Raw genomic sequence first — 144179 nt, 5'->3', positions numbered from 1 at the left:
TCTGCGGGCACCCTCTGTTTAAGAAGGGAGTTCCTGTTCCGTCTCTATCACACTCGTACCAGGTGTCATCCCACTCAGACCCCCCGTCTCCATATGGTCACTGTGGGAATTGATCCCAATTATTTTCATTTCCTGCCTGTCTGTTGCCCCATGGGAGAGCAGGATATAACACATTAACTAGTGCAGTGCGACCAGGAACTAATTCTTCTTTTAGTTTCCAATTCTCCTGCGCTGCCTCTTTTCACTTTTGTTCATACTCTTTCGTAGCGAGTAAAGTATCTTTTCTTCCGGGTTTTTGTTTTCCCCGTAAACACACTTTTAAAAAGTCACATCCCAATTTCTTTTTTTTCCTCTCATGTATCTGCCACCACTGGTGCCGGCCGTGCACCAGGGTGGGAGCTACACCCTTGTGCTTTTGCCAATCAATACTTATATGCTTTCTTTACAGGCGTCTTCGCCCCAGACTCCCTCTGACAAACTCAACTTTTCGCATATTTTTCTCCTTTTTTTCTGTCAACTTACACTTTTCCGATATATAAACGGACCCTTCCACCACTTTCTCAAACCATCAGTTAGCACACATGTTCGGTCTCTTTTACTTTTGTTGTGTGTAAGGTAACACCTCATACAGTAAGGGGATGCTTTCACTTGAAAAACCTGTGCATTCCTGCACTCATTCAGCCAAGGGTGTCTGTTACCTCCAGATCTAAATGCCTCTCCAAGACTTTAGAGAGGACTTACACCGCACTGTTCACAGGTAAGGAACGAGACCTCGAAAACCCCCTTCCCTGATCAGTAATTCACCATCCCCAGAACGCCAGCATCGCTGCTTTTGCCCCGGGGTGGACTTACACACTGAGCTCAATCAGGGCGATTCTCGGGTCTCAACGTCCTTTAAATCCTGCTACTTAATGCTTTGCTCTTTTATTATGAGGTGTGTTTATGTTAGTGTCGTGCGTGTGTATATGTATTTCACAAACAAGGAAAACACCAAAAACATACATATATATCTCCTACTTCTGTTTCCTTTAAAACAAAAAAAAACACGCCACGCCAATCTGTGCACGATCAAGGCATAGCTAATCTCAGGACCCCGGGCGCAATTAAGGCCCACACCAATCCTGGATTATACGTGCATTTAAAGCACCACTCAGCTCCAGAACCCCGGGCGCAATTAAGGCCCACACCGATCCTGAGCCTCAGAACTCCGGGCGCAATTAAGACCCACACCAGTCCTGAACTACGTGCATTTAATGCACCACTTGCTCTAGAACCCCGGGTGCAATTAAGGCCCACACCGATCCTGAGCCTCAGAACTCCGGGCGCAATTAAGGCCCACACCAGTCCTGAACTTCGCGGTAAAGGTCCAAAACCCGTTCAAAAACTCCACGCGCAATTAAGGCATACACCAGCTTCGAACGCCTGTACACAATACCGCGGACCGCCTGCCAGACCAAATTCTGGGCTTACAGCAAACAACCCATTACATACACCGGTGTCTTCCCCGGGCCAGAGGAATACAGGAACTCACGTTTACTCCGTCATCTCGGCGATTCTCGCAGGGAGCAGAGACTTCCCAATCGGTCAGAGAGAGTCGGGACTTTTTTTTAAAAAGAGGAGTCCTTACCTCTTAGTAATGTGAGCGCTGACCGTCTCTCCTGCTGATGGGAAGTTCTGCGCCTTCTGGAGCATCCGCCGACTATGCCAAATTTGTTGTAACAGAAGGAATAAGGTTCTTGATCCCGAGATGAAGTAAAACAGATGAGTTTATTGCATGCAACGAACAATAAAGCCGAAGTCTTGTTTCCCGCAAGAAACAACAAAACCGAAGAATTGTTCGATGTGCCGGTACAAACTTTTAGGTTATATAGTCCTTGCTTGCTGCTTCAGACGTCATTCGACGTTATGGTAAGGGGGGGGGGGGGGGTCATGGTATTTGGCCAAATGGTCAGTTTAAGATTATGCCCCCAGGGGGTTACTTGCTCGCATCTGGAATCCTTATCGGTTAACCCCCTTTCCTGCCATAAACCCCTGTTGCTTAGAAGTCTAATTTTCAGGCAGAACTGACTTAAGTTATTAACCCTTTTAACATCTTGTCTCTTACTTCAACGTATATTAGAATTTCATTCTAGACCCATTACGGACCACATTTATATGTCTAAGGTATGCATTTAATCAACGTATATTCAGTACATCTTTAGCCCACTGGGGAGACACTACAACAGGTAACACCCCGTGCAAAAAATCATGAGCATCTGTAAAAGCTCTCTACCTGCCCTCTCTTAACAGAGATGTGACGAGGGTCTAAAGGGACATTTTGAGCCGTAGAAACATTTTAGCATTCTGTACTTTCCTGTGCAGTCAGGCCAATTCCACTTCAACTGCGCGCGGCAACGGAGATCGTTTTGAAAACAACGAGAGTAAAGGGACACTGCATATCTGCAGAACATCACATCCGAGTTTCAGTACAGTAACATCAGAGATTGGAAGCTAGGGAGTTTCAGGTCTGTTTTTTTTATTATAGGTTCATGAAAGTCATACCTTTGCAATAAATATTTCAGAATCCCAGTCAAATCCAGTACAGTTGCTGCACAGATCTGCATTCTACAATAAGAAAACTGTCCGTTTAATCAAACACGCTGCATAAAGCATTTTTAAAACAGGAGATATTGTTTTGGAATGCATCTTTCTATAAAAATAAAATGATTTGAAGGGCGCTATAAGCAGAGGTGTGAAAGCCTGCTCTGCAGAAGAACTATATAATAAGTCGAGATTTCACCTCGTGAGAGAAAGCATCTCAGAAAACGAAGTTGCAGTCGCTTCCATGCGTCATAACACCACTAGGTCAGACAACAAGAGCTGAAGAGCAGCTGTCGAGAGTGACGCGGCCGAGCTCTCTAAGGAGCTGGATTAAAGCTCCAGTCTCTTTGGGGGCATCTGTTGGAATCACACTGCTGCTGCATATCTGCTTGCTAAAAATCCTTGAAGTTGTGGTAGCCGAGTGGTAAGGTGTTGGTTTTATAAACTGAAGTTTGTGGGTTCAAGCCCCACCTGTGCCTGTTTCATTTGTCACCACTTTCCTTCAGTTTCAAAGTCTTAAAAAAATTCGCAATGTAGGAGTCTCTATAGTAAGAAGAACATAGCTGTCGCCAGTAATTAGTGTTCTTGCATATTCTGACAAATTGTGTTTGTCCAGTCGTATCAATCGTCCTAAAATTACGGAAAATCGGATGCAACTGGTGCATTAAGCATACATTTCATCAGGATAGTCGTATGGTTTAAAATAACAAATTCATAGGTTCGTGTCTTTTAAGCTTTGTGTTCCGCTCTCCAAATAGAGGCTTGGGTTCAAAGCCCACTCCCGACAGTTTTACCCTGTCTTACACTGTTCCAGTCCTCTTGTGCTCGCTGACAATCACAATAGGAGGAAAACGGAGAAACTGCTTAGCAAGAACATAACGGACAGAAAAAAGCTTCGTAAACACGTGAATGTGATTAGCAGCAGTAAGGTATGCCTTCAAATGTTGAAGCCTGAATTATAAAAGCAGCAGAAGAAAGGTGCAGCACAATGCAATTTGTGAGAATTCGCAGGTTTTTATGCTGCTTGGACTTCTTTCAAGCCTACGAAGGGAGTCACCCCTTTTCATTTTCATTTTCAAACTTCAAAACTGAATAACAAAAAGGTTTCATGTAAGACAGCATTCCGTTGGAAATACCGGTTCCACGATGTATTCGGTGAACCTGAACGAAATATTTTAGTGCCTGCTCAAATGCGAGGAATTAAAAAAAAACCTGGAAAATCGACTAAATGTCATAAATTTAAAGCGTGTAGTCTGCATGAACAGAGCAACACAGCAGTCTGTAAAAACGAAGCCACAAGTCCTCTTTTATCTCGGGCAGTGCATTCCAATAAGATGGCTCTGCAGAAGACATGAGAAATGCTGAACTCGTTGTTGCCATTATTGCTACTCCTGCTACTGTAGTTTTAAGTTCTAATCAGCGGGCATGTACAGTTGTACAGGGGCTAGACTACTTTGCACCGTCAAAATTCCATTATTCGAATTTAAGGTTTTATTAATAACAGCATTAACTATACAATGCGTGCTCAAAAACCGCTACCCATTAGCTTAAAAAGCAGCCATTTTTTAACAAAGTGTGGTATTCGAACAGTAAACGCTGAAGTATTTAATACTTACTTGTGAGCAGATCTTCCTTGATTCAGAAACACTCTTGCTCGCCCGATGCTTTCAGAGCAATATCTGAAATGAGGCTCAAAATGGAACGAAAGCTGAATCAGGCAAAGGTCACAAGGCACTCGGGATCACTGTACACTATCACATCCTGCTTGCACTGTCCAACTAAAAGCTTAGAAGGATCAGAAAGGACACAAACAACCCTTGAATCCACAATCTTGAACTTAAGGGTCACCAGCTCTCCACTATTACAACAGAAATATTACTAGCGTTGATTCAACATAGTATAGTAGGCTGAGACTTTGAATGCAATGGGATGGTGGCCAAGAGCTAAGTTGTCGGTCTTCTAAACCTACTGTGCCTTCCTTATTCACCGCCATGTTATTTTATCTAGCTCGACAAGTAACTTGCAAAACGTCTCTACTTGTTACTCTGTCTCAAAATTGTAGTGCAAAGTTATCTGTTACAGCCTTAACAGAATGCAAAAATCAAATATATGGGATTTGTTAAGAACTTTATTGTCTTTTCACAAATTAATACAGAATAATACAAAGAAGACATGTTATAGTCTTATATTGAAACCATGAAGCCTATGCACACATTCACAAGAGATTACAATAGAAAAATGCATTTGCTCCGGAAAATTAGATCACGTATGATGTTAAATAATTTCTTAAAATCACACTAAATTGCGATCTTGAAACCAAAATTAGAAATATTGAAAACAACCTTTGTCCCCCAGGAAGAAAAGCTGTTTTACACTGATGGGACCCGGTTTTAGGTAATCAAGATTGGCAAGACAACTGTGCCCTAGCAAAGGAAAATGTTACACAAACTTTGGAAAGCACACTCTGAATCCATCCGTATATTTGATTTCCAAGATCCGTTCAAGGCAACTTGGCTCTTCACAAGCAAATCATTTCAGAGGAGAAATTCAGTTTAGTCAACTACTGGTGCATTCAGCACACCTTTTCCTCTCACTTGTCAGGATGGCCGAGTGGTCTAAGGTGCCAAGCTCAAGGTTGTGTGTCTTTCTAGCTGGCTTGGGTGTTCTGGTCTCCAAATGGAGGGGTGGGTTCAACTCCCACTCCTGACAGCTTCTGTTTTTACCTCTCTTGAATTGTTCCAGTGCTTGCTGACAGTGAATGACTGTAAAAGCAGCAGAAGTAAGCAAGCAACTCATTGCAATTTGCAGAGTATTGTGCACTGTTAAAATCCATGGGTTTTCATACTTTTTGGAATTCGTAGCTCAAGAAGTGACTCCTGTTTCATTTTCTATTCATCAACTCGATTTGCATTCTGCCCCTCACACCTCACAACAGAATAACAAACGGCTTCATAAGCCAAAGGATTCCCATGCAGATACAGTTTGCACTACTGTATGTATTAGGTAACCCAAATGAAATATTTTAGTGTTGTCTCAAATATAAGGAATTTCATGAAACTTCAGAATGGAACGCTTGCAGAAAATGCCAGCAATTCAAAGCGTGTAGGCAGCATGAACAGACCAAGGCAGCTCTAAGTTACAGCGATCTGAAGCCACAATTCCTTATTGTGCTCAGCAGTGCTTTCCGAGTCGACGGCTCTGCATAAGAAATGAGAAATGCTGGACTCCAAATACGATCTTGCCATTCCCAGTGGGCAAAAGACGTATAATTTCTAATCTATTAAACGCATACCTTAGACGTTTAAATGTGGTCGGCAAATCATCTTGAATGAAATTCTAATATACGCCTATTGTTATACGTCAATTATACATCTATGATTAGATGTTCATTATACGTATATGGTTAGAGGTCTATTATACGGATAACTTTAGAGGTCTATTATACGTATATGGTTAGAGGTCCATTATACGGATAACTTTAAAGTTTTATTATAAAATATTTTTATTTCTTGTCCAGAGTGAACAGAAGGAATCTTCATATGGGCTTCTGTGTTCGGTGGGCACTGTTTGAGCACAGTCTGCCTCTTGGCCCCCCTTTCCTTCCGTACAGCAGGCTTAGGAGCCTTGTTTCCACACTTTGCCTTTCTGGTGATCCACCAAAGGTTCCTCTCTGAGTCGCATGCCCTTTTTTTTTCTGCCCATTTGAACTGTGTAAGACATCTCCCATGGCAGTCTTGAGGTAAAAGCTCTTGCTTTTCCTCTCTGTTTTACTGCCTGCTCTGTGACTTCAGGGGTGGAGTTAGCACTCACTTGGGAGTGGCTGACCTCATCCAGGCAGGAACCCTTCCGCTCAATCAGATAGACTGAGGGAGGGAGAGGGGGCGGGTTTCCGCCTCCTCCAGTGGAGAGTATCAGCTCATTCACACTTCCGGCAGCCTTGGGGAGCGGTTGTCCCTGTCCTAATAAAACTTGTTCAAGCCTGGCCAGGCGGGCGGCTACTGAATCCTTTTGTTCAGCCTTTTCTAGCTCTTTCCCTCCCCCCGTGTTCTCATGGCATTTAGGACACTGGGTGCGGACCTGTTTGCCTGCTTTGGAACGGGGCTTAGCCAGCTCAGGAGCCTCTGATGGCGAACACAGTCCCTTTAACAGCTTTTTGCTTGGAATGACTTTGGACATCATATTCCAAGGCTTTCTGCGCGAATCTTCTAATATCAGTCATTTTCATAGTATGTGCATCTGTATGCATTACTATCATCTTTCTGACTGATGGATGGAGATTTGCAATGAATAAACCCTTGAAATTTGTTTTCTCCTCACAACCCTCATCATTTCGCCCTGCAAAATAATTTCATCTAAGTCTCTCGTAATATTCCCGAGGGGACTCGGCTCTCTCATGCTTAATGATAAGGGCGGAGGCTACGGCAGCAGTTGGGTCAATAAATGCACTGTATTCTTGGACAAGTGCTTGACACAGCTCCTCAAAATGATTACAGACTTCTTTCATCTGCCTAGCCATCCACTCATGTACGGCTCTGCTGGTAGTTTTCCTGACCAGAAACACTTTCTCCTGTTCTGTGGCATTTGGCAGGTACTGCAGGGTATACCTGAGGTCCTGAATATAACTCTCGATATAACTCTCGATATTATTCTCTGACACTGTAGGGTCAAATCTCTCTATGTCCTTCGCTAGCTCTCTCAGAGAATGGTGGTTTATTCTTCTAGCTTCTCCGCTGATGGAGATATGGAGGAGATCATGGTCTGACTTGTCTAGACCTGCTAGAGAGAGGACATAATAGCGACTCGAATTCAGACCTTTAAGCAACCATCATTAAACTTAAAGAGTATTACTTTTAAGTATGAAATCACAGACACCCGAGGACCCAGAGGAGCCTGAGGGGAAGCGCCCGGTTGCCCTGCAGTGGCCACAAGACACCCTGCCAGGTGAGGGAGCCTCTTCAATACTCGGGCAGGCACCGTTGGCAGAGACTGAGGAAGGGGAGTTGGATATGGTCATGGGAGGAGAGGTACGGGAAGTGGTGGAAGAACGAATGGAGGATGGGTGTCTTGAGATGGATGGGGCAGGGACGGAGGAGGGGGAATTACAGAGCATGGAGATGGAGGGGGAAGGGGAGGTGGTGGAGATGGATGGGGTGGAGAGGGAGGACAGGGAGGAGGGGGAGGGGAGTGGGCGAGCCGTGGTACAACCGCCTGGGCCCTCGAAGGCCGGGATCCAGTGGCACCACGTCAGGCCTCAGCCCAACCTCTAGCCCAGTTCAAGAGTTGTCCGCAGACCCATCCCTGATGTCTCTGCGGTGGCGGAGACAGGAGGTGGGGGTGAAGCGGCAAGTGTTGGCAATGAGAATGTGGCAGAAAGGGCGGGGAAACTGTTGTGCGGGCCGGAGAATTAACTCCACTCTTTCCCGGCCATATGCATGATGGCAACTTTCGCCTCTTTAAATGCCAACGGGCTGAGGGACGGAGCGAAGCTGGGGGCAGTGTTAGCTCTGCTGGGGCGGACAGATGTTGTCTGCCTCCAGGAGACCTTCTGGGACGAGGAGTGTGTCCGGAAGGTGCGAGCACAGTGGGACTGGGAGCTGTTTTACAGCAACGCCTCCGGCCTGTGCAGGAGGGGGGTGGCCGTGCTGGTGAGTAGGGGAGTGTACGAGAGCGTAAGGCTCCTGCACCACGACATGGGCGGCCGGCTCCTGCAGGTCTGTCTCGGGTTTCTGGGACAGTCCGTGCTGCTGAGCAACATCTACGCCCCCAATGAGGAAACTGAGCGGCTCGCCTTCTTCAAGCAGCCAGGGCTGGTCGTCTGAGATTTTAACTGTGCACTGAGTGCGCTCGATGTCGCGGTTGGGATGACCTTTAAGAGCAGCGCTGCTCGCAGCTTCCTGGAGCGCAGTGCGGAGCCTCAAGGGTTCGTGGATGCGTGGTGTCAGGCTTATGGTGCGCGGAGGGACTTTTTTCGGCGGCAGGTCATTGAAGGTGTCTTGAGACAGAGCTGGATCGACCTGTTGCTGGGGCACATGAGTCTCTTCCCATGCCTGAGCCGGATGCGCTATGTGTTCACGACCCTGAGCGACCATGCTGTGCTTCACTTCTCAGTAGCAGGGGCACAGGAGGACCAGGGCCCCGGCCTCTGGTGCTTTAATAACGCGCTCCTGGAGGAGGCTTCATTCTGTCAGGGCATAGAAGACCTAATCCGGCAGCAGCTGCAGTGTCCCCTGTATAGGTCAGAAAAGCTGGTCAGGTGAGATAATCTCAAGTACGGCATCAAAGAGTTCAGTATCTCGTATGGCCTGTCCCAGGGGCAGGAGAAGGCCAGGCGGGAGAGAGAGCTTCGGGCTCGGATCGCCTCAGAGCTCCTGGCAGATCACGGCGGGGGCTGCGAGCTCTTGCTGGAGCTGAGGGGTGAGCTGCAAGCCCTGGAGGAGGAGAAGTGGACAGGAGCCAGGGTGCGCAGCAGAGCCCAGTATTTTGCCAAGGGTGAGAAGAGCACGAGGTTCTTCTTCGGCCTGGAGCAGGAGAGGCAGCGCAGCTCCTTCATCAAGGAGCTGGTTGGAGAGGATGGTGTGCGGCTCTCTACCCCCGAGGCCGTTAGGAATGAGGTGATTTCTTTTTATAGCGCCTTGTTCTGGTCTGAAGGGGTGGATGAGCAGGAGACCCGGGCCATGCTGGCTGGGGTGAGTACCTGCCTGTCACAGAGCGATCGTGAGCTCTGTGACAGTGCGGTGAGCTTGGAGGAAGTGCTTGAAGCACTTCGGGGCTCGTCTCCTAACAAGAGCCCTGGGTGGGACGGGCTCTCCTCCAAGCTCTACAGACACTTTCAGCAGTCCCTGGGGCCCCTCCTTCTGGAGGTGTTCCAGGAGATTGCCAGGACCGGCGCTCTGACCCCATCTATGAGAAGGGGGGTGATCTCTCTTGTCTACAAAAAGCAGGGGGATCCCTCCCTTTTGAAAAACTTTCACCCGATCAGCCTGTTGAACACGGACTATAAGATCCTAACTTGTGTTCTCTCCCTCAGGGTCGGGAAGGTTCTGCCCAGGATCCTGTCGCCTTCGCAGACCTACTGCGTCAAGTGGAGAGACATCGCGAACACGGTGTGCTCCATCAGAGATGTTGTGGACCTTATGCGGGAGCAGCCGAGGGGTGGATACGTCCTGAAACTGGACCAGGAGAAGGCCTTCTACAGGGTGGAGCATTCCTTCCTGTTTGAGGTCTTGAAGAGCTTTGGCTTCGGCGAGGCCTTCATCTCCTGGGTGAGGCTCGTGTACAAGGGGATCGTGAGCTGTGTCAAGGTGAATGGTTCCCTCACGAGCTTCTTTCCAGTGACCTTGCCTGGGGGCACCGCCACCTCGTTGATCTACCAATATGCTGACGACACCAGACTGACGTTGGCAGAGGTGGCGGAGATCTCGGCCATTTTAGAGGTGGTGCAGGCCTACTGCGCTGCCTCGGGCGCCAAGGTAAACTTGGAGAAGTCTGAGGTCATGCCGGTGGGGAGGCCAGACCTTGCCCCGCTCCTCGGCTACCCTTTCAGGGTTGAGACGGGTCACCTGAAGGTCCTTGGCGTCTACATTAACGCTGATGAGCAGGCCACTGGGCTTCTCCTGTGGAAGGAGAAGCTCATTAAGATGAGGGCCAATTAAATCGGTGGAGACACAGGTCCCTGACCCTAAAGAGAAGGGTCCTGCTCGTTAACACACTGTGCCTGTCCCTCTTGTGGTACCCACTGTCTGTGATGCCTCTTCCTGAATGGGTAGAGAATGAGATTAGGCAACTGGTGGTGGGATTCGTGTGGGAGGGGAAGCCTCCGTGGGTCACTCATGACACCCTCATTGGGGAAATCTCCAGGGGTGGGCTGAAGCTGTGTGATGTAGGCCTGAAGCTGAAAAGCTTTAGGCTGAGAGTAGTGAAGAAGTTCCTTGACCTGGATAATGTCAGCATTTGGAAGATTGGTATGGCAAGCTACCTCGAGACTTGCAGGGGCTTGGGGCAGGAGACCCTCCTGGTGAGGCTGACTCCGGGGTTGATAAAACATCTGCCCTCCTTTTACAGGGAGGTCTTGCTGGCAAGGGGGTAGTTCATGTCCCAGCATGTCTCCTACACGCCGGAGACCCGGGCCCAGCTTCTGGAACAGCCTCTGTTCCTCAACCCCCTGCTGGTGTCTCGATGGAACAGGCAGCTCTACGAGGCTGGCATATCCAAGGTCAAGGATCTTCTTTATGAACTAAAGGACGGATTTCTGCCCACCCAGGCTATTGTCGACGCTGTGCGAGAGGTCGACGACGAGCTGCCTGTCAGTAAGATCCGTCAGGATTACGAGCAGCTCAAACTCGGTCTCCCGGACAGTTGGCTGGAGAAGCTCCATCTACAAGACGGGGCAGCAGGCCCGGCCTGGCCGGAGCTGAGGGTGAAGTGGGGGGACCGTGGGGTGGACCTCTTGGGGTGCACCACCAGCATGTTCTACAGGCTGATGGTGGCGAAACGCTTCAGAGTGCCGGTCTCAGAGGTGTTCTGGGGTAAGATCTTCCCCCAGCTTGAGCCAGGGCGTACTTGACGGATCTGCTGGATGGCCTGTTTCACTCTGTTTGAGGAGCTGTTCTTGACGGGGTGCCCTGGAAAGAGCTGTTCCTCTTTGGGTACCGCGGGTCTGAGGGTGGGTTAACGCCATTTTAGTGAACCTCCTCCTCAGCCTAACGAGGACAGATGTCTGGGAGAGGAGGAACCTCATGATGTACAATGGCCTGAAGCCAGACCTTGTCAGGCTGTACATTGCCAGGGTGAAGGACTGCTTGTCTCTCAGCCTGGCCTACTGCAGGGCTGAAAGGCGGATGGCCGACTTTCGCAGGATCTTCTTAAAAAATTACATCTTTGTGGACCTGCGGGAGGAAGGCCTGTACTTCCGGCTCTGAGATGGGGGTGTCTTTGAACAAAAGACACACACGGCTCCACCCCTGAATAGCATTGGCGAGTTGAATAGCATTCAATTCACATCGAATAGCATTGGCCCCTGAATAGCCCCTGAATAGCATTAGCGAAGCTCAGCACTGGGCCACTGGGCACAATTTCCCACCGTTTCCATAGTGTAGTGGTTATCACGTTAGCCTCACACGTGGAATGTCCCCCAGTTCAAAACAAAGCAGCTTTTTTTGTTGCCACGCACACTGTTTGGGGATTCGCCTAGCGCTGTGATCGAACAGACCCACTCACCACTTAGTGTGGCAGGATCTGCACAGTGCATGTCGCAGCGCTTTCTGCTTTCACTTCAATGTGCTTCTTGATGTCGAGTCGTGTGTTGTGCAGAGGCTCTGAAAGCGAGAGCAATGAAAAGGTGCACAGCGCTGTGAAAGAAAACACAGAGAAGTGAAAGGCAGTCCTTTCTCTAAGACCGGGGTAAAGTTAGCTTGAAGCTCGAAAACGATTTTGGCACGCCTGTAGTGCTTTCGCGAAATCTCTTAGAGTTACAAAAACACTTGCTTTGTGTATAAAATGCATTGTGAATGCTTTCTCAGCCTTCACTTTGTCATTTTTATGACTTTTTTTTACCACGCTCAAATATTGTTTTGTCCATATCTTCACAATGGAAGCACAGAACGTCTTTAAACCAAATGCATTTTAAAGACCACAACTTGTGAAAATTTCCACATTCTCTACATCAAACTTTCAGTGAGCTAATTTCGTTTTTTCATCGATGCGTAATTACGCACTAACTGGAACCCGGGGGACCGCTGTGTGCACATGTTCACAATGCGAGAAATACTGTTCAATCCGGCTTCATGCGAAAAACCCGTATATGACCTTAGGAAGCAGAACAGTGCAGTCTCCAATTACCCAGACTGTAAGATGACAAGATGAGTTGATGGAAAGAGCACAAAAGTTCAGCTCGTACAATAGGCAACAAAGGTCCCAGCATTGTCATCGCACTTGAAAGGACTGCCTTGCAGACCAAGGGCAGTGGGCGGTGCCCGGTAAGAGGGGCAGAAGCAGTAAGACATGAAGTAAGACATTGCTGTAGCAGGACGGAGGCTAACGGACATGTCAGAACAGTGAGGTTCAACGATCTCTCCAAAATATTGTGGTTGTAGTGGAAGAGATATGTTTTAAATTGTACATTGGTATTTCAAACTCTCTCTAGAATGTTATCCATTTCTATTTTATTTTGAAAGGAAGCAGTAAGTAATGCCGAGAAGCATGAAGCGAGGGGGATTACCTCAAATAATAGAGCGCTTGCTTAGCATGCGAGAGGTAGCAGGATCGATGCCCGCATCCTCCAGGTCTGAGTGTGGATCTCTGGGAGCCCGGTGCTCTCCTTTAGCCTCCGTGACTTCTGACAGGTGCTCCTCCGTTGCGGAGAGAATGTCCTTCAGTTGTCAAGCGTTGAAGGGCCATACCTCCTTCCCAACCTCAGTCTGCACTGAGTGCGTCTCCGGTACTTTCTCGTCCAATTTGTCAGCTTAGCAAGTGAAAAGTATATCCGAGTGAAAACAGTGCTGATAATGCGCTCACGAATTGTTAGAATACATGCTTTTGATCATTGATTGCTTAACAATCACATTCATTCGACTTGAGCCATCAAGCTCGTAGTTTTCCTTCAAATCTTGAAAGCTCTCAGTGAGAACATCATAGGCTGCAGGATGCCCCGTAACTTGAGTACTTCAACAGAAAGAAGAGCAGACAGCTCCACAAACATGCGAGACGCAGAGAGCGCAAAGCGAGCCGCACATGTTTCAGTGGCTGAGAGACGGCAGTTTTTGCTTCTGCATTTCCCAAGTAAGGACGCATGACAACAAGCGATCGCGGTGCTCATCTACGTCATAGTGGTGATGAGTTTTCAGTACGTGTTCTTTTGAACGAGCAATGAGGTTGCCGCCTTGGACAGCTGACTGCATGCTCTCATTGTGCCACGTGATGAGAATTCACCAGGCTCGTTCAGTCATTAGTCACATTCCATCGTTTGCCATAAGCAGACGCTGCGAAGTGATGTGGACATCAGTTCCCAGTCTTGTGGAAGAGGAGGAAGAGAGCACACGATGGCTCGTCTAGGAGTTGAACCTGGGACCTCTCGCACCCTAAACGAAAATCATACCACTAGACCAACAAGCCACGGCAACACTTTCCATTTCAATCTGTCAGCGAGCTTGAGGATGGGGGAGAGGCGTCATTTGCTCGTCCAATCAGACCTTCATCAATAAGTCAAGAAAGCCGCAATTACACTACTGCCTTGCAGACGAAGGGCAGTGAACTGTGCCCGGTAAGAGGGGAACAAGCGGCACTAGGTGACGCCGAGGCATAAGCCCCAGTGAGGGGGGTTGGCTTGTATGGTACAGCGCTTGCTTTGCATGTGGGAGGTAGCAGGATCAATTCCCACATCCTCCAGGTGTGTGCTTAGAGCTTGATGTGCCAAAAGGTGTCCTTTAGCCTGTGGTCACGCCTTGCATGGAAAGCATCGTGCAGCTGTCAAGCGTTTCGCAGCCACGCCCCCTTTTCATCTTCTCTCTGGCTTAAGCGTCTTCGCCACTCTCTCTTGACATTTCATGTCAACATGTCAGAAGTCCGAGTGACATTTTTAATGGCTGAGTGAGGGCACGATGCTGAAGCAGAGAGGCCACTTCAGCCACAGAGACTTGTGCTAGGTGAGATCCGAAAGACGGACTCGCAACAGAAACAGACCAAAAATGTATCGGTGAGATCAAAAGGCAAATGCAACATTCAGCAGAGGGCGTCTAAAGATAAGGGAACGGGCGACTGAAATCCATGTGAGGCAAACTTTCCGGTGTGTGTACTGCAGCTGGGCTTGTTGGCGTAATTGGTAGTGCATCAGTCTCGTCATCTGAAGGGCCTGAGTTTGATCCTCACACGGGGCAGGGCTGCTTCCTCTCTTGCTCTTTTCAAACACTTGCGGCAACTGTTCGCTCATAACCACGTCTCGAATGCGTGACCTTTACACGGGCGAGAAGCAACACCGCATCCCTTTTCTAAAGAACATTCACATTCAGAAATAAGTCAAGAAATTTGCCATTACTATCGCTCGCACTGCTGTCAGCCTGCCCATGTTGCAAAAGAAAGATTCACTCGGCGTCGACATGACAGAACAGCGATCACTTGAAAACAATGTTCCACACTCCGTAAGCAAGAACGTCAGTGTTTGCAGTCACGCGATATGCCGATAGTCAAAGGAGCGCAAAACACGAAGCGTCAAAAGACAAGATGAGTTGATGGAAAGAGCGTTGAATTGATGAGCACAAAGTTCAGCTCGTACAATAGGCAACGAAGGTCCCGGCGTTGTCATCACACTTGAAAGGACTGCCTTGCAGACTAAGGGCAGTGGGAGGTTGCTGTTTTGAGACGGAGGCATTGGGATGGTGGGCCGAGATCTATTCTTCTTAAGGAATTCTTCATCGTGAAAGATCGGTCCACAGGTCATCCAAAGAACTCAGGGAATCATGTGCTACTGAAGGGAGTGAAATGCTGAAACACATGACATGCCCCCTTGATCTCACATGCACAATTCTGCTGCAACATGCACAGCTACCGTCCACACCAGGCAGTGGGGCTTCAGCAGAATTTGCTACGCCACCTGCAATTACATATCCAGCTGCACACATATACATGGCCCTTCTGTCCTTTTCAGGATCTCAAAAAAAAGCATAGCGTGATTTTCCTGCCACCTGATTGACCTCATCTCCCTCAGAATGTGCCCCGCCACATTCATTGCTGTAGCAGGACGGAGGCTAACGGACATGTCAGAACAGTTAGGTTCAACGATCTCTCCAAAATATTGTGGTTGTAGTGGAAGAGATATGTTTTAAATTGTACATTGGTATTTCAAACTCTCTCTAGAATGTTATCCATTTCTATTTTATTTTGACAGGAACTGTTAAAAGGCTAATGACACTAGATGAAAAGAGAAGAAAGAAAACATAATGTTTCAGCCGTGGAGCCTTCTTCAGGTGTGAGGGCTCCACGGCTGAAATGTTGTGTTTTCTTTCTTTTCTTTTAAGCATGGAATAGACCTATTACTTGTTCCTTTGCAGCCTACACATGGTGACGCAGCTCCCCACCTGAACTGCTAATGATACTAGATGCCTGGTAGTTTGTGGTACTTGGTTATTGTCTTATGTTTGCTCAAGCTGCATATGTGTTGCAGCGGCGAGGCTTATTAATAAGAAAGAATTAAGTGTTCTGAGCCTTCCCAAATGAGGCCCCATCTCTGTTCATCTCTGTGGTGCAGCCACAGAGAAACTATTCATGAAGGCTGATTTAAGGTTTCCTTTGATAAGGGACAGCTCCCAAAGGGGGATGCACTTAGCTAAGCCTGGTCCATGATCCATGATCAATGGTCATCCATTGGCGCCTATCTGTCTAGGGAGTGCCAGATGGACATCTGGACTGCACTCCTAGGTGTCAGGAGTAAATGACTCATATCTCACATTGATCAACCAATCAGGGACTGGTAGGGCCGAGTAACCCACGTGGGACTCTGATGCCCATGGAACTTTCAGCCAATCAACGAGCTGAAGTTCCTCCAGGTAAAAACAGGAAACACAGAGAGCCTGTAGTAAGATTCAGGAGAATTCTGTGGACTTTTCTAAAGGGAATTCAAAGGAGAATTCCAGGGCAGGACAGCCAAGGAGCAGAAGGCTCCCAAGGGCAGGACATTCTCACAGCGCGCCTCCTGACCATCCTGAGACTCAGCCTGGACAACCACGGAACGGCCAGTGTGTCCGAGTGCCAAAACTTTACTTTGTTCTAAGAGTCTAGAGCGGAGGTTGCCAGAGAGTAACCAGAGGATCCACCCGAGGTTAGCACCAGTAGCAGGCCTCGTGAACAGGTCGGAACTGTGGACAGCTGAATCACTATTCAGAACTAGCGCTTCATCAGGAACGAACCGGTCTTCTTCCTGACTTGCTGGGACCCACAGTCATCTTTTCTCCTGTGCGCAAACTTTGCTAGTTAAAGCCAACACTAACTAGCCGGTCAGTGAGCATCAGCAGCACACCATCGCAAGCCGCACAGCACAGCCTGGCACCGAGCCAGAGAGCGCGGATTGGACAGCAACACCCTGCAACTGTTTCTTTGAGTCCGCAGGAGATCTGAATCCCCAGAGATTGGATGAGTATTCAACTTCACTGCATTACTGCTCGAGAATTCAATTGTTATCCGATCCAGTTGATATCAATTTAATTCCTAAGAGTTATGTACTTGTTTTGAGTATCTAATGTAGAAGTTATAACCAAGTTCATTTACGAAACGGTCTAAATGAATGATATATTGTACGTATGTCCTTTTGATATGTGTAACACTTTGTAACTGACTGAATATATACCTTTTGTATTCTGATAACCCTCTCAATAAGATCTGTTAGGTTTATATGCATATTCTATGTATTAATAAATGTATCCTCGTGTATTAGTACCTCTGTGTGTGCGTGGTTTGAGTTATGTCATATGGTTGGATTCTAAAGCCATCAAAAGAATCAATTTTGTGATTTACTGCTAAAATTAATAATTGTCCCAGTAAATGCCCAAACCCTACAGAACTGGTGCCTTCAGAGAGCACACTACAGTGTGATTGCATATTTTTGTGTATTTTCATATGTCAATATTTAATTCACTCACATTCCTGTATGCTTGGAAGGAAGGCAGATTGGATTTGGCACAGGACGCCTGCTCATATATGTTGATCTTTGTTGGGCTGGAAAAACAATGATAAAAAGTGTATGAAAAAAGCTCTCCCCAACATTTCCCTTCTCTTGGCCATGGTTACACTGCCCTTTCTTTCCGTCTTTTGTCCTTCTACAAAGATTCCAGGGCTCTTTATCCACCATAATATCAGAAGCCAAAAATAACCATCTAATGTGTAAACAGCATTTGTAATGTTGGTAGCTGGAAGAGGTTAAGTATGTTTGCAAGACCTAGTTGATTACACCACAGACTTACCTTGTTTTTTTTTTCTCTTTTAAAAGGCTGTGCTGGACTGTACCACTATCATAGAAGATTTTTTTCAAGACACATCGCAGTTCCATAGTAGAATTTATCAATAGTAGAATTCAATAGGACATTATTTATCAACATCTAACATTACCCAGTGTGAGACTCTGCCAGTAAACCTTAGAGCATTGAGTTCTCCATTGGTGAAGATGGCTTTCTGAAGTCATGAAATCCACTGCTGGGATGCCTGAGAGACAGTGATTGAATCCTGGCTGGAATTAGGCTCTCTGTTAGTGTTGATCTGTGGGAATTATGTGGTAAAAAGGGAAAACTCCTTTACTTTAGTCACTTTGAAAGTTCAAATGTACAGATCTTCAGAAACCCCAGTCTGAAGGATGAAGCAGGTTCTGCTCAAGGAGTTGCCTACGTTTTGCTCCATTCAATCCAAGCAGATAGTCCAACATTTGCCTTCTCTTGGCCATGATTACACTGCCCTTTCTTTCATCTTTGTACTTCTACAAAGATTTCAGGACTCTTAATCCACCATAATATCAGAAGCCAAAATTAACCTTCTAACATGTACAAATCATTTGCAATGAAAGGAGGTGGAAGGGTTTAAGAATGTTTGTAAGACCTGGTTGATTACCACACATACAGATGCAGCCATTCAAAATGCGCGGTAAAAACCCGCGGTACGGTAACCTACCCACAAGCCACCGCGGGGCACCGGAGGGTACCGCAGGGCAAGTGATTGGCTGGCCAAAATGACCGACAGGGGCACTCGTGGTGCATTGGTTGGTATTGCAAAGATTTAATCATTTAATGTCTTTACTGTGCACATTTTAATCCGCTTAGTTTTGAATATTTATATGGATTTTACCACTAAAGGGAAATTTTAGTAGCTGAGCATAAAAAGAAGAGGAGCATAACGCATCTGAAGGTCATAAACGATATTAATTTAGGAACATAAACATTACTGTATGTATGTAAACTGTACTGTGTATGGCTGGTCTTGGTAGTTTAAAGAAAAAATACACACCAGTCTTCCATTTCTCCCTAAACATTTTAAGCATGAAAGTTTTATGAAACGGTACCCAAATATGCGATTGCTGTATAGAATGAATTTTAATTAAAAAAAAAATATTTAACACGAACATTAAGCTGTTTACATCTTCCGCCTGAGAACAGTCACCCGTTGCTACCCAATGCAGAATGGTGATTGGCTGACACCATCTGACACCCCACTGATTGGAGAAAAAAGACGTGCTGGTTTGCTATACCAGGAAGAGGATTTCTTTCTATTCAAAACGTGTATTTTAAAAGTTTAAGAAGTAAAAACCTTACACAGATTTCTAAACTGATCAGGATCGTTATCTTTGTCTTATGCATAATAATGTTCATCGGTCTGTCCTGCAAATTAATAATAAACTTTATTTTATATAGCTTTTTAAACGAATAAGTAATTAGATTGCTCATAAACCTAACCACTTGCTTTTTCTTTTTATTTAGGCTCAGATTTCAACTATAGATCGTATTATTAATAACCATAATAACAACCAACCAACAAAAACAACCATATAAACATAATACCGACCAAAAACATAGATAACAACCACAATACAAAATCAAATATATCAAACCATTTTACACTCGCAAAGTCCTCCAATTATCAAACCTTCCTCCCATCCCAGTTTATCCTGTTTATCATAAACAAAATCCACCTCAATTTTCAACATAAAGCATTACACAAAATCAATACCTCAACACTCCATACTCAACAACGATAATTCACAAACAGCCAGAACATGTAACTACACATTCCCAAACATACCTAATTTCCATAGCCCCGCCCCTTATGCAAAACCAACATCCCTCCCCTGTTCTCTCTCTCCCCTGGCGGTTGTAATTGTTTTTATTTTCAAATAAATTTTAGCAAAGTCATGTATTTTAAAAATCTTAAGATTTTTCTATTTATGTCTTTATTTAGTGGTTTCATTAGTGACAAAGGCTAAACTTTCTTGGAAAAATGTCTTTTATGTAAACCATGTTTGCTATTAATTCATTCAGGGCTAAAATATGTTCATTGTCTTCTAATGAAAGAAGGGTTCCTTTCGCCGTAGTCGGGAGCCTAGCCTTTAACTAGTAAGTACTGTATTTACTGGGTTTTTGAGGGGGGGGGTGTCTTTCGCTGGAAATCTCGCCTCCTACTTTGAAAATACCCGTGAAACCGGTTCAATTCGTCACAGCCAGCACTCCCGCAGAGAGTTGGGTTGTACTTGCAGTGTATACAGTACACGCGTTATGCTCTTCGTTAATATCTGTGAAGTTTTATTAAATCTCAGAGCCATACTGATTCTTCTGGAAGCCAGTTTCCGCCAGGGAGTAAAAAAAAAAAACACTATGGTATTCTCTCCAATGCAGTGCAGTTAAAAACATACCTCTGATGCTGCTCCTAAATGAATATCATTTATGACCATCAGAAGCTTTATGCTCCTTTTCTTTTTTCCAGTGGATTGAACAGGGAGAGGCATTTCATGATGTACTTTTCACTGATGAAACAACAGTGGCTCTGGAACAGTTTTCAACCAAGTCGTTTTATAAAAAGGGGAGATATGTACACGTTACTGAAGCTAAAAGTTTAGCCTTTGTCACTAATGTAAACACTAAATAAAGACATATAGAAATCCCTACGTTACAGACTGTATATGGCTGGTATTGGTAGTTTAAAGAAAAAATACACACCAGTATTCCACTTTCTCCCTAAACATTTTAAGCATCAGAGTCTTACATGTGGTTATTTCGAAAACGTTTGTACGTGCTCCTTCTTACCATGTTACTGTTTACCGTTACTGACCATATTAAGTTTAAGTGCCTGTGGGCACTTTTCCTGTCCGTGGGGGGTGGACCGTCTTTCATTAGAAGGTTAGTCTGTTCTACTCTGAGAATGTAGAGGGGGTGGGAAGTGCCCGCGGTCATTTAATTAGTATTAAAATATTAGTTATCTTTCTAGTTCACAGGTTTGCATGCATAATTTAATTTTGAAAGCCACTGAGACATCAGGTACTACTGTTGTATTTATGAAAAAGAAACAAAACAAAAAACATACTAACAACTGTGCCATCCTACTCCTTAGTTAATACATTTTATTATTCATAAACAGTTAACATTGTTAGCAAAATATTTTAAATTATATTTGACCCTATTTTTTCTTTAGTTTTGTATTTAACTTATTATATGATAGTCAGACTTAATGTATATTAATGTATATTTGAACAATGAAAATATATTTTTACAAGATTTTACATTAAGCACTTAAAATTAATATGGTTAATAATAGTAAACTGTAACATGCTGTAACAAGATCGGTTAAACTGCGAAGAAAATCCTTTCAGAGAAAATGTTTCAGGTGTGAAGAACAAACCTGTTTCCACACACCCTGCCCCCACTACCATTAGAATATACACAAACATTTTAGCGTTTCATTCTGAGCAGAAGACCCTCACACCTGAAGAGTGCTGGCTGTGACGAATTAAACCGGTTTTACAGGTTTCAATCACAGATTGGGACTCAGTAAAGTAACACACAGCGCCACTGGATTTGATAATACTGTACCTAACCAAAATCCGCAATATGGAAACAGAACCTGTGTAATTGTTGATAGATGATGTACTCGTAACATTTTTTCAAGACGAACTACAACATTTAAAAAATGACTTGTATGTACTTGATATCTCTAATCAATCCACGGGTTCCAGCACAAAACGAAACTAAAACGCATACCGTTTAGCGCTTCTTATTAGTAGCTCAAAAGTAATTTGACCGTATGAAATGCATAATATAAACCTAGAAACATATACGTGAGCAGTACTTAAGCACTGTAGTATCGATGTTAGGACATACCTCTCAAATACTGTAAATCAAGTTAAAAATATCTCAAGACCGATTCTGGTCGTAATGAAACCATGTTTCGTGTATGTTTTCTTTTTCATCTTGAAATAACTCATTTCTAAATACCTTTTTCACTGTTAACATCTTGTAGCAACTTTGCGACAAAATATACACTCTGACAGTTCATCCTGCTACCAACATTAAATAAAACAAATCTTAAGATTTCTATATTTATGTCTTTATTTAGTGGTTTCATTCGAAGCTTACAATGTTTAGGGAGAAATGGAATACTGGTGTGTATTTTTTTCTTTAAAGTACCGAGACCAGCCATATACTGTATGTTTATGTTAAGATTTCCCTTCAGTGGTAAAATTAGATATGAATATTCAATACTTAAACAGACACAGTTAAGACATTAAATATACATATACATATTGTATACAGTACAGTTTGCATACGGTAATATGTTTATGTTACGCGATTAAAAAATAAATAAATAAAACTGGAAGGTCCAGCACCAGCTGGATTCGAACACACAACCTGCCAGTTGGTAGTCACACACCTAGACCAGTAGGCTACAAGACAGCTCGCATAAGCAGGCAGGCGAAACAGCTGTACATAGCCCTGCCGCAGTACACGGATATAATCATACCGTTATTAAATTCTTGAGATACGCGATTCCATATTATATTCCCTTTTAATCAAATTCTAAAAGTATGCTTGTTGACTCCGGTATCACGTTAGTTAAAGACTTCGAAGCTTACAATGTTTAGGGAGAAATGGAATACTGGTGTGTATTTTTTTCTTTTCATGATAGGTGTCGCATTTTAAATCATTTTCGTAGTTAGAAATTATGAAACGCCCTGTTAAAAGCAAGGAAGTTTTTATGCCTGTTGAAGTAAAACAAAATGCCTGTACCACTATCATAGAAGATGTTTTTCTTCTAAGGACACTTCTGTAGCGGCAAGGCGTATTTAAAATACAGGAATTAAGTTTGCTGCTCCCTTGCCAGTCTCTCTCTCCCTCATCTCAGTGCAGCTGGATACAGAGAGGCCATTCCATCTGGTTCACATTTAAGGTGTTTTTCTAGCTGATAGAGTTTCCTGATAAGGAACAGCTCCCAAGGCTGAGATTCACCAGCCACCCTAATAAGTGGTCATCTCTGGCGCCTTACTGTCTGGGAGATTCCATGGGAGAGGCTCATCCCAAGGTTTACAACCCTAAGGTCAGAGGTCACTGTTACTCATCCTCCACCTCAATCAGCCAATCAGGAACTGGTAGGGCAGGGTAACCCCACGTGGGTCTCGAATGCCCGCAGAACTTTAAGCCACTGAACTACCGTAGTTCCTCCAGATAAAACAGGCAGCACGATGCCCAGAAGGTCAGAGGATACAGTAACAACAAGGTTTGGACTGGTGGAGGTGGTAGGGGTGTTGATGGTTTTTCTCTGTAGAGGATGATTGAGTTTTTTATCCTACTCTGAAGTGAGAAACTGGAAGAGTTCGGAGTTGAGAGATCTGATGAGGTTAGTTATAAAAGGAAGTTGATGTGGAGCTGTTACCCGTAAGAATCCCTTAATGTATTTGATGTTGTCATCAAAGATAAACTGCAGTAAGCAAAGATAAAAAGAAAATTATCTTTGCATACTGCCCTGTTTTTCTAACACCTGCAGAAGGCTCCACGGCCAACACGTTGTGTTTCCTTTCTTCTCTTTTCAGTATCTGGTAAGATACTGTATTTGATTGTACCGCAATCAAATACAGAGCCCGCAGGGGACAGTAGGCTCGCAAATATAGCTCACTGTGTATATGATGAAGAAGCAGAGGTTAGTTTCTTATCTAAGCGTTACAGGGTCTTATGCAACTCGTACCAACAGCTGGGGTTTGGTCCCTGCACGGGCTATTAGTTGAAAGGCCATTGTAAATGACGTGTAAGAGATTTATAGATAGATACTTTATTGATCCCGTGAGGGGAATTAATCAAGCTTATCCAGCTGGCTTTAATGTTTCACACTAAATTGTGATCTTGAAACCAAAATAGTTAGAAATATGGAACACAACCGTTGTTCCCCAAGAAGGAAAGCTGTTTAACACTGATGTCACACCTTTTTAATCAACCCAGATTGTGAAGACAACTCTGCCCTGTCAAAAGAAAATGTTGCATTAAAGTTGGAAAGCACACTCTGAATCCATCTGTACTGTATATTTGATTTCCGCGAATTGTTCAAGGCTGTTTGGTACTTCGCAAGCAAGTCATTTAACTTCATTGTAATATGGATGTAACCATAAATGTTCTTAAGCATGTTGTACTTTTGTCGTACTTTTTAAAACATTTTAACTGAGGACGCACGACAAATATTATACCTTGTGATACATGCAAGACATCTGTAAACGAAGATGTAATTACAGTCAAATTGTCAATTAACAGAAAACCACAATTTGTATAATATTATTTCTCTATGACGATGATCAGTTGAAGGATTTGAAGAAACTATATAATATTATTCCTCGATATCGATGATCAGTTGAAGGATTTAAGGAAACAGCAGCGATAGAAGGTGATTTTAGTTTTGAACCCATCTTTACACCTCAATAATCCATGTGTCCTCGAAAAAAGAAAAGACAGGCATGTTTTGAGTCTCATAATGATCATCTTCTCGATCCAAAGAAAGGTATAAATTTGATTCCTTCCGTAGTATTTTGGATTTTCTTATGAAGATCTCACAAAGTATTGCCAGGATCTATATTTAGCGTTCTGTAGTGATAACACAGCTGATATTGATTGAGTAGAAATTTATGAAGTATAGACAACTTTATCTGAAGCGGGAAATCCAAGAACGCTACCTATGAAGTGTTAGGATTCATACCAAGATATACTTTTTGTTTTCAACCCAAAATGCTGCTATTGCATTACACATTATGTGAACATTACCAGTTTTGGTAGCTTCTCTGCAGGATTTTTCAAAACTGAAACTAATTACAAAATTACTTAAGATCAACCATGACAAAAAATTATAAATCAGGACTAATATTAATATCAACTCATATTACTACAGAAGAAAAGATTTAACTGAAATATAAATAATACTATGCAAGCCTAAAAAGTAGAACAATTCAATTTATATAACTTTTATTTTTTATATATTTTGAGAAATGGGCTCACACACCGGAAGACACTAACGTTTCTCTTCGTTAGAGTATGTGAATAACAGTTTAACCCAGAGGTCCAGAGGGAGGACTCGCTCGCTGAATGATCTCTCAGGAAATCCCTGGTGAGATTCAAAAGGTGTTTTTTTCAACAGCCACAAAAAGTTTGATGATCTTCTCTGGATTTTCTGAATATGACGTTAAATTAGTTCAAATCAGTTGGTAGTTAACAAAACTAAATGCTTTGGAGGTACATTTAAAACAGCAGAGCAACACTGTAGCACTTCGAGTGTGCCTGAGTTTAATTGTGTAAACCTGTCTCTCTATGAACACGAGCAAAGAGTTCTCACTCAACAGAAGACTGCGATGTGAGCACAGTAATATAAAGCACCTGGAGATGCGGGGGATTGAACGGATTGTTATATGCTTTAAGTGATGGCTGTACGCACAGAAAAAAATGACAGTACTGATGATTTTTTTTTTTAGTTGAAGCACAGATTCTTTCCAAGATAATGGATAAAGGCAACCCAGTGGATACTCTAGTAGAATGTGGAAGACCGTTCACCTTTGTAACCAACGCAACCACAGGAACAACGTCAAGAAGCAAAATCAATTCCCCATTTAAATTTGACATGTGAGGTATGTTTTGTGACTGCTTGATGTAAACCCTATGATCTCTTTTGTACTTGGACAAGTTATTTCTGATGGAGCGCTATCCGCAAATATTTAATAAGCTTTACCACTGCCGATGATTCGGCGTGAAGTATCACAGACAACTGCTTTCACAGACAAAAACAGCTCACCACCACAGCCAATATTAAATGTAGTTGCTGGCACACTACAATGTGCACTGGCTCATAAGTGATTTTGGCAGACGTTGCTCCCTATGTAAAGCTGAAAGTGCCAAAGAGCATTTCTGTTGAGAAAACATTTTTTTCTGCATTGATGTTAAGCTTAGGGAGACTGTCTTTTTGAAATTCTTTCTCTAAACACCGTGTGCAGCCTCCAGAGAGACTAACAAATATTTTTTTTGAGAAAATGTCTCACACATCAGAAGACACTAACGTTTATCTACGTTAGAGTATGTGAATAACAGTTTGACCGAAAAAGCTGTAATTGTGATTTTGCTAAAATTCAATAAATCGTCCATCAACAGTAAGAAATTATTAAGAAAGTAAGAAATTGTTTTATTTAATAAACTATAAGACATGAAGAGAGTTTACAGGTTATATCCTTCGCTTTGTCAATTAACTTAAGCGTTCAGGATCCAAGCCCGTGTGTGGATGATTGTGTTTCTTGAATCTCTTTAATCATCAAATGTTGTTGTTTAGTCCATCAGTTTTTTCTCGGGTTGTACCATGGATATTTTATACACTCAATACTTTTCATGCTCTTTTGCCTTTTCCTTCACATACGGAAAAAGTTCAAGGTGTTCTTGTTGCTGTGCTCCACACCTACACGAAAGCACATGTAACAGTACAGGTCACACAGTGAGGAATTCGCACAGCTTTCAGCTCAGTGTGGAGTCCAGAGGGAGGACTCGCTCGCTGAATGATCTCTCAAGAAATCCCGGGTGAGATTCAACAGGTGTTTTCTTCAACAGGCACTAAAAGTCTGATGACCTTCTCTGGATTTTCTGAATATGACGTTAAATTAGTTCAAATCATTTGGTAGTTAACAGAACAAAATGCTTTGGAGGTACATTTCAAACAGCAGAGCAACACTGTAGCACTTTGAGTTTAATTGTGTAAACCTGTCTCTCTATGAACACGAGCAAAGAGTTCTCACTCAACAGAAGATTGCGATGTGAGCAGAATAACATAAGACATCTGGAGATACCGGGGATTAAACCCGGGACCTCATACATGCGAAGCTTGCACTCTAGCACTGAGCTACATCCTGTAGAGCGCAAATGGTGGAACTGACGTAAAGATGTGCATATGTTCACTGAACACAATCCACCTTTCACGAAGAATGCCTGCAGTTTCCCACTTTCGCGTTTCTTCTACTACAAAGTAAATTCATGGGAATGAAGAAATAAGGAAGGGAAAATAATCACATCGAAGCTTCCAGAGACTGGGCAAAATGAATAATTTATTTTTATATCCAGTTACATGGGCGACGGTGGTTGATTCTTCAACAGGGGAGAGCGTTTTTCTACCTCCTTACTCGACTGTCTTTCAATTATGTTTTCTTTGAAATCTTTTTGCATCTTTTAAGTGCTTGCGATTAAATTACGCATAGAAAAACAGCAGTACAGTTGATGTTCATGGACCAATGCAAACAATTCCAGTGATAAAGCCCTGTCTGTAAATATTGTAGAAGAACGTTAAAGGGCTAAACAACGCTCCAACGACGGGAATGGTAACAGGAAGGATCGTGTTCTTATTTAATATGTGCTTTTGAATTGCCTTGTCAATACACACAGGATTTAGAAGTGGACAAATAATTTACAGTGGTGTTTGTAAACAAAGATGGAACATGTTTTTTCTATACCAGGAAGAAAGGAGCAGACTCTTAAACTTTAAGAGACAGAAACAACACCTCATCACAGCTAACACTAATTAAAACAACATCACAACAGAAGAGTGAAGCCTTGAGTGAATCAAATTAGTTTTCATTGGTCGTCTGTGTCTTCATAACTTTGTAGGTGAGAGAGAGGATTGCGAAAATGTGCGGGTGCTTCTTAGAAGTGTGTTGCTAGTACAGGTGACTTCCAAATAATTGAGCCGGGTTTTAATCCCAGCCAGTGCATCCCCAAACCTTTTCAAGATAATCTGTTATCCGGTAGCACATCTCCTGAAACTAACATTCGAGGTAGGAAGCGTGCTCTTAAACACCAAAACACTCAAAAAGGAAGAAGCAGATCTCTGTACACAAGACAGTAGTGCGATATTAGAATTTCTGAGTTCTTGACGGATTCAGGCTCCTTCTCAGAAGTCCTTGCTCGCCAAATAACTTTACATCTGAGGAAGAGCACCACGGAAAAAAAACCCAACTCAACAAGCGAGCCCGTTGGTAGCTCTTGCTCTTAATGCAAGGAGCTGTTTTTTTTTTTCCTCGCAATAATCATTATTAACCAAAAACAGCAGCACAGGTAGGTCGCATTTGTGATTATGTCACTTCTCTGCTTCAGCAAGGTCAATAAAAGACTCTGAAAGTAGTAAAGCAAAACTGAACTCAAAATCATATTAGGAATTCTGAGCGATATCTCCATGCAGGTAATCCAATAAAAACGTTGAAATCTTTGAATATCATCTCTCTATATATTTCGCTGCTTTTTACCCGGAGTAAAACAATTGGATTGAAGGAATGCTAACCGCTGGGTTAAAATGTATAGTTGTTATTTGAAGAAATCTGTAAACTCGTGATCTTATATGTTTTAAAAGCCAGCACAGGAAAACACGACAGTGCTGATTATTTTCCGGAGACAGAGCACTGATGACCTATCCGAGCTGATTGATAAAGCCCACCCAGTGGATACTCTAGCAGAACGTCAAATAACATTCACCTTTGTATCCAAAGAAACCACAAGAACAACATCAGGAAGCACAATCAATTCCCCTTTTAAATCTTTCCTGTAAGGTATGCTATGTGAATTCATGAAGTTAATCCTCTGATCTCTTTTGATCACGAACAAAGTATTTCTGATGGAGCGCTATGTTCAAAGATTTAATAAGCTTTACCCCTGCCAACGATTCGGCGTGAAGAATTAAAAGTTTCACAGACAAAAGCAGCTCACCACCACAGCCAATATTAAATGTACTTGCCAGTACACTATCATGTAGCTGAATGTGCCAAGGAGAATTTTTGTTGAGAAAACAAAATATTTTTTCTGCTTTGATGTTAAGCTGACAGCGTGTCTTTTATAGAAAGTCTATCTCTAAACACCTCCTGCAGCCTAACAAAAAGCGCTTTTACTGATCGTATTGCAGGTCTTAAAACACTGACATTTTGCAGTGGTGGGATTTGAACCCACACCCCCAGAGAGACTGGAGCCTAATATCCAGCACCTTAGACCACTCAACCACGCTACCTTCCTCCATGCCCCTCTTCCTCACATTGCTGGCTTGGAAAATGCCGGGGGCTTCAGCTCTTGTCATCGGATCTAATGATATCATGACGTGGAAGTGACTGCACCTTCATCTTCCGAGATGCTTTCAATAGCACAAACGTTACTTTCACCGGCACAAACATAGCAATAATGAAGGAGGTGGGTGCTGTTTGCAGGGATGCAACTCTACGTCGATCTACTGACTTGAAGAGCAAAAATCAAAATCCTCTGCTATTACTGTTGCTTTTTTCATAGTTTCTTCAAATCCTTCATTTGAACGTCAATTTTGAAGGATATTGATGATAATACCACATAAATTGTGGTTTTCTTGTGATCGCCAATTTTATTCAAATACCAGCCTTTTTTACAGTTCCTTGCGTGTTTCACGCAAGGTGTAATAGCCCCCCTCGCATCCTCAGCTGACATATTTTAAAATAACAATATATTATACAGCAGGCATGTTGTATTTATATTACAATTAAACATTTATATTAAAATTAAAGTTAATATACCAGAATACATACAGTGCTAACCCAATAATTCTTGTCAGGTTCTCCAACAAATCTGCGTTGTTATTTTAACATGATTCAGCTGAGGGTGCAACAGAAGTATAAGTGAATTTTCCCGCCAGCCATTCAAAGACCAATTCCGAATACTTTTAAAAAATCTGCCTGCATGTTTAATTATTGTCATTTAATTTTGAAAAATTTCAATATTGATCATAACTAAAGAAAATAATTATCTCCAACCAAAAAGTGATAAAGATGCAAGTTGCTCTTGAATCAGAGCTGAGTGATACGGGCTTCTGTTCTGATATGGTTGTATGAGAAACAGGAGGAATCGCCAATCTCCTATAGAATATGAATTGAATCAGGAGTGAGACATTTTTTATACTTATGCATATGTCAACGCCTGACATACATCGTAAAACTAAATTAAAAACTAACATTAAGTTGTCAGAGTCATTTATTTATATACAAACAAGAGACAGACCAAGTAATAATTCTACATTAGTTCAGGTGTGTAAACTTGAACTAACAAACCTATTAATAATTCTACATTAACGTGTCCTACACTGATCAGACTAATTGAAATGGTCTGATTCAGAGCCTGTGCAGTTCGTGCTAATTACAACAAGGACAGTTCTGATCCCTCATCACCGAACTGAGCACAAGTTCAGCTGTTCTCCAGTTTTGTTACGCATGGTTTTTCATTGCAATTGAGTTCAGAGCTGGAGCTGATCTCCAGACAGTACAGTGTTTTGGGTAAGTTGTCGAAATTCGCATGAGGCTGCAGACAACTTACCCAAAGTGTTTTCTATAGCTTTCAGGTGGAGTTCATTTATATAAAAGAACATAAGTGGTATAAACACAACAAGCCAGACGGCAGTCCAACTTATAATTTTCTGACGCGAGGCCTGACGCGTTATTCATTACACCACTGACCCTGCTATTGTAGTGCTAAAAAAAAACACGTTTTCTACATTTATGTCTGTTCACTCTAAAAACTCTAAAAAAGACAAAGGGTTTGTGTGTCGCGCTAAAATTCCACTTCATTTCGAATGCAAATAAAAACCGTTTTGTTCCAAGAAATCATAAATTTGTCACATCCTTCATACTATACTTCTCTCTTGTATTAGTAAAGCATTTTGATTTAAACTGAACAATATATGAAAGGTTTCATCTATACACTTACACATAATAAGTATACGAATAAATACTCAGAAGAAGCCGCAGCTCAGGTATTAGAGAGATTTAAAATCGGATCGGAGGATTTAGAGTCCAGACTGCAAACCAACAGCTGACACAGGTCTTTTATAGAACCATTTTGATTTCCTCTGCTTTGTCCCTGTGATGTCATTGTCCTGCTCGCAGCCGAGCCCGACACACGTCTGGTTTTTGTCGCTGGGCGCACACCCTGTGGTCCATGCGGGTCCTAATACCCCAGTACAATGAAGGGGACACTAAACTGTAAACAGGTGCCGTCCTTCGGCTGAGACGTAAAACCGAGGTCCTGACTCTCTGTGATCATTCAGGAGAATGGTGGTGGTGGAGGGGAGTCCCCATTACCTGTACAGTGCATTGAGTGGAGTATCCAGAACAGCGCTATATAAGTGTACGCAATAATGATGATTATTATTATTATTATTGTAATGTAAAATGCAATAAAAAAAAATATCAAACTTTGATTCAAAATAGATTAATGTAAAAACTGATAAAGCTAATGCATTTTTCAGGGCTATATCTACTTTTCAGAACTGAAGATTTGGATCCTGGGCCTCAATTTGATCAAATTAGTAAAATAATAATTATCAAAATATCAGATTGTGTTTCTGCAACATTTCGTGCACAGTACGCCATTTTAATCTAAAACAGTCACAACGAGGGCTTTACACGCAGTCTGGGGTATTTTACCCTTTTATATTTTTGCCACTTTATATCGAACCTGTTATACTCCCAGAAGTGCACAGTAGCTTGTACTTAATAAAAATGTACAATTCACCACTTGTATAAACAGATGTGTGCCGTGTTTGCCTTTGTAAGCATTTGTTTAAAAAATAAGTTCACATTACGATAAAAACACAGAAAGCACAAACTTTATAATACAACGATACAAAATCAATACCAAATCATTATGCCAATTAAGTACCTATCCTTTGAAAACAGAGAACACCTTTATATCTACAAAAAAACTTGACATTTGTATGTATTTTTGAATTACAAAGCAGACAGAGTAGTCCCTTAATTCAAAGATCAGATCTTGGCCAAAACAAGACAATCAGACGTGGGCTGAATACGGACCAGGAACCTCTACTTCTTTGTTTATTGAGCTTTTGATCAATGTCTGAATGAAACAGATTCACTTTTTTAACTCTTTGATTAAAGTACACAAAAAGCACCTTCTTTCAAACCGGAATCGAACCAGCAACCTATGGACTCCCTGCTGTTTCTACTACACTCCCCCGCTTGACCAACTGAACTACCAAATGGATGGTGGTAGGCTCTCTGCCACATACTGCTCAATGTAGTGAAATGTTCCAGGTGATTAAAATCCCACTTCGACATCAAGTTTCCAACTCGTTTCCTAAGTCTTGCTTACCTTGAATTTAAGCCACGAACCAGGATTCTACTGTTTAAACTTCCAGGGATATTACAAAGTGTTTGATGGGGCATCAATCATTCCAGGTGGAAATTGACTCCTTTTTTTTCTCGAGGGATAATATTAAACATTTCATTAGTATCGAGAGGAGGATCACCATGAGACACAAAACAAACAGTTTCTTTCTGTCTTTATTAGAAAGTAGTGTTTGTGCTACATTAATAATATTTTCGTGGAAATAAAGAAGGTGTAAATTTTTTAATTTATATTTGAATCGAAATGTGGTTTTGAGTTAAATATTAGCGTGTTTATGTAATTAGTTTGTGTTTGTCATTACTATATATATATTGCCATGTTACTAGAATTTGTAACTGAAGTTTACTAGTTGTGTTTTTTTATGATGGTTAGACATTTGTTGATTACAATATTGTATATAATGTATAATTTGAACTATATATTTTTCAGGTGTGAATAATTGTATATTTTAAGAATACATTTCTAAAATAAATCATTGGCTTTATTTACTAGTTTCTACACCTATAAAAATCTTTCTTTGATGTATAATAGACCTTTAACTATATATGTAGAATAGTCTTCTACATTTATCCATATAATAGAACTCCAACCATTTATGTATAATAAACATATAATCATAGATGTCTAATTGACGTATAACGATATACGTATATTTGAATTTCATTCTAGACCAGTTACGGGGCACATTTACACGTCTGGTATGCATTTAATAGTCATATATTCTACATCTTTTGCCCACTGGGATGTGCCAATTTTAACTTGGCAAACCAAGATACACATTTTCTAATGAAGCCTTAATTAAAAGACAGTTTGTTTCTCGAAAGCGTGTTATGTAAAAAAAGAGAAAAATGAAAATATATGGATGGTAATCTTTCAAAGCTGAAGATTTTACTTTTGAAAAATTGACATTTTATGTATGCAGATGCATTCGCTGGTTTTAGAACTTTGCTGTACTTCCTGAATCATTTTCAGTATTATAAAGTGGGTGTAGATTTTTATTTCAGGTTAGGACGTGAGTGTGTACATGTGTAAGATTTTCGTTTCACTGATTCTCATTGAAGATTTGGGAATTAACGACGAAAGAATCAGTTGCCTCGGAAAGCAGAAGGTTTGGTTCTCATCGATATTGAAGACACGCCCATGTAGAGCAGCGGGTGATGATTTGTGCTATAAAAGACCAAGTGCTCAAAGTGATGCCTGCATTTACCGTTTAGACTTTTCATCTCGGGCGCACTTTTAGAAAGCAAAGATAGAGCAGTTGTGTTGAATCACATTATGACAGCTGTCAGCAGAGTGGGGCAGTGGAAGAGTGCTGGGCCCATAACCCAGAGATCGATGGATTGAAACCATCCTCTGCTATGTACACTTTATGCATGATTGATAAGCATACCATCAGTTTAATGAAGTGCATTGAAACTGTTTTTTTCTCTCGTGTGTATGAAAGCTTCACACTTAAGGTACTCTTTCATCTTTACCAATAGCAGATGCCCAAATGTATCTTTGGTTGTTCTGCGATCCTTCATAGTTTCCTCAATTCCTTCAAATGAACATCCATATCAAAGCAATTATGTATATATATATATTACAATTAAGGTACATATTAAAAATATCAATGCACATTTGTATAATGCTCATTTGATAATGATTGTCAAGGATTGTCAAGTTCTCCAACAAATCTGTGTTCTAATTTTAAAATATTTTTGCTAAGGATACAACGGGTGTATTAATGAATTCTCCAAACAGCCAGTTAAAGAAAAATTCCACACGTGAAGATGGTTTTCTTGGACATTGACTTAGGTACTTATTTGTTTACTTGTTGTAGTTGCACACGAGTAAAACACAAAGATTTCCTGCCACATTCAAGAGGGTTTGCGAAGAAATCCCTTCAATTTTTAGCGGAGATTATGTTTACATCATCACAATCTGAAGCGCATCCCTGAGTGCGTTTGACCCACCAGCCCTTTGTTTAACAGCTGCACAGGGACACATTCCTGTTGCTTTTCACAAATCACTGGCATTTTTTTGCAGCATTTCTTCTGTCCTGAGAAGCAAGATTTGTATTTTATCTTTCAGAAGTTGTATGAATTTCTTGAAGTTCAGAAACAACTTGTTCCAGAAAAGAAATGAACACTTGCTTCAAAGTAAATCAAGACATATGTGTCTCTTGCTGTGTGTGCTCTTATCTGTCCATCTCTCTCTCCTCTTCTCTCTGGCAGTCTGTGCAGAGTATCTGAAGGGGATGTAACACCACTTGGAAAAGAAGAAAAATTCTCAGTAAAAATTCTCAGGCAGAATAAAAAATCATTATTCTCTTCTCAGTCAGATTCACAGCTCAGACTCACATTCAGACAGGATCTCAACTCTGTACTGCTCTCTATCCTCACAATCCAGAACCAGAAGATATTCAGACAATCAGTGCTGCTACATGAACAATATCAGACAGAACAGCCTGGACTCATGTCACATTTCCCCCTTTTATCCTTCCTCCCAGCCCTCTTAGAGACATAAAAGAGCTCCTGGTTCTCCTCTCTGTGAACTGGGCTCAGGGGTCACTGATCTGGCAGTTGTGGGCTCTGTTCCAGGTCGGAAGCAAGAATGTTCTATTAACGCTTTCCAGGACTTCCAGCCCTTCAGTATTACTTTCTTTACTGTATGTCAGCCTCCCAAAATGTTTATAAATGTTTTATAACACATATGAGTGTGGAATTATCTTATTATTTATATATAGTATTTATGTAATAAACACCAGCAGTGACACTATGATCAGTATATTGATTATTTGTAGCCGATGGTCCGATGGTAGTGTCTACAATAGTGACCATTTGACCAGTCTGTAGCTCTGAGCAGTGGGACTCAGATCACACAGAAGAACACCCGTCTGTTTGTGATTCCATACCAGCCCTGGGATTCAGCTACTCTCATAAATGTCTCATAGACAGACTTATAAATTTACAATTAGATGAAGTCATGTAACAGTTTTACAGATAATTTAAATAATCAGACAGCAGTTTTGGCAGTGGATACATCTCCACATGGGGGAAAGAAACTGAAATATATGTGCACACTGTAAAGTAGGAAGAGGTGGTCAGACAAGCAAAACAACTTTGTAGATAATGTGAAGTGACATTGTTTTGTGTCAATCAGCTCACAGATTTTGCTTCATGTGCCTTAAGATGTGCAATTAGTATGGTTGTTGAATGAGATTGGTTTCTTCACAAGCCCAGTCAATTGCCCAGCTTGCCGATGCACACCTTCATGAAGACTCAATAAGATTTCATTGTCAAGTTGCCTCCTTTGCATACAATAGTAGCACCGACACTTAGAGAAAGGATGAGAAATGGCGTTTATCAAGCGATTGCAGTGTTTGTTTGACTGAGGATCCTTGTGTGCTGAACTGGCCTCTGGAGAAGTGTAGTGCAGTAAAACAGAAGGTTTGTGTCACTCAGGATTGTTACAGAACAATACAATTACAATACTTTTGTGAGAGTAAATATTACTGGTGCATCACAGTTCTTATAATGGTGAAAACAGGAGCACTTTCTCTACATTTTTGACTGAAGTATTTAAACGGAAAGAAATACTATCACTATGCAATTCATAAATGCAATTGAGCTCCTCTAAATGTTCTAGCCTGATGAAACAATGTATAGATTTAGGTGATAATATCGGAATTCATTCAAATGCACAAGATTAATTTTCAGCAACAAAAAAAGTGCTCTGAAACAAGAATGAAACCTTACATTCACCTAAATCAACATTCACCCTCTACATTAGCAGAGAACAGTAGGACAAAAGGTTAGTGTCACTGGACGCTGCCTCAGAGAGGCCGATCTCTTCTCCCTCATTATGCAGGCTTACCCACTCATGATGAACTGTCCTCCAGCGATAATCAGCTGCCATCATCGACTCAGACATGACGTTCATGTACATATTATACCTTAATATGGCACTGCGTTACAATAATTTGATCAAAACAACTGGTGAAAAATAATAATCAAATATTTCTTTCCTTCTTTTAGTAGATAAAGACTTTGTCCAAAAAAGAAGCATTTATTCCTTTCCTCTCCTACCAGCCCTTACAAGTCACCCAGTTTTTAATTTAGAGCTGGATTAAAGCTCTAGTCTCTTTGGGGGTGTGAGTTACAACCCCACTGCTGCCAAATATCTCCAACTATCTCAGTGTTAAGAAGCAAAAAACACACATTTGCTGCAGAAGTAACAGGAGAATTTGTGCCATTCAGCCTTATAGCGTGATGTCATTTTCTCATGCTCATTTTTTGACGCTTGTGATCGAATCTATGATTCTTATGAGTGTACCCTCCATAAAGGTAGCACAGATATAACGTGCCAAGTTTTCAGAGAATCGCATTAAATACAGGTCAGAAGAAGGCGACAAAGTGTCCGCTAGGCAGTTCAGCGATTTCAACGGTGTTCTCTGTTGTTTAGATCCAGAATGACACCTGTTACAACCAGGAAACACACAGTGTCAGGCATCAAAAAGACTTCCCAAAACCCTGATTCTCTCCTTGATCCGGTGATGGCATCCAGACATTTCCTGCAACAAAGCCAGGATACGGTCTTCAACAACACGAGTGAAAATCTAATTCCCAACCTTTGCAATCCTTTGCAAAGAAGGACCGCATGTGCTCAGTGTTAAATACACTGTTCATTATTAATAATAATAATCTTTACATTATATAGTGCCTTTAAAGGTGGCTTTTCAAAGCGCTTTACAGAATGACAACAATAAAGTTTAAAAAAAAATACACAAGATAAGCAGGATGTGAATACACAGTTAGAGGAGACAATAGATGGTGGTATTAAATACAGTAGGAACAGAGGGGTAAAGAATAGTTCATTAAAGGCTCTTCTAAAGAAGAGGGTTTTGAGTCTGGATTTGAAGGAGTTTAGAGAAGGTGACTCTCTGATATCCTTGGGGGCCCTGTCACACATAGAGTGTAGATGGACTGGGGGACAGATAGGAAATCTGTTAGAAGAGCGAAGGTTGTGAGGTGGGGAGTAGGGCGTTAACCCAGACAGGTACTGAGGTGCCAAGCTATGGAGAGCCTTATAGGTGAGCTTGAGAATTTTGAAGTTGACAGGAAGTGGACAGGAAGCCAGTGCAAGGACTCCAGGACAGGAGTAATGTGATCACAGTCCAGTGCTAATTTCTTTCTTGTGGCTGCTGGTTCATTTTCAACTGTGGACTCTTAAGAAGTCCTTTATTTGACTTGATCAACATTAATCCCTAGAGGATTTGAAAGGTTGAATCAAAGTGATACATAACTCTGGTGGGGCTTGAACCCACAACCTTTGAAGGATTTCATTCTATCAAGGCCTAGAAGTCCAATGTGCTCTCAATTGCACCACAGAGCCAACCGATACATAGCGCTATAAAAGAGCTACAGAAAGCTGTAACTCATGCTTCTCCTGTTGTCTTTAAATTAAGCTCCATAAATATTGACAATGAGTGGCCTGTTGTCTACGAATAGATACCGCTGGGATTTGCACCAAGGGTCTCCTGGTTTTAGTGAGGCATCTTAACCAGCCAAGCCACGGCGCCAAACCTGCTAAATGTTATCCACAACTTCAAACACCTGTGAGAAACGGGCAACTGCAGTGTTACGCCTGCTGGCTCAACAGATAATCCTTTTCGAAGTTTAAGGAGAGGATTTCTTTGTCCATTCAATTAAACGTTTCAAAAATGCTGAATGATTGATGTGTTTCATGTGCAGCGCGAGCTCTCCTTTGCTTACAAATATTTTTTTTACACCAATTTACTCAACTACGATTTTTGCTGAGCATTTTGTTTGATTGCTTCCTATTTTATACTGCGCTGATTTCTGTATTGTTCAATTTCCCTGTTGATTTTAATTTCTTGTTTTGTAAGACAAGAAGACCGGCTGTTCTGACTGCTCTTTTCTTTCCAAAGGTGCAGAAAGAGATACTACCGCAGGTAACACCCCGTGAGAAACATCATGAGCATCTGTAAACGCTCTCTACCTGCCCGCTCCCCACACTGATGTGTGTGAGCAGGGATTTAAAGGGACATTCTGAAGTGTAGAAACATTTTATCGTTACATACTTTTCTGTGCAATTAGTTCTCCTTCAACTTCAACCGACAACGGAGGTCATTTTTAATACAGGAGTAAAGGCAAACTGCACATCTGCAAAACATCAGGTACAGGTATAGGGAGAGCGACATCTGTGATTGGAAGGTAGGAAGTTTCAGGTCACTTTTTTATTATAGATTCAAGCAACCCTAAATACCTTTTCAAGAAACATTTCAGAATCCGTGTCACATCCAGTACGATTGCTACTGAGGTCTACAGAATACAATCAGAATACTGTTTGTGTGTTACATAAAACACACCGCCCAAAACATTTCTAAAACAGGAATTACACATTTAGGAATAATTGAGTTTTAGGTCACTTTTGTATTAAAATGTGTCTGAAGCCTATAAATATAATTTGCCCTTTTTTAAATTGTGGATGAAATCCAATCCCATGTATCAAGACCTTACAGTATATTCATGTTAATTAAAATGACTAATGCTAATTGGACATTAGCTGGTGCTTTTGTAACAATTTACTATTTCATGCTGGAAAGAAGGAAACCCGACCAACGTTTGCTTTCAGGTGCGGTTCATTCACATAATGGACATCTATTTCTGAGTAGCCTGATTTAAAAACACACGAACCCGGTAGAAGTAGAAGTCGAACCTCCAATCTCATGATGCAAAATCAGACGCGTTATCCATGAAACCACTGGCCAATCATGTAACTGAATTGCACCATGGTGAGTTCAGCACTGCAACTAGTAATTACTAGTAATAGTAATAATCCCATCCTAAATTTCTAAGTGAGAAACGTGTTTTCTACATTTTTATCAGTTTTAAAATATCATCTCTTTAATACAGACAAAGGGTTTGTGTGTCACTTTGAAATTCTGATTGATTTAGAATTCAAAGAAAAAGATGTTTTCTTGAACAACGCAGTGAAATTATGACATCTTTCACTCTACTTCTCTCTTGTAGTAAAGCAGACCTTGCAGTGTGAGCATTTACTCCAGTAAATTAGGTCATGTATCATGTTAAATCACTTCTTCAAAACAAAACATTTCCTGGTGCAGGTTTTCTCCATGAAAAAAAATACATTTTTCCCTTACATGATTTCTTGTTTTTTTTATTGCCAGGACCTACCTTTAGCACTCAATAGCGATATTAATGGAGTAGAAATGTAAGGTAAATTGGTGATCTGAGCCAAAATAGTCCTTACACGCCTCCTGGAACAGTGTTCGTATTCATAGCAAGTTATATTCTTTTTCAACCCCAAACGTTGCTATTGCATTAAGCTTTGTGTGACCATTAGAGGTTTCGGTAGCTTCTGGAGAGCGCACTTTTCCAAACTGAAACCTATAAGAACATTATTCAAGACGCACCATGTCCCAGAATCATTCATCGGGACTAGGATTAATATCAATGGAAAGTACTTCAAAATAAAAGATTTAACTGAAATATTAAAAGAGTAGGAAAGCATTTAAAGTAGAAAAAAATCAGTTCAGATTATATTTAATTTTTTGAGAAATGGGCACATACATCAGCTCAGTGAGCAGTGCGAGGTGCTCTTCTGGAGATGATGTTAAATTAGTTAAAATCATGTGATAGTTAAAAAAGCTTAATACTTAGTTAAACAGCCAGCACAAATGGTTGCGTTTGTGATTATGTCACTTCTCTACTTCAGCAACGTCGGTAAAAGACCCTCTGAAAGCAGTAAAGCTCTGCACAACTGAATTCGTTGCTATTTGGAGAAATCCACAAACTCGTGTTTTTCATGTGCTTTAAAAGACAGCCATACTCACCGACAAAATAAAGACACTGCTGCTGATTTTTTCCGAAGCACAGTTGACCTTTCTGAGCCAATTGATGAAGCTCACCCAATGAATACTATAGCAGAAGGTGGAGGAAAGTGCAACTTTGTAACTATCGCAACCACAGGAACAACTGCAAGAAGTAGAATCAATTTCCCATCGAATGGTGGTGTTGTTTGAGGTACGCGATGTGAACGTGTGCAGAGAATCCCACAATCTCTTCAAAACTTGGACAAAGTATTTCTGATAGAGCGCTGTGCGCAAAGATTGAATAAGCTTTGCTCCTGCCAATGATTCTGCGTGAAAAAGCACAGCATTCAAGTTTCACAGACAAATGCACCATGCCTACTGTAGCGGCGAGGCTTATTAATAAGAAAGAATTAAGTGTTCTGAGCCTTCCCAAATGAGGCCCCATTTCTCTGTTCATCTCTGTGGTGCAGCCACAGAGAAACTATTCATGCAGGCTGATTTAAGGTTCCTGATAAGGACAGCTCCCAAAGGGGGATGCACTTAGCTAAGCCTGGCTATCATGATCAATGGTCATCCATTGGTGCCTATCTGTCTAGGGAGTGCCAGTTGGACATCTGGACTGCATTCCTAAGTGTCAGGAGTAAGTGACTCATATCTCACCTTGATCAACCAATCAGGGGCTGGTAGGGCCGAGTAACCCACGTGGGACTCTGATGCCTATGGAACTTTCAGCCAATCAACGAGCTGAAGTTCCTCCAGGTAAAAACAGGCAACACAGAGATTCAGGGAGATTCAGTGAGATCAGTAAGATTCTGGAGAGGATTCTGTGGACTGTTCTAAAGGGAATTCATTATATGATATGAAATTGATTATATGTTTATTATACATAAATGGTTGTAGTTCTATTATACGGATAAATTTAGAAGACTACTATACATATATAGTTAAAGGTCTATTATACATCAAAGAAAGATTTTTATAGGTGTAGAAACTAGTAAATAAAGCCAATGATTTATTTTAGAAATTTATTCTTAAAATATACAACTATTCACACCTGAAAAATATGTAGTTCAAATTATACATTATATACAATATTGTAATCAACAAATGTCTAACCATCATAAAAAACACAACTAGTAAACTTCAGTTACAAATTCTAGTAACATGGCAATATATATATATAGTAATGACAAACACAAACTAATTACATGAACACGTTAATATTTAACTCAAAACCACATTTCGAAACTTCTTTATTTCCACGAAAATATTATGAATGTAGCACAAACGCTACTTTCTAATAAAGACAGAAAGAAACTATTTGTTTTGTGTCTCATGGTGATCCTCCTCTCGATACTAATGAAATGTTTAATATGATCCCTCGAGAAAAAAAAGGAGTCAATTTCCGCCTGAAATGATTGATGCCCCATCAAACATTTTGTAATATCCCTGGAAGTTTATACAGTAGAATCCTGGTTCGTGGCTTAAATTCAAGGTAAACAAAACTAAGGAAACGAGTTGGAAACTTGATGTCGAAGTGGGATTTAAATCACCCGGAACATTTCACTACATTGGGCAGTATGTGCCAGGGAGCATTGCTTGACATCCCTTCGATAGCTCAGTTGGTAGAGCGGAGGACTGTAGTGGAGTCAGTGGGGAATCTTTAGGTCGCTGGTTCGATTCCGGCTCGAAGGAAGGTGCTTTTTGTGTACTTTAATCAAAGAGTTAAAAAAGCGAATCTGTTTCATTCAGACATTTATCAAAAGTTCAATAAACGACGAAGTAGAGGTTCCTGTTCCGAATTCAGCCCACGTCTGATTGTCTTGTTTTGGCCAAGATCCGATCTTTGAATTAAGGGACTACTCTGTCTGCTTTGTAATTCAAAAATACATACAAATGTCAAGTTTTTTGTAGATATAAAGGTGTTCTCTGTTTTCAAAGGATAGGTACTTAATTGGCATAATGATTTGGTATTGATTTTGTATCGTTGTATTATGAAGTTTGTGCTTTCTGTGTTTTTATCGTATTGTGAACTTATTTTTTAAACAAATGCTTACAAAGGCAAACACGGCACACATCTGTTTATACCAGTGGTGAATTGTACATTTGTACAAGCTACTGTGCACTTCTGGGAGTATAACAGGTTCGATATAAAGTGGCAAAAATATAAAAGGGGAATATACCCCAGACTGCGTATAAGCTCTCGTTGTGACTGTTGTTTTATTTTTAGATAAAAATGGCGTACTGTGCACGAAATGTTGCAGAAACACAATTTGATATTTTAATAATTATTATTTTAATAATTTGATCAAATTGAGGCCCAGGATCCAAATCTTCAGTTCTGATTTTTTTAAGTGATATCTTTCCTTCCTGTCGTGGAAGTCACACGATGTGAGCAATTGTTTTTTTTACGTTGCGATCCAAAGATCCTCAGGCGCACTGTAACCAAACCAGGATGGATTCTGCTCGGAGCCGGACTGAGCTCATTCTCACTCCCTGTGCTAAAAACAGAATTAGCTCTTCCCCGAACATCGTCTACAGCTGCTGGATGGTGCTCTGCGTCTTACTGCTCCGGCAATTACTTTGACGAAAGACAGATCACTTGTGCGCTTTTAAGCTTCTCGCAGCTACAGCTATAGCCCTGAAAAAAGCATTAGCTTTATCAGTTTTTATATTAATCTATTTTGAATCAAAGTTTGATATTTTTTTATTTTTTATTGCATTTTACATTACAATAATAATAATTATTTAATTAATCTAATTGTTTCTGAATGGCCCTCCTTTATAAATAAAATAAAAGGTCTGAAGCCTGCTCCAAAGAAGAACAATATTCAGAGCTGACAAAGAAGTGATAGGAAACATCTCGGAAAACGAAGGTGCAGTTCATTTCACGCGTCGCACACCAAGAGCTGAACCCAGCGTTCTCTGAAAAAACTAAGGTGTTGGGAGTGTGGCTGGGTGGTCTAAGGCTGGGTTTGTGCTCCAATTTCTTTGCAGGGATAGGTTTGGATTTCGCTGCTGCTAAGCGTTTGTGGGTTAAGACCATCCTTCTATTGCGAGTTCAATGGGTAAAGACTTTGCTTGACAGTCTGTTGAGAGACTGAACTAGGTGTTTCAAGATAGACTTTGTTAGCTTAACATCAAGGCAGAAAAAAGCCTCATTTTGTCTTCCCAACACCAATGCTCTTTGGTCCCTTCAGCGTTATGCAGGTAACAACATCTGCCGTGATCACTTTTCAGAGTCAGTGCGAATCGTAGTGTGCCGTAGTTGTTTTTAAAATTGGTTTTGTCGGCATGCTGCATTTGTCTGTGAAATTTTAATGCTGTGTTTTTTCACGCCGAATCGTTGGCAGGAGCAAAGCTTATTCAACCTTTGCACTCAGCGCTCAATCAGAAAAACAGTATGTGTTACTATTAGTGGCACTGAGGTCACTATGGTGCAATTGAGCGATGTAAGACCAATGGCATAATGGATAACGCGTCTGACTTCAGGTCAGGAAATTGTATGTTTGACTCCTGCCTGGCTTTTGTTGCGTTAAAACGATTTACCTTCCTTTATATAAATTAACTGCAACTGAAAGCTATAGAAAACACTTTGGGTAAATTGTCGAAATTCGCATGAGGCTGCAGACAACTTAACACTACTGTCTGGAGATCAGCTCCTTCTCTGAGCTCCATTGGAATGAAATCCCGTGGGTTGCAAAGTTGGAGAGCAGCTCAACTTGTGCTCAGTATGGTGCTGAGGGTTCAGTACTGGTGTCGTTCTAATTAGCACGTGCACTGCACATGCTCTGAATCAGACCATTTCAATTAGTTTGGTCATTTCAATTAGTTAGGACACTTAATGTAGAATTATTACTTTGCCTGTCTCTTTTTTGTATATAATTTAAAGTCTCTGATAACTTAATGTTAGTTTTTAATTTAGTTTTAGTTTTACGATTGTAGGGAAAACCGGTTCAGGGACGCCAAATATGTAATCATAGTGGCTCTCTGAAGGCACCAGTTCTGTAGGGTTTGGGCATTTACTGAGACAATTATTAATTGTAGCAGTAAATCACAAAGTTGATTCTTTTGATGGCTTTAGAATCCAACCATGCGATATAACTCAAACAACGCTCACACACAGGTACTAATACACGAGGATACATTTATTAATACATAGAATATGCATATAAACCTAACAGATCTTATTGAGAGGGTTATCAGAATACAAAAGGTATATTCGGTCAGTTACAAAGAGTTACACATATCAAGAGGACATACGTTCAGTATATCATTCATTAAGACCGTTTCGTAAAGTGAACTTGGTTACAACTTCTACATTAGATACTCAAAACAAGTACATAACTCTTAGGAATTAAATTGATATCAACTGGTTGGGATAACAATTGAATTCTCAAGCTGTAATGCATTGAAGTTGAATACTCATCCAATCTTTGGGGATTCAGATCTCCTGCGGGCACAAAGAAAATGTTGCAGGCTGTTGCTGTCCAATCCGCGCTCTCTGGCTCCGTGCCAGGCTGTGCTGTGCGGCTTGCGACGGTGCGCTGCTGATGCTCATTGTTGGCTTTAACTAGCAAAGTTTGTGCACAGGAGAAAAGATGACTGTGGGTCCCAGCAAGTCAGGAAGAGGACCGGTTCGTTCCTGATGAAGAGCTAGTTCTGAATAGTGATTCAGCTTTCCACAGTTCCGACCTGTTCATGAGGCCTGCTGCTGGTTACTCTCTGGCAACCTCCACTCTAGACTCTTAGAACAAAGGAAAGTTCTGGCACTCGGACACACTGGCCGTTCCGTGGTTGTCCGGGCTGAGTCTCAGGATGGTCAGGAGGCGCGTTGCGAGAATGTCCTGCCCTTGGGAGCCTTCTGCTCATAGGCCGTCCTGCCCTGGAATTCTCCTTTGAATTCCCTTTAGAACAGTCCACAGAATTCCCTCCAGAATCTTACTGAATCTTACTGAATCTGAATCTGAATCTGAATCTCACAGGCTCTCTGTGTTGCCTGTTTTTACCTGGAGGAACTTCAGCTCATTGATTGGCTGAAAGTTCCATGGGCATCAGAGTCCCACGTGGGTTACTCGGCCCTACCAGTTCCTGATTGGTTGATCAAGGTGAGATATGAGTCACTTAGTCCTGACACTTAGTAATGCAGTCCAGATGTCCAACTGGCACTCCCTAGACAGATAGGCGCCAATGGATGACCATTGATCATGATAGCCAGGCTTAGCTAAGTGCATCCCCCTTTGGGAGCTGTCCTTATCAAAAGAAAACATCTTGCATGAATAGTTTCTCTGTGGCTGCACCACAGAGATGAACAGAGAAATGGGGCCTCATTTGGGAAGCTCAGAAACACTTAATTCTGCCTTATTAATAAGCCTCGCCGGTACACGATATAGGTTAATGCATTGACATATGCATGAACACGCGAAATGTCTCACTCCTGATTCAGCTCATGCTCCATAGGAGAAAGGCGATTCCTCTTCTTCTCGTACAACCATATCAGAACAGAAGCCCGTGTCACCCAGCTCTAATTCAAGAGCGACTCCCATCTTCAGCCCTTTTTTTTGTTCGTGATCATTAATTTCTTTAGATATGATCAATATTGAACTTTTTTAAAATAAAAATAATCAAACATGCAGGTAGGTTTTTGAAAAGTATTAGGAGTTGACAGGGCGCCCATTTGGAATAGTTGTCAGAAAATGTGAGAAAAGGAAAGTTACATAAACTCTCACACACAGCATTAGAGATTGAAATCTGATTGTAAAAACACTACCTGTCTCCCCCTCGGTAATCAAACCCCAGTTTCCTGCGTGACAGGCAGGGATACACACCATGACACTAACTAGGAGCGCTTGCTAGCTGTTAGGAGGCATTTACTCTTATGGCTACTACTTTTCGGGTTTTGACTTTTATTTTAATTCCTTCCAGAGGAGTGCATGAAAACGAGTTTCCATCTGCGCCATCCTCACTCCTGCTCTGCTATTGTCACAGCTCCTCCTTGTGCACAACCAACACCCATGGAGTCGGTTCTTTCAGCTTTACTAATTAGGTTTTTAAAGGCTGGAAGTAGGGCACAAGACACACGAATGCTAAAAGCATCCTTATCTGTTTTCAGCTGTGAAATGTCATTCGTGGACGCTGAAGAATTTGTTTCCAAGGCAGCGGTTTCAAGCAATTTTGCATTTTAAAAGTATAGCAGTGCGTTTCCATTTTTATGCAGGCACACGATGACATAAGGAGATTGTCGTAGTCGGCAGGACTTGAACCTGCGCGGGGAGACCCCGATGGACTTCAAGTCTATTGCCTTAACCACAAAAACACAGCAGAACTCGTCAAACCAATTGAAGTCCGATTAAACCACTCCACCAACCTGTCGTTCTGGGGATGCAGTGGGGTGGTCCGCGAGATCCCCAGGCGCTGGCACACTCTGGCGAAGACCTGGGATTCGAAGTTACGCCCCTGGTCACTGTGTAACTCCTCCGGCACCCCTAGCCTGGAAAACATCCTGCAGGATTCCTGCAGGACCTCTATCCATCGCACAATCTGCCCCTCTGGCTCCTTACAGTGGAGCAGCCAGGTGAGGGACGCATGGTCGGTCCTCAACCGGAACAGGGTCCTGAACAGGTACGGCCTGAAGTGGTGGACCGCCGCCATCACCGCCAGCAGCTCATGACGGGTCACGCAGTAGTTCTGTTCAGCCCTAGTCAAAGCCCGACTGTAGTAGGCAACTACACGCTCCTCATCTGGCCCCTCCTGAGCCAACACCGCGCCCACCCCCGAGTCACTCGCGTCGGTATCCAGGATATACGGTAACCACGGATCGGGGTAGGCTAGCACAGGGGCCCCCACCAGAGCTACACGTAACCGGCTGAAAGCCGTCTCGCAGCCCGAGTCCAAGTCGAAACGGCGGCCCTTGTCGGTGAGGCGGTGCAGCGGGGGAGCGATGCTGGCAAAGTCCCGGACAAACCCCAGAAAGCTGCACAGCTCCGCGACAGTGCGGGGGGTCGGCCAACCACTCATTGAGGCGACCTTACCTGGGTCTGTAGCCACCCCTCACAGTCCAACAACATGTCCCAGGAAGGTCACCTCCTGCCTCAGGAGCTCGCACTTGCAGGGATTGAGCCTCAGGCCAGCACGGCGGATGCAGGCCAGCACCGCCTGGAGGTTTGTCAAGGCCTTGTCAAAACCCTGGGCATGAACCAGCAGATCGTCCAGATACAGCACACACTGGTTCCACAGGACCGATGCCAGCACCCTCTCCATCAGCCTCTTGAAAGTCGCCGGGGCATTGCACAGGCCAAAGGCAGTAAACTGCCAGAGGCTTCGAGCGAGCGGTACCTGCCAGTAGCCACAGCGGAGGTCAAGGGAGTTGAACCAGGTCGACCCGGTGATGTAGTCCTTGGCATCGTCTATCCTCATCAGGGGGTAGGAATCCTTCCAGGTGACCTCGTTCAGCTTGCGGTAGTTTACGCAGAACCTCCACGAGCCTTCTTTTTTTTGGACCAGTACAGCTGGCACAGAGGGCTCAATCACTCCCGCTGCGGCCATCTCCCGGATCTTTTCCTCGGCGGCAGTCCGCTTGGTGTGAGCCATACGTCCAGGTGGGATGCGGATGGGCAGAGCGTCACCAGTCTCGATGTCGTGTTGGTAGAGTTCCTCAACGGCGCGCCTCCCTTTCTCGCAACCGCCGCCGCCTTGTCTGGCCTCCCGGCCGACTCAGGAGCAGGATCTGGCACGCTCGCTCCCCAGCTCACAGGCCCGGTCTGCCGCCACCGCCACTGCCTCTTTTTCCCCCGGCTCCAGCGTCCCTCGGCTTTCGCCGGGCCTGCCCTCCACCAGGTGAAGTCGCTCCCCCTGCCACACCAACTCCTGCCGGCTCAAGTCCAAACTGGCCCCCACTCGCTGCAGTAGGTCCAGCCCCAGAATGCAGTCCTCCTGGATGGGTGCGAGGTAGCAGGGGTGGCGCACCATCGCTGCACCTAGACGGAAGGCAAGCACCTGTTTCCCCCGGACTGCGGCAAGCTGTCCCGTCACGGTCCTTAGCCGCAGGCCGGAGGCCTCCCATCCTGGGGGGGGTGGTGCCATCGGTGTCGGGGAGGATGCCAGGCCGGAGTAGGGTTACCAATGAACCGGTGTCGAGCAGGGCCAGGCAGGGTTGGTCCTCGATTCGGCAGTGGAGGTACAGGCCCCGGCTACAGCCAACTCGCCCCACGGTGGCGTGAGGGGCGCCGGTCTTCACAGTGCTCTCCGGAGCTGGGGTTGAGATCTTCCAAGGGCGGCCATCCCCGCGCTGAGCCGCCCCGTTCCCGTTTCCTGATACCGATCTAAGTGTGCGAGGCTTTAGGGCCCGGCAGTCCCGGGCTCGGTGTCCCCTCTTTCCACAGCGTTGGCAAAACCAAAACCAGCACCCAGCCACCCCAAACACGGCCTCAGCCCATGTAGCAAGGGCCAAGGCCTGCCCCAGCGAGGCCGGCGCGGCCAGCTGTACGTGGCGCTGCAGCTCCTCAGGTGAGCCATCTCCCGCTGCACCTCCTGGAGGAAAGCTGGGTATCCTCGGCGGGCGAGGAACATGACATCAGAGGCGACCAAGCCCAGTCGCTCTCCTGGTCGGCGCCGCCGCAGGGCCAGTCTCTCTTGCATCAGGTCCGGCGCCTCCTCCACGCTGAAGAGAAGCCGGAGAGCTGCTGCCAGTGCAGCATATTCTCCTCGGTCCTCCTCCGGGACATCCAGGAGCACCTGGCAGGCTGCTCCTTCCAGCACCACAGCCAAGTGGCTGGCTACCTCCGCCCGGTTCCAGCCATTTGTTCGGGCCGCGAGCTGGAACTGCCTTAGGTTTAATAAGGCGCTTCCCAGTCGTAGAGACTGATGAGTGTGGGTATTGCTGGATGGCTGCGGCTTGAGGATATCTTCTCTCAGGGGTATCCGCTGGCCAGTTGCCCCAATTCTACCGGCAGAACCACTACTGAGTAGCCCTGGTAAGGGCTGTGGCCACCTGTCGCACCCAGGAGTTGCTCAGGCTCCATATGTGCGCTGCCGGTGGGTTCGGTCTCTTTTAGAGTCAGCCAGCGCTTGACAGAATCGGTTAATGTCTGCCACGGTTTGTCCATCCTGCCCGCTTCTGACACCAATGTAGCGTTTACAGGTTCTTTTCAGGACAAAGGACCAATGGAGACGAGATAAATGAACCAAGCGATAGCTTTATTCTTTATCAACCACACAAAACCAAACACAGAATATACACACACATGAGGAGACTGACGGAGCACGTAAACATCTTTAGGGTGGTAATTACTTAACAACAAGCTATACACTTATAAGACTACACAGGACACTAGAACTACTATAACACTATTTACATATGCAGGGTCAGCTGCTGGTCATCGAGCTGACCCTCAGACTCTCCCCGGCTACAACTCCCAGCCTGCCCAGCAGTACTATGAGTGTCTAGGGGCACTTCCTCTTCACCACCGGGCGAGGGTGTTACAATTCGTATATTTGATGAATCACTGCCCCTTGGCGTTGCTTTCCAGACACCACAACTATTCACAATGAATCTAATGAATACACATCTTTATGAATAATAGTATTATTTATTAATAATTAACTTTAACGTATATCTTTATTAGTAGCTCTATTACAGGTAATGCATGTACAGCCTTTAATATGTGATAGTGAATTTGCAGGTATCCTGGGGAGGGAAGAGAACTGAAATTAAGGAAATACATATTTTAAGGGGGTGTAAGTCTTACATCTGTTCTGTCTCATCTGGGTGTTAACTGAATAGATTTGTGGTATTATTTATTGTGTTTGAACTCTATACTTGTGTTTCTCAGGAGACAGCAGAAATATTGGCGATCTGTGGCTACAGAAAATAATGTGAACTTTATAGGCAAATGTAAGGTTACGTTAAAGAAAAAAAACGTATTGTCACCTTTATCAACGTGATTATTTAAGACAGTTGTTCAGAACAGTATCTCTTCTCATATCTGTGGCTGTTGTCCTACAATAATGGTGGTGAAACAGGCAGAATGTGTGGAAAGAACTGGAGACTCATCCAGTCAATAGTAAGGTTGTGTAGGACCGCACGCACTAGGTGACAGTGTTGAGTAGCGTGGTTTAAAAGCTTCACGAGCCAGGCAGGAATCAAACCAAAATCAGATGCGTTATCCATTGCGCCACTGGCCCTACTAGCTCCTTACTCAACTGCACTACAGTGAGCACAGAGCCGCTACTAGTAAAGCATCGCCCCGGTCCACATGTTCTCAATTAGATTCATGTGTTTTTTACATGTGTCTAATTACTACGTCTTTCGTTTTGTCTGGTTTTAAAAAAAATGTCTCTTTAAATCAGACAAAGGCTTTATGTGTCTCCCTGAAATTCACACACGAGGGAAGTCACACGAGGAAGGAAAAATATCGCGTTTAAAAAGAATCCAGAGTGGAGACGCCTGCTATTGAAAACGAAGCTTCATAGAGTATGTGCGTGCTACCACTGAACTAAACTCCCGGTACCGACTTTTTTCCACAGGTCTTTAATTGTGTTAGGAAGAGTGAACAGTCAACAGTGCACATTTTAAAGGTCAAAGCAAGACAATCAGATGTGAGGATAGATCAGAACAGGAGCCTCTGCTTCTCTGTTTGCTGAGCTTTCGGTGAACGTAAAAAACGTGAAAGACAAATTTGATATTTTCACATTTTAATTAAGGAACAAGAAAACACCATCCTTCGAGCCGGATTCAAAACAGCGACATAACAATTGCCCGCTGCTTTTTTAAACAGTTTTACACTCTAGCAACTGAGCTATGGAAAGGTCAACTCAAAACACCCACGTTTTGTCATACGCGTAGCCCAATGTAGTGTAGTGTTTCTGTCTATTTAAATCCCAGTTCGACATCAAATATTCACTCCCATAGTTTCTTTTAGTAGAAGAAATAGACCAGGATTCTACTGTATATTCTACCAGAGATCTTACAAAACGTTTGAAGGGATATCAGTGCAGGCAGAAATTGACTCTTTTTCTAGTGGGATCAGGATCATACAAAATCTTTCTTTTGGATTGAGAAGAGGATCATGGTGACACTCAAAACATCCCTGTCTTTGTTTCTTTCGAGGACTAATGGATAATTGAGGTGCAAACATCGGTTCAAATCAAAACTCCGCTACTGCAGTTGCTTCTTGGAGAGTTTCTTCAAATCTTTCAACTGAACGTTGATATCTTGGGATATTAACCATGATATCATACAGAGTGTGGTTTTCTTTTGATCGAAAATTGTATTAAAATATGAGCCTCTTTTACCTTTGTCTTGGATGTTTCGCAAGGTATAATACTTTCCCTTGCATCCTCAGATAAACATTATAAATACCACAAAGTTACAATATATGGAATAGCATTTATTTTTACATATATTTTAAGATTTACTCTTATTTTAAGCTACATTTAGCGCTAGGTAAAGATAACGTTGCTTATACTGATGTAGTAGAAATGTAAGATGAATTGATAGCTGTATCTGAGCTAAAAAAGTCCTAAAACGCCTCCTGTAACAGGTAAGGACTCATAGCAAGATTCAACTCCAAACGTTGCTATTGCATTGCGCATTATGTAAACACGACCTGTTTCAGCTTCTGGTGAGTGCAGTTTTTCCAAATTGAAATTAACAAGAACATTTTTCAAGATGCACCATGTCCCTAAATTGATCATCAGGACTACTATTACTATCAGGTAAAAGCAGTACAAAACATAAATATAACCTAAATATTAAGAGACTATTGTCTGTCCCCTACTGCTGTAAGCCATGTTCGGCCAACGCTAGAAATATTACTGCTCTACTACAGTAGCAAAAGTGCACAAACCTGACTTAGAAATGGATCACAAGTCAAAAGCTCTAGACGATAAGGATAGGATTCGAACCGACGTGTGCAGAACACAATGGACAAGCAGTCCATCACCTTAACCAATTGGCCACCTCGTCAAGAAAGCCAGTCTCTTCAGACATGCGTTGGCGCGCTCAAGATCATCTTTCTTCATTCTTGATAGTCATTTTCCTCTTCCACCTGCCATTTCACTATTTTGCTTGAGTGATGTCAATCCAACAGGCTTGTCCTGTGCTTCAGTGGCGAGTATAGAGGACACACTGTTGTACACGGAAAGCACATTGATCTCTTTGGATATGAAGTGCCAGATAAAAGCTATTTCTCATCCTCTCTCTTAGTATCGGGGCTGCTAGTGCATGAAAAGGAGGCAACTTGCTCGGCGAGCAGGCTCAGCGCACACCGAACGCAGATGTCTCAGAGCGGTGTGTCTAAGTGGCTGTAAGAATAGCGCTCTGCCGGCGCCGTGGTTTAGCTGGTTAAAGCACCTGTTTAATAAAGAGGAAGTCCTGCGTTCAAATTCTAGTGGTACCTTCCTTCCTGTCTTGTTTTACAGAACAGATCATTTGGGACACTCACAGAGGGCTTGATTTGGTTTAATGCATGTATTAATTTCCTTTGTGGAACTTTTTTAAATCATCCCAGTGGACAAAAGACGTATAATATACGTCTATTAAATGCATACCTTAGACGTCTAAATGTGGTCTGCAATTCGTCTAGAATGAAATTCTAATATACGTCTAAAGTTATACGTCAATTATACGTCTATGTTTAGACGTTCATTATACATAAATGGTTGGAGTTCTATTATACGGATAAATTTAGAGGTCTATTATACGTTTATGGGTAGAGGTCTATTATACATCAAAGATAGGTTTTACAGGTGTAGAAACAAGTAAACCAAGCCAATGATTAGGTTTAGAAATTTATTCTGAAAATACACATTCACACCTGAAACATACAGTATGTATTTCAAATTATACACTGTATGCGATCAATTAACAATCAACATATGGGCAATAATCATAAAAAACACAACTAGTCTTAAACTTCAGCTACAAATTCTGGTAACATGGCAATATACAGTATAGTAATGACAAACACAAACTAATTACATTAACACACAAACTCAAAACCACATTTTGATTCAAATATACATTTTAAAATGTACAACTTCTATATTTCCAAGAAAAAAAATATTACAATGGAAGTTAAGACGATTTTTGTCCACTATTTGCAAACCCTGTCTAATTGTCCTAACAGTTAGAACCAAAAACCTATTATTTTCAGTGTTCAGATCTCCTGGCCCCCTGCCTTGCATATGCATTCTTCAAGTAACACATTGCGTGCTCCTTTATTTATTTTTCTGTTGATGTAGGGTGGGACTTCAGCACCGCAGCTAGGAGAAAATTCTATAATATTACTTCCCAAATAAATGATGATTAATATCTTTTTTAGTATAATCTAAAAAATGAATGGTTTACTAAGCTCAAAGCTGAAATAAATGTATAAAATTTGGCTTGCATCATAGCAGTTGAGCATAAAGTCTGTCCTAATTAAAGAGTACCCAAAGTTTGAAAGTACAACATAGAATAAGAATAGAGAAACGGCAAAACGATTTTGTGTCATCTTCCCCATTCACACTGTTTTTATGTGCCATTTTTTGCTTATTCACGTACTATTTAATCAAAATAATATTAAGAAAGATCTGTATGTATTCAGATAGTATTATTATTGTTCATACTTACACGTCAAAAGAGGATTGCTGAGATATTTGCGGATATACTTCTACGTTTGAAAAACGTGTCCAAAATGGTGACCAACGCATACTAGCAATGCATTGTGGTATATAACCGGAAAATATGCTGGGTTCGAGATTTTCTCAACGTATGCGTTTATTAATGTTGTCGATATTATGGTTGAAATTTAACATTGATAATACATCGCGGCTATGTGCCCCCTGCTATGAGCTGATGTGCAATTTTAACGCATGCAGTTAGTAAGGATCAGTCACTGTTGTATGGTATTATATATAATGACATTATGGAATAGGATGGGGACAGGCCTGGCATCACGGGGGGAGGGATGAATGTCGCCCCTTCAGTTTTGGGCAAAAAGATTTACCTAACTTAATTTGCGCCCTAAAAAAATAGTTGTACATTGTCAATGGTCAGACAACACTAAATGACACGAACAGTCACTCAGTCTCTTTGATGGGCAGGAGGGCTATCCGTCCAGAAACTGCACATATCAGTGTGGTTATTGAGTGTCAACATTACGATCCTGTTTGCTCAGGTGGACCAATTCCTTGCAGTCGTTTATCATTATACTTAAAATCGTTATATAACTCTGACTAGTTATAGCAGTCTGTGCTTTCTGTTGGTTTTACAACATTTTTTTCTTAACGATTCAGAACGTCCATTTAGCTGCAAAAATGAACGCTTATGGTACTTTTCGCTCCAGGCAATACAAACCGTGAGAGTGACGAAAAATGTGAACCTGAACTTCATCGCAAATACCAGATTGCTAGTCGTTATCTTCTATCATGAAGCACTAATCAATGGCATAGCTGCGAGATTTCATTTGGGTAGCTGCACCGTACAGCTCCATTTCAACCGAAATATCACCCCCCCTCAGAATTTCAGACGCCCCCCTACAGCTTTTTCCCCGGGCACCGCGCACTGATGGGGGACGGGGTGTCCAGGAAATGGTATCAACTTTTCTCAAGAAAATAAAAATAGAAACTCTATAGGCACTCAAACATTTTACTGTTTTTTTTTTTCAGGCAGGTGGCAAGACCCCCTCAGCAAAACCCTTGTATGCCAAGCTGTGGGCATTGATTCGTCGAATATAAGTATATTCACGGCGAAAATACGGCTATACGTATATATACGTCACCTCGACGTATAATCAACGTCGAATTGCAACCGTAAAATCGACGACATTAATAAACGCATTTATAAGGTCGAAAACACATCTAACACAGTGCCTGAGGCTTTTTACTGTATGTATCGTGTGTGCCGCAACTAGGAGTATACGGCACTCTGCACAGTGTATGAAGTAAATTATTTTCGCAGTAATTAATTTATTATATTTACTATATTTATTATACACGTGTAAATTAATTATTGTAACGCTTACGGCCGACAGGCACTGTGTAAGAGCCGGCATACCAGAGCAGCGCACCGAGGGAGCGTCTGCATTTATATAAGATTCCCTTCTGCTTCCCTTCTGCTTTGTGTAAGGATAGTATCAAAAGCAATCTTAAGTGGTGAGAAAGCTGTGCTCAATGTATTTAAGGGTAAAAGGAGATGCTTCATATTGCTTGACTAATTTTAAAAACTAAGTCATAAATGTAGACGCTCCCTCGGTGCGCTGCACTGGTACGCCGGCTCTTACACAGTGCCTGTCGGCCGTAAGCGTTACAATATACATACCCAACACTGCTTCTACCCCTCTGTCATGCAAATAAAACACCTTGAATGGAATTGAATTGAGGGGAGAGGGGGGGAATACTAAAGCCAATACTGGCTCAATACCCTCAATGGGCTTTGACGTGCTAATGTCAACTTGACTCGATTGGAAGACAATGAACGTATTTTAGCCCTAAATGAATTAATAGCAAACATGGTTTACATAAAATACATTTTTCCAAGAAAGTTTATAATAATACGATCTATAGTTGAAATCTGAGCCTAAATATAAAGGAAAAGCATTTTCAGAGAGCAATCACGCTGTGTTTATGTAGAAAAAGCTATTAGGTTTATGAGCAATCTAATTACCTATTCGCTTAAAACGCTATATAAAATAAAGTTTATTTAGAGATGAATGATCAGTGTCGCAGTTTAAATAATTTTTGTAGGAGGGCTTGGACAGATTCCAAGTGCATTTTTGCAATTTACGTTGCATTGTCCAATGTTCTGTTGTAGTACAGGCTAGAATACAGTTAGTCTAAGCTTTATCAGCTTATTTAAAATACATTTTTTGAATCCCCGGCGGAACACACTCCATAGGAATCAGCGCTTTTATACAGTGTATCGCCTTTAAACACATATATTTAAACACGCGTTTACGATGTAAATCAAAACGCAATTCAAATCAATATAAATGTATATTTTGTAACGCATAGGTGACTATTCATTGTTATTAAAAAGACTTAAATTCGATCATGTTCTGATATTTAGAAATATAAATTTGTTTGGTGCGAGTGAGGTTTTATTTAATCTCTGACCAAGGGAAACGTTTCATTTTTTCAAAGAAATGTTTGTTAAAAAATAAAGTTATAGTTCCATGGGATTCAATCACAGACCATGTGACATGGGAGTCAGGAAACTAACACACAGCGCCACCGGATTTAATAACGCAATAAAAACGCTATAATAATATGTGACTATAATATAATATAATTATAATTATAATAATATAATATAATAATAATGTGACTAGGCACAGAAAAAGTTTACAGCACAGTACAATAATAAATGCTGACCATGACTTTAGAAGCATAAATTACCTTACACTCAGTTTAAACACAAGTTGTCTTTCTGTATGAACCTCTAAGCTGGTTCATACAGAAATGTAGAAATGCATTAGCCTGATTATGATTAAAAAACACATAATTAAACACGCGTTTGCGATTTAAATCAGAACACGATTTAAATCAATATAAATGTTTATATTGTAACGCATACTGTCCAGCCTCCATTTCTCTATAAAAATTTACTCTGTTGCACACACACACACAATAGAAGCGGGAAGCAGAAGCAGGGACCGTTGTCAGAAGGGAAGAAGGTGACTATTCATTGTTATCAAAAATGACTTAGAATCGATCATGTTGCGATATTTTGAAATATAAAAGTCAATTGATTGTCCATAATATCACTATTCTATTTTTTCGAAGAAATGTTTGTTAAAAGAAAAGTCCAGCACCAGCTAGATTCAAACACACAACCTGTGCATTGTTAGTCACGCACGTAGACCAGTAGGCTACAAGACAACTCGCATGAACAGGGAGGCGAAACAGCCCTACACAGCCCTGTCGCAGCACACGAATATAATCATACTGTTATTAAATTCTTTAGATACGCGATTCCATATTATATTGGTAGAAAAGCTTAAAACTATCACTTTTTCACACGCTATTTCACATGCTAGTTAAATACTTCGATGCTTAAAATCGTTAGGGAGAAATGGAATACTGGTGTGTATTTTTTCTTTAAAGTACCGATTCCTGGAATCTGACTGGCTGACACCCTTCTGAAGTGGTTCCATAAAATCTGGTATGCGGAAAAGAAAGCGTTGATAAATACAAGTGTCTTTTAATACACTCTTTGCTGTGCTCTTGAGGATCCTTGTGATATTTTGAGCTCTAGTTGAATGATAAGTGTCGCATTTTAAATCATTTTTGTAGTTAGAAATTATGAAATGCCCTGTTAAAAGCAAGGAAGTTTTTATGCCCATTGAAGTAAAAAAAAATGCCTGACAAAGTATGGCTTGGACAGATTCCAAGTGCTTGTACAAATGTGCTAAAGAAATTATACTTTGAGTATACAGCTTGTCCAAAGCCATCCATTATTAATACTATTAGTAATATCTTCAGTAAAGGCTTTGATGCATAAATATTTCTGATAAGGGTAGGTTGTGTACTTTTGTCCAACTGAGCAATCTTGCTTTCATAAAATATACCAACATTTTAATGACTGATGATTAACATGCTGTAATACACAGTTCAAAATTAAAGGCTCAAATGCTGTACATGAGAGTTTAAGCTCCCCCTGGCGGTTTTACAAGGTGACGCCGGATAGTTTCCGGCAGAGCGTCAAATGACGCGCGATTAACCACGTGATACCGCGTGATACTGCGACACGCCCACCGGGGTATGCCGCGAAATACCTCACCCATTTTGAATGGCTGCATCTGTACCTCTTTATGATTTCTTATCTATTGCACATCTCCAGTCATTGTTTACACATCTGTATTGTTTACATTCAAACTGTCTACATGTTTACTTGCACATTGTCTATTGTTTGTTTGTACATTGTCTTGATGCACTGTTTGCACTTTGTCTTGTTTTTTACACTTGTTTTACAATTGAGAGACTTTCTGTAAGTAAGAGTTCCATTGTACCAGTACCGGTTACATATGGCAATAAAGTTCAAGTTCAAGTTCAAGTTAGATGAAGCATTTAATATATTCAGGTGGGTAGCTAGGTCAGCATTCGTATCTGCAAAGGAACAAGTAATACTGTAGGTTTATTCCATGCTGAAAAGAGAAGAGAGAAAACAAACCTGAAGAAGGTTTCACAGCTGACACGTTATGTTTTCTCTCTTCTCTTTTCAGCATGGAATAAACCTATTCCCAGTGGGCAGTGATTCGTCGAATATACGTATATTCACGGCGAAAATACGGCTATACGTATATATACGTCGCCGCGACGTATAATCAACGTCGAATTGCAACCGTAAAATCGACAACATTGATAAACGCATATATAACGTCGAAAACACATCTAACACAGTGCCTGAGGCTTTTTACTGTATGTATCGTGTGTGCCGCAACTAGGAGTATACGGCACTCTGCACAGTGTACGAAGTAAATTATTTTCGCAGTAATTAATTAATTTATTATATTTATTACTACATTTATTATACACGTGTAAATAAATTAATTACTGCGAAAATAATTTACTTCGTACACTGTGCAGAGTGCCGTATACTCCTAGTTTTAAAACTGACAAAAATGTAGAAAACACGTTTCTCACTTAGAAATTTAAGATGGGGTGGGGTATTACTAGTAGCGGCGCTGAACTCACCATGGTGCAATTCATTTACGTGACGGGCTAGTGGTTTAATGGATAACGCGTCTGATTTCGGTTTACAAGATTATCGATTCGACTTCTACCGGGGTTGTGTGATTTAAATCAGGCTCCTCAAAAATAAATGTCCGGTATGTAAATGAACCGCACCTGAAAGCAAACATTGGGTCTGGGTTCCTTTCTTTCCTGCATGAAATAGCAAATCATTACAAAAAAAAACACCAACTAATGTCCAATAGCGTTAGTCATTTAAGTAAACATGAATATACTGTAAGGTCTTGGTACGTAGGATTGGATTTCAACCACAATTAAAAAAGGGCAAATTATAATTACAGGCTTCAGACACTTTTTCATACAAAAGTGACCAAACACTCCCTAACTTTCAGGTTTGCTTGAACCTGTAACAAAAACAAGGTCTGAAACTTCCATTCTCTGATGTTACTGTCTCTAAAGGCGGACGTGATGTTTCATGGAGGTGCAGTGCCTTTTCTCTCATCGTGTTCAAGATTATTCGCTGCATAAGCTCCTTATTGCATGTTCTGTTATTTCGTTCAGATTACCTAAGTGGTGTAATTTCCAGGTTCGGCACCAGCAGCACCCGCAAACACATCAGCTGACCTTGACGTAATTTGAACACACAAACTTCTGATCTGCAGTCAGATGCTTTACTGTTGCGCCACGAGGTCACTCACCGCAAGTGCTTTTAATTCCCTCAAAGAGAACAATCAGCGTCCCTGAAAAAGATTTTTTTCACTCTCCTGTGAGGAGCGCCGCTCTTCCAACGAGGGTTTCTGTCTCTTCTTCCCAGACCACAGATTATTCTTTCCGCCCGGCTCTCTCACAGAGAGCAGACACATCGTCTCCACTGATGTGTTTACTACATCTATAGATCTGACCCTCTACAGCCCTGATATTCCTGGACAGGATATTTACCACCAGCCTTGTGAACTTCTCATCTTGACCTCTCCCAGGAGGAGCACAAGTAACACAGAATCCTCTCTCCATTTAGCAAATAACACAAAACACTGTTTACCTGTCAAGACAGAAAACCAGGCTGCTCCAGGTGAGGCTTGAACTCACAACCGCAGCATGACTCCACTGATCATGTCATTTTACATGGCCTGAACCAGGAAAGAGATTGGAAGTCGAGAAGTTATGGTGTTTTTTTAATACTTGCCTACTCTTTCAGTTTTTCCATCAAGTCTTTTATTTGGGAGTACTTTCAATTGATGTTAATCCTTGTCTCGATACACGATTCTGGGCCATGGTGCATCTTGAATAATGTTCTTATAGCCTTCAGTTTGGAAAAGTGCGCTCTTCAGAAGCTACCGAAACCGCTAATGGTTACATAACACTTAATGCAGAAGCAACGTTCGGGTTTGAAAAAGAATATTACTTGCTATGAATACAAACACTGTTACAGGAGGCGTGTTAGGGATATTTTAGCTTAGATCATCAATTCATCATACATTTCTTCTCCATCTATATCAACAGCGTAATCGCTACTGAGCGCTAAAGGCAGGTCCTGGCAATACAATCTTCTTTAGAAAACATTTTTAAAACTATTTCCACTACCATCTGTAAAGTAAAAGATACCGATTGTACGCAACTAATACAATATTTTTTTCCAGGGACGTTGTAGCTAGATGCAAATAACAAACGAAAATGTATCAGCTTTAAAATTTTCTCTTGGATCCAGAGGACGATCAGCATGAGCCTACAGCTGTAAGAAGGTTAAAAGCGCACAAGTGATCTGTCTTTGGTCAAAGGAATTGCTGGAGCAGTAGGACGCAGAGCAATATCTAGCAGCTGTAGACGATGTTCGGGGAAGAGATAATTCTGTTTTCAGCACAGGGAGTGAGAATGAGCTCAGTCCGGCTCCCAGCAGAATCCATTCTGGTTTGGTTACTGTCAGACTGTGCGTCTGAGGCTCTTTGGATCGCAACATGAAAAAAAAAAGAACAAAAAACATTTGCTCACATCTTGTGATTTCCACGAGAGGAAGAGAAGATATCACTTTAAAAAAAATCAGAACTGAAGATTTGGATCCGGGACCTCATACTTGTTAAATGATTAAAATAATAATTATGAAAATATCAGGTTGTGTTTCTGCAACATATCGTGCACAGTACGCCATTTTTTTCTAAAGTACAGTAAAATATAGTAGATTGTACTTAATAAAAATGTACAATTCACCGCTGGTATTAACAGATGTGTGCTGTGTTTGCCTTTGTAAGCATTTGTTTAAAAAATTAGTTCACAATACGATAAAAAACACAGAAAGCACAAACTTAATAATATAACGATACAAAATCAATACCAAATCATAAAGCCAATTAAGTACCTATCCTTTGAAAACAGTGACATTTGTATCTACTTTTGAATTACAAATCAGACAGTGTAGTCCCTTAATTCAAAGATCAGATCTTGGCCAAAACAAGACAATCAGATGTTAGCTGAATTCGGAACAATAGCCTCTGCTTCATCGTTTATTGAGCTTTTGATCAACGTCTGAGTGAAAAAGATTAGCTATTTTAACTCTTTGATTAAAGTTCACAAAAAGCACCTTCCTTCGAGCCGGAGTCAAACCAGTGACCTAAGGATTCCCTACTGTTCCCACTACAGTCGATACAATACAATTTCTTGTATTAGGAATGCGTCTTTTCGCATACCCCAGCTTTTCTCCATGGAGACACAGACACAGAGACAGGGAGAAAAGCCTGGGGTCAGAGCACAGGGTCTGCCATTGTACGGCGCCCCTGGAGCAGTTAGGGTTAAGGGCCTTGCTCTACGGAGTAGGATTTCTCTGCCGGCTGCGGGATTTGAACCGGCAACCTTCCAGTCACAGATGCAGATCCTTAGCCACAGAGCCACAGAGTGCAAATCATCAAAGTGTTCTGTCGCTTAAAACTTATTACAACCCTACCATGAATGGGGATTGAACCCACATGGACATTTGTCCATTGGATCTTAAATCCAACACCTTAACCACTCGGCCATCCTGGTCTACAGCAATATACTGTTCAGTTGTTTAACATTTAAATATGATTCAACAATTTAAAAAAATGAAACCAGCGCCCTGTCACAGAAACATACCCCGTTCTCCCGCACAACAAGCAGGGGTACTCAGCACTATACTAACGAGGAGCGCTTGTCCGGAGCTGAGCGTGAGCTCTGTTTACGGTCAGCAGTCATTTCCTCTTTTCCAAAGACATTTTCGCCTGCTCTCAGTAATTAATGTCGGTTTGAAGTCTGTTCCTGTTGTCTCCGCTCTTGACGAAGAGCAGCCTTACGTAAGAGACTCCCTTTCTCAAGAAGTTTGCCATCAGCCTGCAAGAAAGAAGAGCCATCAACCACCGAGGCAACCACTAAGACACTTACAGTAACATTAAACACATGAAATGTGAGATGTTTTCTATTAAGGGATGTTATCGTTTCTACTCTAACTTCTTTGTCAGAAGTGGGATTTGAACAAACATCTCTAGGGGAAACTACAACCTGAACGCAACGCCTTGGACCACCAGCCATCCTGCATGTGGCTCTTAAATGGAATGACGTTTTATTTATTTGTACTTGATGATAAGGGAAAAAAAAGTTAAATGTAATTAGGGAAATGTCTTTTTTCATGGGGAAAACAAGCCTGAGCAAATGTAAAGTTTAGAGCAGCGCTCAATAAAAACTATCTGAAACCGGTAGCGCTTCTTATGCGGATCAGTATATTCCGATACCAGTGGTTCTGCAGAAGAAATTAGAAAAGCTGAACTGCAGGCACTGTGTTGCTATTACTGCTACTCTGGCTGTAGCTGCTTTAAGATCTACTCAGCGGACACAGAATGTTGTATGAGGTCAGACTGGTTTGCGATGTCTGAATAACAGTATGCGAATTTAAGCTTATTTAAATAAGAGTATTTAGAATATAATACATGCTCCAAAAACGTTAATCCTTCACTGGCTGCTATTTGAAACGCCTTCATAAATGACACGTAATAGAGATTTATGCAGCTAGATTTTATGCTTCACATTGCAGTCAGGAAAATAAATCAATTTTCTTCAACACTTCTGGATAAAGTTCTTCTGTGGAGCAGGTTTCAGACCTCTGCGTACAGCTCCCTTGATGTCATTTTATTTTTACATCAGCAAGCACCTTGAAAGGTTTTTTTAATATTTTTTATTTGAACAACAAAAATACATAGAATACAAAAAAGAACACATATGACGTATCAACAACATCATCAGGGGCACGTGCTATAATCCAATTACACTTTCTGAAAAATCTACTGTCCATGCAAATGTACATGCTGATCTACAGGGCTCTTTTCTGCACTGAGCTGCTCATTTGAAATCCAGAAGGCAACACAGACGCGCTCCTATACCAAGAGTCTTATCTGGACCACCTGGTTAAAAAAACAGGAAACCTAACCACTAATCTATACTAATCTATATCTATATAAATGCTCTATAGGTTTAAAATTCAGGAATATGAATGGTCAATTGTTTACAATTGGAGTTTTTATGTTTCGTATGATTTAGCGACTTTTTTGCAACATGTAAAAAAAAAACAGCACACCTAAATGACAAAGCCTTAGAGCTACAGAGAAAAACAAATTGCATTTAAAGTAATTTTAAAGGCTCGAGATAACATTGCACTATAAACGCAAATGTTTGTCTTCTTTGTTGCACTTACGTTTTGTTGCTTTAGCAAATTTCATGCGGTTTATTTCTGACACAAGACATAACAAGCTTGTGTATTTATGACAAAAAAGCAGGGAAAGAATTTTCATTGACCTTGAAACTAAAATTGTTAAAAAGTAAGTTAATTGCACATATAGTAAATATATTTTCTCATATAATGGTGTGTTTTTTTTGTCTAAGAATCCTTCATGAATGGTTTAACAGACACTTTGCATGATTAAAACAAATATTTACGAATTTTAACGTTTTATACAATAAAGTTTTATTGTGAACATGAGCCCTGTTTATCGATATCACCAATACAGTTCTGGATTTTATTCTGCCTTCCTACGCACATATGAACAGCTCGCATGTGTGGTAGCGTATTAGCGTCAGGGATAAAAATAATGATATTGGCTTTTAAATGATAAACCATTTGCGTTTATACAAAATCACAATGCGTTGTCGCAGACATTGGGACATACTCTGTTTAAACACCTGTCGTTTTCTCTAATATTGGGTCCTGTGCTTCGGTCCATTTGAGAGAGGAGAAGACACTGAAAAAGTCTTTAGAAAGTGGATTTTGCACCTGCGACAGTGCTGTAGTGGTATCGTACAGACGCTCATACAAATCCATCACACGCTGGAAGCTCTGGAAAGCAACGTAAAATATTGCTCTGTCTGTTGGTGGATTAGGTATGCACGCTTTTTTCAATGTAAAATGCAATGTAAAAAGATCAAATTTGATTCAAAATCGATTAATGTAAAAACCGATAAAGCTCATGTTTTTTTATCTAGTTTTATCTATATCTATATCTAGTTTTTCAAAGGTCTTTTAAAAAAAATGTTTATCGCGATTGTGAAAGTTAGAGAAGGTGTACCAGCGCGTGCCTTCATATCGCCAGCTTCAGTCTTACCTGTAACTGCGAGAACGTTAAAAGCGCACAAGTGATCTGTCTTTCGTCAAAATAATTGCTGGAGCAGCAGGACGTAGAGTACCATCCAGCAGCTGTAGATGGTATTCGGGGAAGAGCTGATTCTGTTTTTAGCACAGAGAATGAGCTCAGTCCGGCTCCCAACAGAATCCATTCTGGTTTGGTTACTGTCAGACTGGGCGTCTGAGGCTCTTTGGATCGCAACGTGAAAAAAAAAAAGAAACAAAAACAATTGCTCACATCGTGTGATTTCCACGAGAGGAAGGGAAGATATCACTTTAAAAAAATCAGAACTGAATATTTGGATCCGGGGCCTCATACTTATCAAATTATTAAAATAATAATTATTAAAATATCAGATTGTGTTTCTGCAACATTTCGTGCACAGTACGCCGTATGTAACAATAAAACAACAGTTACAACGAGGGCTTTACACGCAGTCCGGGGTATTTTCCCCTTTTATATTTTTGCCACTTTATATCGAAGCTGTTATACTCCCAAAAGTGCAGAGTAGCGTGTAAATAAAAATGTACAATTCACCGCTGGTATAAACAGATGTGTGCCTTGTTTGCCTTTGTAAGAATTTGTTTCAAAAATAAAAAAAAGTCCACAATACGTTAAAAACTCAAAAAAACACAAACTTAATAATATAACGATACAAAATCAATACCAAATCATAAAGCTAATTAAGTACATATCCTTTCCTTTGAACACAGAGAACACCTTTATATAAAAAAAACCGTGACATTTGTATATACTTTTGAATTACAAAGCAGACAGAGTAGTCCCTTAATTCAAAGATCAGATTTTGGCCAAAACAAGACAATCAGACGGGAGTTTAATTCAGAACAAGAGCCTCTGCTTCGTGGTTTATTGAGCTTTTGATCAACATCTGAGTGAAAAAGATTTGCTCTTTTATCTCATTGATTAAAGTTCACAAAAAGCACCTTCCTTCAAGCCAGAGTCAAACCAGCAACCTAAGGATGCCTCACCATTTTTACTAGAGTCCTCCGCTCTACCAACTGAGCCATCGAAGGGAAATAGGGGACATTGTTTCCCTTGAATTTAAGCCACGAATCAGGTTTCTACAGTATGAACTTCCGGGGATATTACAAAATGTTTGATGGGGCATCAATCGTTCCAGGCGGATATTGACACCTTTTTTTCTCGAGGGATCATATTAAACATTTCATTAGTATCACGAGGAGGATCACCATGAGACACAGAACAGTTTAATTCTGTCTTTATTAGAAAGTAGTGTTTGTGCTACATTAAAAATATGTTCGTGGAAATATAGAAGTTGTGATTTTTAAAACTTATATTTGAATCGAAATGTGGTTTTGAGTTAAATATTAGCGTATTAATGTAATTAGTTTGTGTTTGTCATTACTATATATATATATTCCCATGTTACTATAATTTGTAGCTCAAGTTTACTAGTTGTGTTTTTTATGATATATCGTAATAAAAACTGCATAATTTGAACTACATATTTTTCAGGTGTGAATAATTGTATATTTTCAGAAAAAAATTCTAAACCAAATCACTGGCTTGATTTACTCGTTTCTACACCTATAAGACCTATCTTTGATGTATAATATACCTTTAACTATATAGGTATAATAGTCCTCTTAATGTATCCGTATAATAGAACTCCAACCATTTATGTATAATGGACAAACTATATAATCAGAGATGTCTAATTGACTTATAATGATATACGTATATTAGAATTTCATTCTAGCGACATTTTGAGCCGTAGAAACATTTTATCATTCCGTACTTTCCTGTGCAGTCAGACCAGTTCGACTTCAACTGCGCCTGACAACGGAGGTCGTTTTGAAAACAACGAGAGTAAAGGGACACTGCATGTCTGCAGAACATCACGTCGGAGTTTCAGGACAGTAACATCAGAGATTGGAAGCTAGGGAGTTTCAGGTCTGTTTTTTATTATAGGTTCATGAAAGTCTAAATACCTTTGCAAGAAGTATTTCAGAATCCCAGTCAAATCCAGTACAATTGCTGCACAGATCTGCATTCTACAATTAGAAAACTGTCCGTTTAATCAAACACGCCTCATAAGGCATTTTTAAAACAGGAATGCGTCTTTCTATAAAAATAAAATGACTTGAAGGGTGCTATAAGCTAAGGTGTGAAAGCCTGCTCTACAGAAGAAGTATATCCAGAGGTGCCAAAGAAGTCAAGGTTTCACCTCGTGAGAGAAAGCATTTCAGAAAACGAAGTTGCAGTCGCTTCCATGCATCATAACACCACTAGGTCAGACAACAAGAGCTGAAGAGCCGCTGTCGAGAGTAACGCGGCCGAGCGCTCTAAGGAGCTGGATTAAAGCTCCAGTCTCTTCGGGGGCATCTTTTGGGATTACACCACTGCTGCATATCTCCTTGTTAAAAAACACTTTTTTTTGTTGTTGCACGGTGGCCAAGTGGTAAGGTGTTGGTCTTGTAAACCAATAATCATAGGTTCAAGCCCCACCTGTGTCTGTTTCATTCGTCACCACTTTCCTTTAGTTTCAAAGTCTTTAAAAAATTTGCAATGTACAAGTTTCTATAGTAAGAAGAACATAACTGTCGCCAGTGATTAGTGTTCCTGCATATCCTGCCCTGTTTTTTAGTCGACAAAGCTTGTCTCTCTTCACACCCATCTTCCGAATGATCGCCTCAGCATTGGGAAGGAACGTGCGTTTGGTACAGCCCCCACTCCACAGTCTGATCACAAACAGATCGGGTGAGCTGTCAGTCTAGGTTGGAAGTAAGGTTCTTAAAATCTGACTTAGGAACGAGAAGACCGTGTTTTTTTTTAAACGAGTAAATGATAAAATTATATAAGTAGTGGGACAAAACATTGTCTGCCTGCAAGACTGTCATGCTAAACGTCACAAATTGTGTTCTTCCAGTTGTGTCAATCGTCCTAAAGTTACGGAAAATCGGATGCAACTGGTGCATTCAGCATACATTTCTTCAGGATAGTCGAATGGTTTAAAATAACTATTTCATAGATTCGCGTCTAGCTTTGTGTTCCGCTCTCCAAATAGAGGCGCGGGTTCAAATCCCACCCCCCACAGTAAGGCGTTTTACCCTGTCTTACACTGTTCCAGTCTTGTTGTGCTCGCTGACAATCACAATAGGAGGAAAACGGAGAAACTGCTTAGCAAGAACATAACGGACAGAAAAAAGCTTCGTAAACACGTGAATGTGATTAGCAGCAGTAAGGTATGCATTCAAATGTTGAAGAAAGGTGCAGCACAAGGCAATTTGTGAGAATTCGCGGGTTTTTATGTGGCTTGGACTTCTTTCAAGCCTATGAAGGTGACCCCCTTTTCATTTTCATTTTCAAACTTCAGAACCAAATAACAAAAAGGTTTCATGTAAGACCGTTGGAAATACCGGTTTCATGATATATTCGGCGAACCTGAATGAAATATTTTAGTGCATGCTCAAATGCGAAGAATTAAAAAAAACCCTGGAAAATCAACTCTTGCAGTAAATGTCATAAATTTAAAGCGTGTAGTCTGCATGAACAGAGCAACATGTCACATGTCCTCTTTTATCTCGGGCAGTGCATTCCAATAAGATGGCTCTGCAGAAGACATGAGAAATGCCAAACTCGTTGTTGCCATTATTGCTACTCTTGCTACTGTAATTTTAAGCTCTAATCAGCGGGCATGTACAGTTGTACAGGAGCTAGACTATTTTGCGCCATCAAAATTCCATTATGTGAATTTAAGGTTTTATTAATAACAGCATTAACTATACAATGCCTGCTCAAAAACTGCTACCCATTAGCTTAAGAAGCAGCCGTGTTTTAACAAAGTGTGGTATTTGAACAGTAAATGCTGAAGTATTTAATACTTGTGAGCAGATCTTCCTCAAGTCAGAAACACTCTTGCTCGCCCGATGCTTTCAGAGCAATATCTGAATCAAGGCTCAAAATGGAAAGAAAGCTGAATCAGGCAAAGGTCATAAGGCACTCGGGGTCACTGTACCCTATAACATCCTGCTTGAACTGTCCAACTAAAAGCTTAGAAGGATCAGAAAGGACACAAACAACCCTTGAATCCACAATCTTGAACTTAAGGGTCGCCAGCTCTCCTCTATTACAACAGTAATATTACTAGCGTTGATACAACATAGTTTAGTAGGCTGAGACTTTGAATGCAATGGGATGGTGGCCAAGAGCTAAGTTGTCAATCTTCTAAACCTACTGTGCCTTCCTTATTCACCGCCATGTTATTTTATCTAGATTGTAAAGTAACTTGCAAAACGTCTCTACTTGTTACTCTGTCTCAAAATTGTAGAGAAAAGTTATCTGTTATAGCCTTAACAGAATGCAGAAATCAAATATATGGGATTTGTTAAGAACTTTATTGTCTTTTCACAAATTACTACAGAATAATACAAAGAAGACATTTTATAGTCTTATATTGAAACCATGAAACCTATGCACACATTCACAAGAGATTACGATAGAAAAACGCATTTGCTCCGGAAAATTAGATCACGTATGATGTTAAATAATTTCTTAAAATAACACTAAATTGCAATCTTGAAACCAAAATTAGAAATATTGAAAACAACCTTTGTTCCCCAGGAAGAAAAGCTGTTTTATATGATGGGACCCGGTTTTACATAATCAGGATTGGGAAGATAACTGTACCCTAGCAAAGGAAAATGTTACACAAACTTTGGAAAGCACACTCTGAATCCATCCGCATATTTGATTTCCAGGATCCGTTCAAAGCAACTTGGCTCTTCACAAGCAAATCATTTCAGGGAAGAAATTCAGTTTAGTCAACTACTGGTGCATTCAGCACACCTTTTCCTCTCACTTGTCAGGATGGCCGAGTGGTCTAAGGTGCCAAGCTCAAGGATGTGTGTCTTTCTAGCTGGCTTGGGTGTGCTGGTCTCCAAATGGAGAGGTGGGTTCAACTCCCACTCCTGACAGCTTCTGTTTTTACCTCTCTTGAATTGTTCCAGTGCTTGCTGACAGTGAATGACTGTAAAAGCAGCAGAAGTAAGCAAGCAACTCAGTGCAATTTGCAGAGTATTCTGTACTATTAAAATCCATTGGTTTTCATACTTTTTGGAATTCGTAGCTCAAGAAGTGACTACTGTTTCATTTTCTATTCACCAACTCAATTTGCATTCTGCCCCTCACACCTCACAACAGAATAACAAATGGCTTCATGAGCCACAGGATCCCCATGCAGATACAGTTTGCACTATGTATTAGGTAACCCAAATGAAATATTTTAGTGTCGTCTCAAATGGAAGAAATTTCATGAAACCTCAGAATGGAATGCTTGCAGAAAAGGCCAGCAATTCAAAGTGTGTAGGCAGCATGAACAGACCAAGGCAGCTCTAAGTTACAGCGATCTGAAGCCACAATTACTTATTGCACTCGGCAGTGCTTTCCGAGTCGACGGCTCTGCATAAGAAATGAGAAGTGCTGGACTCCAAATACGATCTTGCCATTACTGCTACTCCTGCTGCTGTAACTTAAAGCTCTAATCAGTTATCAAAGTTGTACAAGGGCTACACTTCTTTGCCCCGCCAAAATACCATTATGTGAGATTAAGAAGAAGAAGTATTGCAACAAAGTGTTGTCTTCAAACAGTAAATGCTCAGGTGTTTATACTTACTCGTGAACAGATCACCCTCGATTTAGAAAAACCTTTGCTTGCCCCTTGCTTTCACAGCGATATCTGAATCAAGCCCCAAAGCACATACGACATTGGGTTGTCACTGTACACTATCACGTCTTGCTTGCACTGTCCTACTAAAAGATTAAAGGGATCAGAAAAGACACAAACGACCCTTGAATCAACAATTCTGAACTTAAGGGTCACCAGCTCAACCAACTGCACCTCTCTTGCTCCTTTATTACAACAGTAATATTACTAGCATTGGTTGAACATGGTATCGTAGGTTGACAGCTGGAACACGTGACTCACATGCGGTGACAGTGCCATTCTCAGATATCGCTGCACCATATTGGTTTGGGAGCAGGATTAAATTTACCGTGGAAACACGTGTGCCTCCATTTAGGTTGGCAACTTCCAAGAAAATAATTTTCACACATTGAATTTGATCTTCATATTCCTTTTGTATTCTCAGCTGTAATATTTCACAATTACAGTTCAGATTTGTTGGAAAACTTAAAATAAACAATTTTCTAAAAATGATCTGATGAAGTATTGCCAGGATCTATATTTAGCGTTCGGTAGCAATAGCACTGCTGATATTAATGGAGTAGAAATGTATGATGTATTGACAGCTTTATCTGAAGTGAGAAGTCCTAGAATGCCGCCCATAAAAGTTTTAGGATTCATATGAAGAAATACCTTTTTCCACCCAAAATGCTGCTATTATGTGAACATTACCAGTTTCGGTAGCTTCTGTCCACGATTTTCCAAAACTGAAACTACTAACAAAATTATTGCACCATAATAATTTTGTTAGTAGTTTCGAAAAATGTATATCAAGACTAGTAAGAAGACAAGATTTTACAGAAATATTAAAAAAAGATGCAAGCATAAAAAGTAGATAAATTAAATTCAATTAAGTTTTTTTTTGTTTTTGAGAAATGGACGTGCACACATCAGAAGACACTAACGTTTGTCTTCGTCAGAGTGTGTATAACAGTTTAACACAAAAGGTTTTTAATTGTGATTTTGTTTAAATTCAATAAATCATCTATCAAGAAATAAAAAAAAATAGTTTTATTTCGTAAACTATAAACCATGAAGAGATTTACAGGTCATGTCCTTCACTTTGTAGGTAAACAATCAGTCTTTTAACTTAAGTGTTCAGCATTCAAGTGGATGGTTGTGTTTCTTGAATCTCTTGTGATCTCTTGAGTCATTGTTTTGTCCTTCATGTTTTTGATTTTTACCATGGATATTTTACACGTTCTATTTATCATTTTTCTTCCCAGCTTTTACTTTTCCTTTACTATAGAGTAAATTCATGGGAACGAAGAAATAAGGATGGGACAAGAATCACATTAAAGCTTCCAGTGACTGGGCACAAATGAATCAGTTATACAGTCATTGGATGTCTGTGTCTTCATAACTTTTAAGACTTTCATGTCAGATATTGTCAGTTCCTCATCACAGGAATCACTTTCAGAATAGACAGGAAATCTGAAGTCCATCTGGGTTTATGCACTGTCTGGCGAAAAAGCCAAGTGTTGAAAATAACATACCTAACCATAGATTGAAACAACAAACCCCATCAGAAAATATTGTAATAATGTACCACTTCAGTTTCCTCAACGACGTGCTCCTCATTCAAAGAGGCCATCTTCGCGGCAGTCAGTGGCTGGTCCAGACAGCTCAGTCGGTAGTTTATGCCGGACACCCCAGCTAATTTTAAGCATAAACACTTTTAAATTGGTTGGGGTGCTATAGTAGACCCCAACCACAAACCTCATGATTTGGGGGAAGAAAAAGAAAATTATGTGCAAAATTATATCAGATTAAAAAATGTAAAGCTTTTGTGGAATGTTTAGATCTTTACATTTTACTGACAACTTCTCTGCAGTTGGAACTGCTAGGTCATAAAAGGGTTAAGGTTCATATCTCTAAAAAACACATCTCTCAGAACTTTACGGTTTCGGGCGTGGACAGTGAAGTGACCTAAAACCTACATAAGGACTTGGCTTGCAGTGTCCGAGTCTGTCAGTCTTGGGAGATATTTGGACTTCAGAAAAATAGAACAGTGGCATGCAAAGAGCAGATATAGACAGTGGGAGACTCCCTTTTTTGAAGCATTTGATGGATGACGCTGAATTTTTCTTGGGTATGTACATTCGTCTTATTGAAAGTGAAATTGCAGCGTTGCTAGCGAGAGCGTGTCTCATGCATCCATATCGTTTCCATTACATGCAGCAGATATACACCTGACGCAGGCGACAGGCTCAACAGGGAATAAATCTGTGGTGTTGGAGTTGTCAGAACTCTCCGGCACCAGTGGGTAAGAATTACAGCCGTGTACATCTGTATTGTGGACAGTGTCAGAGTCTGGGTATAAGCCAATGGCTGTAGCGAATATAAATGGTATCACAAGAGTCAGCTACAGAGAACTTAACACCATTGCTCAAGAGAGCATGTACCTATTAATTTCCATTAGATGCTTCTGTTATACAACTGCTGCAGGCAGCAGGCTCGACAGGGAATTAATGTGCGGAAGACAAGCAGAGCATTTCTAAATAATCTTTGACAAATGGTGCGTATTACTTAAAAGATGTCTGTGATGCATTATAAAACACACTTTTATCAATCACATTTAAAGGGGAATTTAACTAATTAAAAAAATGTCCTGCTTACGTAAAGACACTGCTCCGGCTTCAAATAATGTTAGTGGAGCCCAAAACATAAGGCACAGCACAACCATGAAAAAAGGTTAGTATTATTTAAGCGGTGGCAAGTTGTATTTTAAAACACCTCTTTCATCAGTTACAATAATAGGTTACCCCAAAACAAACATGAACTTGGTTCCATATCAATTAAACAGTTACTTCTTTTGGAGGAATGTTAACATAATTAAAAGTTCCTAGTTAACTCAGTTTTCTGTTTTTGATATATTCAGCATTGCTGACTAATCCTTAATACCTATTTCTTAATCACACAGATGTGGCATTTTCGAGAGTGGAAAAAGATGTGGGAGAAATGGGGGAGCAGGTACTAGGCCCAGTGGAGAGCATTTCTTCATGGAAGGCCGTAGTTAACAAAACACTTTTGTTATTAAAAACGTGCTAGACCTTTGGATAGAACTAGTAGCGCGTTTAGAGAGTTGCCAAATGGTAATGTTTTAAAGTGTATGAGCTGCATAGCTCAGTTACTAGCTATGGTGAGCACTAATGAAATGGGTAAAAAGAGAGAATTTGAGCGCCTAAATTCTGTTTATCCAGATGTACAACCGATCTACCAAAAACAAGTCCAGTCGTTTACCACTTTCCTTTTTGACATAACTTCTACAGAGAATGCAGCTCTAAAGGCAGCATTTCACGACCTGGCAATGGTGTTTTATGGTACAAATGCGCCGAATGCTGATGGATGTAAATGACTAAACATGCGGTTTTAAAAGTGGTTTAAAGACCGACCCCTTACCAACATCAAGCATCAGTATGTTAATAAAAGAATTTAGCTTGCAAAAGCATTTTTGTTGAGACACAAAAGATTCAGAGACACAACATTCCACATGACCAATCCGATCCACACAATGAGAATGCTGGAGTAGAAAATAATTTAATGGTCAGGGGTACTGTAGTAGAACCTGATAAAGATAACTTTGAAAACCGAGAGCTGGTTATGATGAACAATGAGAATCAGGATAGTGGCTGGAACTTGTGCGACGTTATGATAGGACGTATAATTTAATAATAATTAGTAATTCATTATTTTAAAGCAACGGGGCACTATGAAGAATTTGTTTTGTTAATCTTGACAGAATAGACTCATGTACAGGCTATAAATGCTGTGCATGGAACAGTCCAAAGAATATTGGATGAATGTTTGCCAAGTGTACTGTAGGTCCTTATGACTTTATACAGTTGCGTTTGTCTTCCGGCAGCTATAATAACCTGTTTTTCTCGCTCAGAAGGCAGCCCGGAGAATAAATGCTGCTGATTTTTTAAATTACATCTCAGGCCTCTTACAGAGCCACACAGAAGTTCTTACAGATGACACAGTGGTCACAGTGGTACGGAATATGGAGGGCGGTGACCGCAGAAGGTTTAAATCCGTTTTGTACAGTAGGGTAATTGAACAGAAATAAGCACACCTTATCGCCTTACGTTATCTGGACAGGAATCTGTTTTGCAGGTTGTACGTACGGCTTGGTGAATACTGGTAGTAGCAATAAGGAAAAGTTACAAGGGGCTGAGCAATTACACTGCGATTTGGGTTTTTCAGAGAATCAGAAAATTAGCTTGTCAGATGTTGCAGCTTTTGAAATGCATTTAAAGGTGCTCATTTAAATTTTGTACCATGATCAGGGCCAGTGGAAATATTTTACATAGGGTCCCACACCGCTTAATCTAAAATACTTTTTGATAAATAAATAAATGAAAAGGTATATCCTTTAGTATTTTATTTGTTTTATTAGGTTGTCTTTATCTATTTTAATGACTTAGATGAAGATCTGATCACATTTTAGGTCAAATGTATGCAGAGATTCAGACATTTTAAAGGGTTCACAAACCTTCTAGTACCACTGTAGTTATTTTATTTTTATTTTGTTGTGTCCATTGTCCCCTGGCTCTTGACCTGTGAATGCACACAGGAGACTTTCAGGCAGGGGGCTTGTCCTGAGCCTCTGTGAAAGACCCACATGCTCTCATGAATAACTGCTCCAGTAGCACATTACCGTACAACTACAGCTTAAAGAGGACCTCCACCTCAGTGTCCTCTACAACTGAAGGGACATCACCACCTCAGAGACAATCTCAGTTTCCTCCATCTCCAGCTGGCTTCCACAGACTGCCAGAGGAGGAAGAGCCCCAGCTGACAGAGGACAGCAGCAGCATAAGAATTCTGCCTTAAGCCAGCTGTGCTGACAGTACTAGTGTCAGTAACCTGAGTCCCTGGGTGCCTATGCTGACAGTAGTGACCAATAATTTAGATGCAGAGGTGCACTGTGAGAGGCCTGTGTATTCACCAAACAAGAGCCCATTCAACATCCTGGCTACAGATGACGATGGGGTGAGCTGTGAGACACTGCAAAAGCAGGGCAACAGCTCTTAGGCTTACTCTGTCATTTTAGAGTGTGCTACAGCAGGGATAGGTTGTCCTTGCATCAGAGCACTGCATATATGCCTCTTCAAGAATACACTTCTGTCTGCAGCACTGACAACCTGTCTGTCTCACCATACATGCAGGGTTGCACAGCCTCTCCACTGAAGCTCTGCAAGGGAAAGCCAGGACTAGACTTCATCCCTGAACGATCCCCCTCACTGCAGCAGGAGCAGAGACTAAACACTGAATCCATCTTTTCTCCAGAAAGCAACGGCCTCACTGCCATTTCTCCCAATCCAAACAACAAGTTACAATAGCACCAATTTCAACTCATCTGGGAGTTCACACTGCAGTACCGACATGAGCAAGTGGATACCGATTTGGGCCAGAACAGCATCGCTCCTTGTAACCCAGTGCTGCTTCAGAAAACCTGGCCTGCTCTTGTGCTGGGCAGATCAAAGTCACCTGTGTTGATTTGACTTCACATGAGGCTACCATTCATGGAGCCCTGTTGAAAAGCACCAACCAGTGACTGGCTTGATACCCCAGAAAGAAAGAAACCGAACTGATGTTAGGTTCTGTTTTATGTGATTCCAATAGCAAAGATGTTACATACCAGTTCTTTTGTTATGTTTTAAAAGCTTCTATGTTTTCTTTTCTGTCATAACGTTATTGTTTTTGTTTTGCTTATAGTGTGATGTACTGCAGTTCTGTTGTTGTTGTTTTGTTTCAGTTTTAACATAGGAACTGTTTTATTTTTCATCTTCCATGTTCCAGTTGAACAGGTTTTCTTAAACCATTAGATCTCAGTTTTGGAATATTCCCGAATGCTGCACTATACAACACTAGCAGGAAAAAAAAAGAATCCAAAATAAAATTTACAGATAGGAGAATATTCTCACTCGTCCAAAAGTTCCCTTTGGACCCCACAATCCAGGACTGAGTGTAAAAAATGTCTGAGTACAACCTTTTACAGATCATCATGGTGGTTCAGTGGTAAAATTCTTGCCTGTCATGGGGGAGGCCTGGGTTTGATTCTCAGCCAATTAAAGATTTTTTGCAGCTACATCACCTTGCAACTCACAACTGAAAATGCACTGAAACTGTGCAGCTGTGAACCTGGTCAGTACCTGGATGGGGGAGACTTCCTGGGAAAAACTAAGTTTGCTGCTAGAAGTGGTGTAAAGAGACTCTTTAGATCTTCCAATGTCTAATAGCATTAGTTTCCTTCAAGGTTGTCCAAGAGTGTACCTTTCACTGATGCACAAATATTAATCATGGGGGTGTACCTTCAAGGTGCCTTACAACTGATCAGAGACGTATCATAGCGTATGATCATTTCCACACACTCCTTGTGTTGGAATAGTAGGATGAAGAAGGATGAAATACTGCTTTAACATGTAATGGCATTATAGTCAACTGCAGGACTTCAGGGGTGTTTTTTTTTCATCTAATTTGTAAGAGCTTAAATCAAAGACAATTCCTTCATCTAAAACGCATAAAAAAGCTATTCAAACTGCAGTGTGGTGCAGCTTCTAAAATCCTTGTACACATTTCTCTGTTATTGATGTTTTTTTTAACAAAGTTCCATTTCATGTCCGAACTTGGAGACTTTATAATTCTAACTTTAAGTCACCCTTTAATCCTCTGAGGCCTATCTGTCCTAGCATGTATTTTGTATTTTTTTTTGTTTTTAAACAGAGATCAAATATGAAAAAGGTTTCAGATGCCACCTTGCACTCCATGTTGGATTGCAGCAAGAATGCAGCATTGTGAGTGGGGGCACTCTCTGTAGTTGTGGCCGAGTGGTTAAAATGATGCCTATGTGTTTGATAATTGTTTTTCCCAAAAAAAGTTCATTATTGATCATAATCTCCAGCAAACAAAAAAAGTGCTGAACATGCGAGTCATTCTTGAATCAGAGTCAGGCTACACAGGTATCTGTTATGTGGTGGTCAGGATATATTTGTATGAGAAACAGGAGGAATTGCTCCACTCCTATTAAGCATAAATTGAAACAGGATAAGAAAGGGGCATTTTGTGTGTTTGTGCATATGTCAACGTATTATCTACATCATAGTGCCTTTCTCATTTGAATGATACTAGAAGGACCACAGAGCAAGCTTTGTCAAGAGTGGGATTCAAACCCGTACCTCCAGAGTGACACCAGTATTTAAAACTTTGAACAAATGTGTCAGCTTTTATAATCCATCTTATTTGTGGAGTGGATGTGTATCTAAAAGTAAAGCGAAGATGCTCACTAAGGTGGGGATGACAGGTTCTGGCTATGCGAGAACTGCGAATCATATTGCTAAGAGATTATCAGGAAATAATATTTAATTACATTTTGTTTATGTGGTTGGTAAAGTTTATATATATATATATTGCTTGTCCTGTCCAGATTAAACAAAAAAAAATAGTTGCATTGAAAAAAACAAAACTTACTTATAATTCCATATTTTTATGTTAATGCTGACAAAATAGATTTTCATATTAGGACAGATTCATACAATATCTCTTGATTCTTTATTATTTCCCCTTTAGTTCAGATATATTTATTGTATTTAATTTTTATCCTCTCTGGGTATAAACACATTTTAGATTGTGCAACATAGACTTTGAGGTTTTTGGTAGAATTTAATGAGATTTGTTTTTTTTTCCTCTTAAGTGTGATACTTTAGGATCCTATTCTGTTCTATACGTTTCATGCTTAAAAGTTGTTACACAATTATGAGCCTATCCAAAGAGAACAGTCTTAACTGTAAATTAAACAGGATTAAACTTAACATCCCAAGACTACAAAGAAATAAAGAATTAATTCAATTTAGACTTGATTCAATTTAAAATCGAATAAAACGAAAACTTATATACATTTTATTATACACAGTACTGCATGACTAGAACTTATGTCCTATTATACATATATTATGTTTTAGTTAACCATAAGTAAGGGTACAAAATCAAAAGTGGGTGACTACAAAGTGACTATGACTAATAGACATTTTAGGAACAAGTAAAGGTTTATTCCATGCTGAAAAGAGAAGAGAGGAAACATAATGTTTCGGCTGTGAAGCCTTCTGAGGGTGTTACATGCTGACTCATCTACCTACTTGAACTAATAAGACATTTTAGACATAAGACATGATTAAATCAAAAACTGGTGACTAATTTGGTGTGTTTTTAAGTCAACTGACTGAATAAAATTCCTCCCAAGGTGACTGTAGCTAAATGATCTCTCTTCTGTGTGACTGCACTGGTGGACTCTGAAGGTCTCTTGTGTGACTGTGCTGGTGGGCTCTTAAGTTACCTGATTCACTAAAACTCTTCCCACACTGAATGCAGCTGAATGGTGGGCTGACTGGTTGCTCTCCTGTGTGAATGCGCTGGTGGTCTCTTAAGGTCCTTAAGTAACTAAAACTCTTCCCACACTGACTGCAGCTGAATGGTCTCTCTCCTGTGTGAATGCGCTGGTGAGCTCTTAAAGTATTTGACTGACTAAAACTCTTTCCACACTGACTGCATCTGAATGGTCTCTCTCCTGTGTGAATGTGCTGGTGGCATTTTAAGTTGGTTAACTGACTAAAACTTTTCCCACACTGACTGCAGCTGAATGGTCTCTCTCCAGTGTGAGTACGCTGGTGGGCTCTTAAGGAACTTGAGTCTTCTCACACTGACTGCAGCTGAATGGTCTCTCTCCTGTGTGAATGCGCTGGTGGGTTCTTAAGGTATTTGACCGACTAAAACTCTTTCCACACTGACTGCAGCTAAATGGTTTCTCTCCTGTGTGAATTTGCTGGTGTCTTTTTAAGTTGCTTAACTGACTAAAACTTTTCCCACACTGACTGCAGCTGAATGGTCTCTCTCCTGTGTGAATGCGCTGGTGGGCTCTTAAAGTATTTGACTGACTAAAACTCTTTCCACACTGACTGCATCTGAATGGTCTCTCTCCTGTGTGAATGTGCTGGTGGTATTTTAAGTTGGTTAACTGACTAAAACTTTTTCCACACTGACTGCAGCTGAATGGTCTCTCTCCAGTGTGAGTGCGCTGGTGGGCTCTTAAGGAACTTGAATCTTTAAAACTCTTCTCACACTGACTGCAGCTGAATGGTCTCTCTCCTGTGTGAATGCGCTGGTGGGTTCTTAAGGTATTTGACCGACTAAAACTCTTTCCACACTGACTGCAGCTAAATGGTTTCTCTCCTGTGTGAATGGTGTGAATGTGCTGGTGTCTTTTTAAGTTGCTTAACTGACTAAAACTTTTCCCACACTGACTGCAGCTAAACGGTCTCTCTTCTGTGTGAATGTGCTGGCACCTTTTTAAGAGGTGTGACTGACTAAAACTCTTCCCACACTGACTGCAGCTGAAAGGTCTCTCTCCTGTGTGAAGGTGCTGATAGGGTTTTGAAATGCTAGACTGACAGAAACGCTGCTCCTGTCTTTGCCGTAATGGTAGTTTGTCCACTCCTTCTGAGCAAGGCCTTGAATGATTCTTCCTCATCCTCTGATTGTGTTGTGGTCTCTTATTCTGCAAATGCTCCATGGAATGGTCTTGCTCTGTGTGCTGAAACTGAGATTTGTTTTCTCCATCGTGTCCCTCAGTGTGCTGCTTAGGAGTGTGAATCACCTTCTCCAGCTCCCTAAGACTAAAAACAGCCAGTTCATTCAGTTGTTCGTCTCTGTGCCCAAGAACAGACACAGACTCCAGTTCATTAAATTCAACAATTTTCTTAGAAACCAGATTATTAAACCTGTGTGTAAAGTCATCAGATACAAAGGGATCATATGACTGTTTAAAATACCTCTGCAATGACAGTCTCTCCACTTTAACAGAACAAGGCCTAATTATTATCAAGCCCTGTTGGAGCGGTTGTTGTTCCTCCCTGTCCTGACTCTCCTCTCGGTGCTGTAACTCAGTACTGATCTCTTCACCAGGTACATCAGTCGTCTGCTCTGCAAGGTCAATCAACTGCGGCTCCATGTCCTGCTCTTTAATATTAACAACATCCAGTTCTTCACTGTACTCTTGTACAGAGACACAGCCCAGTTCATTACAACCTTGCGTAATATTGTTTGTGTCCGGATTGGTAATCTTCTCTATAAAATCATCAGATAGTAGGAACCCAGGTGTCTCACTCTCAGGCTCTGTCTTCATCATGGGCACAGCAGAGTCCAGATCCTCCACACTCTGTCTACTCTCTGTGTGCTGCTCACTGAGTTTCTCTCTCCCTTCTGCAGCAGTGAGCTCTGTCTTCTGCCTCAGACTGGAGCCCAACTCCTCCTCACTTTGCTGCTGTTCAAGAGGAGCCCTTTCCCCAGCATCAGGAAGAGCACTGGCCTCTGAGCCTGCAAATACAGGACAAAAGGACAAGACCTTTAATATGGGCTGACAGTAGAATTTAAAATGCAAATAACACCATGGAGATACAAGAAAACAAACTTTAAGATATAAGGATTTTTAGCATCTACACAGACCACCACAGAATACTAAAATATCCCAATGTTCACTTTATCCTTTTATAGTACACATTTAGTCGAAAGTGTTAATTTAGTTGACAAAAATTAGTACGAAAGGTTTTGTCAGCAACCCGTTTTTCATTTTAGTGAAAGAAAATGAAACACAAATATAATCCACAATGATAATGACAAAGACTTGATTGCTTTGTATTTCTATTTCAGTGCACTAAGATGAGACAAACTGGAGTAAAACTCTTATTGAAATTAATTTTGCAACATGAGATTCACCATTTGTGTATTAACTTTGTGTCTGGCAAATAGCAGGCTGGCTGTAACGGGTACAATCCTAAGTCTGAGGCTGTATGTGGACTGTGCGGTGCCTAATGGCTACGAATGTGTAAGAATCGCAGTTATCAGGATGTGCCATTTTCCATCTTCTTCTGTGTTCTAGCCGTCTCCCATTTCTGGATGGTCTTTTCAACACCTCATGTCATAAATTCTTATTATGTATTAATTGACTGGTACAATGAGATGTATACACTCAGCTAACCAGATTAAAGAAAAATAAAAGCTGCAGAGAAAAAAGACATGCTTCTGGTTCTCCATGCTTTCAGCTGGAAGAAAAAGATCTGGAGTCGGACAGTATTTCGTTAATAATCAAAGAATTCTTGTACAACATTACTGAACTCAGACACATTATGAGTTGAAATCTACAATAAATCTGAAGCGCCATCTGAGCTGCAGCACCCAGACACTGCATTAAGATACATTTACATTGCCGCTAGTCAACACATTAACTAGAAAGCTAAGCAGGAATAAACAGTTTTAAAGCTTGTATATTAGGAAATTACAATCTTCCTGTCTTGGATCGAGATTATTGTGCAAGAGATAAGTTACGCTTTTAAAATGTATGTCAAATGCGCTATATGTGGTTTCATAATGGTTTTCATAAACATTTCAGCTTCATAATGGTGCTCTGTCAGAAATGTGATTTTTGGTCATATTTTATTTTCATAAGTTTACAGCGACAGTAAAATGTTTTTTTTGTGTACTGTACATTTCACAGCATGTAATAACCAGTAGAAAAGAATGTTATTTAATCACATGTAGTTTGTGTATGCGGCTGGGTATTTAGCTAACGAGACAATATTTTGTAACAACATATTATAGCATGTGCACGCATTTACTACTAATTTCTTAAGAGTGTGTGTGGAGTATAATTGTGCTTGCCAACATTCAAGGTCAGAATTCTTCTATAAAGCCCTGGCCAAATATGAAGACAGTACATACCGTTAAAATTCAAACTGAATTAAAAACTACACATTCCTGTTAACGTCGCAGTGCATGTGATCCTTGCTTTTAGCCGATGAAACAGGGCAAAAAATCAGTACATGATGTTGGGGCCGAGTTTGAAAACTTAACTTATCAGCAACATAGCATAATTTACACGATAGGCTACCTTAAATTGTCAGTTACACAACTCTGTATGTCGCTAAAGCCACTCCTATTTGGCTTTTTAGTAATGGAGTCAGGATGATGACTCCCCCTCCCCCCAACTGTTCCGTGTCTGAATCGCAGAGGGTGTGAGAGAGTAGGGATAGACAGAAAAAAGGGAATCACAACTACAATACAAATATATTTTTATGGTAAGGGGGAGCAAAACATCAGTATTTAGTACAAAATATATAGTTCACATCTGAGCCTAAATATAAAGTTAAAATCTCGACAAACAAAGCAATGTAGGAAATCCACAATTTTTCTGGAGAAGAAATACAAATAGAAAACAAATGCTTTTTGACATCTCAAATCGGTTTGATCAAAACGAACAAGAAAAATAGTATTTTCAGAGAGCAATTACTTTGTGTTTACATTTACATAGAAATTGGAGCAATCTAATCTAAAATTAAGATCACACCAGAGACAGCAGTAGCTCTGCTTGTCATAGACGTTCAGCAAAGGAATAAGCCATGTCAAGTGCAATAATTCAGTGCAGTAATCATAGTTTAAAATGTGCATAGAGTAATGTAAAAATGCTGAAACTTCACAATTAAGAAGCTCAGTAGTACAAGAAACAAAAGGAGGATAAAACTTGAACTTTTTAAGGCTGAAACTATATTTCAGTCTAAAAAATTAAGGCAAATAAAAATGTAGAATGTTGGTGTTAGAGATGTAAATAAATGAAAAAATATAAAAATGTAAATGAGCAAAAGGCTTATAAATGGAACAGGTGTTACCTTGAAATAAGCAATCAGAAATAATTAGATATAATAAGAAGAGGGATGCAGGAACACTTGCAAAAGCTCAGGCATACAAATAAAAATAATAGAAAGCTGTGTTAGAAAAGAACATGTAAACCTGAAGCAGATTTGGCAGAAAGCGAGGGACTTGAATACTCGGGTGCATGTTTGGCAGTATGAAGGTTTGATAGGCTAGAGAGCCAGAAAATCAGCTCACATGACAAACAGAGCACTTCGTTCAGAGAGCCCTGTATGAATTAATAGCAAACATGGTTTCATGAAAGGCTTCTCAATCGGTTGGGCATTCAGGTAGATTGCCAGTGTAAAGGATTTATAAATATATTTTGTTAAAGCAAGTCATTTTCTTTTTGCAACACATCATTTTTTTTTCCAAGCAACACAAAGACATTTTTCCAAGAAAGTAATTTAGCTTTTGTCACTAATGGAACCACTAGATAAAGACATAAATATAGAAAACTAAAGATTTTTAATTCAATGCTGGTAGCAAGATAAACTTGGACTCAACAGCTGTCAGGCTGAGGTCAGTGTATATTTTATCGCTGAGATAGTGCAAGATTTTAAGAGTGAAATCAGGTACTTAGAAGTGTCTCATTTCAGGAAGGAGATTTTCATAATAATTACAAATCTAGCAGGATAGAGAAAGCACAGGACAAAGGCAGTTAGATTAGTATCAGATTAGTATGCAAAGCCATTTAGCAGAGAGAAAAACCAGCATACATTAGATCTTTTTTTCTGAACCATGGAAAACCAGATCATGTTTCTCTATAATGATAAAGTTTTTTATTATTTTATATAGCACCTTTAAAATTAGCATCTCAAAGCAATACAATAGGTGTAAAAACAGTTATAAGGACCACAAATTACAAAGTACATACACTGAAAACAAAGGTTTTGAGTTTAAATTTAAATGCACTCAGGGTAGGTGATTCTGATATCACTAGGGATATAAATTCAGAGCTCTGAGGTGCAGCTAGAGAAAGCCCCGTTAACCACAGAATGTAGATAATCTTGAAGACCAGAGTCAGATGAACAGGTTGCAAGGTGGGGAGTAGATGGATAATAAGCCAGATAGGTACTGAATGAGGATGAGAATGTTGAAGTTGACTCAGAACCTCGTAGGAAGCCAGTGCAAGGACTTGAAGACAGGTGTAAGGTGATTGTTTGCCAGCGACCCGGTCAGGAATCTGGCTGTCAAATGCTGAACAGATTTGGAGATAGCTCAGTGTGGATTTAATTACCCCAGTGAACAGGATGTGCACTCACTAATTCTAGGAGAAAAAAAAACTCTCAGTTTCTCTAGTGCCCTTTAAAGGCAAGGGAATCAGTGTGATATTCCACAATGCAGAGTGCTACATGGCCAGTATTTACATATGATATTTGTTAAACAAATTAATACAAGCAGTTTTTGAGGATTTAAGTATAGGCTGAGTCATTGCAGGATGCAAAACTAGAGACGTAGGTAGGAAAAAGATAATTTTGGGAAAGCTGAAGAATGCACTGGTAACAAGAACACTTCCTAAAAGGGCTAAACATACATTTGACAAATTGACAGGAGATGTTGTAGACTGCACCAGTGGCCATATCACCCTGCAGCTCTCAACTAGTTATTCACTGAAGCTAAGCAGGATTGAGCCTGGACAGTACCTGGATGAGAGACTAACTGGGAAGCTAAGGTTGCCTCTGGAAGTGGTGTTAATGGGACCAGCAGGGGGTACCCACCCTGCAGTCTGTATGGGTCCTAAGTCCCACTGTAATGGCAGGGACACTGTATAATTGGCTTGCTCTTTCCCCGCGGTGGACTAGCGCTCCATCTAGGGTGTACCCTGCCTTGCGCTTGTTGCTTGCTGTTGCTAGGCTCCAGCTCTTCCCACAACCCTGAATGGAATAATGTGGTTAGGAGAATGGATAGATGGATGTTACAGACTGCAGAAGAAGATGATCAAGTTAATGGACTGAATGCTTACACAGCTACTGAAAAAACATACAAAAAGCATGCTAACACCTGCCTTCCTATTCCTTAGTTAATACATTTGATTTTTATAAACAGTTAACATTGATTATTCATTCACTCATAAGGAAGAACAATAAGCTTCTGCAAAAATAAATCTAAATGGTGAGAAATTGGGGACTTAGAAGACAAAGAAAATTTACACTGTTTAATTTTAAATACTAAGTTATAACTCACCGTGCCTGGCCACCACTGCATCAAACCACACAGCTGCCAGCGCACCTCACCGTGCCAGGCCACCACTGCGTCAAACCACACAGCTGCCAGCGCACCTCACCGTGCCAGGCCACAACTGCGCCACACCACACAGCTGTCAGCGCACCTCACCATGCCAGGCCACCACTGCATCACACAGCTGCCAGCGCACTTCACCGTGCCAGGCCACAACTGCGCCACACCACACAGCTGTCAGCGCACCTCACCGTGCCAGGCCACCACTGCATCACACAGCTGCCAGCGCACCTCACCGTGCCAGGCCACCACTGCGTCACAACACACAGCTGCCAGTGCACCTCTACATACCCGACCACCACTGTATCACACAGCTGCCAGCGCACCTCACCGTGCCAGGCCACCACAGCGTCACATAGCTGCAAGCGCACCTCACCGTGCCAGGCCACCACTGCATCATACAGCTGCCAGGGCACCTCACCGTGTCAGGCCACCACTGCGTAACACCACATAGCTGCCAGCGCACCTCACCATGCCAGGCCATCACTGAGTCAGAGATTAAATAAAACCTCACTCGCACCAAACAAATTTATATTTCTAAATATCACAACATGATCGAATTTAAGTCATTTTAATAACAATGAATAGTCACCTAGGCGTTACAATATAAACATTTATATTGATTTAAATAACGTTTTGATTTAAATCGCAAATGCGGGTTTAAATATATGTGTTTTTTGATTCACAATCAGACAAATGCAACATAAATTGATATATTTGTCTTCTAAGTATCTTAATAAACTTTCAGCATAGCTTTCTCCCCGTTTAGATTTATTTTGGGATCAAACGTGCAAAGATTAGATTGTAATCGTTTTTATTTTTTAAATACATTTTAGAAAAGTGTAATCTATACTAAAAAGCTGTACACCACCTACTATAAAGATACATATTGTAATACTTTCGGGTTCGGATAGGACAGACACAAGAACTCAGACTTGTGGAGTTAAAGCAAGTTAAAGCCTTGATTTTATATATCACCTTTAAAAGTGGCGTCTCAAAGCAAAGTAAATACCCAACACTGATTGTACCCAACTGTCATGCTAATAAAGCAGCTTGAATTGAATTGAGAGAGGGGGGGGGGGTATATTTGCTTTGTGTATAAAGTACATTGTGAATGTTTTCACAGCCTTCACTTTGTCGTTTTTATGCCATTTTTTGACCATGCACGAATATTCCTGTGTCCGTATCTTCGCAAGGGAATCAGTGTGAATTTTAATACTAATTAAATGACCGCGGGCACTTTCCACCCCCTCTACATTCTCAGAGTAGAACAGACTAACCTTCTAATGAAAGACGGTCCACCCCCCACGGACAGGAAAAGTGCCCACAGGCACTTAAACTTAATATGGTCAGTAACAGTAAACAGTAACATGGTCAGAAGGAGCACGTACAAATGTTTTCGAAATAACCACATGTAAGACTCTGATGCTTAAAATGTTTAGGGAGAAAGTGGAATACTGGTGTGTATTTTTTCTTTAAACTACCAATACCAGCCATATACAGTCTGTAACGTAGGGATTTCTATATGTCTTTATTTAGTGGTTACATTAGTGACAAAGGCTAAACTTTTAGCTTCAGTAACGTGTACATATCTCCCCTTTTTATAAAACGACTTGGTTGAAAACTGTTCCAGAGCCACTGTTGTTTCATCAGTGAAAAGTACATCATGAAATGCCTCTCCCTGTTCAATCCACTGGAAAAAAGAAAAGGAGCATAAAGCTTCTGATGGTCATAAATGATATTAATTTAGAAGCAGCATCAGAGGTATGTTTTTAACTGCACTGCATTGGAGAGAATACCATAGTGTGTTTTTTTTTTTTACTCCCTGGCGGAAACTGGCTTCCAGAAGAATCAGTATGGCTCAGAGATTAAATAAAACTTCACAGACATTAACGAAGAGCATAACGCGTGTACTGTATACACTGCAAGTACAACCCCCCTCTCTGCAGGAGTGCTGGCTGTGACGAATTAAACCGGATTCACGGGTATTTAGTAGGAGGTGAGATTTCCAGCGAAAGACACCCCCCCCCTCAAAAAATCAGTAAATACAGTACTTACTAGTTAAAGGCTAGGCTCCCGACTACGGTGAAAGGAACCCTTCTTTCATTAGAAGACAATAAACATATTTTAGCCCTGAATGAATTAATAGCAAACATGGTTTACATAAAAGACATTTTTCCAAGAAAGTTTAGCCTTTGTCACTAATGAAACCACTAAATAAAGACATAAATATAAAAATCTTAAGATTTTTAAAATACATGACTTTGCTAAAATTTATTTGAAAATAATAACAATTTAACAGGGGAGGGATGTTGGTTTTGCATAAGGGCCGGGGCTATTGAAATTAGGTCTGTTTGGGAATGTGTAGTTACATGTTCTGGCTGTTTGTGAATTATCGTTGTTGAGTATGGAGTGTTGAGGTATTGATTCTGTGTAATGCTTTATGTTGAAAATTGAGGTGGATTTTGTTTATGATAAACAGGATAAACTGGGATGGGAGAAAGGTTTGGTTTTGCATAAGGGGCGGGATTATGATAATTGGAGGACTTTGCGAGAGTAAAATGGTTTGATTTTGATTATTTGATTTTGTATTGTGGTTGTTATCTATGTTTTTGGTTGGTATTATGTTTATATGGTTGTTTTTGTTGGCTGGTTGTTATTATGGTTATTAATAATACGATCTATAGTTGAAATCTGAGCCTAAATAAAAAGAAAAAGCAAGTGATTAGGTTTATGAGCAATCTAATTACTTATTCGTTTAAAATGCTATATAAAATAAAGTTTATTATTAATTTGCTGGACAGAGCGGTGAACATTATTATGCATAAGACAAAGATAACGATCCTGATCAGTTTAGAAATCTGTGTACGCTGTAAGGTTTTTACTTCTTAAACTTTTAAAATACACGTTTTGAATAGAAAGAAATCCTCTTCCTGGTACAGTATGTATAGCAAACCAGCACGTCTTTTTTCTCCAATCAGAGGGGTGTCAGATGGTGTCAGCCAATCACCATTCTGAAGCCCTACCATAATCTCTGGTATGGGGAGACCCCAGAATTCTGTCCCATAGTTTAGACAGATGATAGATACTTTTATTGATCCCGTGAGGGAAATAAAGTAAATCATTTTCATTTTAAGAAATTATTAAATGCTCGGTTAAAAGCAAAGGAGATCTGTTATAGTGGACATAAAAACAAGAGTTTGCTGTGGCGTTATTGGTAACACAAATTTAACAAAAAAGCGCTGGCATTATATCCTAGAAGACACAGACCGGGAGAATGCCCGCAGCGTAAAAGAAAATGCCTGATGAACTAGGGATTGGACAGTTTCCAAGTGCTTGTACAATCGATGGAAATGTTCAAATAAATGTGCAAAAGAAATAAACAAAATAATCATTTATTTCTTTATCATATTGGGTAGCTAATGTCCTCTCTTTGCTAGTTAGTGGCTGTGTTTCTGCGTTGGGTAGCAACGGGTGACTGTTCTCAGGCGGAAGATGTAAACAGCTTAATGTTCGTGTTAAATAATTTTTTTAAATTCAATTAAACGGGCACAGTTAAGACATTAAATATACATATACATACTATATACAGTACAGTTTGCATACGGTAATATGTTTATGTTACGCGATTAAAAAATAAATAAATAAAATTGAAAAGTCCAGCACTAGCTGGATTCGAACACACAACCTGCCAGTTGGTAGTCACGCACCTAGACCAGTAGGCTACAAGACAGCTCGCATGAACAGGCAGGCGAAACAGCCCTACACAGCCCTGCCGCAGTACACGGATATAATCAATACCGTTATTAAATTCTTGAGATACGCGATTCCATATTATATTCCCTTTTAATCAAATTCTAAAAGTATGCTTGTTGACTCCGGTATCACGTTAAAGACTTCGAAGCTTACAATGTTTAGGGAGAAATGGAATACTGGTGTGTATTTTTTTCTTTAAAGTACCAAGAGCAGCTATATACTGTATGTTTATGTTCCAAAATTAATATCGTTTATGGCCTTCACACGCATTACAGTATGCTCCTATTCTTTTTATGCTCAGCTACTAAGATTTCCCTTCAGTGGTAAAATTCAATATCTACAACGGGCACAGTAAAGACGTTTACAGTATGTCTTTCTACGACAGACCAATGGACCACGAGTGCCCCTGTCGGTCAACCAATCACGTACCGCGGTATTTTGCGTCATCGCGCGTCACGATGCCGTAGCCAATTACCTCCGGTACGTGTCTGTACCGCGCACTTTGAATGGCTGCATCTGTAGTGACTGGTCAAAGCCCAAGCGCAGTCCTCAGTGTGCTGTTTAAGGTTGAACTCTAGAAGCCTTAGACAGTGAATTCGGAGAGGGAGAGAGATGAACCAGGCAGGAAGGGAGATACAGAATACAGAACTGTTTAATTACAGAGAGGCTCCCAGCTGAAACAGAAAGAGGCAAGCTGGTGATCCAGAAAATAAACCAAAGAGGGGAAAAAAGGCAAAAAGGCACAGAGATAACCAGTGGGAGAAAATGAGACCAGAGATGATTTTCCACTGGGTTATCATTACTTATCATTACTTGATTTGATAAGGGGGGGAAAGGGTTGTTCTGAATATACTTTACTGAAGATAACGCTAACACGAGTGAGTGACACTTATTAACAACAGCGGATTGAATCTAAATCTAAAGAAACTTTATTTTATATAACACCTTTAAAAGGGGCTTCTCAAAGCTCTTTACAGAGGAAAAAAGCCACACAGTGGGAGGAGGCATCAGAATTAAACAGGTACAGTGAGGGTTTGAAAGGGGCAATAAGGAGTTTGATTAAACTGATTGAGATTTAGATTGAGATTCTCATTGAAAAACGGGCAGTCTGAGAGAAAGGTGTCCCGATCTGTTTGGATGGCAGGGTGAGAGCTCTCATGTTGCCCCTGGCAACCGTAGGACATGGGTCAGACCCAGTCCAGGCATGACAATACAAATTCGAGACCCCCCAAAAAAGCAAAGATCCAAACACACAAATGATCTGAACCTGATTCATTAGAAAGTGGAGGGCATAGATTCTAAAAAAAACACAAATATCAAATTTGATAAAATAATATTATGAGGTGAATCTAGATACAACAGGTAACTCCTGGTTATTGTCAACATTTCAAGCTTCACAGCAAAGGGGATGCTCGCTGGGATGTGGAAGCCCCAGATTCAGTGATCAAAGCAATTGTAATATTTCCCTTGGTTTAAATTAGTTAATGAAATCCTAGGTAAATGATTAAGTGTTAATAAACAGTCCAGAAAGACAGCCTAAAAGAAAGGGACAGAGATAAGAACAGAGGAGACAAGAGAACATGAAGGCGAGAGCTCCTTGTCTCAGATCAACTGAAAGACCAGACTGTAGCTAAGTATTTGAACCTTGTTAAGACAGCCTGTTATTCTGTAATTTTTAGAGATCTCTGATTGCCAGAGTAAAGGATGCCTTGGTTAAAAACACCTTTTCCTTATTAGTGGGTGGATTTTGAGAATAAGCAGGTAAATTGCCATTAATTTGGTAACATCAGGGTTAAGAGGGGGAGAGAGATTTAACTGCAGGTAACATTGTTTTTAGTTTGGAAGGCAGTTGATCTCTTCTGCTGGTCTTTGTAGGAGCTATTTAAGAGTTGAATACTTAGCAACAGTCAGGTTTTTCTGGTTAATAGGAGGTTGGCCTGTGGGTCACCTAATTTATAAATTGCATAACTTGCATTTTGTATGTTTATTGTGTGTGTAGTTTAGTGTGTGTATTGTCACTGTTAATAAATATTTGTTAGCCCAGTGTGTCTTACTTCTGACTCTTTTCTGTCGGAGCACAAAGAAATCAAGTGCTTGTCAATCTAATTATTTCTATATATGGGTGATATAGATATATAATTTAATTGTTGATTTACCCTCTGGGCCATTTCAGGCTGTTTCTCTAATTTCAAAACTCCCCATTTGTATCCATTGGTGTCAACAATATTCTCTGATGGTATCCTATGCATGGTGTATCCCAAACTGTGCCACTTGCATGCTCCGACTCTACCGTGACCCTGTACTGGATAGAGTAGTGAATTCAACTGAGAGGAAACGACTCTCTCTAGAAGACTCATACACATTCTACTCTGTGCCTAATCCAAAGAGGTCAGGAAGAAAACAGTGCTGGTACTCAACTGATCAATAAAAGCAGACAACACTGGCCAGACATTGTAGCACAGAAACACAAAGAAAAAAACCCTGGGAACAGAGATTCCTCCAAAATCCAGGACACTCCTCCAAGATCAATGAATACAGCAGAATCCCCAAACTTAAAACATCCCAATATGCTGCAGCCCACCAGAGACAATCCAATATTGACTTGCTCCTGCACCTCAAACCCCTGACCCATAGAAAACATAAGATTGCATATATCTATCAACTGATTGACCATTTTTATCCTGTTTAAAATGTCACATTTACTTACAGATTTTATTTGCTTTTGTAAAACCTAAATCACTGAAAAAACGTTTGGCCAAGATTATATTAAAAATAAGTTAAATACATAAAAAATATATCAAACATAATTCCAAAGATAAAAAACACCAAACAAGCAAGATACCAATGTATTCTGAAACAATGATGTAAATGCAGTAGCTCATCATTTTTTACTACAGTTACTGACTAATATAGGCTAAACAACGTCTAAACAATGTGTTCTCGGCCTTGTTACTGAAATACAGATGAGGGGATGAGGAGAATGAGGGGTTAATACAGACACAATAACTGGACACTACAGTACATTAACACTGCACTGAGAGAGAGAAGGATTAATACAGAAACACTGACTGCACATTACAGTACATTAAACACTGCACCGAGAGAGAGAGGGGTTCATACAGACACACTGACTGGACACTCCAGTACATGAACACTGCACTGAGAGAGAGGGGGGTTAATACAGACACACTGACTGGACACTCCAGTACATTAACACTTCACTGAGAGAAAAAGGTTAATAAAAACACGAATATTCCGAATATTCCTGACAGAATATTCCAGAGGAATTACTACAGACAGACCCTGGTGGACTGGAATGTTAAACAAATATAAAAGCTAAACAAATACTGTATTTGTATTATAATAATTGTGTAATATTATATACTGTATATATATTTCCTAATAACATCGGATTACACACCGATTTAGAGAAACAGATGCTGAATCTGCTGAGATGCTGAGTTGTCTTTAGCATCGTAACCGGATTATAACAATTTTAGTTTCCAGTAAAGCATCCTGTTGCTATATCACACAAGTCTTTCCACTTCACTTTGTATCTCTCCACTATATTCTCACCAGTGAGGAAGTTAAGGACACTGTTTTTAAACTCACACACACACTGACTTCATACAAGTCACCACACTGACCTGCCAGCTCCAGTTTCGTGTCCTTTTCTTCTTTTATTTCTGCAGTGACTTCACAGAGAAGCGTGTGTCCAACACGATCTGTCTGTTCCTGATCTCCTCCTGCTCCCGACTCCTTCTCCCTCAGCTGTAATCTCCACTTCAGGCTCTCGTTCTCCTTCTTCAGCTGCGCCATTTCACTCCCGACACTGTGTTCCACACACTGTGTGATTTTAAACACGGCCCGTCTCACCAGGATCTGGGAGACGCTGCGGAGTTTGTCTTGAAACGCGTCCTCAGAATCAGACATCCTGTTTCTGAAAACGTCTGAAACTTCATACACGATCGATTTGAGCAAAACCTGCATGAAAGAGTGAAGCTCAGTTTGCAGATTCAACAAACACTCCGCCATCCTTCTTCAGAGTCGGTCAGAAACAAAGGCTAAATTGTGGAGTTTAAACGCAAAAACGTTCTTATTTGATTCTTCACAGATCCTGCATTCAGGCCTGTATTCCGTTCAAGCATTCCGTTCAACACAGCTGACAAATCGTAGCATAGTAAAAAAACAAAATAACTTTCTTCTTGATTATTTAGCTAAAACAACTGACTCAATCACTGTCTCGTGGGTGAAATATCTGTTGTGTTGAGTCGCGCAGCTTGATGACGTCATTCTTTAGGGCTGCCGCAGCTTCAAAACAACTGAGGAGAGGAATTTTGAGACGTATGTCTGTATTTCTGTACCCCCTGCAACAGATATAAACCTCACCACACCTGCTAGCGCCATCTAGTCAGGACGAGTGAATCACCTGCGTGTTACGCAGTGTGAATTTTGTGAAACAGAAAATGTATTTCCACGTTTTACTTGCAGGACACTATAATGTACATTATTATCAGCGCAGGATTTCATGTAAAGCTATTTTTAAATCGAAGCACACATCACTTATCACCTGCTCTGCTCAGTTTTGTGATATAATATTAAATGCAATCTCTGAATAAGTCACTGAACTGGGCCAGACCAACTGAAAGGACGGAATGCAGACAATAACTTAACAGGTTTAAATTTTATTCTTCTATTGCCCCTCCACAACCCACTCAAATTCATCTTATCTAATTAATACATTTTTCCTTCCTTTCATTTTCTTTACACACCTCTCTTTCCCTTCCTTACTATTTTTCCCAATCTTTTTTATCTCTCACATCTCTCCATACTTATAGCTTTGTTTATCTTAGATGAAATATGTCTCAACAAGGCCACATACCTGTTTAAATTGATTTATTTTTCCTTCCAGGCTATAAACAGTGTTTTCATCTTCAGTCTGTCCAACAGGTTGACTGGCCCCATATTGTTCATCTGTTTCTACAGAACAGCTCTTCCTCCAAAATGTAAGCGTAGCCAATGTTGCAGAAAAGAAATATGCCTATTGTAATAATTCTAAGAATTTTTCTAGTGCAAGAGCTTAACCAAAACTGTACCTGTATTTCTAGGTGTTATACCAGTTCAGTTATATATACATTTTGTGATCAGTCACCTTGGAGTCTGCTTAACCAGTAGAAATCAAATACAACTGAAGTTTTTCTTGTTGAGACTTAAACTGTTAATCTTCCATATCAGGTAAGTGTATAAAAAGTCAGCTGTAACTCTTCTTGTCAGAACTACTCTCCTGACTGTAAGGAGGATACTTCTTCTTGGTCATGTATTCAATAAACTCCTCTTCTACTTAACAAAAAACGTATCAAGTGGATTTTTGTTCTACATCTCCATTCGCAGGTTTTTGGTAAAAAAAAAATCGCCAGGATTTTCTTGTTAGCTGGCAGAATTCCTTCTGCACTAATGAGCAAGATTTGTATTTCATCTTTCACAAGTTATATGCAATTTTTGAAAAACAAGTTGTCCAAAAAGAAAATGAATACTTGCATTGAACCAAATCAAGCCATATTTGATCTTCAATAATTATGATACATTCTATAGGACAAAACAAGAAGAAAGATACCGCAGGATTTCAGAAACAGGATTTCCTGTTTATTGAGAGAAGCTTTTACCATCCAGGAATTTTCGTGTCCAAGGACTTCAATGTGCTTTCCATATACAGCTGCCACTGAAGCATAGCACAGACTCAGAAGCTTGACATCTCCCAAGGAATATGTTGAAATTGTAGGTGGAAGAGGAAAATGACACTCAAGTACAAGGAAAAGATGATCATCTTGATCTCGCCACCTCATGACTAGTCTAGTGGCAGTGCCCTGACAAGGTGGCTGAGTGGTTAAGGTGATGATTGCTAATCCATTGTGCTCTGCACGCATGGGTTAGAATCCTATCGTTGTGTTGTGTTCACTGTTCCTATTTGAAACTGTTCTTTGTCATTGGTGTTCCTTTACGAGAACAGTAGCCAAAGAGCTTCCTCTATATTTATTTGAGTGAAGGGGGGGAAACCATGTATGTGCAGAAAATAATCATCGAATTGAAGTGCTGCCCCACTTAAGTAATGTCTGAACTTATGGTTGGTAACCTGGAGAGCAGACCAACCTCTTCAGTGATGTAAAGCACAGGACCTGCAGTATGTAACATACACTAAATATGATATTTCAGTCTTCTGTGGAGCAACTCATACGAAACTCTAAATCCCAGGGTTGTGAATTCAAGCTCCATGCTGGTGTAGCGGCAAGGCTTATTAATAATACAGGAATTAAGTTTTCTGCTCCCTTGCCTTGCTCTCCCTCATCCTAGTGGTGCTGGACACAGAGAGGCCATTCCATTTGGTTCAGATTTAAGGTGTTTTTCTATCTGAGTTTTTTCTATGTTTTTCCTGATAAGGAACAATTCCCAAGTCTGAGGTTCTCCAGCCACCCTAATAAATGGTCATCTCTGGCGCCTTACTGTCTGGGAGATTCCAAGGGAGAGTCTCATCCCAGGTTGTTTACAACCCTAATGTCAGAGAGCATAGTTATTCATCCTCCACCTTGATCAGCTAATCAGGAACTGGTAGGGCAAGGTAACCCCACATAGGTCTCGAATGCCCATGGAACATTCAAGCAATGAATGACCGTAGTTCCTCCAGATAAAACAGGCAGCACAGGGCCCAGAAGATGCCCCTCCAGGACATTCTCAGACTCAGCTCGGACAATCACGTGATGGAGTCGAGAACGGAGAACGTTCGCGTGTAACCAAAGGATCCGCCCGAGGTTAGCCCAGTAGCAAGCCTCATGAACCCACCGCAAACACTCGCCTGATCAACGAGTGAACTAAGGTCGGAACTGTTGTAGCGGCGAGGCTTATTAATAAGAAAGAATTAAGTGTTCTGAGCCTTCCCAAATGAGGCCCCATTTCTCTGTTCATCTCTGTGGTGCAGCCACAGAGAAACCATTCATGCAAGATGTTTTCTTTTGATAAGGACAGCTCCCAAAGGGGGATGCACTTAGCTAAGCCTGGCTATCATGATCAATGGTCATCCATTGGCGCCTATCTGTCTAGGGAGTGCCAGTTGGACATCTGGACTGCATTACTAAGTGTCAGGACTAAGTGACTCATATCTCACCTTGATCAACCAATCAGGGACTGGTAGGGCCGAGTAACCCACGTGGGACTCTGATGCCCATGGAACTTTCAGCCAATCAATGAGCTGAAGTTCCTCCAGGTAAAAACAGGCAACGCAGAGAGCCTGGGAGATTCAGATTCAGATTCAGATTCAGATTCAGAAAGGGAGATTCAACAAGATTCAGTAAGATTCTGGAGAGGATTCTGTGGACTGTTCTAAAGGGAATTCAAAGGAGAATTCCAGGGCAGGACGGCCCAGGAGCAGAAGGCTCCCAAGGGCAGGACATTCGCGCAGCGCGCCTCCTGACCATCCTGAGACTCAGCCCGGACAACCACGGAACGGCCAGTGTGTCCAAGTGCCAGAACTTTCCTTTGTTCTAAGAGTCTAGAGTGGAGGTTGCCAGAGAGTAACCAGCAGCAGGCCTTGTGAACAGGTCGGAACTGTGGACAGCTGAATTACTATTCAGAACTAGCTCTTCATCAGGACCGAACCGGTCCTCTTCCTGACTTGCTGGGACCCACAGTCATCTTTTCTCCTGTGCACAAACTTTGCTAGTTAAAGCCAACAATGAGCATCAGCAGCGCACCGTCGCAAGCCGCACAGCACAGCCTGGCACGGAGCCAGAGAGCGTGGATTGGACAGCAACAGCCTGCAACTGTTTCTTTGTGCCCGCAGGAGATCTGAATCCCCAGATATTGGATGAGTATTCAACTTCAATGCATTACAGCTCGAGAATTCAATCGTTATCCCAACCAGTTGATATCAATTTAATTCCTAAGAGTTATGTACTTGTTTTGAGTATCTAATGTAGAAGTTGTAACCAAGTTCACTTTACGAAACGGTCTAAATGAATGATATACTGAACGTATGTCCTCTTGATATGTGTAACACTTTGTAACTGATTGTATATATATCTTTTGTATTCTGATAACCCTCTCAATAAGATCTGTTAGTTTTACATGCATATTCTATGTATTAATAAATGTATCCTCGTGTATTAGTACCTGTGTGTGCGCGTTGTTTGAGTTATGTCGCATGGTTGGATTCTAAAGCCATCAAAAGAATCAACTTTGTGATTTACTGCTACAATTAATAATTGTCTCAGTAAATGCCCAAACCCTACAGAACTGGTGCCTTCAGAGAGCCACTATGATTACATATTTGGCGTCCCTGAACCGGTTTTCCCTACACTGTCAATAGCTGGATCTTATTATTCAGGGCTAGCACTACACTGGGAATGAAACGGTCTTCTTCCCATCGAAAGAGTGGACCCACAGTCACTTTTCATGTCCACAGTCTCTGCTAGTGGAGCCAGGACTAACTCCCCTCCTTCTCCCACTCATTACACCGGACCAGGACTACCTGGCGCTGGTCCAGAGGATGCTGATTGGATGCAGCAACAGCCTGTCACTGTTCTCTTGTGTCCGTGGGAGATCTGAATCCACACAGATTGGATGAGTATTCAACATTCTGCATTACAGCTCGAGAATTCAAATGTTACCTCAACCCCAGTTGATATCAATTTAATGCCTATGAGTGATGTACTTCCCTTTGAGTATCTAGTTTAGAAGTTGTAATCAAAGTTCATTTACGAAACAGTATAAATGAATGGTATACTGAATGTATGTCCCTTATGGTTTGTGACTCTTCGTTATTGAATATACAGTATAAGGTCAGCAGGCTTGGGGAATTGAACTTTAAGGTGAAGACTGCGGGTTCAGTAGCAGCAGAACCTGATCAGTATCAGTTGACTCCGATATACTTTGAAAACTTAACTTCTGGATTTAGAGTCAGACATGCTACCGTTGCACAATGGGGTACTTAATTAAAAAAAAATAGAAAAACAATCAGTGTTCCTGGATCTGTTATCAAGAACAACACCTACACAAGAGCTGCGCAGGAAGAATGAAATGTGGTCTGGGAAGAAGAGACTCTCTTCGGAAGAGCGGTGCTCTTCACAGGATAATTTTTTTGGGACACTGATTTGTCTCCTTTGGGGAATTCAAAAGTGCTGCAGCTGTGACCTCGTGGTGCAATGGTAGTGCGTCTGACTCCAGATCAGAAGGCTCCGTGTTCAAATCGTGTTGAGGTCAGCTCAGGACTTCTGCTGGTCCTGAACACGGAATTCACACCATGCAGTTGAGTTCTATCTGTACACCACATAGATAATCTAAACAAAATAGAGCAGTACAGGACACGCAGTGTGGAGCTCACATGGCCAATATCCTTGAACACAAGAGAAAAGGCACAGTTCACATCTGCTAAACATCATGTCCGACTTTAGAGACAGCTACATCAGAGAATGGAATCCCGGAAGTTTCAGATAATTTTTTTTTTTAAATACAGGTTCAAGCAAACCTGAAAGTTAGGGAGTTTCGTACACTTTTCTTTTATTAAATAGTGTCTGAAGCCTGAAAATGTAATTTGAAAAAAAAAAACGCTATTGGACATTAGCAGGTGCTTTTTGTAACGATTTGCTATTTCATGCTGGAAAACAAAGGAAACAGACCCAACGTTTGTTTTCAAGTGCGGTTCATTACATAATAGACATCTATTACTGAGGAGCTTGAATAAAATTTACACGAGCCAGGTAGAAGTCGAACCTATAATCTTATGATCCGAAATCAGATGCGTTATTTATTAAACCGCTGGTATTTCACATAACCTGAATTTCCCCATAGTGTGCTCAGCGTTGCTACTAGTAATACACCTCCATGTCTAAAATTTCAAAGTGAGAAAAATGTGTTTTCTGATTTTTTATGAGTTTTAAAATATCATCTCTTTAAATCAGACAAAGGGTTTATGTTTCACACTGAAATTCCGATTGATTGAGAATTCAAACAAAGACTATTTTCTTCCACAACACCGTATATTTATCACATCCACCAGACTCTCCAACCTCTCCAGCCCTTGCTGGGTGAGCATTTGCTCCGATAAATTAGGTCACGTATCATGTTAAATCACTTCTTCTCAACACAACATTTCCTGGTGCATGTTTTCTCTATGAAAAAAATACATTTTTCCCTTGCACGATTTCTCGTTTTTTATCAAAGCGTACAGAAATAAAAAAGAAGAAGAAATAGTGTTGCAAAAGAACTCTGTCGTCCTTGGGAGATGTCAAACCCATTGGACATGAAAAATGCCAGATAAAAGCCAGTTCTCTTCGTTTCTCAGTGTCGGGGCTGCTACTGTATGAAAAAGAGGCAATTTGCTCTGAGAGCAGGTTCAGTGCTTTCTGAATGCAGATGTCTCAGAGCGGTGTGTCCAAGTGGCTGTAAAAGGGGACAGGTGTCCTGTCACCATAGGTTAGTTGGTTAAAGTGCCTTTCTATTAAACAAAAGAACCTAGGTTCAAATCCCAGCTGTGTGTTTCTTCCTATCTTGAAGTACAGAACGTACCATTTTGGTCACTCACAAAGGGCTTGATTTCGTTAAATGCAGGTGTTCATTTCCTTTCTGGAAAACTTGCTTTTGATGAAATTCACACAGCTTGCGAAACATGAAATTCAATTCTTGGTTATCAGTGCAGAAGAAATATTACCGGCTGGCATAAAGAATGGTAAGAGATTTTTTTTTTTAACTGGAAACTTGTGATTCGAGAACCCAGTAGTCAGTCTCTGTGGCGCAATCGGTTAGTGCGTTCAGCTGTTAACCGAAAGGTTGGTGTTTCGAGTCCACCCAGGGACGGGTTTCTTCTGCGATGTAAACATTGTTTTCGCTTAGGTAGATTGGATTTCTCAGCGAAACCATAGCATTTTAATATTTACAGGAAATGCGAGTGTTCAACACGTGTCAAAAATGTCCAATAAAGCCCAACTCCCCAGAAAACCATATTCACCCAAGAAAAATGATCGTCGAATCATCATTTATACTCCCGTCACATCCTCTGCTGAAATATTTTAAAAATACAATGCAGATTTGTTTGAGAACTTGACAAGCATTGTTACGTTAGCACTGTGCAGTTGGATTTTGATATTTTGACATATTTACCTTAATTTTAAACATAAATACAATCTATTGTGTTGTAATATTAAAATATGTTAGCTAAGGGTGCAAAGGGGTGAAAGGGAAAGGTCAGAGGGTACAGTAACAACAAGGTTAGGATTGGTGGAGGTGGTAGCGGTGTTGATGGTTTTTCTCTGTAGAGGACGATTGAGTTTTTTATCTTTCTCTGAAGTGAGAAACTGGAAGAGCAGGGAGTTGAGAGATTTGATGAGGTTAGATATAAAAGGAAGATGATGTTGAGCTGTTAGCGGTAAAAATTACTTAATGTCTTTGATGTTGTCATCAAAGATAAACTGCAGTAAGCAAAGATAAAAAGAAAATTATCCTTGCTTACTGCCCTGTCTTTCTCACACCTGAAGAAGGCTTCACGGCCAACAAGTTGTGTTTCCTTTCTTGTCTTTTCAGCATGGAATAACCCTTTACTTGTTCCTTTGCAGCCTACGCATGCTGATGCAGCTACTCACCTGATGTTTAACATTCCTATAATCACAAATATGAATGTCCACTGTGGGTATCTTTTCCATGATTATTTATTCTGTCACTTAAGCATATTTTATGTCATACCGAAGTGTCATAATCACTGATTTTTTTTTTTCATTTAGAATGTAAGAAAATGATAAATCACTATGAATTGCATTTAGCCTGTTCAGATCTAGATTTTCTATATACTTTAACATGCCATGTTCACAATGTCACAACTCAGAAATGCAACAGTGAAGTGTTGTAATTACAAATGTACATAGTGTTGGAACATTGAGATGTTTTGGTAATGAGGAAGGAGGGACATGCCATGTTCAAATGGTACAGTAAAATTTCTTGTATTTCGAGATTAAGAGAGCCTGTAACATTGTGTCTCACACCTCAGTGTCAGAATTTTGAGATGTTTTTATAACCAGGGGGTAGGTTTATAGCAAGAAGCAGAAAGTGCCATCACCCTTTGCTCATCCTCGGTTAACCGTATATTCTCATATGCCATGTTCTAAATGTCCCATTTATATTACAATTTCTTGCAAAATGCAAGATTTTAAGACTTTTTATGATTAGAAGGGAAGGTCGTGGTAAATATGCAGAAAGTGCCTGTGAACTTATGTTTTGCCTTTGTCTTATTTACTTATTGTGTTTGTGTTATTGTGAGTTTTGAAAATTGGTTTACAATTTTCTGAAATGTGTTTCACACAAAAATGCTATTTGGATAGTCACTACTTACATATTCCCCTTTACTGAGGATAAGTACAGTAATCCATCCTGATTAGTACTTTTAAAAATTACTGTAGAGAGCCATCTACAGGCGAAAGCCGGCATAACATCACAGCAGCAGCATTTAAGGCAGAAGAAGAAGCTGGCGAATAAGAAGCCAGTTTCAGCCTTGTTAACGCAATATCATTGGGTGAGGTGGAAAAATATTTCTTGCTCTGAATCCTAACATTTTTATGGGAGGTGTTCTAGTACTTCTTGCCTCAGATAAAACTGCCAATACATCACTTATTTCTATTCCATCAATAGCAGCGGTATTATCGGTACTGAATCCTAAATGTACATCCTGTCATCATATAAAACGTCGAAAGTTTTGACTGCATTCAACTGATCAAATTTCTCTTCGATGACAGTTATAATTTTATCCAAAATACATCTGAAACAAATTTGCACGTTTTTTTGTATCCAGAAAAGCATCATCAAGAGACTCAAAACATACCTGTTTTTTTTCTTCTTTCCAGGAGGAAGGATTGTTCAGATGCAAACATTGGTCCAAAATCAAGGTATAATAGACCACCTTGTGCCCTCCGCTAAAATATGATAAAATACAACAACATTTATTTACATAGCACAGCATTTATTTTTACATGTATATTAAAATTAAGATAAATATACAAAACTATTAAAATACAAATGTAAAGTCCTAACATAATCATGCTGTTGAACTGTCTTTTTTGCTTGTCAAGTTCTCCAACAAATCTCTGTTTTAATTTTAAATATTCTAACTAAGGGTGCAACGAGAGCATAAATGAATTCTCCTGCCAGCCATGGCTGAATATGACGTCCTTGAATGTTGGTCATTATTGGCCATTCCCAGTGATATTGACTTACGTACTTAATTGTTTAACAAAAAAAATCACATTTCCTGCAAATATGAAGTGGGTTAAGGTTTTGCTAAGAAATCCAAATAAGTAGAGATGAGGTTTACATCACAATAATGAGAAGTACATTTCTGGGTGGGCTCAAACCACTAACCTTTCAATTAACAGAGACTCACGTGTGTCCCTTTTCTCCATTTGCAAGCTTCTGATTAAAAAAAAGAAAATAATGCTTATTTCTTGCCAGCCTGCGATATAAAAGGTAAGACTTGTATTTAATCTTTCGCAAGCTGTGTGAATTTCATGAAAAGCAAGTTGTTCCAGAAAGAAAATGAAAACTTGCATTAAACAAAATCAAGCCACATGTACAGATGCAGCCATTCAAAAAAAGCGGGCGATACCGCATTATTCTGCGTTGCGTTTGACGCAGTTTACCGCAAGTTACAGTATTAATAACTCTAAATTCTCACATAGTGCCGCATGATAACACGTGGTACCGCCAGTAACATAATAGTATCCGGAATTTCTGCAAGGTGGAGCTAATAAAGCCCAACCTCTCATGTTTGAGCTGTCGCCATCAAAGTCTTTAACGAAGATATTACTAATAGTATTAATAATGAATGAACTTGGACAAGCTGTAAACTCAAAGTATTGCCCTGGTCCATGTTCTTTTTTTCATTGACCGTCTTTGTAAAAGTAACAGCACAGCATTTCGCAATCACGCATTTGTTTCCAATCATGCAAAGTACAGTAATTTTTGAGAATCTCCGATTCACCATGCCTTTCACATGCTCATAAAAGATATTGATTTAGGAACATAAACATATTACTGTATGCAAACTGTACTGTATACATTATGTATATGTAAATTTAATGTCTTTACTGTGCCCGTTTAAGTATTATAGTATTTATATGGAATTTTACCACTGAAGGGAAGTCTTAGTAGCTGAGCATAAAAAGAATAGGAGCATACTGTAACGCGTGTGAAGGCCATGAACGATATTAATTTTGGAACATAAACATACAGTATATGGCTGGTCTCGGTACTTTAAAAAAAAATTCACACCAGTATTCCATTTCTCCCTAAACATTTTAAGCATCAAAGTCTTTAACTAACATGTGAAATAGCGTGTATAAAAAGTGGTAGTTTTAAGCTTTTCTGCTAATATAATATGGAATCACATATCTAAAGAAATTAATAACGATATAATTATATTTGTGTACTGCAACACAGTAATACACGCTGTACAATGTCTGTTGATTCTGTATGTGTAGGGCTGTTACACCTGGCTTCATGTGATTGCTCTGAGTGGTTCTGTGGTCTATGTTTCTGACTTCTGAACCCAAAGTTGTGTGTTTAAATCCAGCTGGTGCCATGACTTTTCTCTTAAACATTTCTTCTGCTTCCTGCTTCTAGTGTGTGTGTGTGTGTGTGTGTGTGTGTGTGTGTGTGTGTGTGTGTGTGAGAGAGAGATCCCTTTACATCTCCCTTCAGATTTAAAAGGTTATTAATCATACGTTCTGTGTTGCATCTTCCCAGTGTAGCCGATCTTTTGCTGCCTGGGTAAACTATCACAAAGCTTTAGAGAACTTAACATTTCTATTATCAGCAAATTGTAAATACGACGTTAACATAATTAATTTTTCACTTGAGTGTATGGAGGATTGTCAGCTGTCACTGAGAGTAGACCCCCCCTCTTAGGCTGCACAAACAATCTTTTAATTTTTTTTTTAGAGAAATGGAGGCTGTATAGTACAGTACAGTAAATCGCAAACGTGTGTTTCATTATATGTAGTTTTTGATTCACAATCAGACAAATGCAACATAAATTGTTATCTTTGTCTTCTAAGTATCTTAATACACTTTCAGCATAGCTTTCTCCCCGTTTAGATTTATTTTTCTTGGGATTTTGGGATCAAACGTTGAAAGATTAGATTGTAATCGTTTTTATTTTTTAAATACATTTTAGAAAAGTGTAATTTATACTAAAAAGATGTATTTATTTAATACCACTCTATACTTATATTAATGGAGTTTGACACCTGAAGAAGGTTCCACGGCCGAAACGTTGTGTTCTCTTTCTTCTTTTTTTCAGCATGGAATAAACCTATTACTTGTTCCTTAATGGAGTTTAGTTGATACTGTTTAAAATGTTATTTTAAACTGTATTACAGCATTGTACACACTTTTAAAAGAGAAGAGAGAAAACTCAAGCCTTCTTCAGGTGTGAGGGTTTCTGACGTGAATGAAATGCTGAAATGTAATGGGTCAATTCAGTGCGAATTGTAATGCTAATTAAATGACCGCGGGCACTTTCCAGCCCCTCTGACAGCAGGAACTCCTATTCTTACAGTAGCTCAGCAGCTCTTTACAATATAGGGTGTTCCGTTTTTTTTTACACAGTGACACAGCGTCGCGTTGTGAATCTGTTTTTCCACATTTACAAAGAAAGTGGAATACAGTGACACTACCTGCTATATACTGTAGATACATATGTTTAGATATTTAGACCCGGCGCTGCACCAAGAGAAGGAGGAGGCGCGGAGCTCAGTTCTTCTGCCTTGGGCACTTAATACACCAATCGCGTCTGCATTTATAACTTAGGTTTTAAAATTAGTCAAGCAATATGAAGCATCTCTTTTTACTGTTTATAAATAATAAAATGTATTAACCAAGGAGTAGGATGGCACAGTTGTTAGTACACTTTTTGTTTTGTTTCTTCTTCATAAATACAACAGTAGTACCTGATGTCTCAGTGGCTTTCACGTCACCGCGCGTCATGATGCGCAAGGACGTAGTCAATTACGCGCGGTACGTGTCTGTGCCGCACACTTTGAATGGCTGCATCTGTACATTGGATTTAAATATTTATTTAATTTTTGTTCTCGTTGTTCCCCAGGTATTCTGAAAATTTACTATTGCATATTAAGGCTCTACATCTATTAGCTAAAATATTGAATCTTATAGACATTAAAATACATTGCTAAATTGCACTGATTAAAAAACATGAATTAATTAAACTTCATTTTGTATATTTCTGGCATGTATTTAAAGCAATTTTAGGGAAATATTACAATAAAATTAAAGCGACTGAAGCAAGTTCATTTCTGACTGAGGATATTATTTCCACTATATTCAGGAACGTTCTCATATCATCTGGTGTTCTGCTTAGTCCCCTACCTCACCAACGACTACAGGGCAGCAGCTGTTACTTTGGATTCCTTACAAATGAGGGACCTCTCGCACCCTCATAATCTCATCATCAGAAAGTCATGAGTTTCAGGGCAGGGCTACATCCTCTCCTGCTCTTTTCAGACACTTGCGGCAACTGTTCACTCATAACCACGTCTGGAATGCATGACCTTTACACGGGCGAGAAGCAACGCCGCATCCCTTTTCTAAAGAACATTCACATTCAGAAATAAGTCAAGAAATTTGCCATTACTTTCGCTCGCACTGCTGTCAGCCTGCCCATGTTGCCAAAGAAAGATTCACTCGGCGTCAACAGAACAGCGATCACTTGAAAACAATGTTCCACACTCCGTAAGCAAGAATTTCAGTGTTTGCAGTCACCCGATATGCCGATAGTCAAAGGAGCGCAAAACACGAAGCGTCAAAAGACAAGATGAGTTGATGAAAAGAGCGTTGAATTGATGAGCACAAAAGTTCAGCTCGTACAATAGGCAACGAAGGTCCCAGCATCGTCATCGCACTTGAAAAGACTGCCTTGCAGACCAAGGGCAGTGGGCGGTGCCTGGTAAGAGGGGCAGAGGTGGTAAGACATGATGCCGAGAAGCATGAGGCGAGGGGGATTAGCTCAAATGGTAGAGTGCTCGCTTAGCATGTGAAAGGTAGCGGGATCGATGCCCGCTTTCTCCAGGTCGGAGTTTGGAGCTCTGGGATCCCAGTGCTCTCCTTTAGCCTCTGCGACTTCTGATAGGTGCTCCTCCGTTGCAGAGAGAATGTCCTTCAGTTGTCAAGCGTTGAAGGGCCACACCTCCTTCCCAACCTCAGTCTGCACTGAGTGCGTCTCCGGCATTATCTCGTTCAATTTGTCAACTTAGCAAGTGAAAAGTATATCCGAGTGAAAACAGTGCTGATAATACTCTCACGAATTGTTAGAAGACGTGCTTTGATCATCGATTGCTTAACAATCACATTCGTTCGACTTGAGCCATCAAGCTCGTAGTTTTCCTTCAAATCTTGAAAGCTCTCAGTGAGAACATCATAGGCTGCAGGACGCCCCGTAACTTGAGTACTTCAACAGAAAGAAGAGCAGACAGCTCCACAAATATGCGAGGCGCAGAGAGCGCAAGGCGAGCCGCACACGTTTCGGTGGCTGAGAGAGGGCAGTTTTTGCTTCTGCATTTCCCAAGTAAGGACGCATGACAACAAGCGATCGCGGTGCTCATCTACGACATAGTGGTGATAAGCTTTCAGTACATGTTCTTTTGAACGAGCAATGAGGTTGCCGCCTTGGACAGCTGACTGCATGCTCTCATTGTGTCACGTGATGAGAATTCACCAGGCTCGTTCAGTCATTAGTCACATTCCATCGTTTGCCATAAGCAGACGCTGCAAAGTGATGTGGATATCAGTTCCCAGTCTTGTGGAAGAGGAGGAAAAGAGCACACAAGGGCTCGACCAGGAGTTAAACCCAGGACCTCTCGCACCCTAAGTAAGAATCATACCACTAGACCAACGAGCCACAACAGCACTTTCCATTTCAATCTGTCACCGAGCTTGAGGATGGGGGAGAGGTGTCATTCGCTCGTCCAGTCAGACCTTCATCAATAAGTCAAGAAAGCCGCAATTACACGACTGCCTTGCAGACGAAGGGCAGTGAACTGCACCTGGTAAGAGGGAAACAAGCGGCATTAGGTGACACCGAGGAATAAGCCACAGCGAGGGTGGTTGGCTTGTATGGTACAGCGCTTGCTTTGCATGTGGGAGGTAGCGGGATCAATTCCCACATCCTCCAGGTGTGTGCTTAGAGCTTGATGTGCTGAAAGGTGTCCTTTAGCCTGTGGTCACGCCTTGCATGGAGAGCGCTGTCAAGCGTTTCGCAGCCACACCCCCTTTTCATCTTCTCTCTGGCTTAAGCGTCTCCGCCACTCTCTCTTGACATTTCATGTCAGCATGGCAGAAGTCAGAGTGATATTTTTAATGGCTGAATGAGGGCACGATGCTGAAGCAGAGAGGCCACTTCAGCCAGAGAGACTTGTGCTAAGTGAGATCTGAAAGACAGACTCGCAACAGAAACAGACCCAAAATGTATCGTTGAGATCAAAAGGCAAATGCAACATTCAGCAGATGGCGTCTAAAGATTAGGGAATGGGCGACTGAAATCCATGTGAGGCAAACTTTCCGGTGTGTGTACTGCAGCTGGGCTTGTTGGCGTAATTGGTAGTGCGTCAATCTCGTCATCTGACGGGCCTGAGTTTGATCCTCACATGGGGCAGGGCTGCTTCCTCTCTTGCTCTTTTCAAACACTTGCAGCAACTGTTCGCTCATAACCATGTCTGGAATGCGTGACCTTACACAGACGAGAAGCAGCGCCGCATCCCTTTTCTAAAGAACATTCACATTCAGAAATAAGTCAAGAAATTTGCCATTACTTTCACTCGCGCTGCTGTCAGCCTGCCCATGTTGCCAAAGAAAGATTCACTCGGCGTCAACATGACAGAACAGCGATCACTTGAAAACAATGTTCCACAGTCCGTAAGCAAGAACTTCAGTGTTTGCAGTCACCCGATATGCCGATAGTCAAAGGAGCGCAAAACACGAAGCGTCAAAAGACAAGATGAGTTGATGGAAAGAGCGTTGAATTGATAAGCACAAAAGTTCAGCTCGTACAATAGGCAACGAAGGTCCAGGCATTGTCATTGCACTTGAAAGGTCTGCCTTGCAGACTAAGGGCAGTGGGAGGTTGTTGTTGTGAGATGGAGGCATTGGGATGGTGGGCCGAGATCTATTCTTCTTAAGGAATTCTTCATCATGAAAGATCGGTCCACAGGTCATCTAAAGAACTCAGGGAATCATGTGCTACTGAAGGGAGTGAAGTGCTGAAACACATGACATGCCCCCTTGATCTCACATGCACAATTCTGCTGCAACATGCACAGCTACCGTCCACACCAGGCAGTGGGGCTTCCTGTTATCCATTTCTATTTTATTTTGACATGAACTGTTAAAAGGCTAATGACACTAGATGAAAAGAGAAGAAAGAAAACACAACATTTCAGCCGTGGAGCCTTCTTCAGGTGTGAGGGCTCCACGGCTGAAATGTTGTGTTTTCTTTATTCTCTTTTAAGCATGGAATAGACCTATTACTTGTTCCTTTGAAGCCTACACATGCTGACGCAGCCCCCCACCTGAACTGCTAATGATACTAGATGCCTGGTAGTTTGTGGTACTTTGTTATTGTCTTATATTTGCTCAAACTGCATATGTGTGATTGCATATTTTTGTGTATTTTCATATGTCAATATTTAATTCACTGTCATTCCAGTATGCTTGGAAGGAAGGCAGATTGGATTTGACACAGGACGCCTGCTCATATATTTTGATCTTTGTTGGGCTGGAAAAACAATGATAAAAAGTGAATGAAAAAAGCTCTCCCCAACATTTCCCTTCTCTTGGCCATGGTTACACTGCCCTTTCTTTCCATCTTTTGTCCTTCTACAAAGATTCCAGGGCTCTTTATCCACCATAATATCAAAAGCCAAAAATAACCATATAATGTGTAAACAGCATTTGTAATGTTGGTAGCTGGAAAAGGTTAAGTATGTTTGCAAGACCTAGTTGATTACACCACAGACTTACTTTGTTGCTGTCCGTTTTTTTTTCTATTTTAAAGGCTGTGCTGGACTGTACCACTATCATAGAATATTTTTTTCAGGACACATCACAGTTCCATAGTAGAATTTATCAATAGTAGAATTCCATAGTACATTATTTATCAACATCTAACACTCCCCAGTGTGAGACTCTGCCAGTAAACCTCAGAGCATTGAGTTCTCCACTGGTGAAGATGGCTTTCTAAAGTCATGAAATCCACTGCTGGGATGCCTGAGAGACAGTGATTGAATCCTGGCTGGAATTAGGCTCTCTGTTAGTGTTGATCTGTGGGAATTATGTGGTAAAAAGGGAAGACTCCTTTACTTTAGTCATTCTGAAAGTTCAAATGTACAGATCTTCAGAAACCCCAGTCTGAAGGATGAAGCAGATTCTGCTCAAGGAATTGCCTACGTTTTGCTCCATTCACTCCAAGCAGATAGTCCAACATTTGCCTTCTCTTGGCCATGATTACACTGCTCTTTCTTTCATCTTTGTACTTAATCTACCATAATATCAGAAGCAAAGATTAACCTTCTAACATGTACAAATCATTTGCAATGAAAAGAGGTGGAAGGGTTTAAGAATGTTTGTAAGACCTGGTTGATTACCACACATAGACATACTTTGTTGTCAGTTTTTTTTTCTCTTTGAAAGGCTATAGGAGGGGCGTGATGGACTGTACCACTATCATAGAAGATGTTTTTCTTCTAAGGACACTTCTGTAGCGGCAAGACTTATTTAAAATACAGGAATAAAGTTTGCTGCTCCCTTGCCAGTCCCTCTCTCCCTCATCTCAGTGCAGCTGGATACAGAGAGGCCATTCCACCTGGTTCACATTTAAGGTGTTTGTCTAGCATATAGAGTTTCCTGATAAGGAACAGCTCCCAAGGCTGAGATTCACCAGCCACCCTAATAAATGTTCCTCTCTGGCGCCTTACTGTCTGGGAGATTCCATGGGAGAGTCTCATCCCAAGGTTTACAACCCTAAGGTCAGAGGTCACTGTTACTCATCCTCCACCTCAATCAGCCAATCAGGAACTGGTAGGGCAGGGTAACCCCACGTGGGTCTCGAATGCCCGCAGAACTTTAAGCCACTGAACTACCGTAGTTAATGTCAGATAAAACAGGCAGCACAATGCCCAGAAGGTGCCCCTCCAGGACATTCTCAGACTCAGCTCGGACAATCACATGACGGCCAGTGTGTCCGAGTGCCAGGACTTAACTTTATTCTAAGAGTTGAGAATGGAGGTTGCCTGTGCATAACAAAAAGATCTGCCCGAGGTTAGCCCAGCTGACAGCCATGTGAACCACCGGTACTCCACCGCCAAAGCTCGCCTGATCAACGAGTGAACTACGGTTGGAACTGTCGACTGCTGAATCTCAGGATTCAGGACTAGTGCTACATCGGGAACGAACTGGTCTTCTTCCCATCTAAAGAGCGTGACTTGCTTGGACCCGCAGTCACTTTCCATGTGCACAAGCTCTGCTAGTTATAGCCAACACTAACTAGCCGGTCTTCAAAGAGCATTAGCAGCGCATCGCAGCAGGAATCTTTCCCTCCTCTCCTTCTTGCCAGCCGCACCGGCCACTGCCTGGCACTGAGCCAGAGAGCACCGATTGCACACAGCAACAGCCTGCCACTGCTTCTTTGTGTCCGCAGGAGATCTGAATCCACACAGATCGGATGAGTATTCAACATTCTGCATTACAGCTCGAGAATTCAATTGTTCCCTCAATTATGCAGGCTGACTTGTTCACGATGAACTGTCCTCCAGTGACAGTCAGCTGCAATCACTGAGTCAGACATTGTGTGGCTACACTGATGGCACTTTGGCTGATTGGGTTAATATGCTTTCCTTTTAAACAGGAGATGCTGAGTTCAAATCCCAACAGTGCTTTTCTTCCTGTCTTGTCTTACAAAATGTATCACTATGGATGATTACGTACAGCTTGATTTTGTTTAATGCAAGTTTTCATTTTTTTTCTGGAACAACTTGCTTTTCATGAAATTCATACAGCTTATTAAAGATGAAATACAAATCTTGCCTTGTATATCGCAGGCTGGTAAGAAAGAAGTATTATTTTCTTTTTTTTAATCAGAAGCTTGCAAATGGAGAAAAGGGACACACGTGAGTCTCTGTTAATTGAAAGGTTAGTGGTTTGAGCCCACCCAAAAATGCACTTCTCATTATTGCAATGTAAACCTCATCTATACTTACTCGGATTTCTTAGCAAAACCTTAACCCACTTGATATTTGCAGGAAATGTGAATGTTTTTGTTAAACAGTTAAGTACGTAAGTTAATATCACTGGAAATAGCCAATAATGACCAACATTCAAGGACATCATATTCAGCCAAGGACTTGTTCGAACGGCTGGCAGAAGAATTCATTTATGCTCTCGATGCACCCTGAGTTAGAATATTTAAAATTACGACACAGATTTGTTGGAGAACTTGACAAGCAAAAAAGACAGTTGGACAGCATGATGATGTTAGGACTGTAAGTTTGTATTTTAATACTTTTGGAAATTTATCTTAATTTTAATATACATGTAACCATAAATGCAGTTCTATGTAAATAAATTTTGTTGTATTTTATCATATTTTAGCTGATAGCACAAGGGGGTCTATTATACCTTCCGAAACTTCCAAGACAACTATAACAGAGGCTCATATTTTAATATAATTTGCTTTAAAAGAACAAGAACACCTCCAATAAAAATGTTCAGAACAAGAAATATTTTTACACTTCACCCAATGATATTGCATTAATGAGGCTGAAGCTGGCTTCTTATTCACCAGCTTCTTCTTCTGCCTTAAATGCTGCTGCTGTGATGTTATGCCACCTTTCGCCTGTAGATGGCTCTCTACAGTAATTTTTAAAAGTACTAATCAGGATGGATTACTGTTTTTATCCTCAGTAAATGGGAATATGTAAGTAGTGACTAGCCAAATAACATTTTTGTGTGAAACACATTTCAGAAAACTGTTAACCAATTTTCAAAACTCACAATAACACAAACACAATAAATAAATAAGACAAAGGCAAAACATAAATTCACAGGCACTTTCTGCATATTTACCACGACCTTGCCTTCTGATCATAAAAAGTCTTAAAATCCTGCATTTTACAAGAACTTTTTAATATAAATGGGACATTTAGAACATGGCATATGAGAATATATGGTTAACCGAGGATGAGCAACGGGTGATGGCACTTTCTGCTTCTTATAAACCTACCCCCTGGTTATAAAAACATCTAAAAATTTGGACACTGAGGTGTGAGAGACAATGGAACAGACTATCAAAATCCTGAACTTTAGGAAATTTTACTGTGCCATTTTTTTAAATATGACCCTGTGAACATGGCATGTCCCTCCTTCCTCATGTTAAGCATGTTGTACTTTTGTTGGACTTTTTAAAACAGTTTAACTGAGGACGCACGACAACTATTATACCTTGTGATACATGCAAGACATCTGTAAACGAAGATGTAATTACAATCAAATTCGCAATTAACAGAAAACCACAATTTGTATAATATTATTTCTCTATGTCGATGATCAGTTGAAGGATTTGAAGAAACTATATATTATTCCTCGATATCGATGATCAGTTGAAGGATTTAAGGAAACAGCAGCGATAGAAGGTGATTTTAGTTTTGAACCCATCTTTACACCTCAATAATCCATTTGTCCTCGAAAAAAGAAAAGACAGGCATGTTTTGAGTCTCAGAATGATCATCTTCTCGATCCAAAGAAACGTATAAATTTGATTCCTTCCATAGTATTTTGGATTTTCTTACGAAGATCTCACAAAGTATTGCCAGGATCTATATTTAGCGTTCGGTAGCGATAACACAGCTGATATTGATTGAGTAGAAATCTATGATGTATGGACAACTTTATCTGAAGCGAGAAATCCAAGAACGCTACCTATGAAGTGTTAGGATTCATACCAAGATATACTTTTTGTTTTCAACCCAAAATGCTGCTATTGCATTACACATTATGTGAACATTACCAGTTTTGGTAGCTTCTCTGCAGGATTTTTCAAAACTGAAACTAATTACAAAATTACTTAAGATCAACCATGACAAAAAATTATAAATCAGGACTAATATTAATATCAACTCATATTACTACAGAAGAAAAGATTTAACTGAAATATTAATAATACTATGCAACCCTATAAAGTAGAACAATTCAATTTATATAAGTTTTATTTTTTTATATTTTGAGAAATGGGCTCACACACCGGAAGACACTAACGTTTCTCTTCGTTAGAGTATGTGAATAACAGTTTAACCCAAAATGTTTGGAGTCCAGAGGGAGGACTCGCTCGCTGAATGATCTCTCAGGAAATCCCTGGTGAGATTCAAAAGGTGTTTTTTTCAACAGCCACGAAAAGTTTGATGATCTTCTCTGGATTTTCTGAATATGACGTTAAATTAGTTCAAATTTCTGAATATGACTGTTACGATCCCTGCCTCCCGGCAACGGAGGAGGCAGAAGTAGGCGTAGCCCCTATCCATCAGTTCACCTATCAGTTTTCCCATTCACCACCACACCCCCGTCTCATCCTACTTAAACACCTGTCCTTCCCTACCTCGTTGCTCAGTATTGGTTTTCCCTTTCGAGCTTCCTGGTGCACTACTTCTACTCTGTGTTCGTCTTGGCTTTCGGTTTGCGGTTTTTCCCTTTGGACTTCGGCTTTTCGGATCTCGGCTTGGATTGGTTACTTTCGCTCTGTTTTGGATATCTGGCTTCCCCTGGACTCTCGGCTCGTTCCTATGATTACAGTTTGCTTTCGGATTACGACTTGGCTTTGTTCGCTCCTGCAAGTGGGTTCACTCACTGGTTCAGTCCCTATTACCGAACCCATAACAATGATGTTAGATTAGTTCAAATCAGTTGGTAGTTAACAAAACTAAATGCTTTGGAGGTACATTTAAAACAGCAGAGCAACACTGTAGCACTTCGAGTGTGCCTGAGTTTAATTATGTAAACCTGTCTCTCTATGAACACGACCAAAGAGTTCTCACTCAACAGAAGACTGCAATGTGAGCACAGTAATAGAAAGCACCTGGAGATGCGGGGGATTGAACGGATTGTTATATGCTTTAAGTGATGGCTGTACGCACAGAAAAAAACGACAGTACTGATGATTTTTTTTAGTTGAAGCACAGATTCTTGCCAAGATAATGGACAAAGGCAACCCAGTGGATACTCTAGTAGAATGTGGAAGACCGTTCACCTCTGTAACCAACGCAACCACAGGAACAACGTCAAGAAGCAAAATCAATTCCCCATTTAAATTTGACATATGAGGTATGTTTTGTGACTCCTTGATGTAAACCCTATGATCTCTTTTGTACTTGGACAAGTTATTTCTGATGGAGCGCTATCCGCAAATATTTAATAAGCTTTACCCCTGCCGATGATTCGGCATGAAGTATCACAGACAACTGCTTTCACAGACAAAAACCGCTCACCAGCACAGCCAATATTAAATGTAGTTGCTGGCACACTACAATGTGCACTGGCTCATAAGTGATTTCGGCAGACGTTGCTCCCTATCTAAAGCTGAAAGTGCCAAAGAGCATTTCTGTTGAGAAAACATTTTTTTTCTGCATTGATGTTAAGCTTAGGGAGCCTGTCTTTTTGAAATTCTTTCTCTAAACACCGTGTGCAGCCTCCAGAGAGACTAACAAATATTTTTTTTGAGAAAATGTCTCACACATCAGAAGACACTAACGTTTATCTATGTTAGAGTATGTGAATAACAGTTTAACTGAAAAAGCTGTAATTGTGATTTTGCTAAAATTAAATAAATCGTCCATCAACAGTAAGAAATTATTAAGAAAGTAAGAAATTGTTTTATTTAATAAACTATAAGACATGAAGAGAGTTTACAGGTTATATCCTTCGCGTTGTCAATTAACTTAAGCGTTCAGGATCCAAGCCTGTGTGTGGATAATTGTGTTTCTTGAATCTCTTTAATCATCAAATGTTGTTGTTTAGTCCATCAGTTTTTTCTCGGGTTGTACCATGGATATTTTATACACTCAATACTTTTCATGCTCTTTTGCCTTTTCCTTCACATACGGAAAAAGTTCAAGGTGTTCTTGTTGCTGTGCTCCACACCTACACGAAAGCACATGTAACAGTACAGGACACACAGTGAGGAATTCGCACAGCTTTCAACTCAGTGTGGAGTCCAGAGGGAGGACTCACTCGCTGAATGATCTCTCAAGAAATCCCTAGTGAGATTCAACAGGTGTTTTCTTCAACAGCCACTAAAAGTCTGATGACCTTCTCTGGATTTTCTGAATATGACGTTAAATTAGTTCAAATCATTTGGTAGTTAACAGAACAAAATGCTTTGGAGGTACATTTCAAACAGCAGAGCAACACTGTAGTACTTTGAGTTTAATTGTGTAAACCTGTCTCTCTATGAACACGAGCAAAGAGTTCTCACTCAACAAAAGATTGCGATGTGAGCACAATAACATAAAACATCTGAAGATGCCAGGGATTAAACCCGGGACCTCATACATGCGAAGCATGCACTCTAGCATTGAGCTACATCCTCTAGGGCGCAAATGGTGGAACTGACGTAAAGATGTGCATATGTTCACTGAACACAATCCACCCTTCACGAAGAATGCCTGCAGTTTCCCACTTTCGCGTTTCTTCTACTACAAAGTAAAATCATGGGAATGAAGAAATAAGGAAGGGAAAATAATCACATCGAAACTTCCAGAGACTGGGCAAAATGAATAATTTATTTTTATATCCAGTTACATGGGAGACGGTGGTTGATTCTTCAACAGGGGAGAGCGTTTTTCTACCTCCTTACTCGACTGTCTTTCAATTATGTTTTCTTTGAAATCTTTTTGCATCTTTTAAGTGCTTGCGATTAAATTACGCATAGAAAAACAGCAGCACAGTTGATGTTCATGGACAAATGCACACAACTCCAGCGATTAAGCCCTGTCTGTAAATATTGTAGAAGAACGTTAAAGGGCGAAACAACGCTCCAACCATGGGAATGGTAACAAGAAAGATCGTGTTCTTATTTAATATGTGCTTTTGAATTGCCTTGTCAATACACACAGGCTTTAGAGATGGACAAATAATTTACAGTTGTGTTTGTAAACAAAGATGGAACATGTTTTTTCTATACCAGGAAGAAAGGAGCAGACTCTTAAACTTTAAGAGACAGAAACAACACCTCATCACAGCTAACGCTAATTAAAACAACATCACAACAGAAGAGTGAAGCCTTGAGTGAATCAAATTAGTTTTCATTGGTCGTCTGAGTCTTCATAACTTTGTAGGTGAGAGAGAGGATTGCGAAAATGTGCGGGTGCTACTTAGAAGTGTGTTGGTAGTACAGATGACTTCCAAATAATTGAGCCGGGTTTTAATCCCAGCCAGTGCATCCCCAAACCTTTTCAAGATAATCTGTTATCCGGTAGCACATCTCCTGAAACTAACATTCGAGGTAGGAAGCGTGCTCTTAAACACCAAAACACTCAAAAAGGTAGAAGCAGATCTCTGTACACAAGACAGTAGTGCAATATTAGAATTTCTGAGTTCTTGACGGATTCAGGCTCCTTCTCAGAGGTCCTTGCTCGCCAAATAACTTTACATCTGAGGAAGAGCACCATGGAAAAAAAAAACAACTCAACAAGCGAGCCCATTGGTTGCTCTTGCTCTTAATGCAAGGAGCTGTTTTTTTTCCCTCGCAATAATCATTATTAACCAAAAACAGCAGCACAGGTAGGTCGCATTTGTGATTATGTCACTTCTCTGCTTCAGCAAGGTCAATAAAAGACTCTGAAAGTAGTAAAGCAAAACTGAATTCAAAATCATATTAGGAATTCTGAGCGATATCTCCATACAGTTAATCCAAAAAGAACGTTGAAATATTTGAATATCATCTCTCTATATATTTCTCTGCTTTTTAACCGGAGTAAAGCTATTGGATTGAAGGAATGCTAACCGCTGGGTTAAAATGTATAGTTGTTATTTGGAGAAATCTGTAAACTCATGATCTTATATGTTTTAAAAGACAGCACAGGGAAAAACGACAGTGCTGATTATTTTCCAGAGACGGAGCACTGATGACCTATCCGAGCTGATTGATAAAGCCCACCCAGTGGATACTCTAGCAGAACGTCAACGAACATTCACCTTTGTATCCAAAGAAACGACAGGAACAACATCAGGAAGCACAATCAATTCCCCTTTTAAATCTTTCCTGTAAGGTATGCTATGTGAATTCATGAAGTTAATCCTCTGATCTCTTTTGATCACGAACAAAGTATTTCTGATGGAGCGATATGTTCAAAGATTTAATAAGCTTTACCCCTGCCAACGATTCGGCGTGAAGAATTAAAAGTTTCACAGACAAAAGCAGCTCACCACCACAGCCAATATTAAATGTACTTGGCGGTACACTATCATGTGCACTGCCTCAAAAGTGATCTCGGCAGACGTTGTTCCCTACATAAAGCTGAACGTGCCAAAGAGAATTTCTGTTGGGAAAACAAAATATTTTTTCTGCCTTGATGTTAAGCCTGTCTTTTAGAAAGTCTATCTCTAAACACCTCCCGCAGCCTAACAAAAAGCGCTTTTACTTATTGTATTGCAGGTCTTAAAACATTAATATTTGGCAGCAGTGGGATTCAAACCCACACCCCCAGAGAGACTGAAGCCTAAATCCAGCGCTTTAGACCACTCAGCCACACTACCTTCCTCCATACCCATCTTCCTCACATTGCTGGCTTGGACTGGGGGGGCTTCAGCTCTTGTCGTCAGATCTAATGATATCATGACATGTGGAAGTGACTGCTCCTTCATCTTCTGAGATGCTTTCAATAGCACAAAGGCTACTTTCACTGGCACAAACACAGCAATAACCAAGGAGGTGGGTTTCATCCTTTGTGCTGTTTGTAGGGGCGCACTACTACTGTTGCTTTTTTCATAATTTCTTCAAATCCTTCATTTGAAGGATATTGATGATAATACCACATAAATTGTGGTTTTCTTGTGATCGCCAATTTTATTCAAATAACAGCCTTTTTTACAGTTCCTTGCATGTTTCACAAGGTATAATAGCCCCCCTCGCATCCTCAGCTAACATATTTTAAAATTACAATAGCTTATACAGCATGCATGTTTACATTTATATTAAAATTAAAGTAAATATACAAGAATACATACAGTGCAAACCCAATAATCCTTGTCAGGTTCTCCAACAAATCTGCTTGTTATTTTAACATGTTTCAGCTGAGGGTGCAACAGGAGTATAAATGAATTTTCCCGCCAGCCATTCAAAGACCAAATTCCATGAGTGAACATTATTTTCTCAGATGTTGCCGGCATTGGACTTTGCCGGTGGTATTGAATTATGTCCACATCTGTTGTAGTAGTTCCTTCTTGAAATTCGACACGTGCAAAGCACTAGTAATATCATAGGTGTTAAAGTTCGCTGAGTCTATTCGAGTCATAGTGTGTATCCCTGCCTATCATTGGGAGACGGGTAGCTTTTTTACACTCAGATTCCAATCTTCAATGCTTTGTGTGAGAGCTTACATAACTTTAATTTTCTCACATTTTCTGACGATTGTTCCAAAGGGGCACCCTGTCAATTCCGAATACTTTTCAAAAATCTGCCTGCATGTTTGATTATTGTCATTTCATTTAGAAAAAGTTCAATATTGATCATAACTAAAGAAAATAATGATCACGAACAAAAAAGGGATAAAGATGCGAGTCGATCTTGAATCAGAGCTGGGTGACACGGGCTTCTGTTCTGATATGGTTTAATGAGAAACAGGAGGAATCGCCAATCTCCTATAGAACATGAGCTGAATCAGGAGTGAGACTTTTCGCATTCTCGTGCATATGTCAACGCCTGACCTACATCGTAAAACTAACATTAAGTTGTCAGAGACATTCATTTATATACAAACAAGAGACAGACCAAGTAATAATTCTACATTAGTTCAGGTGGGTAAACCTGAACTAACTAACTAATAAACCTATTAATAATTCTACATTAACGTGTCCTACACTGATCAGACTAATTGACATGGTCTGATTCAGAGCCTGTGCAGTTCGTGCCAATTACAACAAGGACAGTTATGATCCCTCATCACCGAACTGAGCACAAGTTCAGCTGTTCTCCAGTTTTGTTACGCATGGTTTTTCATTGCAATTGAGTTCAGAGCTGGAGCTGATCTCCAGACAGTACAGTGTTTTGTTTTTCAAAGTTCAGATCTTGGCCAAAACAAGAAAATCAGACGTGAGCTGAATTCGGAACAGGAACCTCTACTTCTTCGTTTATTGAGCTTTTGATCAATGTCTGAATGAAACAGATTCGCTTTTTTAACTCTTTGATTAAAGTACACAAAAAGCACCTTCCTTCGAACCGCAATCGAACCAGCAACCTAAGGACTCCCTGCTGATTCCACTACACTCCTCCGCTCAACCAACTGAACTATTGAAGGGATGGCGGTAGTGAAATGTAGTGAAATGTTCCGGGTGATTTAAATCCCACTTCGACATCAAGTTTCCAACTCGTTTCCTTAGTCTTGTTTACCTTGAATTTAAGCCACAAACCAGGATTCTACTGTACAAACTTCCAGGGATATTACAAAATGTTTGATGGGGAATCAATCATTCCAGGCGGAAATTGACTCCTTTTTTTTCTCGAGGGATAATATTAAACATTTCATTAGTATCGAGAGGAGGATCACCATGAGACACAAAACAAACAGTTTCTTTCTGTCTTTATTAGAAAGTAGCGTTTGTGCTACATTAATAATATTTTCGTGGAAATAAAGAAGTTGTAAATTTTAAAATTTATATTTGAATCGAAATGTGGTTTTGAGTTAAATATTAGCGTGTTCATGTAATTAGTTTGTGTTTGTCATTGCTATATATATACATTGCCATGTTACTAGAATTTGTAACTGAAGTTTACTAGTTGAGTTTTGTTATGATGGTTAGACATTTGTTGATTACAATATTGTATATAATGTATAATTTGAACTACATATTTTTCAGGTGTGAATAATTGTATATTTTAAGAATAAATTTCTAAAATAAATCATTGGCTTTATTTAATAGTTTCTACACCTATAAAAATTTTTCTTTGATGTACAGATGCAGCCATTCAAAATGGGTAAGGTATTTCGCGGCATACCCCGGTGGGCGTGTCGCGGTGTCACGTGGTATCACGTGGTGTCCCGTATCATTTGACGCTCTGCCGGAAACTATCCGGCGTCGCCTTGTAAAACCGCCAGGGGGAGCTTTACCTCTCATTTACAGCATTTGAGCCTTTAATTTTGAACTGTGTATTACAGCATGTTAATCATCAGTCATTAAAATGTTGGTATATTTTATGAAAGCAAGATTGCTCAGTTGGACAAAAGTACACAACCTACGTTTATCAGAAATATTTATGCATTAAAGCCTTTACTGAAGATATTACTAATAGTATTAATAATGGATGACTTTGGACAAGCTGTATACTCAAAGTATAATTTCTTTAGCACATTTGTACAAGCACTTGGAATCTGTCCAAGCCATACTTTGTCAGGCATTTTGTTTTACTTCAACGGGCATAAAAACTTCCTTGCTTTTAACACGGCGTTTCATAATTTCTAACTACGAAAATGATTTAAAATGCGACACCTATCATGAAAAGAAAAAAATACACACCAGTATTCCATTTCTCCCTAAACATTGTAAGCTTCGAAGTCTTTAACTAACGTGATACCGGAGTCAACAAGCATACTTTTAGAATTTGATTAAAAGGGAATATAATATGGAATCGCGTATCTCAAGAAATTAATAACGATATAATCATATTCATGTTGCAAAAGAACTGCAACGGACATAAAAACTCCCTTGCTTTTAACAGAGCGTTCCATAATTTCTAAACACGAAAATGCCAGGTGAAAGGATTTGTAAACACTTTTTGTTAAAGCAAGTCAGTTTTTTCCGCAACACATAAAATACATTTTTCCAAGAAAGTTTAGCCTTTGTCACTAATGAAACCACTAAATAAAGACATAAATATAGAAATCTTAAGATTTGTTTTATTTAATGTTGGTAGCAGGATGAACTGTCAGAGTGTATATTTTGTCGCAAAGTTGCTGCAAGATGTTAACAGTGAAAAAGGTATTTAGAAATGAGTTATTTCAAGATGAAAAAGAAAACATGCACGAAACATGGTCTCATTACGACCAGAATCGGTCTTGAGATATTTTTAACTTGATTTACAGTATTTGAGAGGTATGTCTTAACACCGATACTACAGTGCTTAAGTACTGCTCACGTATATGTTTCTAGGTTTATATTATGCATTTCATACGGTCAAATTACTTTTGAGCAACTAATAAGAAGCGCGAAACGGTATGCGTTTTAGTTCCGTTTTGTGCTGGGACCTGTGGATTGATTAGAGATATCAAGTACATACAAGTCATTTTATAAATGTTGTAGTTCGTCTTGAAAAAATGTTACGAGTACATCATCTATCAACAATTACACAGGTTCTGTTTCCATATTGCGGATTTTGGTTAGGTATTATCAAATCCAGTGGCGCTGTGTGTTAGTTTACTGAGTCTCATGTCACATGGTCTGTGATTGAAACCTGTAAAACCGGTTTAATTCATCACAGCCAGCACTCTTCAGGTGTGAGGGTCTTCTGCTCAGAATGAAATGCTAAAATGTTTGTGTATATTCTAATGGTGGTGGGGGCAGGGTGTGTGGGGACAGGTTTGGTTGAAATTGCATTGGAGATCTATGTTCTTCACACCTGAAACATTTTCTCTGAAAGCATTTTCTTCGCAGTTTAACCGATCTTGTTACAGCATGTTACAGTTTACTATTATTAACCATATTAATTTTAAGTGCTTAATGTAAAATCTTGTAAAAATATATTTTCATTGTTCAAATATACATTAAGTCTGACTATCATATAATAAGTTAAATACAAAACTAAAGAAAAAATAGGGTTAAATATAATTCAAAATATTTTGCTAACAATGTTAACTGTTTATGAATAATAAAATGTATTAACTAAGGAGTAGGATGGCACAGTTGTTAGTATGTTTTTTGTTTTGTTTCTTTTTCATAAATACAACAGTAGTACCTGATGTCTCAGTGGCTTTCAAAATTAAATTATGCATGCAAACCTGTGAACTAGAAAGATAACTAAGATATCCATCCATTATATTCCATAATATCCATGAAATATATAGCGCTGAAATATGTGTGACGCAGTGGTGGCCTGGCACGGTGAGGTGCGCTGACAGCTGTGTGGTGTGACGCAGTGGCGGCCTGGCACGGTGAAGTGCGCTGGCAGCTGTGTGGTGTGACGCAGTGGTGGCCTGGCACGGTGAGGTGCGCTGGCAGCTGTGTGATGCAGTGGTGGTCGGGTATGTAGAGGTGCACTGGCAGCTGTGTGTTGTGACGCAGTGGTGGCCTGGCACGGTGAGGTGCGCTGGCATATAATGAATATATTCATATACTGTGCCAGGCCACCACTGCGTCACACCACACAGCTGCCAGCGCACTTCAAGGTGCCAGGCCGCCACTGCATCACACAGCTGCCAGCGCACCTCACCGTGCCAGGCCACCACTGCGTCACAACACACAGCTGCCAGTGCATTCTACATACCCGACCACCACTGCATCACACAGCTGCCAGCGCACCTCACCGTGCCAGGCCACCACTGCGTCACATAGCTGCAAGCGCACCTCACCGTGCCAGGCCACCACTGCATCATACAGATGCCAGGGCACCTCACCGTGCCAGGCCACCACTGCGTCACAACACACAGCTGCCAGTGCACCTCTACATACCCGACCACCACTGCATCACACAGCTGCCAGGGCACCTCACCGTGTCAGGGCACCACTGCGTCACACATATTTCAACGCCATATATTTCATGGATATTATGGAATATAATGGATGGATATCTTAGTTATCTTTCTAGTTCACAGGTTTGCATGCATAATTTAATTTTGAAAGCCACTGAGACATCAGGTACTACTGTTGTATTTATGAAAAAGAAACAAAACAAAAAACATACTAACAACTGTGCCATCCTACTCCTTAGTTAATACATTTTATTATTCATAAACAGTTAACATTGTTAGCAAAATATTTTGAAATATATTTAACCCTATTTTTTCTTTAGTTTTGTATTTAACTTATTATATGATAGTCAGACTTAATGTATATTTGAACAATGAAAATATATTTTTACAAGATTTTACATTAATCACTTAAAATTAATATGGTTAATAATAGTAAACTGTAACATGCTGTAACAAGATCGGTTAAACTGCGAAGAAAATGCTTTCAGAGAAAATGTTTCAGGTGTGAAGAACATAGATCTCCAATGCAATTTCAACCAAACCTGTTCCTACACACCCTGCCCCCACTACCATTAGAATATACACAAACATTTTAGCGTTTCATTCTGAGCAGAAGACCCTCACACCTGAAGAGTGCTGGCTGTGACGAATTAAACCGGTTTTACAGGTTTCAATCACAGACCATGTGACATGGGACTCAGTAAACTAACACACAGCGCCACTGGATTTGATAATACCTAACCAAAATCCGCAATATGGAAACAGAACCTGTGTAATTGTTGATAGATGATGTACTCGTAACATTTTTTTAAGACGAACTACAACATTTAAAAAATGACTTGTATGTACTTGATATCTCTAATCAATCCACGGGTCCCAGCACAAAACGGAACTAAAACGCATACCGTTTCGGCTTCTTATTAGTTGCTCAAAAGTAATTTGACCGTATGAAATGCATAATATAAACCTAGAAACATATACGTGAGCAGTACTTAAGCACTGTAGTATCGGTGTTAAGACATACCTCTCAAATACTGTAAATCAAGTTAAAAATATCTCAAGACCAATTCTGGTCGTAATGAAACCGTGTTTCGTGTATGTTTTCTTTTTCATCTTGAAATAACTCATTTCTAAATACCTTTTTCACTGTTAACATCTTGCAGCAACTTTGCGACAAAATATACACTCTGACAGTTCATCCTGCTACCAACATTAAATAAAACAAATCTTAAGATTTCTATATTTATGTCTTTATTTAGTGGTTTCATTAGTGACAAAGGCTAAACTTTCTTGGAAAAATGTATTTTATGTGTTGCGGAAAAAAACTGACTTGCTTTAACAAAATATGTTTACAAATCCTTTCACCTGGCATTTTCGTAGTTAGAAATTATGGAACGCTCTGATAAAAGCAAGGGAGTTTTTATGTCCGTTGCAGTTCTTTTGCAACATGAATATAATTATATCGTTATTAATTTCTTGAGATACGCGATTCCATATTATATTTCCTTTTAATCAAATTCTAAAAGTATGTTTGTTGACTCCGGTATCACGTTAGTTAAAGACTTCGAAGCTTACAATGTTTAGGGAGAAATGGAATACTGGTGTGTATTTTTTACTTTTAAGTACCAATACTAGCCATATACTGTATGTTTAAGTTCCAAAATTAATATCGTTTATGGCCTTCACACGCGTTGCAGTATGCTCCTATTCTTTTTATGCTCAGGCACTAAGATTTCCCTTCAGTGGTAAAATTCCATATAAATATTAAATACTACAACGGGCACAGTAAAGACGTTTACTGTAAATCTTTCTACGACTCACCAACGGACCACGAGTGCCCCTGTCAGTCAACCAATCACGTACCGCAGTACCCCATGTCATCTTACCTGCGGTACGTGTCTGTACCGCTCACTTTGAATGGCTGCATCTGTATAATAGACCTTTAACTATTTATGTATAATAGTCTTCTAAATTTATCCATATAATAGAACTCAAACCATTTATGTATAATAAACATATAATCATAGATGTCTAATTGATGTATAACGGTATACGTATATTAGAATTTCATTCTAGACCAGTTACGGAGCACATTTACACGTCTGGTATGCGTTTAATAGTCGTATATTCTACATCTTTTGAATCACATTGTGACAGCTGTCAGCAGAGCGGCGCAGCAGAAGCATGCTGGGCCCATAACCCAGAGGTCGATGGATCGAAACCATCCTCTGTTATGTACACTCTATGCACGATTGATAAGCATACCATCAGTTTAATGAAGTGCATTAAAACTGTTTTTTTCTCTCGTGTGTATGAAAGCTTCACACTTAAGGTACTCTTTCATCTTTACCAATAGCAGATGCCCAAATGTATCTTTGGTTGTTCTGCGATCCTTCATAGTTTCCTCAATTCCTCAAAAGAACATCCATATCAAAGCAATTATGTATATATATATATTACAATTAAGGTACATATTAAAAATATCAACGCACATTTCTCCAACAAATCTGTGTTCTAATTTTAAAATATTTTTGCTAAGGATACAACGGGTGTATAAATGAATTCTCCCAACAGCCAGTTAAAGAAAAATTCAACACGTGAAGATGGTTTTTCTTGGACATTGACTTAGGTACTTATTTGTTTACTTGTAGTTGCACACGAGTAAAACACGAAGATTTCCTGCAACATTCAAGAGGGTTTGAGAAGAAATCCCTTCAATTTTTAGCGGAGATTATGTTTACATCATCACAATCTGAAGCGCGTCCCTGAGTGCGTTTGACCCACCAGCCCTTTGTTTAACAGCTGCACAGGGACACATTCCCGTTGCTTTTCACAAATCACTGGCATTTTTTTTGCAGCATTTCTTCTGTTCTGAGAAGCAAGATTTGTATTTTATCTTTCAGAAGTTGTATGAATTTCTTGAAGTTCAGAAACAACTTGTTCCAGAAAAGAAATGAACACTTGCTTCAAAGTAAATCAAGACATATGTGTCTCTTGCTGTGTGTGCTCTTATCTGTCCATCTCTCTCTCCTCTTCTCTCTGGCAGTCTGTGCAGAGTATCTGAAGGGGATGTAACACAGATACTCAGACTTACACTCAGACAGGATCTCAACTCTGTACTGCTCTCTATCCTCACAATCCAGAACCAGAAGATATTCAGACAATCAGTGCTGCTACATGAACAATATCAGACAGAACAGCCTGGACTCATGTCACATTTCCCCCTTTTATCCTTCCTCCCAGCCGTCTTAGAGACATAAAAGAGCTCCTGGTTCTCCTCTCTGTGAACTGGGCTCAGGGGTCACTGATCTGGCAGTTGTGGGCTCTGTTCCAGGTCGAAAGCAAGAAGGTTCTATTAACACTTTCCAGGACTTCCAGCCCTTCAGTATTACTTTCTTTACTGTATGTCAGCCTCCCAAAATGTTTATAAATGTTTTATAACACATATGAGTGTGGAATTATCTTATTATTTATATATAGTATTTATGTAATAAACACCAGCAGTGACACTATGATCAGTATATTGATTATTTGTGGCCGATGGTCCGATGGTAGTGTCTACAATAGTGACCATTTGACCAGTCTGTAGCTCTGAGCAGTGGGACTCAGATCACTCAGAAGAAGACCTGTCTGTGTGTGATTCCATACCAGCCCTGGGATTCAGCTACTCTCACAAATGTCTCATAGACCGTCTTATAAATTTACAATTAGATGAAGTCATGTGACAGTTTAACAGATAATTTAAATAATCAGACAGCAGTTTTGGCAGTGGATACATCTCCACATGGGGGAAAGAAACTGAAATATATTCTGCTCACTGTAAAGTAGGATGAGGTGGTCAGACAAGCAAAACAACTTTGCAGATAATGTGAAGTGACATTGTTTTGTTTCAATCAGCTCACAGAGTTCGCTTCATGTGCCTTAAGATGTGCAATTTGTATGGTTGTTGAATGAGATTGGTTTCTTCACAAGCCCAGTCAATTGCCCAGCTTGCCAACGCACACCTTAATGAAGACTCTCTTTAAGATTTCATTGTCAAGTTGCCTCCTTTGCATACAATAGTAGCACCGACACTAAGAGAAAGGATGAGAAATGGCGTTTATCAAGCGATTGCAGTGTTTGTTTCACTGAGGATCCTTGTGTGCTGAACTAGCCTCTGGAGAAGTGTAGTGCAGTAAAACAGAAGGTTTGTGTCACTCAGGATTGTTACAGAACAATGCAATTACAATACTTTTGTGAGAGTAAATATTACTGGTGCATCACAGTTCTTATAATGGTGAAAACAGGAGCACCTTCTCTACATTTTTGACTGAAGTATTTAAACAACAAGAAATACTATCACTATGCAATTCATAAATGCAATTGAGCTCCTCTAAATGTTCTAGTCTGATGAAACAATGTATAGAATTAGGTGACAATATCAGAATTCATTCAAATGCACAAGATTAATTTTCAGCAACAAAAAAAGTGCCCGGAAACAGGAATGAAACCTTACATTCACCTAAATCAACATTCACCCTCTACATTAGCAGAGAACAGTGGGACAGAAGGTTAGTGTCACTGGACACTGCGTCAGAGAAGTCGATCTCTTCTCCCTCATTATGCAGGCTTACCCACGCATGATGAACTGTCCTCCAGCGATACTCAGCTGCCATCATCGACTCAGACATGACGTTCATGTACATATTATACCTTAATATGGCACTGCGTTACAATAATTTGATCAAAACAACTGGTGAAAAATAATAATCAAATATTTCTTCCTTCTTTTAGTAGATAAAAACTTTGTCCAAAAAAGAAGCATTTATTCCTTTCCTCTCCTACCAGCCCTTACAAGTCACCCAGTTTTTAATTTAGAGCTGGATTAAAGCTCTAGTCTCTTTGGGGGTGTGAGTTGGAACCCCACTGCTGCCAAATATCTCCAACTATCTCAGTGTTAAGAAGCAAAAAACACACATTTGCTGCAGAAGTAACAGGAGAATTTGTGCCATTCAGCCTTATAGCGTGATGTCATTTTCTCATGCTCATTTTTTGACGCTTGTGATCGAATCTATGATTCTTATGAGTGTGCCCTCCATAAAGGTAGCACAGATATAACGTGCCAAGTTTTCAGAGAACCACATTAGATACAGGTCAGAAGAAGGCGACAAAGTGTCCGCTAGGCAGTTCAGCGATTTCAACGGTGTTGTCTGTTGACACCCGACGTTCTCCAAAAGAGTAAGGTGTTGGGAGTGTGGCTGGGTGGTCTAAGTGCTGGGTTTATGCTCCATTTTCTTCGCTGGGTTAGGTTTGAATCTCGCCTCTGCTAAGTATTTGTGGGTTAAGACCTTACTACTATTGCGAGTTCGATGGGTAAAAGCTTTGCTTGACAGTCTGTCGAGAGACTGAACTAGGTGTTTCAAGATAGTCTCTGTCAGCTTAACATCAAGGCATAAAAAAGCCTCATTTTGTGTTCCAACAGCAATGCTCTTTGGTCCCTTCAGCATTATGCAGGGAACAACATCTGCCGTGATCACTTTTGAGTCAGTGTGAATCGTAGTGTGCCGCAATTGTTTTTAAAATTGGTTTTGTAGGCGTGGTGCATTTGTCTGTGAAACTTGAATGCTGTGCTTTTTCACGCAGAATCATCGGCAGGAGCAAAACTTATTCAATCTTTGCGCACAGCGCTCCATCAGAAATACTTTGTCAAAGTTTTGAAGAAATTGTGGGATTCTCTCCACACGTTCACATCGCGTACCTCAGACAACACCACCATTCGATGGGAAATTGATTCTACTTCTTGCAGTTGTTCCTATGGTTGCAGTAGTTACAAAGTTGCACTTTCCTCCACCTTCTGCTATAGTATTCACTGGGTGAGCTTCATCATTTGGCTCAGAAAGGTCAACTGTGCTTCGGAAAAAATCAGCTGCAGTGTCATTATTTTGTCGGTGAGTATGGCTGTCTTTTAAAGCACATGAAAAACACAAGTTTGTGGATTTCTCCAAATAGCAATGAATTCAGTTGTGCAGTGCTTTACTGCTTTCAGAGGGTCTTTTATCGATGCTGCTATAGTAGAGAAATGGCATAATCACAAACGCAACCATTTGTGCTGGCTGTTTCACTAAGTATTAAGCTTTTTCAACTATCACATGATTTGAACTAATATAACATCATCTCCAGGAGAGCACCTCGCACTGCTCACTGAGCTGATGTATGTGCCCATTTCTCAAAAATTAAATATCATCTGAACTGATTTTTTCTATTTTAAATACTTTCCTACTCTTTTAATATTTCAGTTAAAACTTTTATTTTGAAGTACTTTCCATTGATATTAATCCTAGTCCCGATGAGCGATTCTGGGACATGGTGTACCTTGAATAATGTTGTAGTGTGCTCTCTGAAGGCACCAGTTCTGTGGGGTTTGGGCATTTAATGGGACAATTATTAATTGTAGCAGTAAATCACAAAATTTATTATTTTGATGGCTTTAGAATCCAACCATGCGATATAACTCAAACAATGCACACACACAGGTACTAATACACGAGGATACATTTATTAATACATAGAATATGCAAGTAAACCTAACAGATCTTATCGAGAAAGTTATCAGAATACAAAAGGTATATATTCAGTCAGTTACAAAGAGTTACATATATCAAGAGCACATACGTTCAGTATATCATTCATTTAGATGGTTTCGTAATTGAACTTGGTTATAACTTCTACATTAGATACTCAAAACAAGTACATAACTCTTAGGAATTAAATTGATATCAACTGGTTGGGATAACAATTGAATTCTCGAGCTGTAATGCATTGAAGTTGAATACTCATCCAATCTCTGGGGATTCAGATCTCCTGCAGGCTCTCTGGCTCCGTGCCAGGCTGTGCTGTGCAGCTTGCGACAGTGCGCTGCTGATGCTCACTGACCGGCTAGTTAGTGTTGGCTTTAACTAGCAAAGTTAAGGAGAAAAGATGACTGTGGGTCCCAGCAGGTCAGGAAGAGGACCACTTCCTGATGAAGCGGTACTTCTGAATAGTGATTCAGCTGTCCACAGTTCCGACCTGTTCATGAGGCTTGCTGCTGGTGCTAACCTCGGGTGGATCCTCTGGTTACTCTCTGGCAACCTCCGCTCTAGACTCTTAGAACAAAGGAAAGTTCTGGCACTCGGACGCACTGGCCGTTCCGTGGTTGTCCGGGCTGAGTCTCAGGATGGTCAGGAGGCGCGCTGCGAGAATGTCCTACCCTTGGGAGCCTTCTGCTCCTGGGCAATCCTACCCTGGAATTCTCCTTTGAATTCCCTTTGGAAAATTCCACAGAATCCTACAGAAATCTCTCAGGCCCTCTGTGTTGCCTGTTTTTACCTGGAGGAACTTCAGCTCGTTGATTGGCTGAAAGTTCCATGGGCATCAGAGTCTCACGTGGGTTACTCGGCCCTACCAGTCCCTGATTGGTTGATCAAGGTGAGATATGAGTCACTTACTCCTGACACTTAGGAATGCAGTCCAGATGTCCATCTGGCACTCCCTAGACAGATAGGTGCCAATGGATGACCATTGATCATGATAGCCAGCTTTGCTAAGTGCATCCTCATTGGGGAGCTGTCCCTTATCATAAAAAAATCTTTAAATCAGCCTGCATGAATAGTTTCTCTGTGGCTGCACCACAGAGATGAAGGGAGAGATGAGGCCTCATTTGGGAAAGCACAGAAACACTTAATTCTGTCTTATTAACAAGCATTGCCGCTACAATGTTCTTATAGGTTTCAGTTTGGAAAAGTGCACTCTCCAGAAGGTACAGAAACCTCAAATGGTCGCACAAAGCTTAATGCAATAGCAACGTTTGGGGTTGAAAAAGAATATTACTTGCTATGAAAACAAAACACTGTTACATGAGGCGCATAAGGACTATTTTAGCTCAGATCATCAATTTATCTTACATTTCTACTCCATTAATATCGCTATTGAGTGCTAAAGGTAGGTCCTGGCAATTCTTCATGAGATCTTCTTAACAAAACTTAAAAAAATATATTTCCAGTGCTGAACAAAAAGTAAAAAATACCGATTATGTGCAACTGATAAAATCTCTCTTCCAGGGATGTTGTAGCCAAATTACTTCATCAGCTTAAAAAGTTTCTTTTGCATGATACATGACCTAATTTACTGTAGCAAATGCTCACACTGCAAGGTCTGCTTTACTAGAAGAGAGAAGTAGAGTGAAGATGTCATAATTTCACTGCGTTGTTGAAGAAAACATCTTTTTCTTTGAATTCTAAATCAATCAGAATTTCAGAGTGACACACAAACCCTTTGTCTGTTTTAAAGATATGATATTTTAAAACTGATAAAAATGTAGAAAACACGTTTCTCACTTACAAATTTTAGATGGGGTGGTGTATTACTAGTTGCAGTGCTGAACTCACCATGGTGCAATTCGGTTACATGATTGGCCGGTGGTTTAATGGATAACGCATCTGATTTTGCATCATGAGATTGTAGGTTTGACTTCTACCGGATTCGTGTGATTTTAAATCAGGCTCCTAAGAAATAGATGTCCATTATGTGAATGAACCGCACCTGAAAGCAAACGTTGGGTCGGGTTTCCTTTCTTTCCTGCATGAAATAGCAAATCGTTACAAAAAGCACCAGCTAATGTCCAATAGCGTTGGTCATTATAATTAACATGAATATACTGTAAGGTCTTGGTACATGGGAGTGGATTTCATCCACAATTTAAAAATCGGCAAATAATATTTATTTTATTTAATACAAAAGTGACCTAAAACTCTGTAACTTTCAGGATAGCTTGAACCTGTAATAAAAAAGGGGCCTGAAACTTCCATTCTGTGATGTAACTGTCTTTAAAGTCGGACGCGATGTTTCACGGATGTGCAGTGTGCCTTTTCTCTTGTCGTGTTCAAAATGACTTGCTGTGTAATCTCTTGAATGCGTGTTCTGTACTGCTCTGTTATTTCATTTAGATTATCTATGTGGTATACAGATAAAACTGGACTGCATGGTGTAATGTCTGGGTTCAGCACCAGCTGAACCTGAAATTACATCAGCCAATCTTGACAGGATTTGAACATACAACCTTTTGATGTGGTGTCAGATGCGCTACCATTGCGCCATGAGGTCACTCCCTAGAAGTGCTTTTAATTCCCCCAAAGAGAAAAATCAGCGTCCCTAAAAAAGTTTTTTTTTCATTCTCTCCTGTGTGGAGCGCCGCTCTTCCAACGAGGGTCTCTTCTTCACAGATTATTCTTCCTGTCCGGCTCTCACACAGAGGGCAGACACACCGTCTCCACTAATGTGTTTACTATATCTGTAGATCTGACCCTCTACAGCCCTGATATTCCTGGACAGGATCCCATATTGAGCAGTATTTCTCGTGTTGTGAACTTAGAGTGTGTACACAATGCACTTTATACACAAAGTAAGTGTTTCTAGGACGTTTTGTGAAAATGTTACTGGCATGACAAAATCGCCCCCTCAACTGAACAGTCCCACCCCCCTCAGTTTTGGATAAAAGGTTTGGATAAAAAGTTTTTGAACACTTTCACTTACTGTAACTTGCACCGTAAAAAATAGTAGTACTTTGTCAATGGTCAGATAACGAATTCACAGTTACTACATCGGACTGTTTGATGTGCAGGAGGGCTATCCGTCCAGGAACAGCATGTTACATAGTGTCTATGTTTTGGGGTGTCAACATTATTACGACCTTATTTGCTCAGGTGGACCACTGCATTGCAGTAGTTTATCCTTATACTTACAGTACAATCGTTATATAACGAGGACTGTAGTTATAGAAGTTTGTACTTTCTGTTGGTTTTACAATGATTTCTTAATGAATCAGAACCTCGTTACTGTTGATGTTTTTGCAAAAAAGAAATCATATGGTTGATGCTCCAGGCAAAAATAATCACGTGAGTTCTGATGAACGTGGAACTGTTTTTCATCGCTAAATACCAGATTGCCTGTTGTTATCTTGACATGAAATACTAATCAGTGGCATGCTTGCGAGAATTCACTTGGATGGTTGCAACGGCTCCGTTTAAACCAAAATATCACTGCCCCCCTCAGGATTTCAGATGCCCCCCTACAGATCATTCACCTGGCGCCAGTCCTGGGTATAATGATGAACATAGCTGCCTTGAAAGCAGTGAATCCGGGTGTGATTCCCACCTGATCCATTGACAAACCTTTTCCAATGAATCTTCAATCGATTTAAAAAAGTCTTGAAGCTGGTAGGCTAGGGAATAAGCACTGTTTGAGTACACTAAGGAAAATGTGATACTGTGCTGTGTTGCTCCAGTAGCCCAATTGGTCAGGTTGGGGTGCTTTTAAAGCGGAGTTATGCCAAGGTTGTGAGTTCAATCATTACGTGGAGTAGTTTTTGTTTTCAGCTACAGAAACTCGCTGTTGAATTTAAGTCTGTTCTTGTGTTGCTTTTTCCGCTCGATGGAGCTGTGTTAATGCAGGCACACCTGCTTCCACGTCAAGTTATTTTATTGTTGCTCACAAACCAACACAGTGCAGACACCTCTGATATTGTCACTGCTTGTGGGCCACATGTTCCTGCTGTCAGCCTACCATGTTCATGCACATCTAGAAATATCACTGTTACAGTATAGGAGCGAACAAACGAAATGAAAGCACACCAAGTTTAAAAAGGTCAAAATGTGTCAAAGCCCTTCCTCGACGAGGATGGGGTTCAAACCTACTTGTGCAGAGTATAATGTATTTAGAAGTTATTGCTTTAACTACTAGGCCACCTCCATACATGCTTTAGCCCCTTCTGGACATGAGTTGGCTCTTTCCCCATACACAAGGGTAATTTTCCTCTTCCACCTACAATTTCAACATTTACCTTGGGAGATGTCAAACCACAGAGCCTGTGCTGCTCTTCAGTGCCGGCTGTAGTGGACACCCCGTTGAACATAAAAAGCAAATTGAGCTCCTTGGACATAAGCCATTTCTCGTCACTTGCTCAGCGAGCAGGCTCAGCGCACACTGAATGCAGGTGTCTCAGAGCAATTGAGATGTGTCCAAGTGGCTGTAAAAGGGATATTTGATGCCAGTGCCATGGCTTAGTTCTCCGACAGCAGGCGAAGCAGCGCGCCGGTTGGAGTATTCTCGGTCGCATTTAATGGGAACGTCATGGCAGCATCAGCTCAAACCACCAAATGGCGTGCCAACAAGCTGACCCTGCTGATGTGGGATTAACACTAGGATGAGAGAATGCTATTGCTTAGTTGGTTAAAGCACCTGCCTAGTAAACAGGAGGATCGTGGGTTTGAATCCCAGTGGTGCCTTCCTTCCTGTCTTGCTGCACAGTTTATCATTCTGGACAGCAACATGCTTCTACATTAAATTTAATGGAAGTGTTCATTTAATTTTTGGAACAACTTGTTTTTAAAAAAATCCATACAAATTGCGAAAGATAAAATACTCATCTGTTTTGTCAGTGCAGAGGAATTACTGCCAGCTGGCAAGGAAACAAAAACGATTTTTTTGTCTTTAGCCAAAAACCTGTGAATGTAGAAAAAAGGTGATGTGCGTTAATTTCTATGGCACAGTCAGTCAGCGTATCCTTCAGTTAAACATAATGTTGGTAAATCAAAAGTCCCCAGAGACGCATTTCAAATTAATCCGACCTCAACACCGTCTCCCCTAAATGTGATGGGGTTTCTTTGGATGTCCTTAAGCATCCTGATAGTTGCAGAGATCTCAAACTTTTGGCACAAGTCAAACTACAAGAAGTTAATAGTTGAGCGCCTAAGTCAATATCACCTGGAATGGGACTATGTAAACTTAAATAGTATTCAAAATATTGCTATTTTGTTGTAGTTTAAAAAGATATTTTAGCTGGGGATCCTCAAATGATGAGGGTAGAAAAGAGAACTATTCGACGCCATCAGGAGTGCTTAACATGTGATAAAAGTGTTTTTTAATCACAAAGTGAAAATAGTGAATTTGTCTTTCACTTAGGCGTTCATCAAAACCTCATTAAACAATGAAGGAGAAGCTCGTGTTTTTAAATGTACACTGTTGGCTATTCACTCTTCCTAACACGATTAAAGAGCCGAGTTTAGTTCAGAGGTAAAGCAACTCATGCATCATATGAAGCTCTGTTTTCTATCACCAGCGTCTCCACTCTGGATTTCTTTTCTGTGATTTCTTTCGTTTTTATTCCCTCATGTGTGAATTTCAGCTCGACACATAAACTCATTTGTCTGTTTTAAAGAGATGCAATTTTTAAAACAGACTAAATGAAAGACTTGTTAACTAAATACACATAGAAAACGTGCACCTAATTGAGAAAATTTGGACTGGGGCGATGTATTATTGTAGCGGCGCAAGCTCACAGTGGTGCACTTGAGGAATGCGGTACAAGGGCCAGTGGCGCATTGGATAACGCCTCTGATTACGGATCAGGAGATTGTACGATTGTAATGCTTTTAAACCCAGTACCATACATGTAGTGTGTTCAGTCCTACACAACCTTTCTATCGACTGAATAAGCCTCCTGTTCCATCTCCATCTTCCTCCCACACATTACGGCTATTTCAGCACCGTTATTGTTGGACCACAGTCACAGATACATAAGGGACACTATTCTGAAGAACCGTCTTAAATAAATAACGTTGCAAAAGGTAACAATAATGCTTTCTTAACGTAACCTTACATTTGGCCGTACAATACAATTTTCTGTACCCTCAAATAAAAAAAAATCTTACTGCTTTCTCCTGAGAAACACAAGTTTAGTGTCAAATCACAATAAATAATACAACAAATATACTAAATAAACACCCAGATATGACAACACACAGCTATGACAGAACACATAGAAGACTTAAAAGCCCTTTAAATTTTTATTTCCTTAATTTCCATTCTCTTCCCTCCCCAGGATAACTGAAAACTAACTATAATAAAGACTGTATATGCATTACTTGTAATACAGCTACTAATGAAGATATACATGGAAGTTAATTATTAATAAATAACACTTTTATTAATAAATACGTGTAATGATAACATTCATTGTGAATATTTGTGGTGTCTGGAAAGCAATTTTAGTTAAATATAATAATAATTTTCAATGAGTACATTATTTCCATTACATTCAAGACAGTTCTAATGTGATCAATTGTTCTGCTTAGTCCGCTACTGAGTTGCTTAAAACCTATGAAGAGGTGGTTTAAGCAAGACTCCTAATGCAGTAACATCTAACAGGCAGCAGCTGTTATTTTAGGTTTGTTTCAATTGAGAACAGGTTTAGTACAGAGTTGCTGACAAATTTCAGTGGAGGTTATTGTACTGTATAGCCATTCAAAATGCGCGGGCGATACCGCATTATTTTCCGGTACGCTGTACGCAGTCTACCGCAAGTTACCGGTAAATACCGCTAGTTACCGTAACTTCTCCTATAATACGACAAGCAAAATAATAGTATCCGGAATTTCCGCAAGGTGGAGCTAATAAAGCTCAACCTCTCATGTTTGAGCTGTGGCCATCAAAGTCTTTAACAAAGATATTACTAATAGTATTAATAATGAATGACCTTGGACAAGCTGTAAGTGTAAAGTATTGCCCTGGTCAACATTCTTTTTTTCATTGACCGTCTTTGTAAAAGTAACACCACAGCATTTCGCAATCACGCATTTGTTTCCAATCATGCAAAGTACAGTAATTTTTGAGAATCGATTCACCATGCCTTTCACATGCTCATAAAAGAGATTGATTTAGGAACATAAACATATTACCGTATGCAAACTGTACTGTATACAGTATGTATATGTATATTTAATGTCTTAACTGTGCCTGTTTAAGTATTGAATATTCATATCTAATTTTACCACTGAAGGAAATCTTAGTAGCTGAGCATAAAAAGAATAGGAGCATACTGCAACGCGTGTGAAGGCCATAAACGATATTAATTTTGGAACATAAACATACAGTATATGGCTGATCTCGGTACTTTAAAGAAAACATACATGAAACATGGTTTCATTATGACCAGAATCGCTCTTGAGATATTTTTAACTTGATTTACAGTATTTGAGAGGTATGTCTTAACACCGATACTACAGTACGTAAATACTGCTCACGTATATGTTTTTAGGTTTATATTATGCATTTCATACGGTCAAATTACTTTTGAGCAACTAATAAGAAGCGCGAAACGGTATGCCCAGGGTGTTTTAGTTTATTTTTGTGCTGGGACTCTGCTTTTAACAATGTTGCCGTGGATTGATTAGAGATATCAAGTACATACAAGTCATTTTTTAAATGTTGTAGTTCGTCTTGTAAAAATGTTACGAGTACATCATCTATCAACAATTACACAAGTTCTGTTTCCATATTGCGGATTTTGGTTACATAATATTATTTTCTAAATTTCACGTTGTTAATATATGATTTGGGCAAACAGAGCCGCAAAGAAGTACAGTATGGGTTGTTGTTTTTTTTTGCAGTTTTATCTAGAACAAGCGATGCTTAAACCTTTGTCTGATTCTTGTGAAACTATCCACACGACAGTTACAGTACCTAGGAGTTGACTTCAGTGATGTCACTGATGGGATGTTTCTAAAAATCCATCCTCTGTAAAACGTCTTCTCTAGTTGTCCTGTATATGTATTCGCTAATGAAGCTGTGTGTTCTGAGCCTGGATCTCTACATTTCTGTATGAACCAGCTTAGAGGGCTAAAGACAGCTTGTGTTTAAATTGAGTGTAAGGTAATTTATGCTTCTAAAGTCATGGTCAGCATTTATTATTGTACTGTGCTGTAAACTTGTTCTGTGCCTAGTCACATTATTTTAAAGCGTTTTTATAGTGTTATCAAATCTGGTGGCGCTGTGTGTTAGTTTCCTGAATCCCATGGAACTATGACTTTATTTTTTAACAAACATTTCTTTGAAAAAATGAAACGTTTCCCTTGATCAGAGATTAAATAAAACCTCACTCGCACCAAACAAATTTATATTTCTAAATATCACAACATGATCGAATTTAAGTCTTTTTAATAACAATGAATAGTCACCTATGCGTTACAAAATAAACATTTATATTGATTTGAATCACGTTTTGATTTAGATCGTAAACGTGTGTTTAAATATATGTGTTTAAAGGCGATATACTGTATAAAAGCGCTGATTCTTATGGAGTGTGTTCCGCCAGGGATTCCAAAAAATTATTTTTTTATCGCGTATCTAAGGAAAATTGCAGTATAACTTTGTTCATGCACAAACAGTAGCGAATAGGTAATTAGATTGCTCATAAACCTAATAGCTTTTTCTACATAAACACAGCGTGATTGCTCTCTGAAAATGCTTTTCCTTTATATTTAGGCTCAGATGTCAACTATAGATCGTATTATTATAAACTTTCTTGGAAAAATGTATTTTATGTAAACAATGTTTGCTATTAATTCATTTAGGGCTAAAATGTGTTCATTGTGTTCCAATCGAGTCGAGCTGACATTGGAAGCTTGCCACTCCCAGCAAATTCCTGTTAATTATTATAAATTCCGATTGAATATTTACAGTAACTGTCTATGTACATGTATTAGTGCAACAATACCCTTTTCATATTTGATCATATGTAATGTAAATATAATTATTTGTAGACAAGAAATCACAGTGTGATCACTTTGATTTAACCACCTCTGTTATGGATGCTGAAGACGAGGATGAGACACCCAATCCAAAACGCAAAAGTAAGAAGCGGGTGTTCTCCGATTACGTTGATGGTATGTAAAAGTAACAATCTCAATCTCAATAGCTATATTTTTAAACAGTTCTTAATATCAACTGATGCCTCATTTAGCTTGTACCTTGTTATTGATTTTTTTACAACTCTTTAAAATAAGTCATTTTGAAAGGTGTTCTGTATGAAAATTTAAAAAATCTTATCAGATTTGTTGATAATGGAAATTGCTAAAAATTTTGGTTAGCTTATTCTATGTTAAACTAATTTTCAGTATTATATTGAAATATGATAATTTTCTATTATATTACAGACTTTGATTCTGATGCTGCTACTCCAAGTAAGTCAGTTTCTCTCCCTTCAAAGTTCACAAAATAAAGGAAATAAATTAATTGTAAAAAGTTACAGATAAAGTTGATTAAATAATTTAATTTGATATGAAATATTTTACTGCCATATTTTTTCTGTTTAGAAAAGAAGAAGCCACCGAAGCTGCCAGTGCCACCCCCCAAACTGAGATTCTCTCCTGGGAAGAGTGTCTCCCAGAGCTCACTCAGCTGTTCAAGTACGTTTAAAGGTAGGTTATTGGAATTAAAGTTAAAATGTTTTCTTAATGTACTTAGAAGATAACCATCATCAATCATATTTAAAGACAAGTTAACACCATTTTTTATGTTATTGAAGCCCAACCATCAAAGGTGAGAACCTCCCCAAGGAAAAAAACGGTGCTGAGTTCTGGCTTCAACATTCCTGAAGGTATTACTACATTTGTTGCCTACATCTAATTACTCTATGAAATTGAGATGAAGTTCTATGACAAACTAAATGACAAAATTGAAATATTAAGTTATGTGATAAAGTAAATGTTTTCCATAACTGAATTCTTTTCAGAGTCTCCCAGGCAGAAGACCATGTCCAGACCAGAAGAGAAAAGAGAGAAATATCCTCTTTCAGAAGGAAGTAAGTACAGTTAAAATGAACTACAGATATGGGAATTTTTTATTTTTAAGATTATAAATTGCATGTAGCACATTAGCAACACTACAGTAATGCTAATGTGACAAAAGTGTAAGAAAATCCCAACCCAATTCCTTTTAAATGCTGACATAAAATTTAAATTATTTCAGAGTTTCAGAAGCGGGTATTGGGCCTCCTGATAGAGATGAGGGATGAATTGAGGCGTTTGGGTAGGTCCACAGAACCAGTGGACTCCCAATTCCACATCAGGAAGCTGACCACAATGGAAGAGTTCTGTGCATAGCACTTGACAGCATGGACAATCAAAACCTGCTGGTATGATATTATATTCTCACTGTGGTGTAGAAAATATTCACTACCAATATTCTAGGTTTCAGATGGGTCATAATTTTATAGCCTACATTTGATTAATATGATCCATCTCTGGCATAAGTTCATATTTTTAGTTTATAATGTATAATCTTGCTTATCCTTTAATGGCAAAATAACGTGTTTTCATGTTCTAAAAAGTTACTATATTTTTTTTTACTTTGAAAAATGGTCACTTTGTATTTTTAGACTGAGATAATACTGCAAAAAAGTGCAGTTAATACGTGAAAATGTGTTTGTTCCATGAATGTGTAAATGGGTATGTCTGATTAGTTGATTAATGAAGATCTAGTAGTAAAAATAGCTTCTAATATTATTTCTAATATAATATTATTTCCAGATAAACCAACTTCAGAGAGTAGGCGGCAGTAATGTCAGAGAGAGTGTTTTCACAGTCTTGTCAAGGTATTGCTTATTGATTTTTTTAAAATGTTTTTACATTAAATTTTTACTTCGATCAAATTAACATATCCACAGAATTGAGCTTATAGATACCTATGTGTTAACCACTGAATGTGCAAGGTGTAAAACTGCAAAATTGTCTTTTAAAATATAAGGATTACAGTACTACATTTGATCCTAAATATTTGAGTAAATAAATGTTGAGTGGAAACTCACTTGAAAAAATGTCTAAACTCAGTGAAAATTTGGTTTTCAGACTTATGACAAATGAACTGGTGACAGAATTCAACTTCGCTGGCACAAACCGAAAAGATAAACAACAAAAGAGAGGCCTGGGAGACACAAATCTTTATAGAGTAATTAAAGGTACTCCTATTCTATGTTGTACTTTCAAACTTTGTTTACTCTTCAATTAGGACAGACTTTATTGCTCAATTGCTGTGATGCAAGCCACATTTTATCCGTTTATTTCCGCTTTGAGCTTAGTAAACCTTAATGGTTTATTTTTGAGATTATACTCAAGAAGATATTAACCATCATTTATTTGAGTAGTAATATTATATAATTTTCTCCTAGCTGCGGTGCTGAAGTCCCACCCTACATCGAAAGAAAAAGATATAAAGGAGCACGCAATGCGTTACTTGAAGAATGCATATGCAAGGCAGGGGGCCAGGAGATCTGGACACTGAAAAGAATTTGGATAAATAAATAAAGTTGTACATTTTAAAATTTATATTTGAATCAAAATGTGGTTTTGAGTTAGATAGTGTGTTAATGTAATTAGTTTGTGTTTGTCATTACTATACTGTATATTGATGTTACCAGAATTTGTAGCTGAAGTTTAAGACTAGTTGTGTTTTTTTATGATTATTGCCCATATGTTGATTGTTGATTGATTGCATACAATGTATAATTTAATTTTTCAGGTGTGAATGTGTATTTTCAGAATACATTTCTAAACCAAATCATTGGCTTGGTTTACTTGTTTCTACACCTATAAAACCTACCTCTACCCATATACATATAATAGACCTCTAACCATATACGTATAATAGTCCTCTAAAGTTATCCGAAACTCCAACCATATATGTATAATAGTCCCCTAAATGTATCCGTATAATAGAACTCCAACCATTTGTGTATAATGAACGTCTAAACATAGACGTAAAATTGACGTATAACTTTAGACGTATATTAGAATTTCATTCTAGACGAATTGTAGACCACATTTAGACGTCTAAGTTATGCGTTTAATAGATGTATATTATACGTCTTTTGCCCACTGGGTAACTTTAAGAGGCAAAAACGACACCTTATCAAAGCTAATATCAATTAAAATGACATCACAACAAAAGAGTGGAGCCTTGAGTGAATAAAATTAGTTTTCATTGGACGTCTGTGTCTCCATAACTTTGTAGGCGAGAGAGAGGATTGTGTTAATTTGCAGGTGCTTCTCGGAAGTGCATTGGTGGTACAGGCGCCTTCCAAATAATTGAGTCGGATTTGAATCCCAGCCAATACAAACCCAAATCTTTTCAAGATAATTTGTGGTCCGCTTACACATCTTTTGAAACACTACAACAGGTAACACCCCGTGTGAAACATCATGAACATCTGTTAAAGCCTGAGTTTTACATACTCTAACGTAAATAAAGGTTAGTGTCTTCCGGTGTGTGAGCCAATTTCTCCAAAAAAATATTTGTTAGTCTGCCGGGAGGCTGTGCAAGGTGTTAAGAAATAGAATTTCTAAAAGACAGGCTCCCTAAGCTTAACATCAAGGCTGAAAAAATGCTGTTTTCTCTACAGAAATGTTCTTTAAATTTCAGCACTGTTGCAACTCCCTTTATAAAGGGTGTGCACACGTATACAACCAAGGCATTGAAAGTTTTTTTTTAATTATTGTTCCAAAAAATGTTCCATTTGTTTTCTTTTTAATGTTGTTGATTAAAAGATTTTATTAAACGTGAAAAAAATCTGAATGTGAAAAAAGGTCAAAATGCTATTGAAAAAAATCAGTAATGTGAGGAAAGATGGATTGTGGGAGCCCCTTAACTATCCATGTCATGCTGTATTTCTCACTCATTCTACTGGGAGTGGTGCCGTCGCTTCTGGATAAAGTCTGTCATTGGTCATTCCAGACGGGTCAGGTATGACTACTCTTCGGCACAAGAGACACGTGACTTGTGAGGATCCCGACAGTGTCAATGTTCTTTCAGAGCCCGGATAGCTCAGTCGGTAGAGCATCCGACTTTTAATCTGAGGGCCCAGGGTTCAAGTTCCTGTTCGGGCGGCTGTGCTGTTTTCAAGTCTGTTGTGAATGTCATTCTAAATAGTCTTTTATCTTTCACTCTTCTAGCTTTACTGTGGTTATTTTAAATGTCCATTACTTGTATTTACAGCAGTGTAATTAGTGTTTCATTTCACAAACCGAAAATGTTCAAGTAGAGCTTGTCTACTCCACGTAATCATCTAAATTAAATCACAGTAGAGTACAGCTCACACAGTGAGTACTCTTGAATACGACAAGAGGAAAGGCACACTGCACATCATCACGTCTGAGTGACAGCAGAGGATGGAAGCGAAGTAGTTTTTTTATTACTCGCTCGCTGAACGATCTCTCAAGAATCCTCGGTTGAGATTTAATGGGTGTCTAATAATCACGTTCCAAAAGGTGACGATACGTTTTTTTTTAACTAGGTAGCCTTAATGGCAACGCGGTGTGAGTAGATCTTAAAGCAGCTGCATACAGAGTACCCGTAATGGCAACACAGTGCTTTGAGTTCGGCTTTTCTTATTTCTTCTGCAGAACCAGTGGTATCGGACCGGGGTAAAGTTAGCTTGAAGTTTGAAAACGATTTTGGCACGCCTGTAGCGCTTTCACGAAATCTCTTAGAGTTACAAAAACACTTACTTTGTCTATAAAATACATTGTGGATGATTTCTCAGCCTTTACTTTTTCGTTTTTATGACATTTTTTTGACCAAGCACGAATATGCTTTTGTCCATATCTCCGCAATGGAAGCACAGAACGCCTTCAAACCAAAAGCATTTTAAAGACCACGACTTGTGGATATTTCCACAGCATTTACATCAAACTATCGGTGAGCTAATTATCTTTTTTTAAACCTCCGGTTTTTCATCGATGCGTAATTACGCAGGAACTGGAACCCGGGGGACCGCTGTGTGCACATGTTCACAACGCGAGAAATACTTTTCAATACGGCTTCGTGCGAAAAACCCGTATATGACCATAGGAAGCAGAACAGCGCAGTCTCCAATTACCCAGACTATAAGCATGGGAATAAAGCTTTGTTTGATTCCTGAAACCCTTCCTTTACATCCTGTTTTCATTCAGGTAAGGGTCAACTATTCACAATACTACTGACAGCAGGAAGATTAAAATATACTTTTCTCAGCATCTTATTAAAAACAGCTCCCATGATGTTCAAACCAACTTTTTACACAGAACACTGACACAGCTTTTTGTCCTGAATCTCTTTTTCTTATGCTTTTATTTAATGTGGCACAATGCACTGGGATAGGGGTATTCTGTTCATAAACCAATAGCATTTAAACCACAGCACCCACAATGCTGCAGGTAAGTGTTTTGCACACTAAGCAGGTCCTCTGACTTTTCCCAGCTTTGTTTTGGGTTGTGGCCCCTTTCTTTAAATTTTTATGATTTTCTGAAGATTACACTACAGGTAATACACTGGGACAGGTGGGTCGTCTTCATGGCTCAATAGCATTTCAAATACAGCACCCACACTGCTGAAACCAAGTGTTTTACACACCAGACAGCCCCCAGAACCTTACACAACCTTGCTGTGGTTGTGGCCCCTTTCTTTATTTTGAAAGTTTTTCAATATGGCACCATTAGACAGGCGGTACATGGGGACAGGGGGTGCTCTTCACGAGTCAATAGCTCTTATTAAAAACAGCTCCCATGATGTTCAAACTGACTTTTTACACAGAACACTGACACAGCTTTTTGTCCTGAATCTCTTTTTCTGATTTACCTAACTTTACCTAGTAAATCTCTTTTTCTAATTTACCTAAATTTACCTAGCTAACTTTACCCCGGTTATTTAAATAACCTTAAATTCGTATGCTGTTATTTAGATAGCGCAAACCAGTCTGACCTCCTACAACTTTCTGTGCCCGCTAAGTATATCTTAAAGCAGCTGCAGCCAGAGTAGCCGTAATGGCAGCACAGTGCTTTGAGATCGGCTTTTCTTATTTCTTCTGCGGAACCACCGGTATCGGAATATATTGATCCGCATAAGAAGCGCTTTCGGTTACTGATCGTTTTTGTTGAGCGCTGCTCTAAACTTTACATTTGCTCGTGCTAGTTTTCCCCATGAAAAAAAAAGACAGTTCCCTAATTACATGATTTCACTTTTTTTTTCTTATCAACGAGTAGAAAGAAA

At 40.2% G+C, this 144179-nt stretch overlaps 1 protein-coding gene, 1 long non-coding RNA gene and 6 other non-coding genes across 8 annotated transcripts; 3 read left to right on the top strand and 5 right to left on the bottom strand.

Moving 5' to 3' along the window:
• Positions 1-13617: 13617 nt before the first annotated feature.
• On the bottom strand, positions 13618-13689 carry trnap-agg (transfer RNA proline (anticodon AGG)). Its single transcript has one exon. It is a non-coding gene; the product is annotated as a tRNA-Pro (tRNA).
• Positions 13690-37022: 23333 nt separating this feature from the next.
• On the bottom strand, positions 37023-37115 carry trnar-ucu (transfer RNA arginine (anticodon UCU)). The gene is made up of 2 exons: positions 37079-37115; positions 37023-37058 (listed from the first exon to the last, which is right to left on the bottom strand). It is a non-coding gene; the product is annotated as a tRNA-Arg (tRNA).
• A 4071-nt stretch (positions 37116-41186) lies between these two features.
• Positions 41187-41274, top strand: trnay-gua (transfer RNA tyrosine (anticodon GUA)). Its single transcript is given in 2 exon segments — positions 41187-41223; positions 41239-41274. It is a non-coding gene; the product is annotated as a tRNA-Tyr (tRNA).
• A 19906-nt stretch (positions 41275-61180) lies between these two features.
• On the bottom strand, positions 61181-61263 carry trnal-uaa (transfer RNA leucine (anticodon UAA)). Its single transcript has one exon. It is a non-coding gene; the product is annotated as a tRNA-Leu (tRNA).
• Positions 61264-78173: 16910 nt separating this feature from the next.
• LOC138242691 (uncharacterized) lies at positions 78174-92596 on the bottom strand. Its single transcript, XM_069198250.1, has 2 exons — positions 91974-92596; positions 78174-79962 (listed from the first exon to the last, which is right to left on the bottom strand). Exons 1-2 carry the CDS (start codon positions 92359-92361, stop codon positions 78266-78268), a joined length of 2085 nt encoding a protein of 694 aa, XP_069054351.1. The 5' UTR covers positions 92362-92596; the 3' UTR covers positions 78174-78265.
• A 24484-nt stretch (positions 92597-117080) lies between these two features.
• trnal-uag (transfer RNA leucine (anticodon UAG)) lies at positions 117081-117162 on the bottom strand. Its single transcript has one exon. It is a non-coding gene; the product is annotated as a tRNA-Leu (tRNA).
• Positions 117163-137948: 20786 nt separating this feature from the next.
• LOC138242696 (uncharacterized) lies at positions 137949-138509 on the top strand. Its single transcript, XR_011191657.1, has 3 exons — positions 137949-138043; positions 138314-138340; positions 138473-138509. It is a non-coding gene; the product is annotated as an uncharacterized lncRNA (long non-coding RNA).
• Positions 138510-141966: 3457 nt separating this feature from the next.
• On the top strand, positions 141967-142039 carry trnak-uuu (transfer RNA lysine (anticodon UUU)). The gene has a single exon. It is a non-coding gene; the product is annotated as a tRNA-Lys (tRNA).
• Positions 142040-144179: the final 2140 nt, after the last annotated feature.

The sequence above is a fragment of the Lepisosteus oculatus genome, chromosome 14, assembly GCF_040954835.1.
Source record: "Lepisosteus oculatus isolate fLepOcu1 chromosome 14, fLepOcu1.hap2, whole genome shotgun sequence".
Lineage (NCBI taxonomy): Eukaryota > Metazoa > Chordata > Actinopteri > Semionotiformes > Lepisosteidae > Lepisosteus > Lepisosteus oculatus.
Note: the sequence above shows the minus strand (reverse complement) of the source record. Positions and strands in the feature narration are given on the sequence as shown.

What these genes read in the sequence shown, in the direction of transcription:
- LOC138242691 (XM_069198250.1), bottom strand. Translation starts at nt 92,361, where the DNA reads ATGGCGGAGTGTTTGTTGAATCTGCAAACTGAGCTTCACTCTTTCATG. An exon ending in CACGAAACTGGAGCTGGCAG is followed by an intron (nt 79,963 to 91,973) that starts GTCAGTGTGGTG and finishes CTGTATTTGCAG; the next exon opens with GCTCAGAGGCCAGTGCTCTT.